This window comes from Cyprinodon tularosa, unplaced genomic scaffold (assembly GCF_016077235.1).
Source record: "Cyprinodon tularosa strain WSP-4 unplaced genomic scaffold, ASM1607723v1 ctg874, whole genome shotgun sequence".
Classification (NCBI taxonomy): Eukaryota; Metazoa; Chordata; class Actinopteri; order Cyprinodontiformes; family Cyprinodontidae; genus Cyprinodon; species Cyprinodon tularosa.
The window spans coordinates 314191-419610 of NW_024039645.1; the positions used below are offsets into that span (position 1 = coordinate 314191).

At 41.3% G+C, this 105420-nt stretch overlaps 2 protein-coding genes across 3 annotated transcripts; both read right to left on the bottom strand.

Annotated features, from left to right (window-relative positions):
• Window positions 1-9510: 9510 nt before the first annotated feature.
• LOC119775519 (mitochondrial glycine transporter B-like) lies at window positions 9511-30265 on the bottom strand. 2 transcript variants are annotated; one of them, XM_038273516.1, is made up of 9 exons: window positions 30133-30265; window positions 29676-29775; window positions 18879-18962; window positions 17558-17682; window positions 15414-15498; window positions 14963-15142; window positions 12133-12301; window positions 11897-12060; window positions 9511-9717 (listed from the first exon to the last, which is right to left on the bottom strand). In XM_038273516.1, exons 2-9 carry the CDS (start codon window positions 29688-29690, stop codon window positions 9595-9597), a joined length of 945 nt encoding a protein of 314 aa, XP_038129444.1. In that variant the 5' UTR covers window positions 29691-29775; window positions 30133-30265; the 3' UTR covers window positions 9511-9594. The 2 variants fall into 2 exon arrangements, with proteins under 2 accessions (XP_038129444.1, XP_038129445.1); XM_038273517.1 differs by lacking the exon at window positions 18879-18962.
• Window positions 30266-35765: 5500 nt separating this feature from the next.
• Window positions 35766-89131, bottom strand: LOC119775505 (myosin-9-like). The gene is made up of 43 exons (XM_038273491.1): window positions 88975-89131; window positions 79638-79828; window positions 79418-79558; window positions 79178-79334; window positions 78217-78244; window positions 77427-77520; window positions 76953-76973; window positions 76027-76119; window positions 74866-74929; window positions 74658-74756; window positions 73107-73250; window positions 71244-71339; window positions 71077-71153; window positions 70439-70633; window positions 66679-66852; window positions 66393-66566; window positions 64019-64133; window positions 62646-62830; window positions 62425-62546; window positions 60852-60921; window positions 60611-60771; window positions 59522-59630; window positions 55793-55924; window positions 55504-55710; window positions 55259-55396; window positions 53992-54115; window positions 53740-53911; window positions 53432-53644; window positions 51533-51677; window positions 51228-51434; window positions 51018-51122; window positions 49469-49621; window positions 49107-49355; window positions 48802-49014; window positions 46623-46835; window positions 46379-46540; window positions 45303-45431; window positions 43216-43304; window positions 42964-43087; window positions 42670-42878; window positions 42488-42596; window positions 39741-39913; window positions 35766-36526 (listed from the first exon to the last, which is right to left on the bottom strand). The coding sequence occupies exons 2-43, from the start codon at window positions 79821-79823 to the stop codon at window positions 36415-36417; spliced, it is 5883 nt and encodes a 1960-aa protein (XP_038129419.1). The 5' UTR covers window positions 79824-79828; window positions 88975-89131; the 3' UTR covers window positions 35766-36414.
• Window positions 89132-105420: the final 16289 nt, after the last annotated feature.

A 105420-nucleotide genomic window follows, 5' to 3' on the forward strand; every position in this document is an offset into this window, starting at 1 on the left:
GATGCATCATAAAATAGTAATAATTTCACTGTGTGGGCCTCATTTAACCTTGCATGTATGTTTAATGTGTTTGTTGTTATGCTGTGATGAATATTAAATGAATTAAACACTGATTAAAGTGAGATTTTAAAGATTTAAAGATGTAACAGAGTGAATTAGAATCAAGTCTTTGTTCAGAAATTATCATCTTACCATAGTATATTGGTTTATAGATATTTCAGAGATATTTAATTCTGTTTATTGTCATATCACATCCTTTATGTGAATGTAAAACATCGGTAGACAATTTCCTTTCATTGATGGGGTTTAATCAAACTATTTCACTTAGTGGGCTCTATGTAACATTAAATGTATGTTTAATATGTATGATTCTTATATTTTGGTCATAAGTGTGTTCACATGTAAAAAAAAAAATTAGTTAAACATTGATCAAGTTAGTTTATTTTAAAGGAAAGCAATACATCTAAAAAAGTTCCTAACTTGCTTTACATTAATCATGTTTAAGTGTGTGCTGCTGCTGTGCTGAATAAAACATGAGTGGATCAGATATCAAGTCTTTTGTATCCTTAACTTATAATTTGGTTTCCGTTCCGTTTTTTCACATTTAGTGACAGTTTACCACAAAGTAGTTAGAAAATAGACAATAAATTAACAAATATATAAATAAATAAATACAAATTTAAATTTTTAGTTATTGACTCATATAGTTGTTATAAGTATTAGGTCCTGGCGGCATGCACAGACCTTTTGAAGAGCAGGTTCCTCACCGCTATAGACGGCACTTTATCATGCATTTTGGCTCCCGAGGGGGCACTTAACACGTTGGTTTCCAAAACGACACTTTAGCATGCATTTTTTAACAATTGGGCCACAACACAAGGGCTCATGTTGTGGCGTTGCATATAATTATGATATGTTACTTTAAACAGAAATGCATATTTTGTCAATATTTCTTTTGAGCACATAGGATTTTGGATGTCATTTTATTCCTGTTACTGCTTGACTGTGTCACTGCCAGATAAGTACTCACTTTCCGTACTTGAGTAAAAGTACAGATACTTGTGTTAAAAAATACTCTGGTAAAAGTGGAAGTACTGATTAAACTTCTTTACTCAAGTAAAAGTAACAAAGTACAGGCTTGTAAATGTACTTAAAGTATCAAAGTAAAAGTAGAAACCACTTTTTTCATGCCGTTGCCTACATTTTAAATGGATGTCTGCCAATAGGACTAGATCTCCGTTGTGTTCATTTTCAATCATCTCGTCGTCCATGCTACTATGCTAACGCCACCGCCACCAAGCTGCAATGATTTGCCGCCAATGAATACCGCCGAATCTGTCGATTCATCTTGTAGTGGTGCGTCAAATGCAACGTAGATTCCCATCCAATTAGATTGAATTTGGTATTGATGACGTGAAAAATAATAACGGTAACCCCATTGAAATGATTCAAAACTAAAGTAACGAGCCAATTTTTTAAAATGTAAGGAGTAGAAAGTACAGATATTTGTGTAAAAATGTAAGGAGTAGAAGTAAAAAGTCGCCATAAAAATAAGTAGTAAAGTAAAGTAAAAATATCAGAAAAATCTACTTGAGTACAGTAACGAAGTATTTGTACTTCGTTACTTCCCATCTCTGGTCACTGCTGTGTTTATTGGGTTTTACGTGTATATACCGGTACACTTGGATTGAAACAGTTGTCCAGTATAAGTATATGTTTTGTTTGTAAAAAAAAAAAAAATTACAAAGAAGCATTAGTTAAGTCATACTGCAGATCTACAGAAATAAAAGATAAGATAAGATAATCCTTTATTTGTCCCACAGTGGGGAAATTGCAGCGTTGCATCACAGTGAACAGTACAGTAGGAAAAAAGAAATACAACATATATATATATATATATACACATATATATATATACACATATATATATATACACACACACATACACACATACACACATACATACATACATACATACATACATACATACATACATACATACATACATACATATATATATATATATAAGCAGCCTCTGATTTATCTGCGTTCAGAAGCAGAAAGTTAAGAGTCCTCTTGGTTTTATGTCTTCAAGACAGTCTGCAGCTGTGCATTAAACATTAAACAAAGGGGCCAGCTTTCTACTTTTAAAGTTTTTTTTTGTTTCAAGGGGCCACATTGTCCAAGGCAGTACACAGGGAAGTTAAGGGGAATAAATTACATTTTTGTCCTCTGCAGTATTGTCCACTGATACAGAGAAGAAAGAAAGTGGAACATATTCTATAAAATATATAACTGCATTTGCAGATAATGATTTGCTGAAGTGAAATTTTGAAGGTAATTAAAAAGTGGTTAGAGAGGGCAGGTTGTAAGGAACTACTGTTAATTATTTGCATGCAATGCAAATATTTTTTTTCCTTTTGCAGTTGGATGAGGGAAACTAAGAGTTAAATATTCAGAAGAGCTGTAATTTTCCTTGCCCAGAATTTCTGGCCACGTGAAAATTTTAATAATTAGATGGAATTGCCTCGTTTATGCTCTAATAATCCTCTTGCTGCAGCCAAGTTTCTGTTATGCAACATAAATAAATGTGATTATCACAAATCTAGTCATTAAATAACAGACTTTTTGAAGAAAGAGATCTTATGACAAATATATTAAATTTTTAAAAATTTTCCCCCAATAGGGGGTTTTCAGGTGATGTCACGCTCACGTGACTACTCAGCGCGTCCGCCATATTGGGTGGCAGCCTTAGGCAGTATTGACAGTGAAAAATGGTGAAAACGTGTGTAATTGTTGGTTGCACGGCCCGTGGAGGTGGAGATCAACGCTCTTTCTATCGCATACCAGCCGTAATCGTGAATCAATGTGAAAAAACAAAACAGCTATCTGAACAACGCCGTCACCTATGGCTGACACGGATATCCAGGTCCGATTTGGACGGTGTTAAGCTGGAACACGCCAGAGTCTGCAGTGCTCACTTTGTCACAGGTAATTAACTGTCAAGCATTTAAAACATGTAAGAATATGTTAATAATAGGGCTTGGGCGTCATGACGTATTACTTTCCGTGGCCGCAATGTTGACCGTCTCCGCCGCCGCTACTCAGACTACTGCCTATGACTACCGTGTACTGGACTCCCTCTCTCAGCCGTGTTTTAATTTGATTAATTTCACTTTAACTTGATTTCAACCAGCGGGAAAAGGCTCAAATATGTGAGAAACCCGGAGGGTTTAGGGAGGTTTGGCAGTTAACGTTACTAACCAAACCTTTGAAACACATAGCAGCTAGTTAAAAGTACATTACATGCCTGAGTGGTTGTTAGCACTAACGGTTAGCACTGTTTGCTGACTTGTAGCTTTGGAACTGTTCGCGCAACGCCGGCCGTTAGCCACCTAGCATAGCGAGCCCTGCGTCGGATTGTTTACATTTTTACCATCTTATTAAAACTCACCCGTCCACGTATGATGGCGATTTCCTTCATGTACATCACTACCACATCTCGTACCCAACCAGATGTGAACTGGTTGTGAGCCTCTAGACCCTTGTACGCTCTCATTTCCTCAAGAGTGTGCAGAGGGTTTTCACTGAACACCAGGTAATGAACTATGTCACCGTGCTCTACATTTGGCCAATCATCTGGATTAGTGCTAAACAAGGCACCGTGGAGGGCATAGGGGTCCATATGGTCGATCACGGAACATTTCCTCAGATATGTTCCATGATCTGGTGGCTCTAGCGTGCTGGCGTACTTATCCATTCGCGACATGATATATATGATATACGATAATATGCCACCCAAGTCTGATGACTTTAGCATTCTGTATATAACTCTAGGGCAGAGGTCGTGGATTTAGCAGACCGCGGTCCAGATCCGCACCCAACCTGATTTAAAACATTTATAAATTACAGCATGTTGTCCGACAGTGTCTAATTTCACTTGCGCCTCTTCTCCCGTTAAACCCCGGTTTAAAGCCTTGCAGGGCAGCCTAAAGCCCACTGCCAACATTAAGACAGAAAAAAGAAAGAAAATAACAAAACGGTCAGTTCAGGTGTTTTATCAAATATGTGAATCAGGAAATTGTCTATATACCAAACTGAACGATTGTTTTTCTCTACTTCAAAAACACTTTAGATTTTAAAATGTGAAAAAAAAAAATGTATATATATATATATATATTTTTTTTTTATTTAAAAAAGTATAACATGGCTGCATAAACACCTAATTTTATTTCAGTGTTAAATTCTGTTTAAAGTAACATATTATAATTAAAAATGTCTCCAGAACTTTACTGGTTGGTGATTTTCTTTAGTCAGACCCCGCGTATTTCTAATTGGTGCTCTGAGAATTTGGTTGCGGCATACCAACCTTCAAGCACCGATATACGATGTGTCACTATTTAGTTTCCCTTTTTCTCATATCCGGTAAAGGAAATGATCTCTCACCTGACGTATGCCTTTAAAGCTTCCCATACTACTGAGGTGGACATATCAGGTGTTTTGTTGAAGGCAAAGTTCACAAACTCTTTAATCAAATGCGTGTTTTGAGACGCCATGATGAATTAGAGTTATTAAAACAAATAATCATAGAAATTGCTGAGTGATAAGATATAACAATAGCATATTTACAGATAGATACTACTGAAAGAAGTAATCAGTGCAGGTAAAGTTGTGATGAACATGAGTAAAAAGGAAAACTCCCTCTTGAAAAGGTTAAAAAAAGCAGCAGGTTTCAGAGACAGCAATCTCCTCCATAAAGGACAAAATGATCCCATATCTTCCTCGCACAACAGCCAAACAGTCACTCTACAAAAACTGTCAGGCAGTCCAGCAAACTAGAATGCAACAGTTTTGTCCATTTTTATTTTTTGTTTGTGGTTTGATCAGCAGTTCCAGTAGAAGCTAATTTACTAAACAAAATCCTACAGGAAGCCTTCAGTCGTCACGATGCAAACATAATGAAAATCCGTGACAGGGATCACTCCCTGCAGCCTGACCAGTTCTGCACGTTCAATGTGCATGATTTATGAACCTTAAATTCAGCCGGTGTCCACTGAGGCTATGTTTTAAGCTTTGTGTGATACCAGAGGGGGTGTTTCATAAAACTGGATTGGTTTGTAAGTCAGGTTTAGTTCACCAAATCCATCTTATTTTGTTGCTATGGCAATCGACCCAGTGAACGTAATCCTGTAGGGACCAGAGGGTTATTTCTTAAAACTTGTTCAGAAAAGTCTGAAATTGTCAGAACTTTGGATCTAGAATTTCAGGCAGAAAGACTGATGTAATTTACAATAGAGTATATTGACAACACGTCATATCTGCGACTCAACAGCTAGGGTGAAAAGGCCTGGAATCTCTGTAGAGGGGAAAACTCAAGTGAGTTACCACCTAAATCTGACGGAGGACGATTATGAGCGTGAGTCACTAACCTGGTTTTTAAGTTCAGTCCGAGTGCAGATAAAGGAGTGGAATCCAGCGGATGATTTCCCACAGCGGACACGGCCCAGAGAGTTCCAGGAGCCAAAGACAAGAAGGCAGCTGAACTGGCTGATGAGCAGAAGAAATCTTGAGGTTGTGAGTTTGAGTCCCACTCCCACACACTGCCACTCTGGGTCTCTGAGCATGACCCTTGACCAGAGATGGGAAGTAACGAAGTACAACTACTTCGTTACTGTACTCAAGTAGATTTTTCTGATATTTTTACTTTACTTTACTACTTATTTTTATGGCGACTTTTTACTTCTACTCCTTACATTTTTACACAAATATCTGTACTTTCTACTCCTTACATTTTAAAAAATTGGCTCGTTACTTTAGTTTTGAATAATTTCAATGGAGTTACCGTTATTATTTTTCACGTCATCAATACCAAATTCAATCTAATTGGATGGGAATCTACGTTGCATTTGACGCACCACTACAAGATGAATCGACAGATTCGGCGGTATTCATTGGCGGCAAATCATTGCAGCTTGGTGGCGGTGGCGTTAGCATAGTAGCATGGACGACGAGATGATTGAAAATGAACACAACGGAGATCTAGTCCTATTGGCAGACATCCATTTAAAATGTAGGCAACGGCATGAAAAAAGTGGTTTCTACTTTTACTTTGATACTTTAAGTAAATTTACAAGCCTGTACTTTGTTACTTTTACTTGAGTAAAGAAGTTTAATCAGTACTTCCACTTTTACCCGAGTATTTTTTAACACAAGTATCTGTACTTTTACTCAAGTACGGAAAGTGAGTACTTTTGCCATCTCTGCCCTTGACCCGATAGCTGTCTGGGCGTTGCACAATGGCAGCCCACTGCTTCCCAAAGAAGATGGGTTAAATACAGAGTTAATTTCTCAATTTTCACATTAATAAAGTTCAATTTATGTATTTTTACATGATGGGCAGTTTTCCAAAAACAGGACTGTTGAAAATTCTGTCTCCTTGAACCCCAGTGGGCCTCAGCAGATGGCCGCTCACACTGAGCCTGGTTCTGCTGGAGGTTTCTTCCTGTTAAAAGGGAGTTTTTCCTCTCCACTGTCGCTACAAGCATGCTTAGTGTGAGGGATTGCTGAAGAGTCAATAAGTCGATGCAATCAGCTGGTTTTCCTTAGATAGAAAACTATGAATCAGTCTGACTGGATGATCTGGTGAACTAAAGTGTCTTGAGATGATATGTGTTGTGAAATGGCGCTATAGAAATAAACTCAATTGAATTGAAATAATTAAATATGGCAATATATCTTTGCATATTAGGATAAATAATCCAATATAAGACTAAGGGCTAGAATGTGTAAATCATGTGTAATTTAAAGTTATATTGGAAAGAGTTTCCTCTCAAAAACAGGGTTGTTCTGACTACGACCACATTCAGCTAATGTTGTAATATTGCAACAATTACAAAACAAGCTCTAGATAAAATGTAGCGCACAGTTTCCACAATAACATATTTACATGTTGTAGACACTGGAATTAACACAGAAAAAAAAAATATGGACAGCCTTTTACTTACTTCAATCAGAAAAATCCAGTCCAGTAAATTGAGGGGATGATGATCAAGCAAAAATCTGGAGGTTGTTTGACTTCTTTACCTGAGGCCAGGCCTTGTATATAACTGCAGGACCCAAAACCAGGTTTAAAATGATTCAAATATTCAGCTTTTTGTACAGGGATGGTCTAGAGAACCAGCATGGGAAATATTTTCCGCCTTCATACCCGAGTAGTTTTGTGTTTTTTAAAGGCCAATTCATGATATGAGCACACCCTATTCATATATGCACATAGATACATATACACCCACATCCACACACACATATTAGTGTTGCATCTAATATCAGTATTGGGCGGGGCCCCGATCAAGAACTAAAATGGTATCTGTATCGGCGAGCACCAACAAATAGGGCACAGATATCATTTTAGAGCCAAAAGTTTCTTCAACTATTGTCAGCTATTCCAGGGAGGCAATAAAAAGTTCTGCTGGATTCACTTTGTTTTAGTCTTTTTCCTGCTTCACAAAGGAAGGCAGCAGCTTGACAAACCATGATGGCAATTATTTTACATCCAAGCAGTATGCAGTTCTTCATACATTCACAAACATCAATTTCAAACAGACGGTATCGGCCGATTCTGCACAGCCAGGTATCGGTATTGAGGCCAAAAAATGGCATCGGTGCAACACTTGTATTAAATTATATATACTGTATTTTCACGACTATAAGGCGCATATAAACGTCTTTTTTCCCCCTCAAAATGTGCGGCGCGCCCTATAGTGCGTTGTTACTGCGGACGTTGTTGAGACCGCCATGAGAATGTTAAAGGGGGAAGTGTGGGCGTGGATTGTGTATAAAAGAACAGGTATGTGCTTTATGCAGGCTTCGTTTACTGTTGTTGTTGTTGATTAATACTTTGTAATAAATACATGAATAAAGCACAGTCATACTCAGTTTTGCTCCCGCTCTATTTTTAAATACGCAGTAGAGCTATTTAAACGTAGTAGAGGACATGTACCTGTATATAAAACCCGCGCCCTATAGTCTGGTGCGCCTTAAATACAGTAATGGCACACATAACTGAGACTGCGCCTTTTAATACGCTGCGCCTTATTGTGCTGAAAATACGGTACTCATTTTTACTGTTGCAGAGGCTGGACTTGTAGCATACATGTAAGTGGAGTCAGGATAATTTTTTACAAAAAAACAACATAATTGTGAGATGGCTGAGAAAGAAGAACAAATGTGAAACAATCCGACTGTCTCTTGGTTTTTAATGACAGGAATTTAAAACAACATTAGGAAAAGTGGAGTTTTCATTGACCTAAAAGAAAAAAAAACAGGCGAGGCACTATGTGGAGCGTGAACATGGATGAGGAGCACAATTGGAGATCAATAAACGGATCGGCACAGTGAGTTAAACACAAGTTAAACAGCGAACTGCGGCAGATTCACCTTGGCTCTGTAGAGGTTAGTTTACATTTTTCTTTCCATTTCAAATGCAGGAACTACTTCCTACAAATACATATATTCTCTTTTTATTAAATTTCTATATACACACACACAATAAATAAAAAACATTGGAAATAAATGCACTCTGGAAGTGCCATAATGTGTCCTGTAAGTTATCTGTTTACAGAACCTTCTATGTGAAAGGAAACCATCTTCTGCATATTGATCAAGCAATGTTTCACTAGCAGGATTAACATTTTTTAACGTTTTGTGGTGCCCCTTTCAACTTGTGTTTACAACAGCATTAACACACACGAAAAAAATGTCTGCTGCCACCTGCTGGTCAGCAGAGGAGTGAAAGCCTCCTGATCCTAAACAGTACAGATGTATCTCCTGCATAAATAAATTTATATCTACAAGGACATTATTCTGAATAAAAAAACAAACCGATTGAATCATCCGTCTAACATTGGCCTGAAATCATTTGAATTGTGATGAATCAGGGTTGGATGTGCTTAGAACCCCACCCCAGCCCAATTAGCCATAAACCCGAATATTAAACACAAACCTGTTTGATCCAGTTTTTCAGGAACAAAATAAGAAATATTTCAGATAAAACATTTTTTTTTAAACCAAAATGAATCATAATTGCATAAAGCACATAAATGTTGCTTTGAACCGCATTAAGTAAAAAGGCTTTAATGCGATTAGCTTAGCTTTAGCACCCACTAATATATCTCTGAATGCTCGTTATTATCTGGTAAGTAAATCAATGCAGAAGAAGAAACATTGCTCAGTCCTATGCAGCTGTTTAAACATCTCATAAGCTCCGGTACTCAGTAGTATTCGCACAGATCAGCATCTTAAAACACATGAACCTTTTTTTAAGTGGTATTCATCCACTGGTATGCCTCAGCAGAAATATGAATTGGGAAAAAATTCACTTCACGGTAGAGGGAGAACACTTCAGGGCGAACATGAGAGGCGTTCAGGTGCGTCGTCACAAACGTAAAAACATGTATCCACCTGATCCCTCTGCTTAGTGTCCTGGCACTGCGTCCGTTTCACGGTCTTTGACCTCATCGGCTCCCTTTTCTTCATGCTTTTAAACGCTGTCGTGTTTTTGTTTGTTTGTTTTTTTCCTCCCCCATCAGCTGCTCTTCAGGACTTGAGGCCCATTCGAGCCATGAGCTGTTCGTACACAGTCCAAGCCATGGCAGCCATCAGAGTGCGGCGGAGAGACCTCGGCACTGCCCCGCGGAAAAATCCGGAAATGCCCTTATCCTGAGGAAAGAGAGAAGAAGTGAAAATTTGAAAAGATCGGTTAAAGTGAACCGAGAAAAATTCATTTTAAAAACAATGAGAGAATAAAGCTTAACGGGTCTTAGTCTTCCACCGTCTCTTTCAGCCCCATTTCCTGTCAGCCCCCTTTCACATAAAGACCACTAGTTCCCCCCAAACAAATATTAAAAAGCAAGTATCACATTCAAGAATCAAACCAATAAATACTGGAAAGTCAAAACTTTAATAGATAAATTGCAAAAAAGTTGTTTTTTTTTTAAAACAATCCAGTGGACATTTGTTTTCCAAGTTTGCAGACGTTTCTCTTCCATCCAGGAAGCTTTTTCAATTCGAATTTCATGTTTTCTACACAAAACCAGGCTTTGTTGGGCTACTGTATAAAACCTTGAACTCATCGCTATTTCTGACATTTTGAATTAAAAACACTTTTTGTTTTCCTCCCAGTTCCTCTGCGCTTATGCGCCTTGAACCCGCCCATTCAGCTCCTGTAGTTAAATTGGGTAGACTGGGAGTAAAACCACTACTACTTTTCGTGGAACCGGCCTCAGATTGAGAAGCAAGGGCAGATTTAGGGGCCCTAAGCAAAGACAGGCAGGGGCCCCTCTGAATAGAGGAGACAACACATAAAACAGACCCATTCTCCAGATAGAGAAATGTTAATAGAATAGACATCCATTATCTGTTCTAGGTTGTGTCCCTCTCTTCTTGTCCCTTTTCTTCTTGCTTTCCTCTCTATGTTTTGTACTCAGCTGACTTTTCATGCTGTCTCTAAAGGAATGAAAGATTTTTTCCAAGCACTAAGCTCACTTAGCTGATTGCTCCTTCCTGTGTTTCCAAAAAGGCCAAAGTAAATAACCCAGTCCTTCTTTTCACTGTAGACAAGCCATGATCTGCTTATCTGTTCTCCATTTTTCATTTGGATGAAATAATAGCTGCATGAATCATGACAGCAGACAAGATAGAGGAGAGCAGGAGGCGGGGTTACCAATCTACTCGCTCTGGAGAGCAGAGTTCGCTGCTTTTAGATGTTGTCTCCAAAGTCTCCAGTAGCAGAAAAAAGTCTCTAGATTTGGCGCTAGGAGCTTTTTAGAAATCAAAGTGCTAGAGGGGTCTGAAAAGTGGCTAAATATAGCGACTAAAGCGCTAAGTTGGCAACACTGCTCTTTGCATGGTTTGTTTTCAAATGGTTTGCTGCTGTCTGTTTGGACCTTTCTGAACATGTGCAGCAAATGGACTGATCCAATATGGTGGACATTGGGGGGGTTGGGGCCCTAAGACACAATTATCAGCGTTCTGATGGCATTTTAGTAAAAGGATTTTTATCAAAAACCTAATTAATGTGCACAAATAAGGAATAGTTGTATTAACCATACAGGTAAACAGAGGTTTATGGGGCCCCCAGGAACTTGGGGCCCTAGGAAACTGCCTAGTATTGCCTAATGGTAAATCCCCCCCCCTGTTTGGATATAATGTTATGACTGATATTTAATCTGCTGTAAATCGCTGTGATCTAAAGAGTCTAGACTTTGATTGGGATGATGGTTTTGATTTACTTGTTTTTCAGTAATCGGAGGAGAGAGAAATACTGTGACGAAACAGAGGAATAAAAGATACTTTAGATCAAACATGGCTGTAGTTTGTTACATTTAAATGCATCACTTTTTCTTAAATAAAATTTATGAGATGGTTGAAAGTATAGATTTTGATTAATCAGACATGTTTTTACCTTCATACAAGAAGAAAAACTGCATTCATTTCTTATCAAAAACATAATTAATGTGCACAAATAACTAATAGTTGTATTAACTATACATGTAAACAAGAGTTTTATGGGGCCTCCAGGAACTTGGGGCCCTAGGAAACTGCCTAACTATCAGGTAAGCGTCACATCTGTATTGCTGTTGTCTGTTCCTGCGTTTTGCTCCAGAGAAAATTTTATTCAAAACAGTTAACAGACCTGTTAACTACTTGAGATTGTTGGCGTGAAACAATCAGAGCTGCAACTTTAGGGGACGATGTTAGCCTCACTGTTTACGGCATTAAAATGTGACGCATCACTCATCGGCGACTTTCTCCAACAATCTTTTATTTTCACTCATTCAAATAAAGTGTAAAAACACAGAGTTTGTCGCTCCGACCTAAACGCCCACAGCGGACGCACCTTATAGATGTAGCGAACAGCATCAGCTGTGCTCCAGTGGGACGGGCTGACTTGAATGTGAGTCTTCACCACATCTGCAGGCTGTGTGGCCAGAGAAGCCATGACGCCTGCCACCACCCCACAGCCGAAGTTCACCAGTGGGGCGTACGGCGCTGATGTCACCTCTGAGGAAGAGGATGTCGAACATGAGAACTCCAGAGGTTGGTTTGTTTATGCTAACTCTGTGCCGTACTCACCCTGAGGCAGCGCTCGCTTGGCCTGGCTGTAAAACATGACGTAGATGCCGGAGAAGGGAGCGTCGCGGAGCAGCGTAGCAGTCAGCCCAGAGAACAGCGATCTGACTCCCTCCGTCTCGTACATGCTCCTCAGGGCCCCAGGAACACTCGCATAGTTATAGAAACCACTCTGAAACACAAGCCGGCATCTTCTTTACTGAACGTTACGACGTGTCAACGAATAAAAACGGACAGACTAATGTTAAAGTTAGAAAATACTGTTTTTTTCATGTGGTTCTACTAAATGATAAAATAATAACTTCTATCCGATATCATCACCAGAGGATATTCTAGTGTTTATCATCAATTACAGGATGGATTGAAGTATCAATATAGATCAGGGGTAACTAATTAAAATCAGCGGGGTCCGAATAAAGTGACCCGAGTAAAGATCTGGAGACATTTTTAATTATAATCTGTTACTTTAAATGGAATTTAATACTGAAATAAAACGAGGTTTGGTTTAGAGAGCTCATTTTGAGCCTGGATCCAGATTTATTGTTGATTCTGTTCATGGTGGAGAATCCTGCTTCACAGCAGCAGGTTGAGCCAAACATCCTCTAAATGTGCAGGGTCATCTTTGAGCACGCCATTTCACTTTTCTTTCCACAGTTCACCGCAGTTCTTCCAGCAGTCCACACTTTCTCTGCTCTCTTTTTCTCATGGTCTTCTCCTTCTTTCCCATCGCCCGGCTTGCCACAGGTTTGCCTGCTGTGTCTAAAAGTAGCAGCAGCAGCAACCCAGACTGACAGCTCATTGGCTCATTTGGATCACGTGCAGCCTGGAGCCGGACGCTCCCCAGGGCTTTACCGTATTAACAGGAGAAGAGGGGCAAGTGAAGTTAGACACTGTCGTTGGACAACATGTGGTTTTTTATAAATGTTTTAAATAAGGTTGGGTCCAGATTAGCCAGCAGCTGGGTCCAGATCCGGACCGGGGTCGGCTAATCTGTGACCTCTGGTATAGACTCAGCACTGACATCAAAACTCACAAACTTTGACATTTCTCCTTGTGATTTTTTAATGATAATCCAATAAACCGTAGTGCATTATTGTAAAATGGAAAGATGAGGATCTAGGACAGAAGTCCGCAAGCTTTCCACGAGCAAAACTATTAATCGCAATAATCTGGTTTGATCGATAATTTAATTATGTCAAATAACTTGAGTTTAGATCCCCAAAAGCAATTATTATACCAAGATAGTAAAAAGTATATAAACTAGGGCTGCAACTAACGATTATTTTGCAAACTGATTAATCTGTCAATTATTTTTCAGATGAATCGATTAATAATCGGATAGCAAAGTTTCCTTAAAGTCACAGTAAAGCGGCCGTTCCAACCGTCGCGTTCCCGAATTCTCCCGAGTGGTGCCCGACTTTACACGAGTGAATAAAGTGAATGCGATTGGTCGATTATCAAAAAGGCGGGATTGTTGTGGCGGAAGGTTCACAAGCATGTTTGGTTGTGGCCGGTTTGTCGGAAGCATCTTGCTAACCAGTTAGCAACTTAGTGCTAGCAGGTTTCCAATGGGAAATTCCATTGGGACCAAGTAGCACTAAATTGGTGACTTAGAAACGACGCTGTCAAGGAACGCTATGGACAGCGGAAACATGCAAGAGGAGGAGAGTTTAGTGTCGGAGGTCGTGGATAGTCTCCTCTGTCGTCCATTTTTTATTTAGAGGAGGAAAGCGGGAAGAAGATGTTGTGGAAGAGGACGCCAGGGCGGCAGAAGCTTGGTTTGGTGTAGAAGGCTTCCAGCCGTACATGTTTGAGCCCTTGCCTCGCAACGCTGCCAGTTCTGTTAGCTCTACGCCTGCCGAAGACACAGACGTCCATCCCCGTGAAAACTGGGACGCAACTCAATGGGAAAGGAAAGGATTCTGATTTCAACCGTTGCGTATATTAGCTGCGACACATGAATCAAGATGCTATGACTGAAAAAGATTTAATTGACAATGAGCGTTGATATATGATTGGCCGAATTTAGGTGTTCAGGCTGACGTAGAACTAACTGGCCTGCAGAAGATAATGGAAAAAAACACAGATTTTAAGACAGGATTTTTCATAAAATAGAAATTTTCTAACTTTCTAATAATGTCGTCTTATAAAGATTACATTTATATACATGCTTAAGCCAGAATGATTTGACATTTAAATATGACTTCCCTACGACTTTAAAGAATACTTTTTATGAAATTCTGGATAGAGCATATCAACAGTCGAAAAATATATAAATACATTTTTTATCTTAAATGCCAAATGTTTATTTCTTTTGTTACAATTTTGATATAACTACTGATCTAAGTCGGTTGCTCTGTCAGCTAAAGGCACAATTTAGAGTTTATACTTCAGCTAACCATTAATTGATTACTAAATTAGTTGATTTTCAATTAATCAGGATTAATTGTTTCAGCCCTGGTTTAAAAAAGATAGATATATCAGACAAATATAAAATTAAAGTAATGTTGCCATGGGAGATCAATATCTAGTAATTAGAAAAGTAGTAAAACCAAAGTGTTCACATATATTATCAGATAAAAATTTTTTTATAAACATATATATAAAAAACAGTAACTTAAGAGGTGGTGAGGTCCTCGTTTTAACAAGGTTCAACTGTTTTAAATTAAACTTGACAGGATTTGTTTTTTCCTGGACCAAATAGGAGGCGGCGTTTTAGCGGCACCACAGTCCGTATTTCCAGCGGCGTTGACTGGAACTGCAACTACTGGGTTACGGAGCAAAAACAGCCTGTTTGAGGTGAAACCAGAGGTAAAAATCAACAGCTGCTCACCTCAAAACGCGTCTTGATGACGGTGAACGGCAGCATGCAGATTCCCGCCACAGTTCTGGCTCCGGCTCCGAGCAAAACGGCCTCGCCTGCGTTTGGCGCTCGGTCCAGGAAGAAGCGCTGCTTCAGAGAGTAGAAGGTGCTGAAATAGATCCCCACCCCGGGGATACAGCGAACAAACGACTGCAGGAACAGGCAGAAACAGCAGCGGTTAGCTTGACTCCCACTTTTCTTCACACAGAAGTATCTTTATGGCCACAAGAAAACACTGAAGAACTGATCTCCAGGCCAAATATCTGTGGTTTCATAGATTAGACAGATGGTAACATGAGCTGAAAGCAGCAGGATTCAATGCTGGATGATTAGCAACAAAACCGATCCAAACTTTCCTCACAGACAATTATTAAAAGGAAAAGTTTTCAGAGGATTAGAAACATCAAAACCAGCAGCGTACCGGTGAGACTCCCTTCCACAAACTGAAGAAATTCTCAGTCCTGATAACGTGAATGAAAACCCGTAACATCCCCACCTTGGGAGCTCTGTAGGGATTAAATGGGAGAAGTATTATCATCTTGAAATGGATAAATGCATAGAAACAGCAGCTTATTAAAGTTTTCCTCCTTAAAATGTCTCAGATTTTATCAAATTACACAAACCTCAGATGTGTTTATCTGGAGTTTTAACAGGCAGAACATCACAAAGTAGTACTTTAATGAAAAGCGGAAGGTAACACTTTGATTTCCCAAACAAACTAAATAGTGTTTACTAGGGATGCACGATATAATCGGCCCCCTATCGGTATCGGCCTTAAAACTGAATATCGGACATCGGCCACCCCACCGATATTTAACCCGATATTTGATCAGCTTCTGAGTTTCTAAAGTCTAAAAAAAAAAAAATACTACTTCTTCTTCTTCCTCAAAAACTTCTTTTTTACAGACTTAAAAACTTCTAAAGACGAGGGAAAAAATATTGATACATTAAAATATCCCAATATCTTGATATGCTGATATATTGCCATTTAAAAACACCATATCAATCTCTTTTACTAATGAAATATTGCTATATGTCATCGTTATGCTACGAAATCCCCCGAAAATCCATGAAATTTTGCCATATTTTTATATGTTGATATATTGACGCGGTATCGATCTATTTTACTAACAAAATCTCACAAGAATTTGCAAAATATCACGAGAGTTTGTAACAGAACAATGAAATTTCACAAGATTTTGAAAGTAAAATAGATCGATACCGCGTTTTTAAAAATCAATTTGATATCAGCATATGAAAATATATTTGAGTATATTATTTTTCAAAGTGTCAGAAATGGATAACAAAACTGCTATTTTCAATGACGACTTATTTTTGTCCAGCTTTAACATCGGTATCGATATCGGTTATCGGCTACATGAGTTTTAAAATATCGGCATATCGGATATCGGCCAAAATCCCAATATCGTGCATCCCTAGTGTTTACTTTTGTATTCAGTTCCCACACATGGATCTAATATATATGACATGGTGGTGGCAGTATTGTGATGTGGAACAAAATGGAGGCTGCTAAGTTAATTGAGAAGATAGATTGACTTAGTTTGAGCAGGTAAGTAAGACTATTTGCCAACAAAAGATGAGGTAATGGAAATTTCCGTTCATATTCTGAATACAAACTTCTGAAAGTACTCTAAATATAAAAATTACTACATCTTAAATAAATGATCTGTGTTTTTAATTAAGAGTAGGGTTGTCACGATACTAAAATTTTCAACTCGATACCGATACTAAGGAAAATATTCGATACTCGATACCATTTTCGATACCACAAAGATAAAAACAAAGACTCCAAAATTCAACAGAAATATTTTCATTAATAAATAAAATACAATAAATAAACACAATAAAGGTTGTATGCTGTGCATAATATTAAGCAAGCTTGATAAAAAACTTATAAAATTCAAATTAAGTGTTCCTTCCTTGGCTATGCTTTGCACACATAACAATGACGCTAGCCAAACCGGTTAAGAAACAAAAATAATTCTCAGCGGCGGCACCTCTTACAAAAAAAAAAGTCTAAAACTGAAAAGAGCGCAGAAATATTCAATCACACAGTGTTCTGAAAGTGCATTGTCCTCTATTCTGCACTTTAGATGAATGACTGCTTAGGTGCCACTGGTGACGGCACTGTATCGATACTTTTAAAAACGAGTATTGTATCCGGATACAACATTTCAGTATCGATACTTTTTTGAGTTTCGATACTTTTGACAACCCTTATTAAGAGTAATTTTTATTTGAATGTGCTTTACTGGAGGCATCCATGTTTGTCAAAGAACACTACTGCCCCCTCGCTCTGGTGAATTTCAATGGTGAAGTCCTCTGGAAGCTGGAATAATTGCAGCTACCAGGGTTAGCATCATCACGGGACGCTGGAGTGACTAATCGCTCTAAATGGGTCATGAAAACGGATACAGGCTGGCTCTGATGAGGCGTCCATGTTAGCGCTCATCACACAGAAAAGTGGTGTCTTTGTGTCTGATGGCATGCAGGTTAAAATCCTTGTATATTCGTAAAGCATGCAATGTGTCTCTTCACACGCACCCTGGCTTGGCGTTGTTCTGAAGCGTCTGCAGTCGAGTCTTGACCAGATCCAAAGGCTGGAAGAGCAGCGTGGAGCAGGTGCCGCTGAGAGAGCCGCACATGAAGGCCTTGAGAGCCGGATGAGCCTGAGGACGGCAGCGAGGAGGAGAGGGCGAGGGGGGGGAAGGCAACGACAAGGAGGACATGAGAGGACAGAGATATGGTGGATAGAAAATCACACAGGGGGGACAAGGACAAACAGAAATTAGTGGGAAAAAACAAGGTTCATTAAAATATTAAAGGATTTAAAAAGCTCTTAAACATCAAACAAAATCACTATTGCATACGAAACTGCAATAAAAAAAATTCCCCAGCAATAAAAAAAAATGTCTCCAATATTAAGGAAATATGTTTATTTATAATTTTCAGAAGATTATTTCAATTTAAACACGTAGCAAAGGCTGTTTAAATATTACAGAAAGAAGCCTGCGGCACAAATCAGAGGTTCTCAGAGTGGAGATGATGGAAATGGAGACGGACATCTTCCACAGACAAACACACACATTCTCATCCGGCTACATGTAGTGAGGACAAAGCATCGACTCCCATCCACTGTCCAAACCCAGACGATGATCCTAAACTTAACCGACACCTTCGACCTTAATCTACGGAAGCGTATTCCCAAAAAAATCAGACAGCTTATCTCATAATTACGAGATAGTGACCTTGTTATTATATCTTCTCATAATTACGAGATACTATGCAATAATTACGAGATAACATCTCATAATTACGCGATACTGATCTCGTAAGTATAAGATAACCTGTCGTATTTTTTTTCTTTGGTGAATGCAATATGCTTCCCTACTAATCTGACAGTTAGCAAATTAGGAATGGAGGACCAGCAAAATGTCCTCACTTTGATGCCAAAGCAGGAACACACAGAGCCATGTTTTCCCCCCTACAGAAGGAAATCCTAACCTTACTAAGACCATAAATGTTTGCTTCAGAAATATCTGCCTCAGAGGGAATATATCCCATAAATAAAACGACAGATTCAAATCTCTGCAACATTTAAAACGACACCTTGTCAACACATGAAAACACAGACTGTAGCCGAAGGGTAGCATTAGTTGTGGGCATCAACTGATCAAACCCACGTGCTGCAATTTCAGCTTCCATGTGAAGACAGAAAGATTTGAATATGAATAAGAGATGCTTCTGCAACTTAGATCACACTGGGAAGCAAAGTAAAGATAACTATGAGCAATCTGCAACAGACAAAGACAAAAAAAAAAAAAAGCCCCCCAGTGCCATGTCAAGGGTAAAATGAGGCTCCTACCTTTAACAGACCACCCGGGGTTCTGCTCTGAGAATCCTGCTGCTCCTGCATTTTGCCTTCTTTCATCTCCCTCTCATCTCGCAGCTACCAATGAGGTGCAGAAATAAAACCTGAGTCTCTCCCAAAAAGACACTGCGTCTCCTCAATCTGACAAAGCCTTTCTGCCGCTTCCCTGCCCCCCTGCTTCACAGCAGAAGCTTAATCCAGCCAACGTTTTTCTGGGGGCTTCGGTCTTTATCTTTCAGACACACACTCACATCTGTACATCGCTCTGCCACACTGTAAAAAAAAAAAATGCTTCCTGCTAAATTGCATCTTTATCAACCGTCATGAGTCATGGTGTTTGAAATGTAAATGTGGGTCAGAGGAACAAAATAACAGTGGGAACCATGAAGATATGGTTTGTTTTTGCAGCATTTGGGAAGAAGCTCTAATAATACATCAACGTAAACAGAAAATCAATCTGAAAAAAATACAGTTCTTTTATTGATGCCCCTGTCACACCTTGCCGATTTATCCAGCGTCTGCCTGACGTCCAAGAATCTTCTAAAACGCTGAACTTTCTATGTATTGTTTCAATTTTGGCCGCATACAGAGAGTATTCATAAGGAGTCCAGAACTTCTGCCCAACGACAGCCTAACTCCTGCATAACGCACGGCAGCGTAATGCCCAGGAAATGATGCTTGGGCATCAGTTAAATCTGCTGCCCTCAGGAGCATCATAACCACCCGCTGAAAAAAAATTAAATAAGAAAAGGAAAAATAAAAAGAAGGAAGGTTTGCAGTATCAGCAGATTGAGCGTCATGTCTGCTAGGAAGTACATTGGTGGTGGGCGTGAACGCAGGGAGGATCCATCACTCACCTTCTGGCTCACCCTATGATGGGGATGAAGTCTGGAGGAGAACTGACGGTTTCCTCCTGTGAACCCCCTTTATACCAAAACGCTGCCAATACGCCATTATACAGTAGCTGGAAGTTAGAAACACGTTCAGCGCTCATCTGGAACACGGCAGATACGCTGATACGTGTTGGAGAGAAGTTCTGGAGAAGTTATGCACAAGTTACTCAGAGGTTTAGAAAAAGCTAGACGCCACGACTGATGACTAACTTAGACTGAACGTATGTCGACCATCAGATAACTTCCCCTCTAACTTATGGCCCATGTATGCCATACGACGGGAAAATTTAAAGCATGTTTAAAATTTATCAACATAGGTATGGCAGCAATATTGTTGCAAAATTATTTGCAGATGTGTGGAGAGTTGTGTTTCTGTATCTCGATTTGTGTGTCTGCAGCGGGATTTGAAAATGTTTAAATAAATCTGGAAACGTGTACAAACATTTGTGTGTCTATACAACAATCTGCAAATGTGTAAAACTGCTAGTGTGTGTAATCCGGTTTGCAAATGTGTAAAAAAGATCTGCAAATGTGCACCGAGATGTGCAAATGTGCACCGAGATGTGCAAATGTGCACCGAGATGTGCAAATGTGCACCGAGATGTGCAAATGTGCACCGAGATGTGCAAATGTGCACCGAGATGTGCAAATGTGCACCGAGATGTGCAAATGTGCACTAGAGACTGACATTTTTTCGGGAATCCCATGGGTCACGGGATTCCCGTGGGATGGGAGTCAGTATTAGTAACGATCACGTCATTGGGACGGTACAGGATTAAACATTAACGGGAGCAGACGGGAGCGGGAGCAAACCAATAGTAACAAAAAAAAAAACTAGGATTGATGCCAAAAAATAAAATAAAATAGAAAGAAAAATAAATCCAGTACTTGCGCGGCGCCGCCATTTTGTAGTTTTTTTCCTTGAAGCCTACACTATAATGCGAGTCAAAAAAACTACACGACCCAGAAACCATCAGTGCTTCCGCTCTGAGTTCTCTGAACAACAATGGAGGGACCAACAGTTAGTGGCGAACCAGACTTTGAAAAATTTGATTTGCAACGCAAGCTGAGAACTAAGGATGTATCTGTAAAACTCACGGAGCTGACAGGAAAGTCTCAGACATTACCGAACTTCACAAGAGTTCAGTATCACCGTGTTAACACCCAATACGCCGCTTGTAAAATGTGCTTGACCGTAATCAAGTACACTAGTGAGTCCGGGACGAGCAGTCTCAAAAGACACACTTGCGAGGGTAATACTGGAAAGAATCAGCCTTTCATTTCTTCGTTTGTCAAGCGTAAGGTACCATCACATGTGAAGACTCAATTGACCAATAAAATTGCTCGCATGTGCAGTCAAGATATAAGACCATTTGCTACAGTAGAGGGGAAAGGCTTCATCAGCGTTGCGCAGGACCTGCTCGATATTGGAGCCAAGTATGGAGAGGTACAGGTGGAAGACATACTGTCGTGTGCACGCACAGTGTCCCGTCATGTGGAAGAGGAGTATGACAAAGTTAAGCAACTTGTCATGGAAGAGCTCCGTCAGGTATGTAACATAGCGTTATTTTGTAAAACAAAAACTTAGTCATTCAGCAGTCTAATCAATAATTATCCTAACACTAGATTTATTTAATTTTTTAACTGCTCAATTTCTCAGTATTCTGACTGAGGCATGTATTATGTTAAATATTTGTGGCCATGTAATAAAATACTTAATTCCTTTTTCTGCAGACTGCAGACCATGCTATAACCACAGACCTTTGGACAGAGGAGAGGACCAGCACACACTACATTACTGTCACAGTTCATTACATTATGGATTGGAAGCTAATGAACCGGATTTTGGCTACAAGGGAGATGGAAGGTGTCAAAACCGGTGACAACATCAGAAGAACTGTGGAGGGAATTCTTCAGGTATCTCTCTCAAATCAGATGGATTTTATTTACATGGCATATAAAATAATACTTATTTACATGGCATATAAAATTAAACTTGCCAGTTAATTCATAAAATGTATTTAAGACATGTACTTCAAAATAGAACATTGTGCAATAAGAATATTTCACAAGAGAATGACAAGATGCTGAAAAAGCATATGAGTAAGCAATTATTTTAGTAATATATATAATTAGGAAAATTACATCTGTAAAATACATTATTATTTATCATTCTGTTATATGATGATCTTATGTCTGGGCTTCTATTTACTAAGGTTTTATGTTTTGTCTTTGTAAAAAAATAACTAACAGGAATTTGGCATCCCAAGAAAGGACAGTCTTTGTGACGGATAATGGCTCCAACGTAACAGCAGCTTTTAAGGATTATATCAGAATCTCCTGTGCTGGTCATAATATCAACTTAATCTTAAAACATGTATTTGACCACTTGGATGAAGACAACCCAGTCCACAGTAGGATCATCAAACTGTTTAGGGACACAAAGACTCTTGTGACACACTTCAAAAGAGCAGGGTAAGATAACATAAAATATTGCCTTGTATCTAATTATGAAATCAAATGAATTTTTTTTCATTTTTCCCAAAAAGACCCTCTAATTACAATTTGTAATCCCTGTAATCTTGTCACTCCTCTTTTAATTTCAGGTTACAAAAAGAGCTGGACCAGTCATTAAAGCAAGCTGTCGAGTCAAGGTGGAATACCAGACTAGCAATGCTCCAGTCCGTTAATGATGCTCTGAGGTCTGGTAAGCTGCATGAGATCCTGCTCCGCAGAAACGAGCTGCGTTATCTAAACAACATAGATTGCGATCTGCTCGAGGACATCATCAATCTCCTGGAACCTTTTGATGAGGCTACCAGACAACTCTCTACTGAGCAGACACCAACCCTTCACCTCGTTCTCCCGACCAAAGCGACTCTACTGAGGGGTCTGTCGATCGTGGAAGGAGACAGTGTGGTTATGAAAGAGGTAATACAAAACATTAGTGATTTTTGTTGTTAAGGTGGGGGGTGACTGAAGTTGCTGACAGGAACTTGGCCCTATCCAATAACAGACAAATAAACACAAGAAAAGAATTGTGTGTTTGATCTTGTCCAGCATAAAGTGTAGGTTAATTATTAAATACATTCATAACTGTTCCATGAGTAATATAAAGCACATTTTTTTCTGCCTTAGAACTCATGCTCCATAAAAATGATGTTGTATATATTATCATGATAACAATGCATGTATCATTATGTCATTTCCCTCCTCCTCCCCTAGCTGAAAGTGAAGTTAGCCCAGGCAGTGGAGTTGAAGTTCAAAATCCACCAGTACCATAAGCTAGCCACAGCTTTCTCACCTAGCTTAAGGAGTTTCTTGAGGAAAACTCTCCCTGGTCAGGAGTATGAGGAGGTCATCAACACCCTGGCAGCACTCACAGAAACATCAGGGACAGAGGAGAGAGAGACAGGCTGTGTGGAGAAATCGGGTGACTAACACTACCATGAACAGAGCATTCAGAGCAGTAGTAAATAGCAAAAGGCCTTTCTTTTATTTTGTGGCATACATTCTCACACACATGGGTGTGTGCAGTATCTAGTAGGTCATGTTTTATTTAGGTGAGACCTTTGATAGACAAAGAAATAGGCTATTTGGAAGACAAAGAGCTATATTGCAAATGGCAATGTTCTATAATAATTTCTCTTTTTCCTGCAGGTTCATCCCCATCCAGCTCATCCACAAAGACCACAGAGGTGCATAACTTCTTTGCAAGTTGTGTTGTAGAGGAGGAGAGGGAGGAGGACATTGGCACTATGGAATCAAAGGGTTGCCAGTTGGTCCTTGAGTATATGACTGACTCCAAGTGGACACGCTTTCAGTCTCTTCTTGACTTCTGGAAAGAGAGGTCAGGTGGGCTAGTGCCTGTTGCCAAGAGGCTGCTAGCAATCCCAGCAACAAGTACAGGTGCTGGTCATAAAATTAGAATATCATGAAAAAGTAGATTGATTTCAGTAATTCCATTTAAAAAGTGAAACTTGATATTATATTCATACGTTACATACAAACTCATATATTTCAGATGTTTATTTTGTTTAATTTTGATGATTACAAATGACAACAAATGAAAATCTCAAATTCATCATATCAGAAAATTAGAATATTACTGAAGACCAATAAAAACAAAGGATTTATAGAAATGTTGGCCAACTGAAAAGTATGAACATGAAAAGTATGAGCATGTACAGCACTCAGTATTTAGTTGGGCCTCCTTTGGCCTGTATTACTGCAGCAATGCGGCGTGGCATGGAGTCGATCAGTCTGTGGCACCGCTCAGATGTTATGATAGCCCAGGTTGCTCTAATAGTGGCTTTTAGCTCTTCTGAATTGTTGGGTCTGGTGTATTGCATCTTCTTCTTCACAATACCCCATAGATTTTCTATGGGGTTAAGGTCAGGAGAGTTTGCTGGCCAATTAAGAACAGGGATACCATGGTCCTTCAACCAGGTACTGGTAGCTTTGGCACTGTGTGCAGGTGCCAAGTCCTGTTGGAAAATGAAATCTGCATCTCCAAAAAGTTGGTCAGCTGCAGGAAGCATGAAGTGCTCTAAAACTTCCTGGTATGTGGCTGCGTTGACCCTGGACCTCAGAAAACACAATGGACCAACACCAGCAGATGACATGGCACCCCAAACCATCACTGACTGTGGAAACTTTACACTGGACTTCAAGCAACGTGGATGAAGTGCCTCTCTTCTTTTCCTCCAGACTCTGGGACCTTGATTTCCAAAGGAAATGCAAAATTTACTTTCATCAGAGAACATGACTTTGGACCACTCACCAGCAGTCCAGTCCTGTTTCTCTTTAGCCCAGGCAAGACGCTTCTGACGCTGTCTGTGGTTCAAGAGTGGCTTGACACAAGGAATGCGACAGCAGAAACCCATGTCTTTCATACGTCTGTGTGTGGTGGTTCTTGAAGCACTCACTCCAGCTGCAGTCCACTCTTTGTGAATCTCCCCCACATTTTTGAAGGGGTTTTGTTTCACAATCCTCTCCAGGGTGCGGTTATCTCTCTTGCTTGTACACTTTTTTCGACCACATCTTTTCCTTCCCTTCGCCTCTCTATTAATGTGCTTGGACACTGAGCTCTGTGAACAGCCAGCCTCTTTAGCGATGACCTTTTGTGTCTTGCCCTCCTTGTGCAAGGTGTCGATGGTCGTCTTTTGGACAACTGTCAAGTCAGCAGTCTTCCCCATGATTGTGTAGCCTATAGAACTAGACTGAAAGACCATTTAAAGGCTTTTGCAGGTGGTTTGAGTTAATTAGCTGATTAGAGTGTGGCACCAGGGGCCATCAATTTTGAACCTTTTCACAATATTCTAATTTTCTGATATGATGAATTTGAGATTTTCATTTGTTGTCATTTGTAATCATCAAAATTAAACAAAATAAACATCTGAAATATATGAGTTTGTATGTAATGTATGAATATAATATACAAGTTTCACTTTTTAAATGGAATTACTGAAATCAATCTACTTTTTCATGATATCCTAATTTTATGACCAGCACCTGTACACCTTCTGAGCGTAGTTTCAGTGCAGCTGGAAGACTCATTGAGGAGAGACGTTCCAACCTCAGTCCAGACAATGTAGATGCACTTTTGTTCCTGCATAGCAACATATAAGGTTCCTGGACTCATCCAAGAATGTGTTTAACATTCAATAATTTAGTTCTTATAGTAAGTTGTTTTCTTGCAAATGGGCAAGTCTGGAAGTTTACCATATCCAGCTTTTTGAGCCATTTGTGTGTGTTATCTAAATTGTGAATGTAATGCCTTTATGCACTTTTTGGTCAATTAAGCATAGATTTTAAGTTTCAGCAATTTGAAAATTAAAAGTAACTTCTTTGTTCAAACGAAACAATTAATAAATTTCTAAAAGGCAATATTGTACATTTTGTTTATTAACCTAAGATAAGCATGGTCTGTTTCCTTGTTTGTTACTTTTATTATGTATTTATAATTATTATTCCTTTTACTTTTACTAAATTCAGATTCAATGTATTAGCAGAAATTTTATTGAAGACAACAAGAATGGGAGTGGTGCGGGAGTCATTCTGAATGGGAGCGGGATGGGAGTGGGAGTAATTTCACCAGGAGTGGGACGGGAAAGGACACATTTTTTTTCTGTGGGAGTGGGACGGGACAGGAGTGAAAATCCACTCCCGTGTCAGTCTCTAATGTGCACCGAGATGTGCAAATGTGCACCGAGATGTGCAAATGTGCACCGAGATGTGCAAATGTGCACCGAGATGTGCAAATGTGCACCGAGATGTGCACCGAGATGTGCACCGAGATGTGCACCGAGATCTGCTAACGCGCACCGAGATCTGCTAACGCGCACCGAGATCTGCTAACGCGCACCGAGATCTGCTAACGCGCACCGAGATCTGCTAACGCGCACCGAGATCTGCTAACGCGCACCGAGATCTGCTAACGCGCACCGAGATCTGCTAACGTGCACCGAGATGTGCTAACGCGCACCGAGATCTGCTAACGCGCACCGAGATCTGCTAACGCGCACCGAGATCTGCTAACGCGCACCGAGATCTGCTAACGTGCACCGAGATCTGCTAACGCGCACCGAGATCTGCTAACGCGCACCGAGATCTGCTAACGCGCACCGAGATCTGCTAACGCGCACCGAGATCTGCTAACGCGCACCGAGATCTGCTAACGCGCACCGAGATCTGCTAACGTGCACCGAGATGTGCAGATGTGCAAATGTGCACCGAGATGTGCACCGAGATGTGCACCGAGATGTGCACCGAGATGTGCACCGAGATGTGCACCGAGATCTGCTAACGCGCACCGAGATCTGCTAAAGCGCACCGAGATCTGCTAACGCGCACCGAGATCTGCTAACGCGCACCGAGATCTGCTAACGCGCACCGAGATCTGCTAACGCGCACCGAGATCTGCTAACGCGCACCGAGATCTGCTAACGCGCACCGAGATCTGCTAACGCGCACCGAGATCTGCAAACGCGCACCGAGATCTGCAAACGCGCACCGAGATCTGCAAACGCGCACCGAGATCTGCTAACGCGCACCGAGATCTGCTAACGCGCACCGAGATCTGCTAACGCGCACCGAGATCTGCTAACGCGCACCGAGATCTGCTAACGCGCACCGAGATCTGCTAACGCGCACCGAGATCTGCTAACGCGCACCGAGATCTGCTAACGCGCACCGAGATCTGCTAACGCGCACCGAGATCTGCTAACGCGCACCGAGATCTGCAAACGCGCACCGAGATCTGCAAACGCGCACCGAGATCTGCTAACGCGCACCGAGATGTGCAGATGTGCACCGAGATGTGCACCGAGATGTGCACCGAGATGTGCACCGAGATGTGCACCGAGATGTGCACCGAGATGTGCACCGAGATCTGCTAACGCGCACCGAGATCTGCTAAAGCGCACCGAGATCTGCTAACACGCACCGAGATCTGCTAACGTGCACCGAGATCTGCTAACGTGCACCGAGATCTGCTAACGTGCACCGAGATCTGCATCTGCTAACGTGCACCGAGATCTGCTAACGTGCACCGAGATCTGCAAATGTGCACCGAGATCTGCTAAATGTGCACTGAGATCTGCTAACGTGCACCGAGATCTGCTAACGTGCACCGAGATCTGCTAAATGTGCACCGAGATCTGCAAATGTGCACCGAGATCTGCAAATGTGCACTGAGATCTGCAAATGTGCACTGAGATCTGCAAATGTGCACTGAGAAGTTTTACACATTTGCAGATTGTTGAACAGAAAATCAAATCTCACACATTTCCAGAATGATTTACACATTTTAAAATCCCGCTGCGCACACACACAAATCGAGATACAGACACAAAACTCTACACACACGTGCAAATAATTTTGCAACAGTATTGCTCCCATACATACTCGCCATATGTCGATGTGTGCCAGCATGTTTCAGCTTACATCAGCGAGCTCATAACTTATCAAACCTATGCCAGCATTGTTGCCAGATTTATCGTTGGTCAGGCACGCGTTGGTCTAAATCATCAAGGTATAACCGAGGGTTGCAGTTTCATAAACCATATGGGGTTTTGTTTAAAAATCCATATTTCTATTCTAAAAAATCAGTGATTAATTGCTTTGCAGCTTTTGCATGATTTCCACTTTTTTTCTTTTTAATAGTTTTTCTTTAGCGACACCCTTCAGGGTGGAAGGCCTCATTACCATCACCCTGATCTTTAGCTCCCGGACAGATTAGCATCACATTCAAACAGGGACTCTCAGTGGGCAAAACCCAAAATGTCAATATTTCTACTACGGTAGTCATTCCAAAAAAAAAACAATCCACTGGACTTTGTTTCCAAGTTTGAAGACGTTTCTCTTCCTTTCAAGAAGCTTTTTCAATACAAAATATCAGCAATAGCGTTTAGTTCCAGGCTTTATACAGAAGCCCAACAAAGCCTGTTTTTTGTTTAGAAAACATGCAAATAGAAACAGACGAACGGGTCCACCCCTTTGGAATGGGGGTCGTTTAGGCTACTGCATAAAGCCTCAAACTCAAGGCTATTCCTGACATTTTGAATGGAGTCGTTACAAATGGAGTGTTTTTCATGAATTTCTTCTAGAAGCACTTTTGTTATTTTTCTAAATATATTCGGGCAAGTTGGCATTTCTTGTTATTACATTGACATTAAGTTTTGTCACCAAAATATCCATAACCTTTATATCCTTTAAGCACTTTAATGGTATTGTTTTATTGTTTTGTTGAATTTCTGAATTTCTCTAAATCAGAGGTCATGGATCAGCAAACCATCTGCTGGTTAATCCAGATCCAACCTGATTTAAAACATTTATAAATTACTGCATGTTGTCCGAAGGCAGTGTCTAATTTCACTTGCGCCTCTTCTCCTGTTAATACGGTAAAGCCCTGGGGAGCGTCCGGCTCCAGGCTGCACGTGATCGAAATGAGCCAATGAGCTGTCAGTCTGGGTTGCTGCTGCTGCTACTTTTAGACACAGCAGGCAAACCTGTGGCAAGCCGGGCGATGGGAAAGAAGGAGAAGACCATGAGAAAAAGAGAGCAGAGAAAGTGTGGACTACTGGAAGAACTGCGGTGAACTGGTGAAAGAAAAGTGAAATGGCGTGCTCAAAGATGACCCTGCACATTTAGAGGATGTTTGGCTCAACCTGCTGCTGTGAAGCAGGATTCTCCACCATGAACAGAACCAACAATAAATCTGGATCCAGGCTCAAAATGAGCTCCTTGATCTGTGCTTGAGAATGGCTTAGTCTCCGGTTAAACCCAGGTTTAAAGCCTTGCAGGGCAGCCTAAAGCCCACTGCCAACATTAAGACAGAAAAAAGAGAGAAAATAACAAACCATCAGTTCAGGGGTTTGAGAAAATATGGGAATCAGGAAATTGTCTCTATAGCTGAACGACTGTTGTTCTCTACTTAAAAAGCAATTTAGTTTTTAAAATGGGAAAAAAATAAAATTTCTTATATTTTTTTATTTAAAATTTCAATGTATAACATGGATGCATAAAAACCTGCATTTTATTTCAGTGGTAAATTCTGTTTAAAGTAACGGATTATAATTAAAAATGTCTCCAGACCTTTATTGGTTGATGATTTTTTTTTTATTGGGACCACACAATTGTTTTTAATTGGTTACCCCTGATCTAAAGCATTTGCTCTGCACTGAATTTATCATTATCAATGCTATAAAAATCTGGTCTGACTGATCAAATTAATGACAAATATTCAAAAAATATATATAATTACTCACAAGAGATTATTTCTAGTGTGAAAACAAAGTAATTTATTTATCATTATTTAAGAACATTCGTTGTGTTTCATATAGAGAAAAGATCTGCTCCAGTCAGATTTCGTGGCCATAGCACATGGAACACTTACCGCTGCCAACTCCATCCTTGAACTGGATGTTGATCTCGGCGATTCCAGGTTCTTCTAGTCACGAAGTTGTATCTTCGCTGGTGCGATTAAGCCAATGTTACTGAAAAAATGTAGACTGTGTAAACATTTGATAACCATGAGTCAGCGTTAGCCGGTAAACACCGGCTGGCTGTATGCTAGCTTAGCCGGTAAACACCGGCTGGCTGTATGCTAGGTTAGCTAACTGTCAAATAGAGGCTAGCATGGGGTCAGCATCCAAGACACAACCGAAGCATACCAAGCCATTGATACCAAATTTAAAGAGTTTGTTTTGTTAAAATTCCAAAGTAGTTTTAAAACAATACTGCTCTCTCGGTGTGTTAGCGTCTGTCAGAGTTATCAGATTCATAGAGCATTAAGCTGTCGGACACATTTGTGGACATGCTAGCATCCAACTTTCCCAGCAAACTCCTCTTACCTTGTATTAGATAACTTCGGGATCCCTGGACTTCATGGTCATCTTTGTTAACTTCCGAACCGCCATGTTTGTGTCAGTGAGCAGCTGTCTCCTTGGAGACTGGCGTCTATACACTGAACTCGCCGGGGCCGGATAAATCTCCGATCAGTGGCTTGCTCTTTTAGCTTACCATTATTCCGTTCAACCAAAATCACATGAAATTAAAAAAAATGGATCAACTTGTTTTCTTCCCGAAATTTGGACTCGAACGTTTTTTGTGGTTTTTCACCACAGGAAAGTGTAACCCCTGAACCCAACACAGGTTGGAGCAGAGCAGCTGAGTCGGCTAGCTTGTAGCTACCTGGTCTCAGTTTAAAAAGGAAAACAGCTGCTCCTAGATTTCTTCCACCTCTCACACTCAGAGCTCCTTAAAACATGTTCTTCTATATATCCATATTAGTGCATCCCATCTATAGATGATTCAACCCGGTAAACTAACTCGTGATGAACGACCAACAGCACTGCAGAGACGCCAAAAAATAAGTTCTGTGGATGGATGGCAGCCAGGGGTCGTCGCCGTCTTCTTCTCCTTTTTTACCGGTGGTTGGCAAGCAACTTATCGATGTGCATTACCGCCATCTACTGGAATGGAGTGTAGCTCGGGACGCTATATATAATTCTCCCACAAAACTAAAATTATAACTATTAAGTTAATAAATCTTATATTCGTTCTATCAATTTCGTTTTCTTAAGGTAATTCATTAAATTAAAAAAAAACATTTAGAAGTAGAAAGTTGTTCAAAATATCTTGTATATTCAATTACAATTTATTTTCTTGTAAATGACTAATTTCTTTCTCTTCACAGAATATTTAGAACAGACTAACAAAACATGTTTTCATGTCTCCTCTTGAAAACAAAAATCACAATTTCCTGTTGGATGTTTTCCTGTTTCAAATATCGTACTATTTAACCTTGTATGTTCAAAACGTAATCTGGATATAATGGTTTCCTCTTTTCTATTTCTTCTTGTTCTCCTCATTGTACCAACTTTTCTGTACTGTAAAGCCATCCTCTTCCAACTGCTTTTACCAGCTTTCCTTAACCTTTTGTTTAATAATAGATTTCATTTCTTCTTTACTAAATGGTATCATTATATCAATATAACTATTTTTTGTAGCTTGTTTTGGATATTTATCTGCTAACTAATTTCCTCTTACTCCTATATGTAATGGTATCCATGGAAAAATACTATAAATTCTATACATCAAAAATTTAATCTCTAATAAAAGGTCTGCTCTACTAATAGAATGATTATTTAATATTGAATATAATGATGAACTTAAAACATATACTTCTTACAGGACGAACTTCCTCAATTCATCCTAAAGCCAAAAATGATTCCCATCATCTCTCCTGCATAAACTAATAGTCCATCAGTAATTCTTTTACATTTCTAATATGAATTCTGGATCATTGAATGAAACCCCTCTATTGCTTTTTGAATTTTATGAAGCATCTGTATAAATTTCAACATATCCATAGCAATTATTGTCTAAATAAATTTGTAATGAAATTGGATCTAACAGGTTTTCTTTCACCCCCCCTTTAAAAAAAAAAAAAAAAAAAAAAAAAAAAAAGTTAAAAATGGGATTTGGACCCATTTTTGTAAAAAAAAATGAAGAAAAGCTTTGTAAGGATTGTAATTATACCAAAATATTCTGGAGATATGTCCATTTTTTCATCAAAAAAATCTTAACATTAATTTAGCAGCTAACGGTGTTTTGTTTGGGATGGAGAAATTTGAACTTGTCAAAACAGAATTTTTATGTTATAAATTTTTTTTTATTATTTATGGTAAATATTATATTCACACCTCCAAATATTTACAAAAACTTAATTTCCAGATTTTATTATCTTCTATTAATATCAATATAGAATCCTTAAAATTTAGTTTAAATGCCAAAGCAATGCAAATTATAACTGCCCTTAAAGATTATTATAACCTTGGAGCATAGATTCGATTTTGACATTTTAAAATAATAGTTCTGTTCTGTAAAGCCTTTTGTTGTTGTATAAGTTTGTAATTATTAATGTTCTATATTGTTTATGTATGTTCTTTTTTTTGCAATAAAAAGGTCACTATTCTGCATTTTGCTATGAAGAAGCGGCATGAAGCATATCTACTGTTTCATTTCCTCTCACCCCTTCATGCTCTGCTACCCAACAGGACTGAACATCTATTCCACATCTAAATAACCTGAATAAACTCTGATTAATTTCTAAGACAAGGTCTTTCCTATTATTTCCTCCTGAATGAATGCTTTCTGTTGCTGCATATTACCACCCTGTCCTGTCTGACCTCCTCCACCCACTGGAAACTAATAGTTATTGCAACCATTTCTGCTGTCTATACAGACAGAAGGTCTGTTAATCTTTTACAGATACATATATGAAACTCTGGAATGTATATTTCTATTCCCACATTTCCATTTGAATTTTTTTTTTAACCATCTCTGTAAATTAAGGAAAAACAGAACTTCATAGTGGAAAATTAAATATAACGAATGCTGATGTATTTAGGCGTTGATAATAACTTTAATATAATCCACATTACCAGTGAGCTATTAGGATTTTAACAGTTAACCTCTTACACCCTCAGGGGGTATAAATAAATTTCTGCCTGACAAAAACACACAAAAGTAAATCACTTATAGCCTCACAGCTATTAGATTTAAGAAGAAACTTTTGGTACGTCTGTAAAGGTAAGATGTCATAGAATGGTTTTCTGATGTCAGCACCATTGTAGCTTTGACCCTGCCTGAAATATTAGGGAAAAATTACAAAATATTTTGCTTTTTTTTAACCTCACCAAAAAAATTTTTGAAATAAACATTGCAAAACACTACCAAAATATTATTTATAGCACAAAAAAGTAGTACAGACTTTTAAATCTAAATGTTGTGTAAAAATATACCAAATTTGGACTCAATCAGATGAATCATATTTATTTTAGAATGATATTAGTGAGAAATTTCTTAGGCGGAGGGGCCATTTTGGCACATTTATCCTAAAATGTCACCAAACTGTGCCAAATATGTTTTTTACATCAATACTGGGGGTTTGTTAAAATTACGAGGTAACGTAGCAGCTGGACCCACCGGTGGGTCCGTAGGGTTCTAGGGGTTAATCACTTTACAGGACAAATTAATGGCATTTTTCTATTTTTAGTTGGCCAATTATATGCTGATGTAGATTCTCAGTAATCACTATCAATATGTTGCCGGAGTCTCTGAAAAACTCATGATTATCTCCAAATACAAAATCCCAGGACATTTCAAACCAAACAAGACCCTGAAACGGAGACTAGTCCATCCCATAGAGGTGGTCAGCAGCACCAAATTCCTGGGGGTGCACATCACAGAACACCACCTCACTGGTCAAAAGGGCACAGAAGCACTTGGACTTCCTGCGGAGGATGAGGAGAGCCCACCTGCCCCCCCCATCCTCCCCACCTTCTCCAGAAGCACCATAGAGAGCGTTCTGAGCAGCTGTCTCACTGTGTGGTGTGGAGGCTGCAGCGCCTCAGACTGGAAGAAGGTGAGAACAGCAGAGAGGATCATGGGGGCTCCTCTTCCCTCCAATAAAGACATTTCATCCCAGCGCTGCGTGTCCCGAGCCCGTGACATCATCACTGACCCCTCACCCCCCCAACATGGACTGTTTTCCCTGCTGCCCTCTGGGAAGAGGCTTCACAGCATTCAATGCAGGACCAGCAGGTTCTGCAACAGTTTCTTCCGCCATTAGACTGCTCAATGTTTTATGAAATGGGGTTTATTAAAAAACAAAAAAAAAACTGAATGTTGGAATCTGTGAACCATTTACAGTTGTACGTTTACATTTATCACTGCTGCACTTTAAAAGAAAAAAATGAAAATGTCCTGAGAGCTGTACTGAACAAAATTAATTTTTGTATACAGCCTTTGTATCCGAGCGGAGTGGTGTCTGCAGTTCAGTGCAGTGAGGAATGCTCTGATCTTTATATTGGAGAAACCAAACAACCTCTCCACAGACGCATGGACCAACACAGAAGAGCGCCCTCCTCTGGACAAGACCCTACGGTACATCTACACCTGATGGACAAAGGACATTCTTTTAAAGACCGGAATGTTCACAGTTTAGAAAAAGAAGCCAGGTGGTTTGAGAGGGGCGTGAAGGAAGCCATCTATGTTTAGAAAAAAAAACGAAACCTTAAACAGAGGGGGTGGATTCCAGCTTTCATAAACCTACAATGTAGCGATTGAGTTGATCCTTTCCTGCTATCATCGCAGCCCCAACCCCTTTACAGGGCAACAGAAGACCTCGCCTATTCAGCCAGGCCAACAATTCCCTTTAACGACCCCCTTTCAGGGACATAGACAGCTGGGCATGCACTGTGTGATATTTTTAATCGTAACTGTACAACGAAACCGCAGGGTTTAAAAGTTCACAGCTCACGATGTTTGTTCTCACACTGTGCGACCCGATGCTCTGATGCGATCTACCTGCTCACACTGTACGCCTAAAGTCCACATGTCGGACTCCGCTCAAAGAGATGGCGCTGGTCAGACTCCTCAATCTGAAAGAACTACTTCCTTTTTTGTACGTCCGCAGTGCTCGAGGTTCTGGTAGATTGGCTTGTAGCTCTGTTTCTACAGCAGGATTTGTCCACGACCACCTTAGGACAGCCGACTGAATTTCAAACATGTTTGATTTTCTCCAACCTTATGATTCCTGATGGGGAGGTGGTCGTTAGAGGCTGATCGCCCCTCGTTACCCCCTTGTACACTACACATCGCAGGACGGTAAGGCCTAAACTCTGCCCGATTGAAAAAAAATTCTCGCACGACTGGAAAATCAACTCAATATAAATATATCATACATGTCCAGCTTAAAGAAGCCAAATTACACTCATTCCAAAGGGGTGGACACGTTCGTTCGTCTCAATTTTCAGGTTTTCTAAACAAAAACAAGGCTACTGTATAAAGCCTGGAACTCAACGCCATTTATGACATTTTGAATTGAAAAATCTTCCTGAATGGGAAGAGAAAATTCTTCAAACTCAGAAACAAAGTCCAGTGGGTTGTTTAACTTTTTGGCCCCCCGATACCTGGCTGAGCAGTATCGGCCGACACCATCTGTTTGAAATTGATATGCGTGTATTTAGAATAACTGCAGACTACTTGGATGTAAAATAATTGCCATCATGGCTTTGTCAAGCTGCTGCCTACCTTTGTGAAGCAGGAAAAAGACTAAAAGTGAATCCAGTAGAACTTTTTACTGCCTACCTGGAATGGGTGACAATAGTTGAATATAGTTTTGGCTCTCAAAATGGAATCAGTGCCCTATTTGTAGGTACTCACCAATACCAACATTTTAGTGCTGGATCGGGGCCCCCGCCCGGTACTGGTATAACAAATTTTTAAAACTGAATTTCATTTTATCTATACCCCCATTTTGAAAGAATCCTTGAGATATCTACAATAACAAAAGAAACCTCTCAATTTGAACATGTCATTCTAAACTGGGTTTATTTGCAACATTAGCATAAATGTTCACAAACCTAAGCCTCTTATGAGTCCTAAAGATGAGGAAAATGAACTGAAGAGAGCAGGATATCAATGCATTCATTACTTTATTGCATTTAAGGCATTGTATAAAACAGACTCGCCTTAGAACTAGAGGATGAGTAACATGCAAACCAACAACCGTCTGAGAATTATGTGGCAGGGTGTTATTCAAAAATATGCTGCTGCTTTTATTCAGGAGGCAAAAGTACTGGTAGAAACCCTGTCTGTTATTTAAGGGGGAAAAAACTAAAGAACTATTAAAGGACCCATCACCTATAATTGATAGTGTAAAAAACAGTGGGACAATACAGCATCCAAAAACATATTAAATGCGTCATTAAAAATTCAAAATTGTTCCAACCAAGTGAATTTGATAAAGTGTCACACGATAACAGACTACAGGGGAAACCTACAGATTTTTAGAGGGTTATAACAATTACTTTGAGGAAAAGTGCATACAGATACAAGAATATATTAGCAACAGCAATAGCATGTTAGAAGCACTAAATATTTAAACGGTTCAATATACCCGTCATGTAGAAAAATGGGTAGGAAAAGTAACTTTTAAACGTAAATTGAACTGTATATTCTTGGATATTTTGGCCCATGGAAGTGCATGTGAAAGGTCGATGTAAGGCTAACATTTCATGGTCTCTGCAGTCGTCGCATTATTTCCCTTTTTATCCGTCCTCAGCTCACTCCGCTGCAGGCTCTGATAGCCCAGCTGGTACTTCTACCTCTTCGTCGCTGTCGAGACCGCCGGTGCGGCCCACACTGACCCGCATGCTGAGGGGCAAATCTCCTCGTCTGCAAACAGAAACAGTTTTTTTTTTTTAAAGCAAGCTCCCCCACAGTGTCACAGTATCAGAAAACAGCTTGGAACCCATTTCCTAGGTTGTACAGGTGCTGGTCATAAAATTAGAATATTACTGAAGACCAATAAAAACAAAGGATTTATAGAAATGTTGGCCAACTGAAAAGTATGAACATGAAAAGTATGAGCATGTACAGCACTCAGTATTTAGTTGGGCCTCCTTTGGCCTGTATTACTGCAGCAATGCGGCGTGGCATGGAGTCGATCAGTCTGTGGCACTGCTCAGGTGTTATGATAGCCCAGGTTGCTCTAATAGTGGCTTTTAGCTCTTCTGAATTGTTGGGTCTGGTGTATTGCATCTTCTTCTTCACAATACCCCATAGATTTTCTATGGGGTTAAGGTCAGGAGAGTTTGCTGGCCAATTAAGAACAGGGATACCATGGTCCTTCAACCAGGTACTGGTAGCTTTGGCACTGTGTGCAGGTGCCAAGTCCTGTTGGAAAATGAAATCTGCATCTCCAAAAAGTTGGTCAGCTGCAGGAAGCATGAAGTGCTCTAAAACTTCCTGGTATGTGGCTGCGTTGACCCTGGACCTCAGAAAACACAATGGACCAACACCAGCAGATGACATGGAACCCCAAACCATCACTGACTGTGGAAACTTTACACTGGACTTCAAGCAACGTGGATGAAGTGCCTCTCTTCTTTTCCTCCAGACTCTGGGACCTTGATTTCCAAAGGAAATGCAAAATTTACTTTCATCAGAGAACATGACTTTGGACCACTCACCAGCAGTCCAGTCCTGTTTCTCTTTAGCCCAGGCAAGACGCTTCTGACGCTGTCTGTGGTTCAAGAGTGGCTTGACACAAGGAATGCGACAGCAGAAACCCATGTCTTTCATACGTCTGTGTGTGGTGGTTCTTGAAGCACTCACTCCAGCTGCAGTCCACTCTTTGTGAATCTCCCCCACATTTTTGAAGGGGTTTTGTTTCACAATCCTCTCCAGGGTGCGGTTATCTCTCTTGCTTGTACACTTTTTTCGACCACATCTTTTCCTTCCCTTCGCCTCTCTATTAATGTGCTTGGACACTGAGCTCTGTGAACAGCCAGCCTCTTTAGCGATGACCTTTTGTGTCTTGCCCTCCTTGTGCAAGGTGTCGATGGTCGTCTTTTGGACAACTGTCAAGTCAGCAGTCTTCCCCATGATTGTGTAGCCTATAGAACTAGACTGAAAGACCATTTAAAGGCTTTTGCAGGTGGTTTGAGTTAATTAGCTGATTAGAGTGTGGCACCAGGGGCCATCAATTTTGAACCTTTTCACAATATTCTAATTTTCTGATATGATGAATTTGAGATTTTCATTTGTTGTCATTTGTAATCATCAAAATTAAACAAAATAAACATCTGAAATATATGAGTTTGTATGTAATGTATGAATATAATATACAAGTTTCACTTTTTAAATGGAATTACTGAAATCAATCTACTTTTTCATGATATTCTAATTTTATGACCAGCACCTGTATCTTTACCATTAGACAACTACTAGGCAGTTGCCTAGGGCCCCCAAGTTTCTGGGGGCCCCATAAAACTCTGTTTCCATGTATGGTTAATACAACTTTTCCTTATTTGTGCACATTGTGTTTTTGATAAAAATCCTTCTGCTAAAGTGCCATCAGAACGCTGATAATATTAAGTGTGTCTCAGCCCCCCGAGTTGCCTCTTGTAAAGTCTGCAAAAAAGATGTGCAGCTTTTCACAATGGGCGAGTCTGCGCTCTCGAGTCACATGAAGGGTAAGTCATACAGTGGGCACTGGTTGGAAATGGACGGTTTCCTGCGTGATTCCTGCGTGAATCACGATGTATTTCCTGAGGCCAGTTTTTTTTTATTTCAAAAAGAACTGCAATGTACCCGGACAACCACCAGGCGGCACTTGGGAACTTTTTTTTTCTCCTTAATCCAGGCTGTTAAGATGCTGTCTTTAAAGCAGGTTTATTGGGGATTTTGGTGTGATATTGTGCTATTTTATGATGTTTTTGATTAAAATAAAGTTAATGAATTAATTTAACATAGTGACTGCATTATCTTATTTCATGAAAATTGTTGCATACTGTATGGGCGCAGTTATAGATACACCCTGTGATCTTATCTGAGAACTGTTTATTTCTATTTATCTGCATCTCTATTATTTTATGAAAAATGATTATAATTAATCTTTTTGGCAATACTTTTAAGTAAGCCAACTGAAGTAGCCTAGTACACGTTAACGTTAGCGCCTATTTGTTTACGCTAGTAACTGCTAGCTAGGAATTTACAGGCTCAGTTACTGAGTGACTGAGAGTACGGTGTGATAATGTAATGTTAGTATTGCAGTGTTTCCCGCAGCACTATCTTGGCTAGGCGGCTGCCTTGCCAAACTCACGCTACCGCCTCGCCAACGTTCCAAAAAAAACCCCCAAAAAACAAAGTTTTAATTCATTGCCAGGCCCAGACCTTAAAACAGCATTGATAACTCTACGGCTGATAATACTAAATTGAGACACCCTCTGGTTGGTTATATTACTACGCCATGGCAGAGGAGTAATCCACCCCTCCCCCCCCGGCTTGATTTTGACTTTGGAAAAGGTGTACGAACCCTGCCTCTAGCACTTTGATTTCTAAAAAGCTCCTAGCGCTGAATCCAGAGACTTTTTTCTGCTACTGGAGACTTTGGAGACAACATCTAAAAGCAGCGAACTCTGCTCTCCAGAGCGAGTAGATTGGTAACCCCGCCTCCTGCTCTCCTCTATCTTGTCTGCTGTCATGATTCATGCAGCTATTATTTCATCCAAATGAAAAATGGAGAACAGATAAGCAGATCATGGCTTGTCTACAGTGAAAAGAAGGACTGGGTTATTTACTTTGGCCTTTTTGGAAACACAGGAAGGAGCAATCAGCTAAGTGAGCTTAGTGCTTGGAAAAAATCTTTCATCCCTTTAGAGACAGCATGAAAAGTCAGCTGAGTACAAAACATAGAGAGGAAAACAAGAAGAAGAAGAAGAAGAAGAGAGGGACACAACCTAGAACAGATAATGGACGTCTATTCTATTAACATTTCTCTATCTGTAGAACGGGTCTGTTTTATGTGTTGTCTTCTCTATTCAGAGGGCCCCCTGCCTGTCTTTGCCTAGGGCCCCAAATTTCCTAAATCCACCCCTGCCTGTACCTTAGCTTGCTCTTCAGAGTGCTGACTTCACGGTTCATTGCATCCGCCGACTCGGTGGCATCATCCAGGTCCCTCTGCAGCTTCCTGCGGTAAACATTGGCTCTGGTCAGCTCCTCCTCGGTTTCCTCCAGCTGCCGCTTCAGCTGACGCATTCGGGTGTTGGCCTTATCCACCTGCAGAGAACAGTTTTACTAAGCCTCGAGTGGGAACAACTGGGCACAATTCTGCAATAGCTGTGGGATGGCCAAGGCAGGTGTAATGGGAAAGTGAGTGGGCAGATTTTTTTCTAAATTAAGGGTAAAATGTTTTTTCTGGTGATGACAAAAAAACAACTTGTTATTAACTCAAAACAAATCATATCACCTGCATTCAAGGACTGATTACTATCAGTTCTGATACATTTATTCAACATTAAAATATGTATTTCTCCATCCTTGACTAGCTTATCATTGAAACTGTGCGTTTCCTGGATGAGGTTGCCTTTCTCAGTTGCCTTTTGTATCTCTGCATCAGAGCCAGCGGTGCTTCACACACGGCTACGCAGAGAGAGGGCTGCTGCTGACGGGCTAACGTTAGCCCTGGCTAATTCGGTAAATAGGATTATTAACGATTATTTTAAAAATCTATGAATCGGCCGATTATTTTTTTGATTAATCGATGAATCGGACAAAAATATTTTTTATATTAACCTCTTTATTCCAAAATAAAAATTTTAGACAGAACAAACAAGCACACAAGTACAGGTTGCTCATTAACTGTCCTGGTGCAATATGAAAAATAAATGTTTGTGTTAAAACTACGCAAACTTTACTGAGAAATGTAGCTGTACATCCACAAAATATAGGCTACTTTGTTTCATAAAGCGCAAAAAAGAATTTTTTGTTTTTAACCCTTTAAACCCCGATCCAAGAATAAAACAAAAAATTACTTTTCTTTGGTTTGAAGTCCTTATTTGGCCTTTTAACAAAATATGTAAAAAGAAAAAACTAAAATAAATTTTTGATATTATTTATTACTATGCGATAAGTCAAGATTATTTTTTGTGTAGTCTTCTGCCCTCTGTTATCAGGTATATCTGATAGTGTACAATAGGATTTTGAGCAAAGTTTTTACCATTAAATTATGCAAAAGGTGTCAGACGGAAAACATTTCAGAAACCGTATGTATCAAATATGATACGTTTGGCATTACAGGGTTAAAAGCCCCTAAGGGGTTCAAACAATAGGTCCCCCCATTTCAACAAATGAGTTTTTTTTAGACTAGAAGAGTTCTGCCTTTTAAGACAGGAAAGTATAGGAGTTAAAGTTGCTACTTGAGAAAATACTGAACCATAGAGATAAAAATAGCCTGTGATTCAAATTATAAATTGTATTTGGAATAAAAATGAGAGAACTAGGGGTGCTAAAAAACACATCCTCCAAAGACAGATATTTACATGGGAATGTGGCAGATAATTAATTGACATATTACTGATCTTGCTGGATTTTATTCTGCTTTACTTCCATAAATTGCAGGATCTTCTTTACTTTATCTTTGCCAGAAGATTTAAACTTTAAAAGCCTTGCCCTCATAATTTGCAAGTTAATTTATTTATAAAGAAAATATAAACGCTGCTTAAGCTAATTCAAATGAAATTAAAAGTAAAATAAGTAGCCAACCTTATCACTGTCTGTAACCTACTAACACGGTAAGGAAAGCATCAGATGAGCTACCTGAGAAACTAACGTTACGTTTCCCCACTTTAAAACCAAACAAACATGGCCGCTCATCCTGCTGATCAGCTCTCATCACTGCCATCGAAGGCTCCAACGTGTTTCCTTTTCAGGTGCTGCATCATAACAGTGGTGCTTCCGTGCCATGTTCATTTGTTTTTTACAAAAGTTGCATTTTACGACTTTTTTCGCCTTACAAAGCGCAGGCTGTCTGCGAATTGAGGCGCAGCTTGCGTTTGCGGTATCAATAGAACAGTTGACGTTTCTGCCTTTTGAAAAGAGCCTTTGCTCACCTGCGGCGCTGGCTCGCTCTGCCGTATTTTTTTTTCTCCCCGCGTTTCAATCAAGTGGCAGTGATGACGACGGCGGCGGATGACGCATTGATCGCGTGACACAACTAATCGATGATGAAATTTGTTGCCAACGCTTTTAAAAGTCAATTTTTATCGATTTTATCGATTCGTTGTTGCAGCCCTACTTTAAAGTATAAGGTTCTCACCTCAAATGATCTTAAAGCGTACTTTTATAGAACGGCAACAGAAAAGATAAGTTTTACTTAATACTTTGTCCGTTCTCGGTTTTCTGTTTTTGTAATTCGCAACAGCACTAGGGCTGATGACGTTTCACGAGCACATGAGAACGCACACATACACGTATTGAGAAATGGCCAATGAATTTGTTTAGTTGTATTTTTTGTGCATAATAGATGTCATTTTTTGGCCTCTGCCTCTTCATTATAGACAGGTGACTGCAGCAGCTAGAATAGTTGGCTTTTGGAGCCGGGCGAGCTCTTGGATTGAGGCACGCATCCATATAGTTTTTGACCACTATTGATTGTTTTTCGAGTGGCATAAAAAGGAAATAAATGGGCCAATATGATCTGCCTGTCACGTCAAGTTTGTGCATCTTGAACAAGAGGAGAAAAGTTTGTCGGATAAGGATCTGAAAGATGCTTTCAAAGTTTCCCCCAGCTGATGAATCACTGAAAACCTCAACCACAGAGCGCACTTTGAAAGGAAAAGTGACAGAACTTGCCTGATCTTTGTATTGGTCAGTGTTGCGTCGTTCATCATCAACCTGCAACATCACCTCTTTGAGTTTCTTCTCCGTCCTCCTGACCAGCCTGGAGGCCTGCTGGCGCTCCCTGAAGCAGAGGTCGATCAACGTGAAGATGGGGAAACGGACAGGACTGTAAAAAGTTAGCAGACACCACTCACTTTGACTCCACGTCCAGCTGCTCTTCCAGCTGAGCGATCCGGGCCTCCAGTGAGGTGATGGAGGACTTGTACTTTGACTTGATGGTGACCTCAAGCTCCTGCAGCTTCAGTTTCAGCTCCTTGTTCTGGCGGTCCAGCTGGGAACGGTTGCCCTCCAGCCGCTGGGAATTGCTGCGCTCTGTAGACAGCTCGGTGTTGAGCTGATCATTCTGAGGTCAGAGACACGGAGGACGTACTTAGATGTGTGATAGCGATCATTAGCATCCTCCTTCTTAGAGCATCTACCGATCTTACCTGCATCATCGTTCTCTTCAGACGATCATTAACCATCTCCGTGTTCAGATGTTCCTCGTCCAGTTCTTCCTCCAGCTGAGCGATACGAGCTTCCAGCCTCCTCTTCTCATCTGACAGCAAAGAACTGCCAGGAAAAAATGGGTGTTAACGAGCTCAGAGTGATTCAGAAACGGTCCAGTTTCTGGTTCTAGACGAGTTACAAAAAACAAACTGGCTCATTTAGATAAAGAGACCATGTCTCCGGGTTCTTACTTTTTGGTATTGCTGCCGTTGACCTCATCCTGGAGCTCGTCCCGCTCGGTCTGAAGCTGTCTCTTGAGTCTGTCAGCTGTGGCCAGATCCTGATAGAAAAGGAGCAGACCTTAAGAGAATGCAGTGAGTATTCTACAGACTGCTGAAGCACACTGATTAAATTATCACTTTGCTCAATAAAAGCCAATTTCATAGCGATTATCTTGACAATACATTTTTTGATTCCTTTTGAATAATAGGATGGCAAGAAGTTCCCTAAAGAAGAACTAATAACCATTCTAAAAAAGGTAAAGCTAAAGCTATGCTACCGTTCAAAAGTTTGGGGTCACGTTGAAATGTCCTTATTTTTGAAGGAAAAGCTCTGTACTTTTCAATGAAGATAACTTTAAACTAGTCTTAACTTTAAAGAAATACACTCTATGCATTGCTAATGTGGTAAATGACTATTCTAGCTGCAAATGTCTGGTTTTTGGTGCAATATCTACATAGGTGTATAGAGGCCCATTTCCAGCAACTATCACTCCAGTGTTCTAATGGTACAATGTGTTTGCTCATTGGCTCAGAAGGCTAACTGATGATTAGAAAACCCTTGTGCAATCATGTTCACACATCTGAAAAAAGTTTAGCTCGTTACAGAAGCTACAAAACTGACCTTCCTTTGAGCAGATTGAGTTTCTGGAGCATCACATCTGTGGGGTCAATTAAACGCTAAATAGCCAGAAACATGAGAACTTTCATCTGAAACTCCACAGTCTATTCTTGTTCTTAGAAATGCAGGCTGTTCCATGTGAGAAATTGCTAAGAAATTGAAGTTTTCCTACAACGGTGTGTACTACTCCCTTCAGAGGACAGCACAAACAGGCTCTAACCAGAGCAGAAAAAGAAGTGGGAGGCCGCGTTGCACAACTGAGCAAGAAGATAAGTACATTAGAGTCCTTAGTTTGAGAAACAGATGCCTCACAGGTCCCCAACTGGCATCTTCATTAAATAGAACCCGCAAAACACCAGTGTCAACATCTACAGTGAAGAGGCGGCTGCGGGATTCTGGGCTTCAGGGCACAGAAGCAAAGAAAAAGCCATATCTGAGACTGGCCAATAAAAGAAAAAGATTAAGATGGACAAAAGAACACAGACATTGGACAGAGGAAGACTGGAATATGTATGTATATATACATATATAGTTCAATCTCTAACGTTCTGCTCTCTCTGCTTTTTCTCATAGTAGCTTCATCTGGTCTGTTCCCGTTTGGCTGTGACTCCATCCTGGAGAGAAATATCAGCTGTGCTGCTGCCATCAACACCTTTGTTTCTAGATGTTGGAGCTTGGCCTGTTTTCCAGTGTAGTCCTGTTTCTCTGACTGTGACTAACTGGATGTGCTCTCTTCATCCTCTGACATGGGAGCTGGCTCGGAGCTCGTCTGCCTGGCTGTGTGTTTCCTGGACGGGGCCGCCTGTGGAGCTGGTTGACAGTTGCCTTTTGTATCTATGCTTCTTTTTCTATGTCTGCTTCTGTCTCCTTGAACCCCAGTGGGCCTCAGCAGATGGCCGCTCACACTGAGCCTGGTTCTGCTGGAGGTTTCTTCCTGTTCAAAGGGAGTTTTTCCTCTCCACTGTTGCTACAAGCATGCTTAGTGTGAGGGATTGCTGAAGAGTCAATGAGTCGATGCAATCAGCTGGTTTTCCTTAGATAGAAAACTTTGAATCAATCTGACTGGATGATCTGGTGAACTGGAAAGTGCCTTGAATGACGTGTTGTAAATTGGCGCTATAAAAATAAACTGAAGTGAAAACTGTGTAATGCCTCTTTAAAGCGATAGATTCACCCAAAAATATTAAAGAATCACGCTAATGAATCCAGAACTAAACATATTTCTTAAAAAGAGGAAAAAATAAAGTAAAAACTGTTAATTGTTCTTGGTTCATCTCGTACCTTAAAGTTTGTGGTGGTAATCTGATGTAAAAGGGTCTAAATACTTTTGCAGAGTAACCTGAGCATTTGATAAGGGACAGTAGCTCATGCTAACGGGTAAACGGTTTTCTTAGCAGTCAGTCCGGTTCTTGAGCTGCTGGCATCGTTTGACTCGTACCTCCTGGAAGCGCAGGGCGTCTGCTTCCATGGACTTCAGCTTCCTCTCAGACTCTTTGGCCTGGTTGGCGGCTTCATCTCGGGACAAACGGAGCTCATCCAACTCCCTCAGCAGATCTTTCATCTGGATCTGGAGATCACAATAACCGAGTCAATAAATGATTCCATTCAGAACATGCGCAAAAATGAATCCATCTCAGCCACTGATCTCTATTCACTGGATTGTTGATAGCTTGAAAAAAGTGAAGCCACTGTCCGCTATGCTGATCCTCCCCACTCCCACAGAGACACACAGTAAAAATACCTACATGTGAAGCATTTGGCTGTAAAAACAAGTAGTTTGTTGGCTGTGGGAAGAAGTTCCATTGTCCTTGTTTGCATGCATACTTGTATGTATAGTTTTTTCAAATGATCGGAATGTTAAACTTGGTGTTGCTAGTGTAGAAACTGAAGCTCAGAGTTATTAAATTGGTTTATTAATTTTGCTCTATTGTAAATCTGCAAGATGTAAAGGCTAATCCACAGACACAGAATAAAAGTGGACATCATTCATGCACAATTTGCAAATAGAAAAATACTATAGAATTAACAGACATGTGCATGTAATTCAGTCTTTATGTAAAATCTTAAAATTTTATGCAAAATGTAATTACCATAACAATGTGATAAATACATGTATATTACATGTACATGGTCAATTTAGCACATCTGTATTATTATACTCCATTAACTCATAACTTTGTTATGATGGATTTGTATAATATGTTATATTACATAATTTAGAGACTTCATTGACATATCTACTTATGCTATGATACAGAAAGTGTGTGTCAAGGTGATGTATTTATCTTTATTTTAAAAGTCTTAAGCCCCCATGAAAATGAGAACATTGTTGTTGTCTGATGCTGTAGCGCACATATTGTTTATATTGCGACTGGTCTAACTAGGGAGTACCCATATGGCGGCCGGTGGCTTCACTTCAACCCCGTACTACCAACGGGCAATCAGCAATCCAGTGAAAAAATAGAGATCAGTGATCTCAGTTCACAGAACCTAAAACATGGCTGCCTTCTCTACCTGGAGCTTCTTCAGCTGCTTCAGAGCGTCATCCCGACCTTTGTTAGCAGAATCGATCTGTGCTTCCAGCTCTGCCAGATCCATCTCCAGTTTCTTTTTGGAGGAGAGGGCCTGGGTACGCTGTCTGCGTTCGTCCTCCAGCTCAAGCTCCATTTCGCGCACCTTTGAGAACAAGAGAAGTTTCAATCACAACATCACATGTAAGAATGAAGGAAGACGTTAGCTGTGGTTTCCGGCCTTCCACCTGTTTGACGAGCTGCTTCCTCCTCTCCTCTCCCTGCTCGTCTCGGCCCTGCAGGTCTCGATCGAACTGGGCCTTCATGGCCTGCATGTTGACCTCCAGACGCAGCTTGGCGTCCTCTGTGAGCTGCAGCTCGTCCTCCAGCTCCTCCAGCTGAAGCCTCATCTCCTCCAGCTGCTGCTCCATGGCCCGCTTCGACCTCTCCAGCTCATGAACCTGTAGATTTGTTGCACTGGTTTTATCTAAACCTTCAGCCCTCATTAGAAGCAGTTTAAATCCAGCCAATCCTTGGTAGCCATACCAAAAAAAGTTAAACAATCCGCTGGACTTTGTTTCCAAGTTTGAAGACGTTTCGCTTCCCATCCAGGAAGCTTTTGCAATTCAAAATGCCAGAAATAGCGTCAAGTTCAAGGCTTAGAGTGGAACAAAAACAAAGCCTTGTTTTTGTTTAGAAAACATGCAAATTGAAACGGATGAATGGGTCCGCCCCTTTCGAATGGGGGTCGTTTTTTTGAGTGGCATAAAAAGGAAATAAACGAGCCGATATGATCTGCCTGTCACGTCAAGTTTCTTTTTGGATTAAAAAAAAAAGCGTCTCGAACAAGAGGAGAAAAGTTTGTTGGATTGCATGGTCACTTTAAAAAACTTTTGACGGAGCTGAAGTGAGTCGAACTTGGATGCTTCTGAAACGAGAGCCGCGTGCAACTTTATTAGAAGGATTGCGCTAAAAGGGGTCGTTTGGCTTCTTTTGTTAGCCTGCAATATCCGTAACCTGTCTCTGAAAGGGGGTCGTTAAAGGGAATTGTTGGCCTGGCTGAATAGGCGAGGTCTTCTGTTCCCCTGTAATGGGGTTGCGATGATAGCGGGAAGGGAACACCTCCATTGGTGCATTGTGGGTTTTTGAATCCCCCCTTCTGTTTAAATTCGTAGGGAAATCATATTCAAATGTAAAATCATTCTGGCTTAAACATGTATATAAATGTATTCTTTATCAGACTATATTGTCCAAAAATGTAGAAAAATTATATTGAAAATATCCTGTCTTAAAATCTGTGTTTTTTTCCTTCCATATCTTCTGCAGGCCAGTTAGTTCTACGTCAGCCTGAACACCTAAATTCAGCCAATCATATATCAACTGTCAATCAAATGTTTTCGGTCATAGCATCTTGATTCGTCGCAGCTAATATACGCAACGGTTGAAACCAGAATCCTTTCCTTTCCCATTGAGTTGCGTCCCAGTGTTCACGGGGATGGACGTCTGTGTCTTCGGCAGGCGTAGAGCTAACAGAACTGGCAGCGTTGCGAGGCAAGGGCTCAAACATGTACGGCTGGAAGCCTTCTACACCAAACCAAGCTTCTGCCGCCCTGGCGTCCTCTTCCACAACATCTTCGTCCCCGCTTTCCTCCTCTACATAAAAAATGGATGACGGAGGAGACTCATCCACGACCTCCGACACTAAACTCTCCTCCTCTTGCATGTTTCCGCTGTCCATAGCGTTCCTTGACAGCGTCGTTTCTAAGTCACCAATTTAGTGCTACTTGGTCCCAATGGAATTTCCCACTGGGAACCTGCTAGCACTAAGTTGCTAACTGGTTAGCAAGATGCTTCCGACAAACCGGCTACAACCAAACTTGCTTGCGAACCTTCTGCCACAACAATCCCGCCCCCTTGATAAACGACCAATTCTCTACGACTTTTAAGGTCGGTTTTTCTTTCTTAACATAGATGGCTTCCTTCACACCCCTCTCAAACCACTCGTCTTCTTTTTCCAAAATGTGAACATTCTGGTCCTCCAAAGAATGTCCTTTGTCCATCAGGTGTAGATGTACCGCAGAGTCTTGTCCAGAGGAGGGCGCTCTTCTGTGTCTGTGGAGAGGTTATTTGGTTTCTCCAATGTAAAGATCAGAGCATTGCTCTCTGCATTGAGCTGCAGACACCACTCCGCTCATATTTGGTCTGAGGGTTTTGTCCTTAGGATGCACTTTTCTTTGGTCCACGCTATAAAGCCTTGAACTCAACGATATTTCTGACATTTTGAAGTGAAAAAGCTTCCTGGATGGGAAGCGAAACGTCTTCAAGCTTTGAAAAAAAGTCCAGCGGATTGTTTTTTTAAACTTTTTTTGGAATGACCATGACCTGGATGACAGAGAGTCTTCACCTGCACTTTGAAGCCATACTTACGTTTTTGCCGACGTCATCTTTGGAGGAGACCAGGTCCTCCATCTCAGCTTTGAACATTTTGTTGGAGCGATCCAGGTCCTCCTTCAGGGCCGTCATGGTCTCAAGCTCACGGGCCAGGTTGAGCGCACGCGTCTCCTTCTCCCGGGCTTCAGCCTCTGCTTTGTCTCGTTCCTCAGCATACTGAGTGGAAATCGCCTTCTCCTCTGCCAGCATCTAAGAAAGTAAAGATCAACCAAACATGGTTAGGCTTTTATAGAAACCCAAGCAGACAAAGTCTAAAGTTTACCAGTCCTTCAGCAGGCTACCTGATCAAACTTCTTCTGCTTCCTCTCCAGGTTGGAGACGATCTGCCTCAGATTGTCCTGGTCCACCAGCATGTCATCCAGCTCCTGCTGCACACGGGTTTTTGTCTTGTCCAGCTTGTCGTAGGCGGCGCTCTTCTCCTCCAGTTGCAGCATCAGTTCGTCCATCTCCCTCTGCAGCTTCTTGCGGCCCTCCTCTGCGCCCTCCAGCGATATGGCCTCTTGTTCCGCCTTCTTCTTCATCTCTGCCAGCTGAAGGATTTTGAAAAAAAATTAACATTTAGGCCCTGGTTTGTCTCTGGGTTCTTATAAACCATCAGACTCTGATCATCATGAGGAGCTCCGTGCAAACGCCGCGGACCAACCTGGGCCTGCAGAGCAGCAACCTGCTTCTCCACGTTCCTCTTGCCCTCTTCCTCTTCGTCCAACATCTCCTGCAGATTGTTCTGTTCCTCCTCCATCTGCTTCAGGCGGGAGGTGAGGGTGAGCTTCTGACGGGTCTCCTCCTGGAGCAGCTCCTGGAGTTCAGCAAAATTCAACAAGTTCAGAAATGTGACGACTTTCCAGGATCTTGCAGGACTCTTCCCACTGTCCTTCACAGTCATCACATTTAAAACATGGGAAGATAAAATACTAGCAGCATGGCCCGTTTGATAACAGCTTACAGACATATAATATTAGTCTTGGCGTTTAAAAGGGAGAAGCTCCCGAGATAAGGAAGTTATTGATAAGGGAATACATAAATACATCTAGATCAGGGGTGGGCAACCCGTCGCTCCAGAGCCACATGCAGCTCGTTAACACCCCCTTGTGGCTCCCTGGAGCCTTTTCAAAACTGTAAGACAATAAAAAAAACTTGTGTTGGTTTGTTTTAAAGGCATACTATGCAACATTTTTCAGTTAATTAATGTGTTCCATAACGTTTTGGATGATTAAATGAGTCATTTCAGGTCGAACAAAGGTTTTCTCGGCCGCCCTGGTGGTCTGTGGGGGAATTACCGTACTTGGCCCGCACCCACAGGCTCAGAACACTAAGCTCACTTAGCTGATTGCTCCTTCCTGTGTTTCCAAAAAGGCCAAAGTAAATAACCCAGTCCTTCTTTTCACTGTAGACAAGCCATGATCTGCTTATCTGTTCTCCATTTTTCATTTGGATGAAATAATAGCTGCATGAATCATGACAGCAGACAAGATAGAGGAGAGCAGGAGGCGGGGTTACCAATCTACTCGCTCTGGAGAGCAGAGTTCGCTGCTTTTAGATGTTGTCTCCAAAGTCTCCAGTAGCAGAAAAAAGTCTCTAGATTTGGCGCTAGGAGCTTTTTAGAAATCAAAGTGCTAGAGGGGTCTGAAAAGTGGCTAAATATAACGACTAAAGCGCTAAGTTGGCAACACTGCTCTTTGCATGGTTTGTTTTCAAATGGTTTGCTGCTGTCTGTTTGGACCTTTCTGAACATGTGCAGCAAATGGACTGATCCAATATGGTGGACACTGAAGGGGGGGGGGCGAGACACACTTATAAGTAACTCATGGCATTTTAGTGAAAGGATTTTTATCAAAAACATAATTAATGTGCACAAATTTGGAATAGTTGTAATAACCATGCCTGTAAACAGTTTTATGGGGCCCCCAGGAACTTGGGGCCCTCGGCAACTATCTAATGGTAAATCCCCCCCTGCTTATTATATATTTAAGCCCACATTGTCCTTTATTATAGTGGGCTTAGAGCCCGTGTTGCGATATGAGGCGTGTAGAAGATTTTTACATTTTTGAGGCTCCAGACAGGATTTGGTTTTTTATTTTTTTGGTCCTATATTGCTCTGAACAGTTTGGGTAGCCGACCCCTGGTCTAGACTATTGACGTGCGAATGAAAAGTTTTCTCTGGTCTTAAATTGGCAGACCCCCCTCAGACGTACCTGTGTGTCCTGCAGCTGAGACTCCACAGTGGACAGGTCCTTGCTGGATTTGATGTTCTTGCCCTCTGCTTCGCTCAGAAGGCTGTTCACGCCGTCCAGCTCGCTCTGAGATCAAGAAAACACAATTTACTTTTCCCAATTTAAAACAAACATCTGCATTAGAAGCTGGTTTGACCCCCTCCTCCCTGTTGGAGTTATTCAGATTCCTACCTGCATCTTTGTCAGCTTATCAGACAGATCCTGTCTCTGTCGCTCACTTTCAGTAAATTTGATCTGCAGCTCTTGGACCTGAGCCTCAGCCTTCTTGCGGCGGTGTTCTGAGTCTCCTTTGCTTGTGGTCAGAGTCTGCAATTCGATCTGCAGCTCGTTCCACTCGCTCTCGAGGGCCTGCTTGGCCTTTTCGATGGACATCTTGTTCTATAGGGGCGACACGGCAGTTTAATTATGGTGGTTTGTTTCTACAGGTTTGGCCTCAGCCTTCCAAAGACTTCCCCTCAGCCTGCTCCATCCCTCACCCTCTTGGCCTGGTCCAGCTGTTCATTAAGCTCGTCGAACGCCTGGTTGTGTTTCTGTCTCATGTCGGCCATCTGCTGCTCATGAGCTTTGGCTTCCTCTTCTAGAGTCTTCTTCAGCTGAGCAACTTCGCTCTCACGCTTGGCCCTAAAAAAGAAAAACAACAAATCTTTATTTAAACCTTTTATGTCTTCTGTTTCTCATAGTAGCTTCCTCTGGACTGTTCCCGTTTGGCATCCTTGTCATCCATGCACACAAATACAGCGTTTTGCTCTCTGGTTCTGCTGCTATAGGCTCAGACTGCTGGAGGACATAGGGACCCTTTTTCATCATTCTGCTTCACTCTCTCTCTAGGGCTGGGTATTGTTCAAAGATTTTCGGTTCCGGTACCAATACCGATACCTTCACTTCGATACCGGTTCCTGATCGATACTTTTTTAGATACCAGTTTTATAATATCAATTGGAAGAAAAAGAAAATTACACAACATAAAAAAGTACAAATCTTGAGTTTTATTTTAAGCTCTGATTTTTCCATTTACATTTTTCCTCTTACATAAAAGAAAAATCAGTGTCTAATATTCACTGTTACATTGTGAGAACCTTTTTACTTAGCAGTTTTCCTTTAGAAAAATTACCATGTCTGACAAACAAGCCCGTTGAATGGGATCCTACTGACAGCGCACCGCTGGTATGGGGGGGTCTGAGCGGCTCCGACAGAAATAATGGAAGGCAGGATTGTAATCTGGAGGAACTGACTGCACTGATTAAGTTTTCAGGTGGATCTTCCCACTTAAAAACATAATAAAACTACTTTATTCCCACTGATCACAGCAAATATAGCTGCAAGGCAAAGAAAGGATAGAGTAGCTCCGCCCAACGCGCGTCAGACACACTTTTCGACCGCGCAGCCAGAGCAGCAAAGCTGCTTTAGCCGCGCGTCAGAAGCTGGTACAAGCAGCAAAAATGAAGCAGCAGACGTGATTTTGCTGCTCCTGCGGCGTCCGGTGTGAAAGCAGCATGATTCACTCCGCTGTGGCTTTGCTCCGCCCACCGGCTGCCAGGAGGAGGATGGTCGCGCCGGCTGCGGTCCGCTCTTCTTGCAGTCAAACACCGAGCAACTTTCTGCTCTTAAATTGTTTCCGTGCACGATGTGTTGCATTGCGCACTATTGGCATCAGTCTTAATAAAGTGAAGCCGCACTTTTGACCTGGGGGGCATTTTAAAGGGGTTCCATGACGCTCGCAACCAGTTCACAACAGATACACATGAACCCTGGCTGTAGGCGGGACCACCTGTGTATTTTTCCTGGATGACGCAATCACGTTAAGTGTTACAGCCAATCACCGAAACTTGGTACCGAAAGACGAGGCATGTTTCGATACTCTGTAGAACCGAAGCATTTCAGTCGGTACCATAAAAGAACCGAAGTTCGGTACCCAGCCCTATCTCTCTCTATTCTCCCACTCTGCAGAATCTGTTAGTTCAATCTCTAACGTTCTGCTCTCTCTGCTTTTTCTCATAGTAGCTTCATCTGGTCTGTTCCTGTTTGGCTGTGACTCCATCCTGGAGAGAAATATCAGCTGTGCTGCTGCCATCAACACCTTTGTTTCTAGATGTTGGAGATCAGCCTGTTTTTCAGTGTAGTCCTGTTTCTCTGACTGTGACTAACTGGATGTGCTCTCTTCATCCTCTGACATGGGAGCTGGCTCGGAGCTCGTCTGCCTGGCTGTGACACTGAGCCTGGTTCTGCTGGAGTTTTCTTCCTGTTAAAAGGGAGTCTTTCCTCTCCACTGTTGCTACAAGCATGCCTTGAGATGACATGTGTTGTGAATTGGCGCTATAGAAATAAACTGAATTAAACTGTAAAATTAGAGAAGGTTTTATCCGAGCAGTCATTACCTGAGCTCTACATGTGCTGCGGTGGAATCCAGGGTGTCCTCCAGCTCCGTCTTTAGCGCCTCCAGCTCCTCTCCCAGATCCCTGCGTTGTTTCTCCGCCTTGGACCGCGCCTGCCTCTCCAGCTCCAGGTCCTCCTGCAGCTCAGAGATCTGCGCCTCCAGCTCCCTGATTTTCTTCTGGGCCGTGTTCTTTGCTGCAGCCTCCTCCTCGATCCTGATTTTTTATTTTTATTTTTTCAAAGTACCGTCACTCTAATTGTTCATAGGAATCGAGTAAAGCCCGAGTAAAAGCTTAGCCTTTGGTCTAACCTGGCTAGTGCGGCGAGGAGCTCCTCCTCCTTCTTGGCCAGCTGAGCCCGGAGCTCGGCGATTTGGGCCTGCAGGTCGGCGATCTGGTCGTTGAGCTCCGTGGAGTCTCCCTCCAGTTTACGGCGGTTTTTCTCCAGCTCCTGGCGCAGCTTCTCCTCCTTCCTCAAACGATCTGTTTGGAAAAGATAAAAATGTCACCTAAAAACAAGAACAAACTGACATAGAACATTTAAAAATAGACCAAACACTTGCCTTCTAAATCAGTGATCATGGTTTCATGTTTGTTCTTGAGCTTCTGCAAGCTTTTGGACTTCTCCTCCTCTTCAGCCAGATTTATGGTGAACTCTGAGATCCTCTCCTCCAGCAGCTTCTTTTCCTGCAGTTACCAATAAATACATAGTGTTCACTGGAAAAATTATCCGGAAATAAGTAAAAAATCTTTAAATTAAGTGTAATTGTATTTGATTTGTATAGGTAAATGGGATAATTTGCCAATGGAGTGAGTATCTTTATTCTTAAAATAAGATAATTAGAGAATATGCACTGGAAATAGGACAATGCGGTTGTCTTGTTCCATTGGCAAAATGTCATTTTTATCTCAATTCAAGAGCAAATGCAGATTCCAAAAAAGTAAAAGAAATCCACTGGACTTTGTTTCCAAGTTTGAAGACGTTTCTCTTCCCATCCAGGAAGCTTTTTCAATTAAAAATGGGTCCGCTGCTTTGGAATGGGGGTCGTTATATTTCTTTGTTAGCCTGTAATACCTGAAACCTGTCCATGTCTCTCAAACCACTTTACAGATGAACAGAAGGCCTTGCCTATTCAGCCAGGCCAACAATTCCCTTTAAAAAAAAAGCACTTTCAGAGACAGACAGGTTTCGGGTATTTCAGGCTACCAAAGAAACCAAACGACCCCCGTTCCAAAGAAGCGGACCCGGTCGTCAGAAATATGCATGTTTTCTAGGCCAAAACAAGGCTTTGCTTTGGTCCACTCTATAAAACCTGGAACTCAACTCTATTTCTGACATTTTGAATTGAAAAATCTTCCTGGATGGAAGAGAAACGTCTTCAAACTTGGAAACAAAGTCCAGTGGGTTTTTTTTTTTTACTTGTTTGGAACAACTATGACCTTATCTGCAATAAATGCACTTATTCTAAGAAAAGATGACTTATCTAGATTTTGTTTTTTTCCCGGTGAGAAAAACTCACTGCAAAATGAGTAAAAAAAGTCTTAAATTAAGGGTATTTACCCTTAATTTGAGCAGGTAAATAAGATGATTTGCCAATGGAATGAGTATTTTTACTCTTAAAATAAGGTATCTAGATAAAATGCACTTGAAACAAGACAATGCAATTGTTTTTTCTTATTTTAAGTGTAAATTGTCTTGTTCCATTGGTAAAGTGTCTCACTTAAATCCTTAATTTGAGAAAAAATGCACTTATTTTAAGAAAAAAATTACTAAAATGCTCTCGTTTTAGTTGCCATGTTGTAAAGCGAGTGAAACGTTTCCTAGGAAACCTTGTTAAGTTTGCCGTTCTGATCATCCAACAAGATGATGTCCTCCTCCAGTTTCTTCAGCTTGGCGTCTGTGGTGACCTTCTCCATCTGAAGCTTTTGTCTGGCTGCTTCCTCCTCGTCGAGCTGCTGCTCTAAATCCTGCAGGAGCAAAACCAAACCTCCAAAAGTCAATGCTTAGAAATGCATAGAAAAAAGAAATATTAATGAATGCCAGGGATTGACTTTCTGTCTATAACGTCACAAACCGTGATGTTCTGCTGCATCTTTTTTCTCTCATTGTGCATCTGATTGACCCTCTCCTCCTCTTCCTCCAGCCGAGTCTCCATTTCCATCAGGATCTCCTCCAGCTCCTGCTTCCTCGTAGCCAGACGGGCTCTCAGCTCCTCAGCCTCTGCACAAAGCTCCGTCTCGGCCTGCAGCTGCTCCTGAAGGGCCTGCTTCTCTGCGCTCAGCTGGGAGGAACAGTCGGAACTCCGTTAAAGGCTTATAGACTTTTCTTAGAAAAAAAAAATAAAGAAATTCACAGAGACTCACCTGTTGCTGCTTCGCCTCGTATTCTTTGAGCTGCTCCTCCGCCTGGATTTGTTTCTCCTTCACCTTGAGCAGCTCCTCCTCCTTGGCGATCATCTCCTCCTCCTGCCGAGACACCTGGAGAAGAGGCTTAACCTGAAAGGAAAAAAAAAATGAAACCAAATTAGTACAAGTTTACATCACATGTTTCTAAATATTCTAGTTAATTTCTCCACATCTTCATCCAAATTTAATAAAACAGCAGGTTTCTTCCTAGTTGGTTTTAAATTACTTTCAGGAGCGTTAAAACTGACTTCAACAAAAATTTAAGATCTTTCAAAGACTTTTTTCTCTCCTTATTCCTGATTTTGGGAACTTGATTACTCAATTTTTTTTAAGCACCAAATAAAATCAGGCTGCTAAAAAAGGAGGATCCAGCATCACCAATGCCATCAGGGAATACATGTTAAAAAGTTAGATCTTTTCCAAAAAAAGTAAATTCAAAATGTAAGAAATAGCGCTGAGATCGAGTCTTTATACAGTAGCCCAACAAAGCCTTGTCTTTGCTTAAGCCGGGCATATAACCTATGATTTTTTCAATCATTGCACGCAGCTACAGCTCACACTATACGACGAAACTGCAGGGTTTAAAAGTTCACGGCTCACGAGGTTTGTTCTCACGATGTGCGATCCGACACTTAGATGCGATCTATCTGCTTATGCTGTACGTTTAAAAACCACATGGCACTCAGCTCCGCAGTGAGATGGCGCTACTCGGACTCGTCTATCTGGAAGCCAAATGAGAAGAAGAGGAACATGAAGCTCACTAGACTAAAAACGCGCTGCCATGGCAAATTGTGCAATTTTGTGCTGAAAGCCCTAAAAAGAAGAAAAGAAGACGACATATTTGGACAAAGACCTGGCTGAGCAAACATGGCTGCTACGGTCTGTCAATTTTACAGACAGAACTGCATTTTACTCGCACCCCCGCCATGATTCTGGGTTTTCATCTCAGAGAAAGAAGAAGATTCCTTGTTTGCACAATTCACTGTACTTTGTTTCCAAGTTTGAAGACGTTTCGTTTCCCATCCAGGAAGCTTTTTCAAGTCAAAATGTCAGAATTAGCGTTGAGTTCCAGGGTTTATATAGTAGACCAAAAACTTGTTTTGGCTTAGAAAACAGATACATGGCTCAAAACAGAAGAGCGCCCTCCTCTGGACAAGACTCTGTGGTTCATCTACACCTTATGGACAAAGGACATTCTTTAGAAGTGGCCCTCAGCCTTAAAAAGGTTGGTGACCCCTGCTTTAGAGGACCAGAATGTTCACATTTTGGACAAAGAAGACAGGTGGTTTGAGAGGGGTTTGAAGGAAGCCATCTATGCTATTTCAGCTTTCATAAAACCTACAATGCGGCCATAGAGTTGATCCCTTCCCACTATCATCGCACAAAGCCTTATTTGGGCTTAGAAAACATTTTTCTACAAGGCTTTGCTTTTGGTCCACTCTATAAAACCTGGAACTCAACGCTATTTCGGACATTTTGAATTGAAAAAGATTCCTGGATGGGAAGCGAAACGTCTTCAAACTTGGAAACAAAGTCCAGTGGATTGCTTAACATTTATGGAGTTTTAATGAGTCTGACTATTTCAAAAAAAAAAAAAAAAAAAAAAGAAATTAAGCTTCTTAATAAATATTCTGGTAGCTGGTTATTAAAGGATAATTCCGGTTTTTAACACTTTTAGCCCATTTTCTGTAGTGTCCAGGATGAAATCGAATGATCGACACCAAAATTTTGACAATTGGTCCTGTCTCTGCTTTTTGGCTCATGCAGAATCCCCCCCTGGCTGCTTCAGAATGGCTTTCATTGTGCATGTCCGATAATGTCCTTAAAACAACCTTAAACGTTCTTTTTTTAAAATATGCTACTCACCGGGTCGTCAGCGCTGTTCAATGACGTTCCAAAAAAAGTTTCGTGAAGAAAAACCGTTCCTGTCTTGTTTTATTTAGCATTTTGTAAATCCCAGAACTATTTTTTCCGATACATCACAACCGCTTATAAACTTCCGCTTCCCGTTCGAATCTGAAGCGTTGCACACTCCAGACCACTAGTTGGCGACGGTATCCTCTACCGTCAAACTCAAAGTCCAATATGTCCTCCTCAAGAATCCACCTTTCGTATTCCATTTTCAGAGTTTTTTAAAGTGTTTAACAGAGACGTTAGCACCTCGACGTCGGAGTACACAGAGTGAAGCAGAAACACTTGGGCCTTGCGAAAAGACTACAACTAAGCGTAAACAGGCCCCATTTCCGTTTCCGGTGGCGGAGGGATATTGACTATTCCAACAGAACTCAATGGGATTTACAAAATGCTAAATAAAACAAGACAGGAACGTTTTTTCTTTACGAAACTTTTTTTGGAACGTCATTGAACAGCGCTGACGACCCGGTGAGTAGCATATTTAAAAAAAAATAACGTTTAAGGTTGTTTTAAGGACATTATCGGACATGCACTATGGAAGCCATTCTGAAGCAGCCAGGGGGGGATTCTGCATGAGCCAAATAGCAGAGACAGGACCAATTGTCAAAATTTTGGTGTCGATCATTCGATTTCATCCTGGACACTACAGAAAATGGGCTAAAAGTGTTAAAAACCGGAATTATCCTTTAATAGGTTTTTTTTCATTTTGCTCTAGTTTTAGGGGCTGGAATGTGACCACTTTGAAAAGAAAATAATTATTCCATCTTTAAACTAATAACCACACCTAACAGCTGACATGATAATCTCCTCCTTGTCTGCATGAACCATTTTCCCAGCATTTAGTTAACCCTTTAAAGCCTGATCCAAGAATAAAACAAAACAGAAAATTACTTTTTTTTTTGGTTTGAATTCCTTATTTGCTACGGAAGAGGATTAGGGCCACTGGAAGAAAAAAAATTAATAAATAAAAAAAAATAAAAAAGTAAACTGATTTTTAAATTTTATTTCAGTTTAATATTTTTTGACTTTTGAATTTTGACTTTTTTCCTCAGAATTTTGACTTTTTTTCTCAGAATCTTGACTTTTTTCCTCAGAATTCTGACTTTTTTCCTCAGAATTCTGACTTTTTTCCTCAGAATTCTGACTTTTTTCCTCAGAATTCTGACTTTTTTCCTCAGAATTCTGACTTTTTTCCTCAGAATTCTGACTTTTTTTCTCAGAATTCTGACTTTTTTTCCTCAGAATTCTGACTTTTTTTCTCAGAATTCTGACTTTGATAAAAAAAATCAGTTAACTTTTTTTTTTTTTTTTCCAGTGGCCCTAATCCTCTTCCGTAATTTGGCCTTTTAACAAAATATGTAAAAAGAAAAAACAGAAATACATTTTTGATATTAATAATTTATTACTGTGCGATACGTCAAGATTATTTTTTGTGTAGTCTTCTACCCTTCTGTTATCAGGTATATCTGATTGTGTACAATAGGATTTTGAGGAAAGTTTTTACCAATAAATTATGCAAAAGGTGTCAGACGCAAAACATTTCAGAAACCGTATGTATCAAAAATGATACATTTGGCATTAAAGGGTTAAAGTTGTGGTTATATTTATCCATAAACATGCCTTTTAAAATATATATGCTTTCTGAGAGAAAAAAAATATTTGAAATATTGGAGTAAATAAATGATCTAAAACCAGAAGATGGAAGCTACAGTCCAGGAGGACGTACCGGTGGAATGACATTGGACCACCTTGAACAGTTTCCACTGAGCTCACCTTGGTGAAAAGCCTCCACCACTGCCAGTTCCTGAGTTTGAGGTAAGCGGCACAGTTTCGCTGGATGACTCTCATGGCGGTCAGCTGCTGCTGTCTCTTAGCAAAGGCTCTGAATCGGAACAGAAACACGAACCGACCGATTAGCGTTACTTAAAAAGCAAACAAAACAAATTAAGTTTGCACAGTGCGGCTAATGTGTTAAAGGTGTAGTGGAGGATGTTCTTTTTCCGGGTGGATCATCAAAATAAGTGGTCGTCCTAATTGTCAATCATTCTGGCGGGATGTTTACGTATGGGCTCATGCACGCTCTAGCACGCGTTTAATAGACGTTCCCTCCTGGGAGTGGGTACAGGGTTGTGCATGTGCATTTTTTATTTTTTTTAAACTTTGCAAAAATCCTCCACTATACCTTTAAATGTATGGTGGAGGATTTTTGTGAATTTTAAAAAAGACCCGCCCTCTCCACTTTTCTCCACGTGCACGCTCTGTTTAAAAGCTGCTGTTCTAATAGTTCATACAAGCTTACTGTTTCTGAACGTCCACCTTAACCCCTAAATCCCTCAGTCACTATATAGAGCGGCGACTATATAGTTGAGTATATGAGTGAACTCAGTTAACTGACCATTCGGACACACGATCGCAACTTTTTGCTCCCCGTTGGTCATGTAACTCCGCCTCCCTGCGCAGTGCCTGCGCCATCTCTGTTATTAGTCGCTACTGTCGGGTAATGACAGCCTATGGCGACAGGGGGCCGCTGTGACGGCAAATCCCAAAATGCTTTGCGAAGAGAGTACTCTACGCAAAGCATTCTGGGATATATCTGCCTCTTTTGAGGCCTTTTTCTACTTCGTAGACACTCCTCTTCCGACCCTCTGCCAATTTTCAAAGAACCGCGGTGAGCTTCGATGATTGAACGTAGCGCACCACAGATACACGCCTGAAAGTGCGCATGCACGGAAAAATATAGCTAACGGGACGAGCACGAAGGACGGCCTTACGTAAACAGATCACCAGAATGATTGACACTTGGGAGGACCATTTATTAGGATGATCCATCCGAAAAATAAAAGATTTCCCCATCTTTCTTACTTCCGGGCTACATATCCTCTGCACCAGGCCTGGAAGCTCATGATAACGTCGGTGATCTTCATGTCCCTCTCCTCCTCCAGGTGGGCCAAGACTCCAGCTCGGAAGAACACTTTGCTCTGACCGACGCGGTACAGGTTGGGGTCCAGCTCTAAGGCTTTGATCTGTTAGAAACGGGACGTTCTGAGTGTGAGATGACGGGACATTTCTATAAACTGCTGATCCCTGAAACTAAATACATTACCATGAGCACACAGGCCTGCTTTCCATCCATGAAGCCCTTTGGAATAGCATTTGGAGTGAGAATTTCATATCTGAAACGCATAAAGGAACCAGAGTCACATTAAATGCATAGTGACAGTTTCAGGATTCGGGATTCTTCCTAAATGTCACAGACTTGGACTCTGTTTGGTTTTTAGCCTAATCCTGCACAACTAAACAGAACAATTATAAATTAGTTTATTTCTATAGCGCCAATTCACATCATGTCATCTCAGGTCACTTTCCAGTTCACCAGATCATCAGTCAGATTGATTCAAAGTTTTCTATCTAAGGAAAACCAGCTGATTGCATCGACTCATTGACTCTTCAGCAATCCCTCACACTAACCATGCTTGTAGCGACAGTGGAGAGGAAAAACTCCCTTTGAACAGGAAGAAACCTCCAGCAGAACCAGGCTCAGTGTGAGCGGCCATCTGCTGAGGCCCACTGGGGTTCAAGGAGACAGAAGCAGACATAGAAAAAGAAGCATAGATACAAAAGGCAGCTGTAAAAGGCGGCCCCGTCCAGGAAACACACAGCCAGGCAGACGAGCTCCGAGCCAGCTCCCATGTCAGAGGATGAAGAGAGCACATCCAGTTAGTCACAGTCAGAGAAACAGGACTACACTGGAAAACAGGCCAAGCTCCAACATCTAAAAACAAAGGTGTTGATGGCAGCAGCACAGCGGATATTTCTCTCCAGGATGGAGTCACAGCCAAACAGGAACAGACCAGATGAAGCTACTATGAGAAAAAGCAGTATTTCCACCCTAGGGCGCAAAACTCTTTGTATTATAGGGGAGCTACTGCACATGTAAAACTTTTAAGAAGAGTCAATGGGCAAAGGTAAAGGAAAATTTGATGACAGGAAATGCATTTGCTAACCACCTCCGGCCACAGCGCAGATATTTTGCGCGCAAGAGCCAGAGACAGAACAATAAACGTCCTTTTTCCAGGATCTGGTTTAACAGCAAGGCTTAGCTAACTGCATGCAGCTAGGCTAAGGCTTTATTCTTTCCCTGCCTCCTTTTTCAGTCGTCAGGATGTGAGTCAGCATGGATAAAGACAGCTAGGACTGATTTAAAGCACTTTTTAGAAAAGGCAAAGAAGAATTAACAATCTGGGATTCACATGGGAAATAATAGAATCTAGGCAACTTTTTCTAGACGCTGGTTCATTTGCATTGCTGCTCATAAACACATCAGAAAATTGTTTATATATAAAAAACAAAGCTGACCAATAGCTTCTCAATTATTAAACTGGTACATTAGTTTTTTTTTAGGTTTGTGACACAATATTGGAGCATGCAGAACACAGGTTTACCTTCACAAAGCCTCAGAAGCTTGTATACAAAAAGCAAACCTGTACATGAAATTATGTTTTTGTTTTTATAAAGCATTTTTCCAATGTTTTTTGTTGTTGGCATTCATATAAATATGCTAGTGTGATAACTTAGTATACGTCTGTTTTGAATTTATAGCCCCCCCCCAGAGAAAACTCCACCAGCCGCCACTGGTGACCAGTCCAAATATTCATCATGCATTTAGAAAGTGTCACCTCTGTCTAAACTCCTGGAAGACGATCCGGTTAGGGAAGCCCTGTCTGCAGATACGGATTCCCTCCAAGACTCCGTTACACCTCAGCTGGTCCAGAACGAGGTGAGACTCAAGCTTACCAGACTGAGGAGAAAAAAAAAAAAAGATTGGACATAGATCTGTGTTTTTCAAGTCATGTCATTTTAGCAAGACATCTGGTAAGTTCCTAAAACAGCGTCATACCTTCTTCTCGTGGTTGGGAATGATGCAGCGCACAAAGTTAGGGTTGGTGTTCCTCAGGGTGGTCATGAGGTTCCCCAGCTGCTCCTTGTACAGCTGTCCAACTGTGCGGAACATGCCTTTACGGGTCCTGAAGGGGCCAGAGTCTGACATTCCTGCCACCTTATCCAGGCCGACGATGTGGTTCACTGGGATCCACAAATAAAGAAAATTAACACTTTTAATTTCTGCTCTTTATAAAGGAACAAATACAGCAAACTGGTAAATAGATCAACTACTAAGGAAGGACGTATCTGCTTAACAGACATGTTGGTTATAAGATTAGATGGACTATAAACTAGACGTTAAATGTGTAAAACAAGTAAAAATAGATTTAAGGCGACCATTTCCTTCACTGTACACCAATAACTATGTAATAACATTGTTGGGTTCAAAGAAATGTGAGTTAATAGAGGACGAAAAGATCAGACACAGACAGGGATTTGCAACAACAGCCTCTGCAGGAGGGAGAAGAACTGCTAGCTCACAACCAGCACCTTTTCTCACTGCTCCCTTCCCAGTAGAGCCTTTATTAATAGATTATAACATAATAGGGTGGGTTTTAAAACAGAAGATCCTGTAAGGATTATCTGTTTTTAAGTCTGTAAAAAAGAAGTTTTTGAGGAAGAAGAAGAAGTAGTATTTATTTTTTATTTTTTTTAGACTTTAGAAACTCAGAAGCTGATCAAATATCGGGTGAAATATCGGTGGGGTGGCCGATGTCCGATATTCAGTTTTAAAGCCGATACCGATAGGGGGCCGATTATATCCTGCATCCCTACTAATTACTTTAAAATTATATACCTTAATTTTGTGGTAATTACCAAATAAAGTTTTTGTTGTTACCAAGTATAATATATTGTGACTGACTTGTCATGTTTTTACTTTGTTATTTGTGTACTGTAAAACAAGCGTTACTGAATAATAGTTTATATATGTTGCATATGAAGCTGTAAAGGGGAGTCTTTAGTAAAATTATTATAAAATTGAACTGAACAGTTGTAAAGCGGGGGGAATTAAGGACCTGCTCAGCTCTTCTACAGCAGCTGTTGCATTTAAAGTAATCAGTTACTCCTTCAGTTTAGACACAGAATTTTTTTTATTTTTTTTTAAAATAAGCCAACTGACTGGCAGTGTGCAGCAACAGGTGGTGGTGGTTCAGTACAGCATTACTCCGTATAACCAATCTAATTTATACCATTATAAACATGGAAGATCCTGGAGGTTTTCTGCTAACCGCTAATGCAGCCTCATCCTTGCGCTTTAACATTTTTCCCTTTAGTAGAGAGTCTTTAAAAGCAAACGGCTGATTCTGCACAGCGCTGATCACCGCTTACCGTCTCTCCACAGGTCGGCAATCAGCTTGTCGGTGGACTGGTTCAGCAGGGTGGCCACACACTCGTTCAGGGGGTCCATATTTTTCATCAGCCACTCATTTGCCTTGTAATCCACCTGAATCAGGGAGGAAATTTAGATTTAGAAGTGAAGAATGCTGCTGCTTCACTCTGAAATTACTGAGGTCCTCTTATCCTGCTAAGAATAAAAAGGTTACAGGCAGCTCTGACGGATAATTTAGCTTCATCAAACCATCAAATACATGTCAGACAGTTAGTGTTGCTCCCTTTGCTTTAGGGAGGCTCATTATGCAACAAACCTGTCTGAAGGAACCCATTTTTTATTTATCTAAACGATAAATATTCATCATTTGGGTCAATAGATTTAGTTTTTTTGTTTTTTGTAAGTAATATTTATTATATAGCACCTTTCACAGACATAAGGGCTGGTTATCCTCCTGCAGCGGAGTGCAGCAGTGAGCTCGTCGCAGATATTTTTGATTTATGCTCAATATTGAAGCGTGGTCTGCGCTGTGTTTATTCCACGCCACAACGCCAGAGGGACATTCAAAGACTATCTGTGGGTCTAGATACGGCCGAGGCGGTGAGGAAGTGGGGGCAGTTTGTTCGACAATGAAGGGACATGAGGGCGAAACAGACCGGATCCAGGTGGAAAAAGGGTCCAAGCATTATCGCGCACCTCACTCTTCTAGCTGGTCCATCTTCAGTCGTTTTCCAAAATGGCGGTCAGACAGACAAAACAAGCTGGTAAGGTACCAAACAGGAAATACACATAGTGTAACCAGGTAGTTTCCGACACACAAGCAGACTACCTGGTTCTAAGTATAAATCAGCCTATAGAGGTCACAAGGCGTTTCACAAAATTACAATACAAATAAAAATCATTTACAGTCACAAAAGACAGTCATAAAACCACCATTAATCTACTAGAATTAAAAAGCTTTCTTAAACAAATAGGTTTTCAGTTCACTCTTAAAAACATCAGAGTCAAGTAAGCGCAAGTAAAGTGGGAGGTCGTTCCAGAGCGTCGGCGCGACCGCCTTAAAGGAGCGATCTCCACTGCTCCTGTAACGAGTACGAGGGACCATGAGCAGCTTCTGGACCTGAGACCTCAGCCTCCCAGAGGGGCTATAAGGAAACAACAAGTCTCTTATGTAGGAGGGAGCCTAACCGTGAAAGTCTCTGAAGGTCAGCACTAGAGACTGACATTTTTCCGGGAGTAAAATAGAAAGGAAAAAAAATCCAGTACTGGCGCCGCCATTTTGTAGTTTTTTTCCTTGAAGCCTACACTATAATACGAGTCAAAAAAACTACACGACCCAAAAACCAACTGTGCTTCCGCTCTGAATTTTTTCACCCGCGTTTAAAAAGAACAAGAATGGGAGTGGAGCGGGAGACATTCTGAATGGGAGTAATTTCACCAGGAGTGGGACGGGACAGGATTTAGATTTCTACTCTGGCCCGGGATCGGGACGGGACACAATTTTTTTCTGTGGGAGTGGGACGGGACAGGAGTGAAAATCCACTCCCGTGTCAGTCTCTAGTCAGCACCAGGATTTTAAACTGGAACCGAAAAGAGACTGGGAGCCATTGAAGAGCTTTTGGGCATCTGGAGTTTTGGGTCACCCAGCTCTGGGGGGAGCGGGTCTTTGGCCCTTCACAACCACTATTGAGCATTTTTCCGTTGCATGCACAAGTGCACTCTCACAAACAACTACAGGTACTTAGAGGTTCACCTCCACACAAAAAGCCCATATTCTTATCTTCAGCTACCACAGTATACATGTCAGATTAAATAATACTCCTTCAGCGATAGTATCTAGGCGGTACTTTATTGTATCTCTTATACTATGTCCATTGCTTGTGCCGTTCTGTTTACATCTCTTTGCAGGTGATGAAGCAGACTAAACATATTTTATCATAATCTCCCTTTAATCTCCTCTTTCATCTTTTCTTTTTCCTGTTTAACTTACATTGCAGTGTCCATATAATCTCTAATCCTCACTGCATGAATTACAATACAGTTATTTATATGCCTAAATAAAGCGGAACATTAGGGCGATAGCCGTACTGCTCCACTTGTGAAAGCAAAATCTGTTTGGCTCTTTTTTGGCATCAAGACAATTATCCTTATTGCCACAACGCCAGACAGGACACTGTAAAAAAGAAAAAGAATCAGTGTAATATGAGCCCTTCTGTCTGTACGAGTCAGTAACATCGCCGCAGAGCTCAGAACCTGCTAATTTATAGATTTACCTCATCTAAAAAGGTTTTTAAAAAAAAACATTTATTCACTGGATAATTGTTATTCAGCTTCGGCCAAACATTTGATGAAAAAACACAAAGGTGATCTAACCTTTCCTGCGTAGTGAATAACGCAGAAGTCTGCATCATCCTTGAGTTTCTTAGGTTTAACGAACTTTGGATGAGTTCCCTGCTCTTGAGCCAGTTTCTCCACAAACGTCTTATCGGTGGCTTTAGGGAACCAGCACTCTTCGTCCAGCAGAGCCAGGATGCCTGGAGGACCAGCCTGGAACAAACCAAGAGAAGAGACACACCACTGCTATAACAGGAAACGGCCACATGGTGCGATTTATACTGCAACACATCAACTGCACTGTTGGTTTGACTGGGAATCATACAGGTTTCTCAATGAGGTCGATGCAGGGCTGCAGGTCCAAGCCGAAGTCGATGAAGCTCCACTCGATGCCCTCCCTCTGGTACTCCTCCTGCTCCAGGATGAACATGGTGTGGTTGAAGAGCTGCTGCAGCTTCTCGTTGGTGTAGTTGATGCAGAGCTGCTCAAAGGAGTTCAGCTGCAGGAGGTAAAGAGATCAAATCAAATTTAACGAGGATACGCTGAAACTTTACGATCCATGCTTCTGTGGAAAAGTTCAGACTCCCTTCCCGCCATATTTGTTACCCCCAACCCCTTTATAGGGGAACAGAAGACCTCGCCTATTCAGCCAGGCCAACAATTCCCTTTAATGACCCCCCTTTCAGAGACATAGACAGGTATGGGGCATTGCAGGCTAACAAAAGATGCCAAACGACCCCATTCCAAAGGGGGGGACCCGTTCATCCGTTTCTATTTGCATGTTTTCAAACAAAAACAAGGCTTTGTTGGTCCACTCTATAAAGCCTCGACTTTAACGCCATTTCTGACATTTTGAATCGGAAAAAAGCTTCCTGGATGGGAAGAGAAACGCCTTCAAACTTGGAAACAAAGTCCAGTGGATTGTTTAATTTTTATGGGAAAAAATAATAAGACTGTAGCTTTTATGTCACTAGAAAAGGTCCATGTCAATAGATTCAGATTACAGCGACTAAAGATGGCTGGATCGGGTTCCTGTTTTTAAATAAACTGCAGTCTGGTTTCTATGTAGACATTTCATCCTGCTGTAGAATAATTAGGATTCATCCTTAGAGCATTAAACAAATAGGCTTGGTTCAGGCCGTCAAAACAAGTCACACCCATGTTTGATCAGCGCCCAGTCAAAAGGATCCGAGGCTGCTGATGCTGCATGACCTTCATTATGTTTATCTCTGAGAATTCATTCACAAACTGAACCATACATTTTAAGCCACTCATCATTCCTAGTGAAATCTTGTATTCAATCAGGGGACATCATGTCTTCCACACATTTCCTTCTCACTTACATTCACCAATAATGTTCCAGTTATTCCAAAAAAGTTAAACAATCCACTGGACTTTGTTTCCAAGTTTGAAGACGTTTCTCTTCCCATCCAGGAAGATTTTCAATTCAAATGTCAAAATTATCGTTGAGTTTCAAGCTTTATATAGTAGCCAAAAAACTTGTTTTGGTTTAGAAAACATGCAGCCACAGACGAATGGCTCAAAACGGAAGAGCGTCCTACTCCGGAAAAGACACTGTCCATAAGGTGTAGATGTACCGCAAAGGACATTCTTTTGAGGACCAGAATGTTCACATTTTGGACAAAGACGACAGGGGGCTTGAGAGGGGCATGAAGGAAACCATATATCTTAAGAAAAACCAACCTTAAACAGAGGGGGGGTGGACTCAAGATTTCAGCTTTCAAAAACCTACAATGCAGCAATGGAGTGGATTCATTTTGGTATCATATCAACCTCCATCGCTATGCAGGGGACCAGAACACCTTGCCTGGTCAGCCAGACTAACAATTGCCCCCAACGACTCATTTCAGAGGCATAGACCAGTATCAGGTATTGCAGGCCAACAAAGACCTCAAGATCCTATTCTTAAGGGGCAGACCTGTTCTTCCGGTTAAATTTGCAGGTTTACTAAGCCAAAATAGGTTTTTGTGCTACTATATTAAAGCTTTGAACTCGAAAATCTTCCTGAATGGGAAGAGAAACGTCTTCAAACTTGGAAACAAAGTCCAGTGGATTGTTTAACTTTTTGGAATGATTATGACCCGGGTGACAGAATCCTCTCCAGCATGTAGGTGTTTTATTTAAGTCCAACATAACTAAAACCAGATTTAGAGTCAACCTGCTGGCTTTTGATAGACCAACTCCACATTTAAATAACCCTGAATGATTCATGCATCACCATCGTCATCATCATCCAGGACTACAGGATCCTTTGAAAAATTAATGGACAGAATCAGGTCTTTCTACAGGCGATTAGTAGATAAACGGAACAGACTTCAGGGATTGCTTAAAGCTACAGTGTGTAATTTTCAGCGACATCTAACGTCCAGACCGCAGCAACATGAACATCTCCCCCCCACCGCTTCTCCCCCCCAACAGTACGGCGAGCGTTACGGGACAAAATGTCTTCCACAACGTCTGCATCACCTACCTTCTCAAGTGATGAGGTTTGTTTACATAGATAATTTTACAGATAGTATTTAATTAGTCTGTGTAGGGTATAGATTTCATGTAGACTTAAGATAATAAATATACCTGTTATTTTTTCTACGTCGTTGTGACGTTTTGGTGAGCTGCTTTGCATGGTGATAAAAACAGACGAAGTAATTGTAGTCATTAGTTTAACAGCGAGATTGTGTTCGCTGGAAGAATATATATTCCCCGTTTACAGAGTCTAAGTCTTGTTTGTGGCACGGGGGTTACAAGGCGAGGAAGAGGGCAGAGGGCGAGGGCAGAGAGGGCGGGGTGGGCGTGCAGCTAGGGCCAGGCGAGGGAGAGGTGCCAGCGGGGTGACTAGAGCAGAGGAGGAAAGGCTTGAAGATCTCCAAAGGAGCCGGAGAGAAGTAACCGAGGTGTATATCCAGAAAATTATTTTACAGAAAATTACTGAATCATTACCTGTGAAATGTCAGGGACGTTGCTGAATAAATATACTGGAGTGTAACAGCATCATCACGCAGCATGTTATTGTAATGGGCGATCTCGCAATCGCTAGTTTGTTGGCTCTGCGCTGCCGTAGCGCAAAGATGTCTGCCTCCATGGCTGCGAGACCCGCTCCTATGTAATTATAAATAACGAATTCTAAGGCAACGCAAATATTAAGGTTAAGAGGCTGAGCTCGTAGATCATGATAAATAACATAGTTATGTATAATATATTACATTTCTGACCGTATATCCCTGTAATTATTACACACTGTAGCTTTAACATCTGTAGCGCATCTACAGTGTTTAGATTGTGTGAACTGATCATTTATAATGTATACATATAATCTAATGTGAGGCAACATTAGCTTTGAAGTTTTCTTATGCTTGATTTTTGGCTCATCTGACAAAGTTTGCCGTAACTTTTGCAACTAACGTAACTTTCACGAGTGCACCTGCATTGGAGTTTGCATTAAGACAGGGGTCTTCATCGTTTTCCAGGCCAAGGACCCCAAACTGATGGCGAGATGGAGCGGGGACCCCCTAATTACATATATTTTATGAAATTGTGTAATATCAAAGTGGTCCTATAGTCACTGTATTAAAGATGGAGTAATCCCTCCCTGGGATTATTAAAGTATTTCTGATTCTGATTCCTGGTTGATGGGACAGGTGTTGTGAATGAAACGGTGTCCAGCTTGAAAGAGCTCCTGTGTGTTGCTGAATGTGAGCATTGATGACTGAAAGACATCTTCTGCTTTCATTTATCTGTTTACTACAGTCTGTTGGATTCATGTTAATGTGGATTTAAAGACATTTCAATTAGTGGAAAAAATTGCAGGAGGGAATATAAAAAAAAAAAAAAGACTAATCCACCAAAAGTTTCGTGACCCCATGCAGTACCTCTGTGGACCCCCTAGGGGTCGCGGACCCCCTGTTGAAGACCTCTGCATTAAGAGATAAATGTATGTGTAAATGAGGTTTTACATTTTAAATGCGCTCACTAAAAGGTTGCATAACCTGCTTTTTTTAAATGGAATTGCAGACAAATTTTTGTTGCATAAACAAAATTGTGTTTTAATTTAACTTTTAGGAGGTTACCTCAAAGATCTCAAATCCAGCAATATCCAGGATTCCTATGAAGGACGCTCCCTGCCTCTTGGTTTTGTCCAGAGCCTTGTTGATCCTCATCACCAGCCAGCGGAACATCCTCTCATACGAAGCTTTGGCCAGAGCCTCAACGGCAAACTCTGCCTGCTCCTGGGTCTGGGCCTTCTGAACGTAGTCCCTACCGACCTGAGAGAGAAAACGCCAGCATTACACTACGTCGCTGTGAGGAACCCGAACGATTCGATCATCTTCAAGTATTTTTGACAATAATGTGGAAGCATGTTTTTTCCTCAGCCTAGAGCGATAAAATATAAGCGTATAAGGTTTCCTTATCCTCCTTCACACCCGAGTGTTTATCTCGCTAATGAAAAATGCATCTCCTTGATTAAATGAAGTCATTTTGCTCCAAATGTTTGTGTGTGAGGAAGTTCTTTATGCAGGGATGGGTTGGTTCCAAGGGAGAGTGTGATGGGATTTGAACAGTATAGGTGTGTTTGCAGTCAGAGCTTTTCTCTCCATCTAAGGACTTAAAATAAATTTGAACTTTCTCTTGCAAGAGACTCAGTTTCTCCAAAACTTCACAAGGTTTAGACTGAATCGCAAATGTTTCAACCAGCTGCAGAGCAGACCTTGATCCTGGGAGACAAGATGGCTCGGGTGAAGTCGGTCACATTGATGCCCAGCAGGTGGCAGACTTTCTGGGCAGCTGGGAGTGAAAGATGGCAAACATCACAGGATTAAATTAAAAGCCGTCTTCATTTTCACATGCTCCTGTTCCACAGTGAAGGAGGTGTACCCGTGTCGTCAGGCATGGACGCCTGGTCCGAGTGTCGCTCCTTCTTGAAGATCATGTTCCCCAACTGGAGCACGGCTGAGACGACCTTCAGCAGACCTGAGGAGGAACAAAAGCAGCTCAGACTTCTGACATGTTTATAGTTTCTCAACATGACATCCGGTTTTATATTCCCTACAAATTTCTCCTTAAAGGAATAGTACACCCAAAACATGATTAGCCTTCATTTTCTACTCACCCCCATGCTGAACAACACTCTGGAGTACTTTTTTGATATCTCAAATGCATCTGGAGATCTGGGAGGCTTCTTGCTGTCTGCTGACATTCAAATAATGGAGGTCTATGGTGACCGAGACAGAAAGGTCCATAAAAGTCCACAAAAAACGTGTCAATATTCCTCCATACTGCTCGTCCAATGTATTCCAAGTGTCCTGAGTGGGTAGCATCCAGAATTTACTCGAAACGAAGTCATTTAGAATGTTTTTAGAGCATAAACAGTAGTGTATAGGATTTCCTAAAAGCGAGTTCATGACGCTACGGAAACCGCGGCAGACCAAACCAGCGCATTCAGCTCGGCAAAGAACTCATGCTCTTCCTCAACACTGAAGTCCTCAGACATTTTTCTTCCGTTGTTTCTTTCTTTGCACAGGTAAACAGCACATTTCTTCTTCTACGCTTGCATTATCGGCAGAGCAGACGCTGAATGCGCACTTTCATCTGGTTTGGTCTGCCGCAGTTTCCGTAGACTCGTGAACGCGCTTTTAGGAAATCCTATACACTACTGTTTATGCTCTAAAAACATTCTAAACAAAACTCCAGAGTGTTGTTCAGCATGGGGGTGAGTAGAAAATGAAGGCTAACCATGTTTTGGGTGTACTATTCCATCTCCTTGAACCCCAGTCGGCCTCAGCAGATGGCCGCTCACGCCGAGCCTGGTTCTATGGAAGCTCATTGGTAGAATTCCCTTATGACTGAAAGAAGGCCACCATTCACACCATTTTATCATCTGGAGGGGGGACACATTTAATTACAAACCGAATTCATACAGCTGTCTTAAAACACTTCATACAATCAGCACTGCATCGTCAAAATTCAGTTATCCCCCAACCTTCAGTCGATTCTAGGCAGCATTTATAGTTTCCACATCGCATTACGAAACTGCACATGCACAGGAATATCATGTCGAAAGCTTACTGGAATTCACGTGTTCTGGCCGACGCCAGCGGTCAATTTGACACTGGGAGGAATGTTTATACAGATGTTCTCTGTTTATGCCAAACCTCCTCATACATCATCTAATTGCGTACGAAAAAGGCATTAGGGACGTTATTATTGCTAAGACTCATACTTGACTTTCAGCATGTACCGTTTTGTTGCTAAGTAAGTATAGGGCAACGTTTAAGGATATATATAAGACAATAAAACTGCTTCTACAGTTCTGCTGGAGGTTTCTTCCTGTTAAAAGGGAGTTTCTCCTCTCCACTGTCGCTACAAGCATGCTTAATGTGAGGGATTGCTGGTTGACAGTTGCCTTTTGTATCTATGCTTCTTTTTCTATCTCTGCTTCTGTCTCCTTGAACCCCAGTGGGCCTCAGCAGATGGCCGCTCACACTGAGCCTGGTTCTGCTGGAGGTTTCCTCCTGTTCAAAGGGAGTTTTTCCTCTCCACTGTCGCTACAAGCATGCTTAGTGTGAGGGATTGCTGAAGAGTCAATGAGTCGATGCAATCAGCTGGTTTTCCTTGGATAGAAAACTGGAAAGTGACCTGAGATGACATGATGTGAATTGGAGCTATAGAAATACACTAAACTGAAACAAAGCCATACAATCTGACAGACGGTGGTTCTATGGCACTTAAACTAAATACCAGTTATCTCCTCCTCAGGGATGCTCATGATATTAAAGGCCTCCATGGTTTCCTGGAACATTTCCTTGTCCGTCTGCCCTGGGATGGTCACATTTCCATTGGACAGGAAACGGTACTTGCTGTAATCCTCCAGACACAAATCAGCTGAAATGGGAGCAACAAAGAGATCAAATCACTTTAATTCTATACAAAACAACTACGATCAAACTGACTTTACTATGTTCCCAAAGCAGACATGGAATCTTCAGCTTTTAATGCATTTTCAATAATTAAGCTGAACTAGTGTGTCTGGGCTCTTCCTAATGCTACGTTCAAACCGCAGCAGAAGCAACGAAAACGCGCGCGCTGCTTCATTTTTTATGCTTGTACAAGTTGAGTACTGACGTGCAGCTGAAGCATCTTTTCTAGAGCAGAAAAGTGGGTCCGATGTGCGTTTGGCGGAGCTACCCTATCCTTTCTCTGCCTGGAACAATGGCAGCTATATTTGCTGTGATCAGCGGGTAAAAATTTGTTTTAATATGTGTTGAAGTGAGAAAGTCCTCCTGAAAACTTCCTCTGTGCAGTCAGTTCATCCAGATTACCATCCTGCCTTCAAATATTATTTCTCTGTGGGAGCCGCTCAGACCCCCACATACCGGCGCTGCGCTGTCACTGGGAATCCCCAGCAGCAGGTTCTGGCCCGGATGCCTCTTAGCGTTTTCCTCTACTGCTCGCAGTGGCTGGAAGGCGTTTTTCCACATACGTAATCTAAACTGCAGGCATCAGGATAATAAAAGCCAACATATTCTGCCGGCAGGTTTCCACATTTTAAGTTAATTTAGGCGTTAATAAACAGTTAAGAGGAGTGATCATAGCGCTCTGCATCAGCAGTGCTGCATCTGACTCCCTGCCAGCTCCCAGATCAGCTTCGCTGATTGGTTGATGAGGAGTGTCCAGCAACTAAAGTTCAATGTTTTCAACTTGAGCATCTGACACATTTGATGCGCTGCTGCGGCAGAACCTTTTGCTGCACCTTGATGCACGTCAACCATTGACTTTGCATGTAAACTAGCTGCTCCTGCTGTCTCTGCTGCTTGCAGTGTGAACGTGGCATTAGAGATGGGGTGAGGAGCTCAGTCATCGAGGAAGGACTCCGAGTAGAGCCTCTGCTCCTCCACATCGAGAGGAGCCAGTTGAGGTGGCTCGGGCATCTGGTTAGGATGCATCCTGGATGTCTCCCTGGTGAGGTGCTCCAGGCACGTCCCACCAGGAGGAGACCCAGGACACGCTGGACTACGTTTCTCGGCGTTCCTGGGAGCGCCTCGGGGTTCCCATGGAGGAGCTTGACCAAGTGGCTGGAGAGAGGGACGTCTGGGCCTCCCTAATGAAGCCGTTGCCCCCGCGACCCAACCCCGGATCAGCGGAAGTAGATTGATGGATGATGTTCACAAAATTTACTTTATGCTTAATTTAAATTTTGTCAAAATAATGCTAATCTGACATTTTAGAACTTGAAAAATGCAGCTGTTATTTTGCACCCCTGCTGTGATGACCAAGTGTTTAAAAGCTCACAGCGCATTTTGTCTCCTGCTCCTGTCAGCATGTAGTAGAAGATGTGGAAGCTCCTCTCTTCTTTAGCCTGCCTGACGCCTCGAGACTTTTCCAAGAGATCTGAGGGTTCGGTCAAGGATCAACCAGGATGGGATTTTTTATTCGTTTACCAGTAGCTGAATCAGTGGACTTGATGAATCTGACGTTCAGGTGAACCAAGAAAGGATACAAGTTTCAATGTTGGCTCCAACGATGTAGCCGTTCACGTCAAAGTTGATCCTGATGAATTTCCCCTTTTACAAGTAAAAACAAAAAAAGGTACATTTAAATGCAGGTTAGCACAATATACAAAAAAAAATAAAAAATCCTCATTTGTCAGTCTGATACCATGGGAGGACTTACTGACTTTCTAAAGTAAACCTCAGTGATACTCGCATACACCAGAGGAGGATCTGATCATAAAGGCTGAGTTGAAACAGGAACACTGAGGTTAAAACAGGACGGCACATTTCCACCTTTGATGTTTAAAGGTCTGACAATAATCTTTAAGCCCTCCAGGCTTAAAATGGTGAAATAGGGGTGCCTATGTCCTCCAGAAGTCTATCTCTATTCTCCCACTCTGCAGAATCTGTTAGTTCAATCTCTAACGTTCTGCTCTCTCTGCTTTTTCTCACAGTAGCTTCATCTGGTCTGTTCCTGTTTGGCTGTGACTCCATCCTGGAGAGAAATATCAGCTGTGCTGCTGCCATCAACACCTTTGTTTCTAGATGTTGGAGCTTGGCCTGTTTTACAGTGTAGTCCTGTTTCTCTGACTGTGACTAACTGGATGTGCTCTCTTCATCCTCTGACATGGGAGCTGGCTCGGAGCTCGTCTGCCTGGCTGTGTGTTTCCTGGAGGGACCGCCTTTTACAGTTGCCTTTTGTATCTATGCTTCTTTTTCTATGTCTGCTTCTGTCTCCTTGAACCCCAGTCGGCCTCAGCAGATGGCCGCTCACACTGAGCCTGGTTCTGCTGGAGGTTTCCTCCTGTTCAAAGGGAGTTTTTCCTCTCCACTGTCGCTACAAGCATGCTTAGTGTGAGGGATTGCTGAAGAGTCAATGAGTCGATGCAATCAGCTGGTTTTCCTTAGATAGAAAACTTTAAATCAATCTGACTGGATGATCTGGTGAACTGGAAAGTGACCTGAGATGACATGATGTGAATTGGAGCTATAGAAATAAACTAAATTTAATTTAAATTTGGTTTTACTAAAATGTATGCAAGTGTGTTAGCAGAGGGCCCTGAGGATCAGGGTTAAGAAACCCTGTTTGAATAAAGGTGGAAAAAAAAAAAAAAGGGACCATCATGCGTCTCTCAGACGCATTTGGTGCAGGTAATGGAGTCACTTACAAATCTGGAGGAGTTATCATTCTTGACCGTTTTTGCGTTTCCAAAGGCTTCCAGGATGGGGTTGGCCTGCAGCAGCTGCTTCTCAAGCTCCCCCTAATGGAGAAGAGACAGAATCACTCGTTTCATCACGACTCAAGCTGCAGACAGTCAAACCAAGCAGACATGCACATCCTTCCTTAGCAGATGAATACTAGGAAAGAACTTTCCTTTTGATGTAAAAGAATCTCTTTTCCTTCCAAAAAGACAGACCTTAGGCACCGTTATTGCCCAACCAATCACACGCAAGCACAGGCAAAATACAGATGCTGCACATTCCTGCATACAGCACACTCCCCCCAGAGCAGCAAGCCCGCTCAGGCTTTAAACCCCTGCAACGCTGGTTTCTTTCCATGCAGGCTCAAGCGTCGCAGTGCACGCCACCGCCGGCCAGACCATGACACAAACAACAATACCTACACCATGAAGAAAAACAAAGCCTGACTGGATGAAAACAGCTGCTGGGTGGAGTGAGGAAACCTGAGCTAAGCTTTAGTTCAGCCACAGATTAAGTTTCTGGTAAACTGGTGGTTTCATGGGCAAGCAAGCTAAATGGTGAGCAAACTGCACCAACCCTTACACATAGACAACCGCTCAGGCTTGTTAGCACGTTAGATGCTAATTTAATAATACTTTAGAGAAAATGCTTGCTTGGTCCCTTTTTAAGCACTTTAAGGAAAGGTTACAGTATTTCTGTCACAAGTATCAATAGTAGGTAGTCATCTTATAAGGAACTGAATGCTTAATACTTCCCTTTCTGCACAAACTCTGCAGTTTCTCAGTCTTTAAGCTAAAAGCTTGTGGCTGTATGAGGTTTAGGAGACACCCAGGCAAGAAGAACCGACTCTTTGTTAGTATGGACACATATGAAGCCAAAGAGATGAACTCACATGTGACAACACAGCACTGCCCTGCAGAAAGAAAGGAAATTCAACACATTAGAAACAGATTCTAGGTCAGATGTTACATAATTTAACAGGAAACCTGGTGGCCAACAATGACTGGTGACAAAATGATTTATGAAATATTTCATGTCAAGTCTTGTGAAACATCCTATACAAGAATAGCAGCACAGACGTGCGTGTTCAAAGATGTGAGTTTTGCTTCAACTCCTTTGCGACGGAGGAGAGGCAGGCGTGTCGGGGCAGGAGGTAGGAATGCACCATCGTCGCCTCGCAGCTTGCTAAGATGCATACCTTCAGGGGTCTGGACTAAAATGGAAATCTACCAAAGACAAGACTGTGGAACGATCAGGAAACAGATGAGCTGCAGAAAAGGGGCGTGTCTCTTCCCTTTCACCTATCCCACTGGAGAGGAAAAAAAAAAAAAAAAAGGATAGAAGCCCATTTGGTTTTCAAACCAACCTGCTCTTTCTTGGACTTGGAGGATGAAGCGACATGTGCAAGATACTGAATGACCTTCTTTGTATTCTCCGTTTTTCCAGCTCCTGACTCGCCTCTGCAAAAAAAAAAAAAAAAAATGCAAAAAAAACACAGAAACACCAGAAGCTGTAACTTAAAAGTCAAACTGAGTCCAATGACATGTTTTAATAAAAACCAAGCAGGACAAATGAAATAAAAGCAGGACTTGTAATTTGATTCAGGGTCTGACCAGGAGATGATGCTTCCCTTTAGATCTTAAAGTCCACAAATCATGACAGAATATTTTAGTACAAAGATTGAGGTTTAAAAAGGAATTGTCAGGAACCAGCCAAGGGCCCTTCATCAAGAAAGGGGGGAAATTATGAATGGCTACTACTGTATCACAATTATACGTTTATTCTTTAGAAATGCAAACTAAAAATAATCTAAGACGAATTTGAATAATTTCAAGAGGAGAGTTTATTGTCCTTCTTACAACAAGCTGACTGGCAGTGTGCAGCATCATTAAAGGTATGGCTTAAACCTGCATAATAAGGCCTCTGACATCAGTCTAAAATTAAACCATAAAAATCATTGTGAGTAGCACAATTGATTATTTTGTCCTCAGAGGATCTTTGTGCACCGACAAATCTAACGATAACTGATCCAATAATATTCTGCTTTCCGAGTCTTAACTCATTACCACAAACATCAGCTGATACCTATGCCTTTCCAGGTTATTCTTGTCAGTTTTGCAAAATCTAAAGAAATGCAAAGAACTGAAGAAACGTACGTGCAAAGGATGGACTGATCCTCACGATCTGTTAGGGGGAAAAAAAGAAAAAAACTGTCAGGAACTGAATAACATTGGGTGCAAAGAAAGGTTTAAGAGGACTTAGCCTCATGAGACCATCCTGATCTCGCGAGCTTTCAAGGTTTCACTCGCTAATCAGTCTGGAGACTCTCCGTTAAAGAAAATTTGGAGCCGTTCACCAAACGAACGTCCAATCAGCGTTGGCTTTGAGGCGGGTTGAGGTGTGACGCAACGAGAAGCGCGACAGTTCAATCTAAAGAACATGCCGGCTTCAGCCGATGAAACTAGCGTTAGCGTGGCTATCGAGCAAGTTTTATGGGAATTACAGAGTATTTCTTCACTGAAAGAAGAGCAAAACGCTGCTCTGGAGGCTTTTCTCAGAGGAAAAGATGTTTTTGCTCTCCTCCCGACTGGTTTCGGCAAGAGTAGCCTGGCTTGTGGTTGTGTTTTTGTTGTCGCTCTGTTAGTACGTCATATGCTTCGTTGATCTGATTGGTTTATTTGGCCCGTCTATCACCAACATAGGCCAATCAGCTAACCAGTATTTTCGCCCCTTCCCAAAATTACTTCAACAGAAGGTTTCCAGATGGATATGCAGAGCAAATCCATCTGGCAGAGTCAGGTTAGAATAGCGATGGAATGATGAAAAAGGGGTCCCTATGTCCTCCGGCAGTCTAAGCCTATAGTAGCATAACTATAGAGCAAAACGCTGTATTGGTGCGCATGGATGCCCAGGATGCCAAACGGGAACAGCCCAGAGAAAGCTACTATGAGAAACAGAAGACATAAAAGGTTTAAAGAAAGATTTGTTTTTTTGCTCCGCAAATCCATCTGGCGGAGTCAGGTTAAAGAGGACCAACATTGCAGAGGATTGTGCTAAAAGCAGCTATGTACATATATGGTCCGTTAGCTGCCCTGGTCCTGCATCAGTCACACCCACCCTGCATCATGCTTCTATAGGCCGTGTCTGTGATGGCGTAGATATGGGGAGGCATTTCGTGCCTCTTCTTGCCCTTGTACATATTGACGATTTCCTCGCTGTAGATGGGGAGGTTCTTGTAGGGGTTTATCACCACGCAGAAGAGACCTGAGTATGTCTGGGGGGGGACAGGATGTAAGGTTAAAACTCAGGTGGAAGTGTGGATTTCTGCATAAAGCCGAAAGACTCCCGTCCACTCACATAGATGAGTCCGGAGTAGTATCTCTCCTTAAGGTTGTGCAGGACGGAGGCCTCATTCAGGCAGGTGAGCTCAGCCATATCCTCCACCTTACTGAACTTGGGGGGATTCATTTTCTGGATGTCATCCTTATTCACCTTCACCTGGGCGTTCACAGAAGCTGAAGTGAAAAACACCGAACAGTTTGGACTCGGAATGCACAAAGCCATTTCAGAGTTTTACCTTCTTGCCAGAGTCGGCCAGCTCCACCACGCACTCATCTCCCTTCTCCTCTTTGAGCGAGCCGGCCTCAAAGCCCTGCTTCTCACTGGGGATCCAGACCAGCTTCTTGGAGGCCCAGTCGGCCTGGGCCAAAGGGTCGTTTACGCCGCCACGCTGCCCGTAGAGGAACTGTTCAACGTCCGTCATGGTGACTTAAGATGAAAGAAAACATTCATTAGGAAACTCATTTGCAGCCAGTTGTTTTGATTCGAGCAGATAGCTTTGTTGTGTAGCGCAACTATGCATGTTAGACCAGTCATGTGTGTTCTTGTACCAATCCTGAAACCCCTACAGCGTTATTTCAGTCTGAAATTTATGAACTCTCACAATCTTCATGAACAAAAGCAATTAAAGTGAAATTGAGCCTGTGTACATTTACCATAGTATCGTGTGCCTGTCATTAAATAACTGTGCATGCCTACAATTGGTCAAGAAGACAAACCAATGAAGAGTGAGAGCAGAACTCCCAGCGTAGCTGCAAAAAAACAACAAAACATGTCTAATATCAAATGTTAAAAGGTACAAGAAGAGTTTTGATTCCAAGAGGGACAAAAACTTATAACCTGACTCCGCCAGATGGATTTGCTCTGCATATCCATCTGGAAACCTTCCGTTGAAGGGGCGAAAATACTGGTTAGCTGATTGGCCAATGTTGGTGATAGACGGGCCAAATAAACAATCAGATCAACGAAGCATATGACGTACTAACAGAGCGACGACGAAGAGGAGCCAATTGATGGATCAAACTCTTGCCGAAATAAGTCGGGAGAAAAGCAAAAACATCTTTTCCTCTGAGAAAAGCCTCCAGAGCAGTGTTTTGCTCTTCTTTCAGTGAAGAAATACTCTGTAATTCCCATAAAACTTGCTCGATAGCCCCGCTAACGCTAGTTTCATCGGCTGAAGCCGCCACGTTCTTTAGACTGAACTGTCGCGCTTCTCGTTGCGTCACACCTCAACCCGTCTCAAAGCCAACGCTGATTGGACGTTCGTTTGGTGAACGGCTCCAAATTTTCTTTAACGGTGAGTCTCCAGACTGATCTGCGAGTGAAACCTTGAAAGCTCGCGAGATCAGGATGGTCTCACGAGGCCAAAAAACTTAAGCTTCCCCGGGGAAAAAACCTGATCATTAGAGTTCACTAAAGCTTAGGAAGCATTCGAATGTTGCTGTAAATATGCCGATCAAGCTTCTGGACTTTGTTTCCAAGTTTGAAGACGTTTTGGTTTCCCATCCAGGAAGCTTTATCAATAAATATCAGAACTGGTGTGAAGTTCGAGGCTTTATAGAATAACCAAAGCAAAACATACAAAAGCAATCAAAAGATTACTAGGAAAATGTTAATATCAGTGGGATTGTTGTACTTTGTCTAGTTTGGTGGCGTTTTGTTGACCTGGACATGTCTGCCCTTTGGCATGTGGATCTGGTTGGTTGTGCCCGTTGGCTGCAGAGATCCAAACAGATCCACTGCACTGCCAATAATGGAATACATTTTAATGATTTTTGCATCAGACTGCCAGTTGCCATTATCCTTTAAGATTCTGTGTTCTTGTGCCAACTAAGAGTTATCCCATGTGAGGAAGGTTGGTGCATACATAATTTAGCTTGCTAGCTTCCATACCAAACCATACTCTCACAGGGTTAGGACATCTTTAAAATACAAGCATTGAAACCATTAGCATTTGCCTCATAGAACTTCACCACAAAAACTTTGGCCTGGCCTTTTTCAGTGTAGTCCTGTTTCTCTGACTGACTAACTGGATGTGCTCCCAACATCCTCTGACATGGGAGCTGGCTTGGGGCTTGACTGCATGGTTGTGTGTTTTCGGACAGTTGCTTTTTCTATGTCTGCTTCTGTCTCCTTGAACCCCAGTGGGCCTCAGCAGATGGCCGCTCACACTGAGCCTGGTTCTGCTGGAGGTTTCTTCCTGTTCAAAGGGAGTTTCTCCTCTCCACTGTCGCTACAAGCATGCTTAGTGTGAGGGATTGCCTTCGAGTCAATGAGTCGATGCAATCAGCTGGTTTTCCTTAGATAGAAAACTGAATCAATCTAACTGGATGATCTGGTGAACTGGAAAGTGCCTTAGGATTTTTTTAATGTATTTATTTAACCAGCAATAAATCACATTGAGATTAAAAACCTCTTTTTCAAGGGAGTCCTGGTCAAGATTCATCAAAGTTACATAAAAAAAACAGAAATATTAAATTAAATGACAGGTACATAAAAAAATACATATTAAGTAAAATAATTACAGATCATTGAGGCCGCTTTAAATTCTTTTGCTTTAAACTTAAAAGCCTTTAAAGCTAAAAACTCGGTCAACTTCAAGTTTGTTTGTAAAATATTTCACGCACAAGGAGCTGCGTAGCTAAAGGCTTTCTTCCTTGCATCTCAGGGCAGAAGAAGCCATGCTTTTCTGTGCAAGTACTGTACAAATGTAAGAGGGCAGATGACGTGTTGTGAATTGGTGCTATATAAATAAACTGAATTGAATTACAGCTGATTGGTTTAGCGACTACAGTTTGAAGGCCACATACAGTCTGTAAAGTAGCAGACTTCATGCATCAACTAGATAATACCATGGTTTCTAAACTCTGTTCACCAAAGACTGCAGGGGCCAATTTATTTAAGACAGGTGTTTGGACGCAGGGAGATTCCTAAAAACATGCAGGACAGTGGGTACTGAGGTGCAAGTTTGAAAACCATATAGCCAATAGTTTCTTATATTTTCTATGCTAAACTGAAAAATGGCAAAAAGGATAGAATCAATGATTACTTAGAAACGCTTAAGACAACATTAGCCAAACTGGCTACAAGAGTTTCTGCACAAGATAGAGAGAATATTTGCCTCAATCCTTTAAAGAAAGGACTAAAACTCCAGATTTAGCAAAATACAGAGTGTAAAAGTTTTTTTTCCCCTTCAGTGGTTGATATTTGGCGTTAAAGAAGTGGATCAGCGTAGTTATTCCTGAAAGAAAGTTCTTCTCAATTCCCAAGTTTACCATCTAAATATAATCCAATAATTTCCATAGCCAGCCGAATTTAAGGACGATTCAGTACAGACAGTTATTTACAGGAAGCGTTAGAGCAAAGTCTGGCAGCTGAGGAGATCCGATTTAGTTTAGTTTAGTAGGCACTCAAGAATTTCTTTAAAGGAAAAGTCCAGTCAGAATTCAAATTTCTGAAAGTTCTTTAAATCTGAAATTATTCCAACCTTTTCAATAAATGATCAGTGTTTTTAATTTAGATTAATTTTCATGTGAATGTGCTTTACTGGAGGCATCCATGTTTGTCAAAGAACACTACTGCCACCTACTCGTTTGTGACGTCACGGTGCGGTATCGGCTGTTGATCAAGTCCCAGTGCTGTATCTGGTGTTTGTCACAACGCGCCATTATCCAAGTCATCTTGAAAACATTCTTCTTCCAAATGTTGGCTACATATTACGGGTTTTTTCTCTGGCCAGAAGTTCGATGGCAAATCCTCCCTCTTCAAGTTGGCGATCCAACGACCAACCCGTCCGTGGAGGATCAGGAATCAGAAAGGTGGAATAACTCTTTTTTTCACTTTTACCCGATGTATTCCAGCATCCAGCTGCCATGCACGTGGGCATTGTCAGTTTCACTATAGCTCTGGTGAATTTCAATGGTGAAGTCCTCTGGAAATCTTCAATAATTGTTGTTGATTGCAGATGTGTCTAGTAGTTCCCATTGATTTAGCTTGGAAAGCGGGGAGAATGGCGCTAGGCTTACCGCACCGTGACGTCACTGCTGGAAGATGGCAGGAGGGAGGGGCTACTATATTTGGGCAAAAATGGCCACTCCCAGACTCAGTGATCAACGAAAATTATTGTTGTTATTCAATAAATCACCGTAAACGTATTAGTCTTATATATAAATAATGATCCATTGATTATTCCTTGCTCACCGGACTATTCCTCTAATCCTGTAGTGGCATGAGTCATCTTCCATAGTCTAGTTTGTTAGATCAGCAGATTATTTGCAGCCGAGAGGAAACGATTTAATAAACTAATCTGGAAGCTCAGCTCTCTTTTAGAATGCCTCCTCTATCCAGAACAGGTTGTGGTAGAAATACTCTGGTAGACATATCATCAGTGTTGGACAGCGTCTTCCTCCCCAGGCATGAAGCTGCTGCAGAACTGGATAGCCGTTTCCGTAACAGACTACTGCGTCTTAAACGCACAAAGGAGCGTAATCGCAGATCCTTCTTGCCAGTATCCTTTGGTTTGTAGGGAGCAGTGATGGTTATAAGGTCCGAGTGTTTATATCCAGACTATTTTTTTTCCATCAACCATCTTGTTTTTAATCACAACATTCATGCAGAGGTATGCCTTAAATTATCCCACTGGTGAATTCTTTGAATCAAAGCATGTAATTTTTCATAATGGCAAGGTATCTTTTCTTACACAGTAACATGACTGTTTTAGTACCCGTTTGTAAATCTGCATGCTTAGACTTGCCTTTACATGACCACAATTCCCCACTAAGGAACAATAAATGCTACAACTATACTACAAATCCTCCCGAGGTGTTCAAATCTGGAAAATGTTTTTTTGTTTTTTCTGTCTCCAGGCTTTCACTACATTTTGAGCAGAGCTGCGGGTTCAAACCAACTTGCGCAGACTATGGAGTCACTGCACAGGCTCAGACACATCGGCCCTTTTAAGTTGTTTTTACTGCATCATTATGAGCATGTTTCTCTTTAGTCACGAACCTGTACAACAAAGAAAATACTAAATAAAGTGGAATACACCTCAACTCCCTCTCCTTCTAAAGATCTTTCTGTCACTTGCTAAAGTATTAACAAGTCGTGGTCTTATGAACTTTACTCATGAACTTCTGGTGATTTAATCAGGATTTTGATGCTCTAAAAATCAAACATTTAGAAAAAACAGAAGTTGAAGAAAATAGAGTTAAAAAAACTGATAAAGTGTACATTTAGACTGCTTATGTCCATTTTAAAACACCTTCCAGTCCAGTTACAGGTAGACATAAGTCTCTAAGCCTTATAGTCTCTGGACAGAAGCTCCAGCAGAGTCATATTGGAAGGAAAAATCCCACTGCAGCTTCTTAAGAGGATGTTTAAGCTGGACTTTGACCAGGGCCACACTAACAAATGTACTTCGACGTAAACAATCCCATTCCTAGAATATATTTCCCTTCCCCAGTCTCATGTGTTCTGCAGATGGCTGCGCTGTGATTAGCTCCACCTACTTTCCCCATCAGCGGTCATTTAAAAATCAAAGGACATCTTTGTAGGGTTACACTTGCCCCATAAAGATCTCCGTTTCTGAATAATTGTCCAAAAAAGTGCTTCAGGAAATGTTTGAAGCTCAGCGTTTCATTTCCTAACCCAGCGCTGGATTTTTCTTTATGATTCATTCATGTTCCCTGACAAATCTCTGACACCTTCACAGAATAACAGTGCAAGCCTGAACACAGATGCATGCCGCGTGTTTAAGATTTTAAATCCATGAATCATTTCCCTTTCAGTTAATCACATCTGATTCCATTAGTCGGATCCCGAGGAGATCCACTGAAGTTATGCTGCTAAAGGCTTAGACTGCTGGAGGACCTGAGGACCACTTTCCCCCCCCAGTCTCTCTCTATTCTGTTAGTTCAATCTCTAACGTTCTGCTTTTTCTCATAGTAGCTTCATCTGGTCTGTTCCTGTTTGGCTGTGACTACATCCTGGAGAGAAATATCAGCTGTGCTGCTGCCATCAACACCTTTGTTTATAGATGTTGGAGCTTGGCCTGTTTTCCAGTGTAGTCCTGTTTCTCTGACTGTGACTAACTGGATGTGCTCTCTTCATCCTCTGACGTGGGAGCTGGCTCGGAGCTCGTCTGCCTGGCTGTGTGTTTCCTGGACGGGGCCGCCTTTTACAGTTGCCTTTTTGTATCTATGCTTCTTTTTCTATGTCTGCTTCTGTCTCCTTGAACCCCAGTGGGCCTCAGCAGATGGCCGCTCACACTGAGCCTGGTTCTGCTGGAGGTTTCTTCCTGTTCAAAGGGAGTTTTTCCTCTCCACTGTCGCTACAAGCATGCTTAGTGTGAGGGATTGCTGAAGAGTCAATGAGTCGATGCAATCAGCTGGTTTTCCTTAGATAGAAAACTTTGAATCAATCTGACTGGATGATCTGGTGAACTGGAAAGTGACTTGAGATGACATGATGTGAATTGGCGCTATAGAAATAAACTGAATTGAACAGTCTGCAGTTGCAATTTTGACTAAAATGCAAGCGTACACTGCAAAAATGATCTCAAAATGAGTAAAAATGTCTTAAATCAAGGGTATTTACCCCTAATTTGAGCAGGTAAATAAGATGATTTGCCAATGGAATTAGTATTTTTACTCTTCAAATAAGGTTTCTAGATAAAATGCCCTTGAAATAAGACAGTGGAATTGTTTTTTCTTATTTTTAAGTCTAAATTGTCTTGTTCTATTGGCAAAGGGTCTCACTTAAATCCTTAATTCAAGAAAAAATGCACTTATTTTTAGAAGAAATGACTTATTTAGATTTCATTTTTTTGCAGCGTACATGTGGTCGTGTTACTTTTGCAAGGCACAGCATGTTCTACTAGTTGCTCTTACTGCTACCTCGCCATCTAATTAGTTAAAAATTCCACAAATTCCTCAACTTGGGCTCATCTACTGCCCCCCTGTCACTTCCGAAAGGGACAGATGCGCTGCTGCAGCACCTGGCCCGCCTGGTGCATTTACAGCACAGTTGGGCTTTTTAAATATCCTAAAGGAAGCTGCTGCAGGGATGCTATGAGCAAGGAGAGGATGGAATGTTGGTGCAAGTCTGGACAAAAAACAATATATCCCGACCACACCCTGAAAGAAAAAAAAAAAAAAATTGACCCAAAAGAAGTTATGATCCAGTCACCTAGATGTTGAAAGAAGGACATAAAGTTACAGAAACTGCCTCCTTGCTTCAACTAAAGCAGGCATCCCCAAAGTTGGTCCTTGAGGGCGGCTGTCCTGAAGGTTTTAGAGGTTTCTCTGCTTTAGCACAGCTGATTCTGATGATTGAAGTTCAGCATAAGCCTGTTAATAAGCTACCAACGTAAAAGAGCTGTGCTGGAGCAGGAAACCTCTAAAACCTGCAGGACTGCGGCCCTCGAGGACCGACTTTGCAGACGTCTGCCCTAAAGGGCGATGATCAGCGATGACAGACTGACGCGTCGGAGCGTGCATGTTTATAGAGAGGGATAAAGGGATCAGTACACAAGGTCTAACCTGGGTCTCTAAGTGCATTATGTGCTCAGGTCCAGAAGATCAGGGGGGGGGGGGGGATTCTGCAGCAGCACTGCCACAGGACAGAGGAAACGTCATCTCATCCACAGCTTCTGGCAGAATATCATAAACCACACTTCCAAAGCTGTTGCTGTCGTGTTTTTTAACGGCTTCACATTTAGAAGCGTCTGTGGACCAACTTCAGGGGGAAGTTGCACAAACTGCCTCCTTGCTTCAACGCGACTCTCTGCCGTTTATCCCGCTCGCAGTCCAGCTGCACAGCTTAATCTTTTGTTTTCTCAGGCCTCATCTTTGCCGCACCGTCCCTGGCTACCTGTCAATTCATGCTTTATCCGGCCTCTTATTGGATGAGCACGAGCCCTGCCACCTGCAGCTCATAGGAGGTCAGCGAGCTGAGAGGGTTAGCTCAGGTATGCTTAGATATCCTACCATGCAACCAATCAGAGTGACTAAAAGGAACTGGACCAGTTTTTATTTTGTTTACCAAGTAGAGCAGGTCAGGTAGTTATAGGAAGTAGGCCTTTTTTTCTAACCCAGCAGCTCTACAACCATGGGCTGTTCTAGACAGGGGCCAACGGGGGCCAGTGCCCCTGTACTGAAGACCTAATAAACAAAGAAATTCTAATGATAAACAAACAGGGTTACTGATAGCTCCTTTGGATCTATTAAAATTTGTTTCCCCTTTACAAATTCAGTTTTACTAATTATTATAAAACAATAAGATGATAGCTTCAGTGGTATTGAGATAGGATCCTAGTTTTTATCTGCTAAATGTTTTTTTTTCAAAACAACTTAAAAAAAGAACTCTTGTTTTTGAAGCTGAATTTATCAGTTTTTCTTGAGTTCTAGTTCGATTTTTATAGAAAACTGTAATTTTAACTTAAATAAAGTCAAAAATATGTAAAATTCCTAAATTATGAATAAATATTCACCTGATAAGATATAGAATTTTAATTAAACCTAATTGAATAGAAATTTCACTTCATGCAGCTGTCTTAACATACAGAAATCCCTCGCCCTGTTTTTTATTTCATGCTTTTCTGTGCCCCCATGAAAACACGCTGCCCCCCCCCCCACCTGGCCCCCTGGTACATCTGGTCTAGAACCGCCACTGTGCACAACAGAGTGCCTGCACAAAAAGAGGAACCATCAGTTTTTTTTATATCAATGTTTAAAAAGTCTCACCCCGGATGAGGAAACATACATGCAACTCCTGACGATCAGGGCAGCAGGATCTCTTTTATGTGCATCTAAGCCAAATTTGTAGCCTGGAGGTGGAGAACAGCTGGGTGTGTGCTGCTGAGCTGCAGCAGTCTGCAAACTAAACACCACCTGCCTAAATCACAGGCGCAGCAGCCTGAAGAGACTTTAGAAGGAAAGCGGCTACTTAGATGCTGCAACCGGTGTCATTTTACGTGTCATTTCCTGTTAACATCAAACAAGAAGACATTTTAACTTGGCTTCAGTTATTGTACAGAAGCAGCAATTCCAAATGGCCTTTCCCAGTCAAACCAGCTGAATTGCAGCCCACTTCCCTGCAGTGACCTCCTATTGCATATTTTTCCACCCTTTCACTGAACTACAGGGTCTGACCAGGAGATGATGCTTCTCTTTAGATCTTAAAGTCCACAAATTATGAGAATATTTTAGTACAAAGATTGAGGTTTATAAAGTAATTGGAACCAGCCAAGGAAGGATGGGAAACTTTGATGGCTACTACTGTAAAGGAGGAGAAAAACAAAAATCAGTAGTGATTTTAATCCTCTGCCATCATGGTAAGAACAACTGGTCCTGTTTGCATAAACTGAGTGGAAAAGTTAAATGAAGATGGGTGTTGATGGTTCAGGAAGTCTGATGGGGAACACCTGGTCCAGGTGGGAGACTCATCTCTCATTCCCAAACATAAAGTCATTTAAAGCTGCAGGTCTTTATTTAAAGAGCGATATTTGAGAGAGAAAATCTGGTTTACTTTTAACCAACAGGGGGAGAAAAAACAGATGATTAAATAAAAGAGCCAACCTTGTTCTCAGCAGCAGCAGGCACCGCAGGTAAACTGTGCGTTTCAGCGCGCGCTCAGTCCGGCTCCGTGTCTTTGATCCCGGGATGAAGAGCAAAGTTTCCACAGGAGCTCACAGCCGCTGGGCAGGATGGGTGAAGCAGACCTCCTCAGCTGCGCTGGTTTATGTTCCGCAGGTGAGCTGGGGTCACCGCCCACCGCTGCGTCTGCTGCGTTCAGGGACTGCTCGGAAAGAATTGAGCTCTACAAAGTCGCTGCTTGGGGCTCTAAAAGCCAAACAAGGAGCCGTAGAAATGATTGATCCCGCTACTGCTAAGGTCGACCAGTCAGAAAACATTTAGGGATGTAAATATGCTGCTGTTATAATATCTAATATTATAAAAGCTTCTGTCCAAAGGTAACACAACATTTTGACCTTTTATTATCTCTAACTTTCTTCTGGGCATCCTGTGCAGGCTTTTATTATGACTCAGGTCATATTTAACTTAGGAGATCCCTCATTATGGTGGGGGGGTTACCATTAGGCAATACTAGGCAGTTGCCTAGGGCCCAAAGTTCCTGGGGGCCCATAAAACTCTGTTTACATGTATGGTTAATACAGCTATTCTTTATTTATGCTCATTAATTTGAATGCTTATAATATTAAGTGTGTCTCAGCCCCCCCCCCCCCCCCCCCCCCCCCCTTCAGTGTCCACCATATTGGATCAGTCCATTTGCTGCACATGTTCAGAAAGGTCCAAACAGACAGCAGCAAACCATTTGAAAACAAACCATGCAAAGAGCAGTGTTGCCAACTTAGCGCTTTAGTCGCTATATTTAGCCACTTTTCAGACCCCTCTAGCACTTTGATTTCTAAAAAGCTCCTAGCGCAAAACCTAGAGACTTTTTTCTGGAGACTTTGGAGACAACATCTAAAAGCAGCGAACTCTGCTCTCCAGAGCGAGTAGATTGGTAACCCCGCCTCCTGCTCTCCTCTATCTTGTCTGCTGTCATGATTCATGCAGCTATTATTTCATCCAAATGAAAAATGGAGAACAGATAAGCAGATCATGGCTTGTCTACAGTGAAAAGAAGGACTGGGTTATTTACTTTGGCCTTTTTGGAAACACAGGAAGGAGCAATCAGCTAAGTGAGTTTATTGGACTGATCCAATATGGTGGACACATATAAAATAAAAACACAATTTTATTCCACTCCACAGTTATTCGCCGTCATGGTCTACTCACATATTGTAAACACAGTGATTTGATCTGTTTTGTTTTGAAATGACAACATGTGAAGGTTCAGTACTTTCCATTGAAATGTTAAATAGGTTGATTTTCATTTTAGTTATTTCAACATCCATCTCTATAGGGAAACATCCAGGTGCATATAAGAGGATACAAAACACTAACTCATTGAACATTATAATTAAAATATTTTACCAAATTGCATCATTGATAAAAAAAAAAAAAAAAGAATTCTGAGTTACAAGTGGTGGAAATCTTTTAATAATATAATAATTAAAAATGTCTCCGGACCTTTACTGATTGATGATTTTCTTTATTCGAACCCCTGCTTAACACTATAGCCACAAACAGATTTGATCATTTTTAATTTCCGAGAAGAATTCTATTGACATTATTTATATTTTATACTTTTATTTGATACCTGTAAATACCTTTACTTATGCTTTAAATAGTGTTTCTCTCTTTCTACTCCAGTGCAAATGCACTACTGTAACATGTCAATTTCCTCAATAAAATAACCGAAAAGCTCGGAACACTTGCTGTCTTTGCCAGGTTAACATCTCTTTGACGTTGTATCCTGGTTATTTCCACCACCTCAGCATCCTGTCCCTCATTGGAGACAAGATCTCCTTGGTGCAGGCGATGAAGCAGACTACGCCTGATGCTACGTTCAGACCACACGAGCTAGAGGCAGCAGAAGCAGCTAGTTTAAATGCAAAGTCAATGTTTTACGCGCAGCGAAATGTCCAGCAGTGCGTTTTGAGCAGCAGGAGCATCTGACGTGCATGACACGCTGCAAAAGTAGCAGCTGCTGGAGTTGGAAAATTTTAATTTTAGGTGCTGGACGCGCCGCATAGACCAATCAGAGTATCTGATCTGGGAGCTGGCAGGGAGTCAGACACAGCACTGCTGATGCAGAGCGCTATGATCACTCTTCTGAAACAGTTTATTAATGCCTAATTTAGCTTAAAATCTAGAAACCTGCCGGCAAAATATGTTCGCTTTTATTATTCTGGTGCCTGCAAATTAGATTACGTACGTGAAAAACGCTAACATCTCCTTCCAGCCGCCGCAAACAGTAGCGGAAAACGGGCCAGAGGCTGCTGCTGGGGATTCCCAGTGACAAACCACCGCTGGTATGTGGGCGTCTGAGCGGCTCCAACAGCAAAATAATATTTGAAGGCAGGATGGTAATCTGGATAAACTTACTGACAGACCATGTTTTCAGGAGGACTTTCTCACTTTAAGACATAATTAAACTACGTTTTTCCTAGGGATGCACGATATTGGGATTTTGGCCGATATCCGATATGCCGATATTTTAAAACTCATGTAGCCGATAACCGATATCGATACCGATGTTAAAGCTGGACAAAAATAAGTAGTCATTGAAAATAGCAGTTTTGTTATCCATTTCTGACACTTTGAAAATAATATACTCAAATATATTTTCATATGCTGATATCAAATAGATTTTTAAAAACGCGGTATCGATCTATTTTACTTTCAAAATCTGGTGAAATTTCATCGTTCTGTTACAAACTCTTGTGATATTTTGCAAATTCTTGTGAGATTTTGTTAGTAAAATAGATCGATACCGCGTCAATATATCAACATATAAAAATATGGCAACATTTCGTGAATTTTCGGGGGATTTCGTAGCATAACGATGACATATAGCAATATTTCATTAGTAAAAGAGATTGATATGGTGTTTTTAAATGGCAATATATCAGCATATGAAGATATTGGGATATTTTAATGGATCAATATTTTTTCCCTCGTCTTTAGAAGTTTTTAAGTCTGTAAAAAAGAAGTTTTTGAGGAAGAAGAAGAAGTAGTATTTAATTTTTTTTTTTTAGACTTTAGAAACTCAGAAGCTGATCAAATATCGGGTTAAATATCGGTGGGGTGGCCGATGTCCGATATTCAGTTTTAAGGCCGATACCGATAGGGGTCCGATTATATCCTGCATCCCTAGTTTTACCTACTGATCACAGCAAATATCAGGAATTTGTTCTCTGTCATTGAACACAGAGCAGCAGAAGCATCTGGACACACTTTACTGGACTTCCTTCAGGAGCGTCGAAGCTGCGTCTGACCTTAACGTGGACAAGCAGCAGATTAAAGCAGCAGAAGCTTTTTTGCTGCTTCAAGCGCTTGAGGTCTGAACGTAGCATAAAGGTCCAAGTCGTCAGGTTCTTCTCTGTTTCTAATATATATCACGATGGCCGGTTCATTAGAGAATTTCAGATTACAAAATATGTGTCTAGATTTGCATTGGTGATAAAAGGACAGAAAACTTTTTTTACAACATCACTCCCAAACGAGATATCTAGTAGACTTAGTTTAAAAGAGACAACAACATCCATGGTCTAGCCAAGGAAGAAAGATGGTTTGAGAGAGGGGTTAAGGAAGCCATCTTTGCTGGGGTCGGAAAAAAAAAAAAAAAAACTCTACAGAGGATATGGTGTCAGACATCACCTTTCACCTACTTACAGAGGTAAATAGAGAACCCAAAATATATACTCAAGTGAGAGTAGCACTACTTTATTTTTTTCTTACTCAAGTAAAAAGTATTTGGTAAAAAGGTTACTTATGAACTGAGTAACTGTTGGATGATAACATCGGATTCAATGTTTATAAATGATGCTGGCAAACAGACTTTATGTGGAAGTTCTGGCATTTTAAAGACTCAAATGCATAAAGATCACAAAAACATGTAATTAATAATTATATCTATATCTATATATATAGATAAAAGAAAAAAACAGTGCAGAAGATATAGAGAGTTTCTTAATATGTGTACTTTTGCCTTTTCATGTGCTCGAAAAACATCATCATACTCAGCTCTAGTACTGTTCCAATTCACAAGAACAAGGAGCTCGAGGACAGACAAACCTTCCAGATGTTGTTCTGGCCCCTCCCTCTTTACCCAGCATGCATCAGAGAAGACTTTAGACTGACGGCTGTCCCAGCATGCACTGCAGCAGCTTCCAGGTTAGCGCTCACAGAGCTCAGAGTATTAAATTAAAAATTCTCTTTTCTGTTGCTGTTGTTCTATAAAAGTATGTTTTAAGATCATTTGAGGCGAGAACAATAATTCTATTCAGTTTATTTCTATAGCGCCAATTCACATCATGTCATCTCAGGTCACTTTCCATTTCACCAGATCATCCAGTCAGATTGATTCAAAGTTTTCTATCTGAGGAAAACCAGTTGATCGCATCGACTCATTGACTCTTCAGCAATCCCTCATACTAAGCATGCTTGTAGCGACAGTGGAGAGGAAAAACTCCCTTTGAACAGGAAGAAACCTCCAGCAGAACCAGGCTCAGTGTGAGCGGCCATCTGCTGAGGCCCACTGGGGTTCAAGGAGACAGAAGCAGACATAGAAGAAGAAGCATAGATGCAAAAGGCAGCTGTAAAAGGCGGCCAGCCAGCAGAGCCAACTACCATGTCAGAGGATGAAGAGAGCACATCCAGTTAGTCAGAGAAACAGGACTACACTGAAAAACAGGCCCATCTCCAACATCTATAACGCTTAGAACATTATACTTTTAAGCGTCACTATATGGCCCATTTACTGACTGATGTTGATCGGACCACAGCAACTAGCGGACCTCCGAGGCTAAACTGGAAAACTGAGTATGTTTGTGCTTTATTCATGTATTTATTACAAAGTATTAATCAAACCTGGGAGCTGTGAGACAGACACATCTCTGATGACACAGAGCGCTATGATCACTCCTCTGAAACAGTTTATTGACGCATAAATTAACTGAAAATGCAGAAACCTGCCAGCAGAATATGTTGGCTTTTATTATCCTGCTGCCTGCAGTTTGGATTATTTAGATGAAAAACACCTACCAGCCGCCGCGGTGAACCGCGAGGAGGCGACCCGGCCACAGGCTGCTGATGAATGGGATTCCTACTCACAGCACAGTACTTTTACAATTGATCTTTCAACATAAAAACTAGAACTGTACATATGTTAGGACACCGTAAAAAACTACCACTGTTAATATCTACTGTTTACGGTATGTTTGCCTGATTTTGGAATAGTTAAAATTACTCCCGGAGAGCAGAGTAGTAGAGCAGTGATACTTTACAAGAATATTACTCAAGTTAGTCTTTTGGATGAGAAGTGAAACGTCTTCCAGAAAACTTCATGTCCAGGAGCCCGAACTGAACTTTTTAAGCTTGACCATGACCTAGATGATCACAGATATGTTGCTTTTTTGGAATAAGATGAACGTTTGTGCTAAGCATTGAAAAGAAACCAGAAAACAAACTAGTTTTATTACTAATTACAAGGGAACAAACACAGAAGGAGGAACTTGAAGCATTCATTGCTCAAAGATCAGTGATGTTGCATTGTGGTGAACCCATGACATGTTTGGGTGTTTCTCTCCGCGTAGGAAAGCACAGCTCCTTTGTCAACAATTTGAGCTAAGCTGGGGTGTGGCACAGCTGATGTGTCTGAGGTGATAACCTGAAAAAAAAAAAAACACAGAGCAGGTCAAACAGAGAGGAAGATGGACGCCACCGTGTCAGACAGTGATAGAGACAGTGGTTCTAATCTTTCATTAAAGTGCCAGACATTATCACCCTGTAAAACAGCTGGTTCAGGTTGAATCACCGAGGGGAATCACACACAACCCAAAAAAGGTCATATATCTACCTGCACTTTGTCTCCTATCCACCAATGAGCTTTTGGTAAAGTTTCCTACCATATATGGTCAGACAGGAGCAGAACGACAGAGAAGAAGACTTCAGGAGAGAGAATTGCCTGCAGAGCAGACTGGTAGAGCAAGGCGGGCTCTATTGTTTCCTTGGTGTTACGTTTCTCTGCATGCCTCGTCATTAGCCCCAGCCCCCCCCCAGCGGTCCTGTGGTTTCACATGGGTCACACATTAAAGATAAGCTGATAGAATTGCAGAGAAGGCCTGTTGCAACACAAAGGAAGCACACCCCAAAAAAACTAAAAAAAACTTCTCTTTTCAGCATTTTCTGAGATCTATAATACTGTCATTATAACAACAGGAACTGACAGAAAAAAATATGCACAAAGTATGAATTTAACAGTTTTAGAGAGGTAACAGTTTGTGTATATATTAAACTGTTTCACAAAGTTTAAAAGTCCGGAACATTTGCAAAGAAAAAGAACAACCAACCATTTAAACACGCACCTGAGGGAGAGCTTAAGGTATCAATTAACCATTATATTCTTATAAAAGGAAGGAGCAACCAGAGAGAAACTACACAGTAAAGGCATACTATGCAACATTTTTCAGTTAATTAATGTGCTCCATAACGTTTTGGATGATTAAATGAGTCATTTCAGGTCGAACAAAGGTTTTCTCGGCCGCCCTGGTGGTCTGTAGGGGAAATACCGTACTTGCAATCGCAGGAGCCCTCGGCCCGCACCCACAGGCTCAGAAGTCTCGTGCATCGCGAGAGTCTGTCTACATGCCCCCAGTGAAAGGCATGCTCGTTGCTAGCGCAGTGGCGATATTTGTGCAGTTATTATGGCGGAACCAGCGAGAAAACAGCGAAAGCCCATGTCGGAAACATGCTAAATTTTCAAACTCGAAAATTGGAACAAAATAGTCACTTACCGCAGTAGACATGGTGATTCGTTGCGTTCGCCTGTCTGCTAAGCTCATAACAACCGCGCCTGGCTTGACGGAGAAACCAGGAGAACAGCTGAGCATATTTACGACAGTGCACTTTTACTTTCGCCCTCTGGGGGGCGAAAGTAAAAGCCGGAAAATCAACACCGGTTGCATAGTATACCTTTAATACAGAACAGATTCAAACTCCATGCAAAGCCCCATTCAAGTCAAAAGTACAACCAGATATGGCACCAGGCAGCCCACCATAGCTGGAAAAGTTAAGTGGAAATGATAAAGGTTTTTCTAAGTATGTTTTACCTGAAAAAATCTGAAAAGTGTGGCTGTGTCATTTGTTATAGCAAAGGCAACATATGGCATAGGGGGCTCCTTAGGCGCCAAACTGAACCAAAAAAAAGTCTCAAAATGTTTTTTATAAAAAATATGAAATGCAGCCTCAGTTTGAGGAACTCTAAGCATGTCTGAGGCATCTCTAGTTTCTCCTGAGAAATAAAAATTAATCCTAAGCATTTAAGCCGGGCATACACTGTGATAATTTCTATCGTTGCACGCAGCTACTAACCTGACTCCGCCAGATGGATTTGCTGGATTTGCTCCGCATATCCATCTGGAAAACTTCCGTTAAAGTAATTTTGGGAAGGGGCGAAAATACTGGCTAGCTGATTGGCCTATGTTGGTGATAGACGGGCCAAATAAACCAATCAGATCAACGAAGCATATGACGTACTAACAGAGCGACGGGAGAGTCATAAGAGCATAAACATGTTTTCCTCTAAGAAAAGCCAAATTTAGAAGAAACACAAGAAAAACCCGCTTGCGACAACTTAACCCAAAGGTTTATTTTAACATAAACCGCTGCACTAATGTTTCAAATGTTGAAAAGCTTCCCATACAGGAAGAAAGCTAAAAACACACAAATGACAGATATAATTTAACAATTATTTAACTGAATTCACAAACTTTGTTTTAGCAGGGAACAAAACAAATCAGTTTTAAAGCCCCAACATAACCAGTGCTAAGTCTTTTTTGCAGCTATTTTTCTTTGTATGGTTTTCTTAGTATGTTTGATTTGGTGATAAGTGGAGGCGTTGCAGAGACAAGGGTGGAACTAAACTGAGAAATACCGGCTGTTTCTCTCTAACTCCATTTTGACGCTTTGTGTTTCGTGCTTCGCATGTGCGACTCCACTGCCTTAATTCCCATCATTCTGAGCTTGAATGACTTCTTGCATAAATCCACTGAGCCTCATGTATGTTCCCTGGTTTTAGCCATGGAGAAAACTCTTGGCTGGAGACAATTTTGGTTACATTTACACTTGCTCATATTTTCCAGACAAAAAGTTAATGGAGCATCTCCCAACTGTCCCGGCCGCAACAACGCTTTATTGGTTCCGCTATCGGGACGGAACCAATAAAGGCGAGCTGTTATTTTTTTAAAATAAAAAAATAATTGTCAATTTTAACGTTTTATTTAGATTACAAAAATAAATCGTAATAAAAATTATCCTATTTATGATGTTTTAAAAATTAAGACTGATTTAAGACATTTTAATACCAATTGAGGCCTTAGTTTTATTTTGAAGAATTCAATGCCTTTTAAGACTTTTTAAGGACCCGCTGGAACCCTGTACTAAATGAATACAATTTATTTGAGCAAACACCACAATCATACAGCAAGAGCTGAAATGGAAAAGCTTAGAGTGAAATGCATTGATATGTTAGAATGGCCCAGTCAAAGTTCAGACCTAAAGTATAGTTTGGAAACTGTGGGGATGTTGGTAATGAGGAACTGGGAAAACTGTGGGTTCGTGGATTTCCAAAGCATTTAGAGATATTTTGCTGTTGGCCTACTTATAAAAGTTTATGGACAAACACTCAGTTATTAAGAATGTGGAAAACTTATCATCCCTTTTCTTATTGAAGAACTTTGTTTTGGTCTTTCATTTAAAATATTAAAGTTCTTCTTAGGAAATAATTTTTTTTTTCTGAAGAAACGCAACACTCCATCCATTAAAATCCAGCCTCCTAAGTCAAACACACCTCACATTGCCAGCAGTAAAAACTGTCATCCTCATGAGCTGTAAATCAGGTCAAAATTGAAATTCAGATCTGCATTCATTGTGGAGGTTAACCCCCGAAAAGCAAAACCAGTCATGTCATGTCCCGTCATGTCATGAGAAGAACAGCCGCTCATATTAACTGAGGTATGAAAGTATCAGCAGGAAGAGAAGCATGAAAGCCTTTCTGTTTGGCAGACAGAGCAGATTTTATCAGAAACCTTTTCAGGGAAATCAGATGCAAGGAACAAAACTTCAACATAACTATTGCAAAACACAATGTGAATTTGGAGCCTTACAGTAAAATAGATGGATATGAGAAGATGTTTTACAGAGAACTTATGGGTCGCGTAGAAATCTGTTGAGGAAAGGATTATAAGATCAGGAAGTAGAGGAATTGAACTTTATTGATCTCACAATGGAGAAATTAACACTTTGGATTTAACCCATCCCGTTTGGGGAGCAGTGTGCTGCCATTGTGCGGCGACTGGGGAGCATTCCTAGCCTCGTGAGACCATCCTGATCTCGCGAGCTTTCAAGGTTTCACTCGCAGATCAGTCTGGAGACTCTCCGTTAGAGAAAATTTGGAGCCGTTCACCATACGAACGTCCAATCAGCGTTGGCTTTGAGGCGGGTTGAGGAGTGACGCAACGAGAAGCGCGACAGTTCAGTCTAAAGAACATGGCGGCTTCAGCCGATGAAACTAGCGTTAGCGTGGCTATCGAGCAAGTTTTATCGGAATTACAGAGTATTTCTTCACTGAAAGAAGAGCAAAACACTGCTCTGGAGGCTTTTCTCAGAGGAAAAGATGTTTTTGCTCTTCTCCCGACTGGTTTCGGCAAGAGTAGCCTGGCTTGTGTTTTGGTCATTGCTCTTTTAGTACGTCATATGCTTCGTTGATCTGATTGGTTTATTTGGCCCGTCTATCACCAACATAGGCCAATCAGCTAACCAGTATTTTCGCCCCTTCCCAAAATTACTTCAACGGAAGGTTTCCAGATGGATATGCGGAGAAAATCCATCCGGCGGAGTCAGGTTAGAGCAATCAGGGGTTTAAAGGAAAAGTCTGGTCAGAAAGGAATAATCAGTGGATCCTTATTTATACCTAAAACTAATATGTTTGCAGTGATTTAATGAATTTAGTTTTAATCAGTAAAAAAATATTTTTTGTTGCGATCACTGAGTCTGGGAGTGGCCATTTTTACCCAAATATAGTAACCCCTCCCTCCTGCCATCTTCCAGCAGTGACGTCACGGTGCGGTAAGCCTAGCGCCATTCTCCCCGCTTTCCAAGCTAAATCAATGGGAACTACTAGACACATCTGCAATCAACAACAATTATTGAAGATTTCCAGAGGACTTCACCATTGAAATTCACCAGAGCTATAGTGAAACTGACAATGCCCACGTGCATGGCAGCTGGATGCTGGAATACATCCGGGAAAAGTGAAAAAAAAAGAGTTATTCCACCTTTCTGATTCCTGATCCTCCACGGACGGGTTGGTCGTTGGATCGCCAACTTGAAGAGGGAGGATTTGCCATCGAACTTCTGGCCAGAGAAAAAACCCGTAATATGTAGCCAACATTTGGAAGAAGAATGTTTTCAAGATGACTTGGATAATAGCGCGTTGTGACAAACACCAGATACAGCACTGGGACTTGATCAACAGCCGATACCGCACCGTGACGTCACTAACCAGTAGGTGGCAGTAGTGTTCTTTGACAAACATGGATGCCTCCAGTAAAGCACATTCACATGAAAATTACTCTGAATTAAAAACACTGATCATTTATTGAACAGGATGGAATAATTTCAGATTTAAAGAATTTTCAGAAGTTTGAATTCTGAATATGACCGAAATCTTCCTTGAACATAACAATGGAGAAAGTATTTAAATATTTAAGCTGCCAATGATACATCGTAGAAAATGAAAACACAGCGAAACAAAAGCTTTTTATGAGGTTTTTATTTATTAGGTTTTTAAGGGTTTTATTTATTTTTTCAAAACAAACAAAAAAGAAATCCTGAGGTATTCACAATCTAATGGCATTTATTCAGTTTGAAATGAAACTAGGGTGTTGGGGAGAGTAAAAAAAAAAACAGCCAAAAACAAACCCCCCCAAAAAGGATGAGAAAAAAAAGGCGGTAAAGCTTTGTCATTTCAAAGATCTGTCACGGTAACATATCCATGATGTGTTTTACATACAAGAGGCCTTTAAACAGAGGGGAGCCGTGTCCCAGTACAACCCTGCAAACCAGTAAAGTCATGCAAGAGTTAAAAAAAAAAAACTTTAGCTATTTAAATAAGGGTGTTTACAGCGGGAAATCAGTCCACCTTTAATCGCAGATATCAGCAGAGATATCTATATAAAAAAAATAAACGGAGTGGCGTTCAGAACAAACGGGTTAGAAGCCACCCAGGTTTCAAAAAGTACGGCTTTAACTTGGAGATATTAGTAAAGCCAGAGTCGGACACACACTACGCGGTTCGCCGTGAATATAAAAAAATAAAAATAAACCCGGCTTTAGCTTCGTTTCATGGTTCAGTATAACAATCTGCTTTCTGAGCACAAAAGTTAAATGCCAAAAAGTCTACTCTCCTCTTCCTCGTGTCCTGTTCACTCCCTATACAAAAACAAAACAAATAATATATAAAATGACCAATAAATAAATATGTGAGGAAAATACACTGTTGAATCATTTTCTTGCGTCACAGATTTTATGATTGATAAAATAACTTCTGTGACGTTAAGAAAATGAAAGAAAATATTCTCCTCTCTGCAATAATCTGCAACACAAACATAGGAAACCCATCAGAAGTGCAACGTCGGCCACCGCAGTCTCAGCATCAGAGAAAATAATACAGCATCAGACAAACAATGGGGGGAATATAAAGGGCGGGGGGGGTTACAGTAATTCATGACCCCAAGAAATAAATCAATAAAAATGGATTACCAAAGAAAAAATAGATAATAAAAACTACTAATAGTGGAGAGATTATAGTGGAATGATGAAAATCCACCATAAGAAATAAACCCGATGAGTCCGTCTGTCTGTCTGGGATAAGCTTTTTTTACCCTTTGTTAAATTTGGTGTCATCTTTGCCACGAACAATAATAATAAAAATGATAATGACACTATTCATAACAATTAAAAGTTAAAAATCACCCTCAATATAGACTTTTGGTAGACAAACGTGACGCCCTCCTTGCACACTCAGCCAGGTGAAAAAAACAAAACAAATAAAAACAGATGACACGCCACTAACTGTTTCTTCTAACAAAGCTCCTCCTCTCCCCTGCAGCGGGTCATCAACAAGTCACGGGTTCGAAGCTGATCAGTAGTGATGGTTAATGTGGCATCTTGAAGCCAATCTGTATTGATACTTTCTCACAGAATACTGACACCTGCTGGACATTTAAATTCACTACAGGCAGCTTATTGGACAGAATAAACTGAATTGATTTGATGACCGAGTACAATGATATAAGTTATTGGAGGTTGTATTGTATTATGTCATATCCGTGCTTAAAATTAAAATATCTTCGATATTTTTAGATGCAGCCAATAAATAATGTAAACGTAACGTGAAAAGTTATGGGAAAATGTGAATGAGGATTTTATCAAACGATAAGTACAGTAAATACAGATAAGTTGAGTGATAACTGAGAAGAAAAGGATGACACAACGAGAAAATAAAAACGGCTAAAACATTTCTGTTCCTTTTAGGCTGCTCCAAAATTCTGGATAATTTTAATGATAAACCGCAAAAGATGAGACTTTTTTTTTTTTTTTTAGCAGATGCATCATGTTGACCGATACAATTTAAAACAGTTTAGTGAGTGAGGCAGTCAGAAAGAACTCCTGTATCACATGACCGTCTTAAAACGATCGGTGTTATCCTGAGCTATCTCTATAGTTCTGCTGCTGTAGGCTTAGACTGCCGGAGGACCTAGGGACCCCTTTTTCATCCCTTTTATCTCTATTCTCTCACTCTGCAGAATCTGTTAGTTCAATCTGTAACGTTCTGCTCTCTCTGCTTTTTGTCACCCTTGTTTCGGCCTGTTTTTCAGTGTAATCCTGTTGTGAATTGGCGCTATAGAAAAACTGAATAGAATTGTTGCTGGACCCATCACTACTGATCAGCATATTGACAGAACTTGAGGGGGGATAAAGCAAACAAGTGTCTTTTCTTAACAATGGCAAAACATTTTTAAAATACAAAGAAAATGAAAGAAAATAGAACACATAGTGTACGTGTAAAAATCATAAATAAGGTTAAAGTTTTGTGCATCCCGTCCCAACCGGCCATCGTCTTGGAAAAAAACAAACAAAAAAACAAAAATCAAAAAGCAGGAAACAAAACAATGGCAGTTACAGCGGCAACCATGACAAGGAACTGATATACAGCACTGATGTGTACCCCCCCACCCCCCCAAAATACAATCCTTAATTATACATCAGCTCATTCAAAACACATCTCTTGCTCTGCTGTGATGTGTGAGGGGCGGCCATGTTGAAGAGGGCAGCACCTTTCAGCGACTCGCCGTCTCTGCGTTTACAGGAAGCAAGCTGATGTGGTTTGAATGACTGCATAGTGAACATGATATTTGGTTTACGTACAGATGGACAAGGACACACACACCAACGCACACTCTGTGCCAAAGCACAGCACAGGTCAACGCTGTGGGCTACCTGCTTCTACTCACATGGCAAGCTAATATACATAAAGCTTCACTGTGTAGGATGGGAGAGCTTTATACATTTGGTGCACATAGATTATCCCAGCTTCATTTTCCCCTCACTCACCCCGATCGGGTCAGGTGTTACAGATGAGCCGCCGTCCAATCAGTGAGCAGGGGGCACAAACAGCAGGATGGAGTGTTTGCTATTATAAGTGTGCGTTTAGAAGAAATAGACGGGAAAATCAGCAGCAGGAGTTGTAGCTGAGAGAGAGAGAGAAGTCTCCCTCAGCAGCATCGTGTGAAAACTGCCAGGCTTTGCTGGGAAAAAGCCAGACAGCAGCACCAGATCTGGGTTTATGTACAACAGGTGGCAGCAGAGATGCTGAGGAGCCACGACGGAGCAGAGAACCCTGCCGCCGGATGAAGGAGGCCCAGTCTGAGCTAAATCTGCCACTTAAAATACGCAGCAAGCGGAACCCGGGTCGACATCGCACCTGCTCAGAAGAACGGAAACAACTAAACTATGGTAAAGCAAGGTAAAAACTAAATTAACTTCTGGTTTCGTTTAGTTTTTACCATGCAGCTCCAAAAGACTAACAACCAAAGCCAAGAATAAAAAAAGGAGTTGAGACTTCACAGATCTAACAGAATTTCTAAAAGTAGAATGGGAGGCAGATCTTTTAGTTCTCAGGCTCCTCTCCTGTGGAACCAACTACCAGTTTTAGTCCGTGAGGCAGACACCCTGTCTACTTTTAAGGCTAGGCTTAAAACTTTCCTTTTTGATAAAGCTTCTAGTTAGAGTGGCTCAGGTTATCCTGAGCTAACTCTATAGTTCTGCTGCTATAGGCTTAGACTGCTGGAGGACATAGGGCCCCCTTCTGGTTATTTTTCTTCATTATACTCTTATCTACAGTTGCCTTTTGTATCTCTGCTTCTACGTGTTTTAAGGGTGGAATTAATTCATCTGAATAATTGTGAATAATCAACATCTTTGTTTCTAGATGTTGGAGCTTGGCCTGTTTTCCAGTGTAGTCCTGTTTCTCTGACTGTGACTAACTGGATGTGCTCTCTTCATCCTCTGACATGGGAGCTGGCTCGGAGCTCGTCTGCCTGGCTGTGTGTTTCCTGGACGGGGCCGCCTTTTAAGGTTGCCTTTTGTATCTATGCTTCTTTTTCTATGTCTGCTTCTGTCTCCTTGAACCCCAGTCGGCCTCAGCAGATGGCAGCTCACACCGATTCTGCTGGAGGTTTCTTCCTGTTCAAAGGGAGTTTTTCCTCTCCACTGTCGCTACAAGCATGCTTAGTTGGACAGATTGCTGAAGAGTCAATGAGTCGATGCAATCAGCTGGTTTTCCTTAGAAAGAAAACTTTGAACCAATCTGACTGGATGATCTGGTGAACTGGAAAGTGCCTTGAGATGACGTGTTGTGAATTGGCGCTATAGAAATAAACTGAAGTATAATTTAATTGTGAGGACAGTATATCCCGGTTTTACCTCCATTCTATATTCTGACTTAACGTTTCATTAGCCGCGTGATGCTAGTTTTGTCCGGCTGAACCTGCACACTGAAAGAGCCTGGTTCTGCTGGAGGTTTCTTCCTGTTCAAAGGGAGTTTTTCCTCTCCTCTGTCGCTACAAACATGCTTAGTGTGAGGGATTGCTGAAGAGTCAATGAGTCGAGAATTGTGAGGACAGTATATCCTGGTTTTACCTCCATTCTATATTCTGACTTAACGTTTCATCAGCCGCGTGATGCTAGTTTTGTCCGGCTGCACCTGCACACTGAAAGAGCCTGGGGAATCTGCCGCAGGTAAAATGCTAACTTACTGAGCAGATGGATGAAAGCCGGGGCCCCCTGCTGTAAGTGCACCAGCCTCCCCCCTGCACGTTGTATGACACGTACACAGCGCTGCTATAATACAGCGTACCCCCATCCTCTCAGACACACAACATTCCTTCCCACTAGCTAGAGAGTTCACATGTAGTTGAGCGCAGACATAAAAGCTCTGCTCTTGCACAATAGTTGAGTTGTGTTCACCTTTGGTGTGGACAGACGGAGGGATGGAAGGATGGACCGAGTGCTGGATGGACTAGAAGCATCTTGACAGACAAACTTCCCCTCTAACTGTATTTACACTGTACAGAATGTAGTGTGGTGTAGTACAAAGGAAATAAGGTGAGATGTGCCTTTACACGGAATATTAGCTCTTTTTCAGCACTTCCTTTCACCATCTCTCACTTCACTCGGCTCTCTGCAGACTTGCTGTTTTGTATTTGGTAAGACTTGTCGACATTGCATGATTATATATTTGGATTTAAAAGAAGAAAAAAAAAAGATTAAAGTTTTTGTTCTTTGGGGAAAAGAAGTGACAGCAGCGTCTAAAGCGATCAAAAGTAGCAGCACGTCAATAAATAATGCAGCCTGGCTGAACGGAACGGTAAACGACATGCTAGCTAAACACGTACAGTTGGTGCAGCAGCACGAAAGCTTTTTACAGAAACCATCTAACCTCGGCGCTCAGCGCTATTCTACCCCAATCATTTGCAGCACATCCTGCAAACCTTCCTCAGTTTGTCTAACCATCTTTTATCTCGTCTCACTTTCTTTTACACTCAGCATCGTTCCTCTCGCCTCGCTCCTCATTCTTGTCTCATGCTCCTGTCGCTTTAATTTCCACTCATCTTGACGACGTTCCCCTTCCTCACCAACACCCGACATCCTCCTGTCTGCCTTTGCCACTCCTTAGCTCCTCATCTAGCTGTGTTTTGGTTTGGCGAGAGCAAAAAGCTGGACTCTAGAATAACATCTAAGCTTTGGATGTGGCAGATCTGCTCTACTAGA

Bases quoted from the DNA above. Each gene is read 5' to 3' on its own strand.
- LOC119775519 (XM_038273516.1), bottom strand. The intron at 17,683-18,878 runs GTAGGAGCCTCA...TGCCGTCCTCAG, and splicing joins CCCCGGGTGGTCTGTTAAAG to GCTCATCCGGCTCTCAAGGC. The intron at 12,061-12,132 runs GTGAGTACGGCA...CCTCTTCCTCAG, and splicing joins CAAGCGAGCGCTGCCTCAGG to AGGTGACATCAGCGCCGTAC.
- LOC119775505 (XM_038273491.1), bottom strand. From the start codon at position 79,823: ATGACGGACGTTGAACAGTTCCTCTACGGGCAGCGTGGCGGCGTAAAC. The intron at 70,634-71,076 runs GTCTGCTCTGCA...TTTCTCTCTCAG, and splicing joins TCTTGTCTCCCAGGATCAAG to GTCGGTAGGGACTACGTTCA. The intron at 53,912-53,991 runs GCAAGTGTTTGG...TTTTCCAAACAG, and splicing joins CATGATCACTGATTTAGAAG to ATCGTTTGAGGAAGGAGGAG.